Source organism: Chelonia mydas, chromosome 22, assembly GCF_015237465.2.
Source record: "Chelonia mydas isolate rCheMyd1 chromosome 22, rCheMyd1.pri.v2, whole genome shotgun sequence".
Lineage (NCBI taxonomy): Eukaryota > Metazoa > Chordata > Testudines > Cheloniidae > Chelonia > Chelonia mydas.
Window position 1 is genome coordinate 9,232,568 of NC_051262.2, and position 121,896 is coordinate 9,354,463.

Genomic DNA, 121,896 nt, shown 5'->3' on the forward strand with positions numbered 1-121,896 from the left:
CTGCCAAGAGGATCTCACCTGTTTCGCACTTGTTCCAGCCTCTCCCGCATGGCTTCATTCCTGATGTCGCTCGATACTCGATAGACCCGGGTGTGACTGCAAGAACCACACAAGTCCATTCAGGTGGTTTTACGATGCTGGCCTGGTCACCAATAAAAACCATCCAGCACGCCTCCCAAGCCCAGCTCTGCGGAGGTCCCCAATCTTTGTGTTATCCCAGTGTACCCAACGGGAGGACTGTATCCTCCAAGATAAAAGTGCTCCTCGTTAGTTCTAGTAGAACCCAAGAGATCAAAATTGCTGACATGTAAGCGTGATGCTGTAAAAGGTTGCGATTGGTTATTTTTTTTTTAATACATTGCAATATAGTTGCATATAAACTCCACAGCTCCATGACCAAACGCTGCCCACTTTGGGCCAGATTCTTAGCTGGCATAAATCAGCACAGCTCCACTGCGTTCACCGCAGTGATGTACACCAGCTGAAGATCTGGTATTTTGGTCCAGGCCGGAGCATCCTGGCTCCCACTGATGCTCATTGCCTTCTCTTTCCCCCCCTCTCACTTCAGTGGGGCTTCCGCTTTCTTTCGCCAGCTCAGTACCTTGCAGAATCAGACCCTTTGCCTCTTCCCAGGGGATAGGTACAAGGGACTCTACCTCCATCTTATGAACTGGATCTTTGTCCTCTCCTCCAGAAGACCGTGGCTAGACGATGACACTGGCAGTTTCGTGCTAGAGACTTGAACAGTCTAGGAAAAACAGGGGAGAGCAGATATTATTCACAGCAGCAAAATCTTGGCATGAAGGGAAATAGGATGAAATGCAGCTCAGAGTCTTAACCAGGAAAAAACAAAAAGCCCTTTACTATCTACTTTGTATCAGCATTAATGAGATCATAATGGTTAATGCCAAATGCAGCTGAGCAGTGCCTATTACTGCGTTGCATTCAGGGGTGACATTTCAGTTGTGTGGAAAGGTTGCTTTTCAAGTTCACGTGGAACATAGGGGGAAAGCAGGATTTGCCATACCGGATCAAACCACTGCTGAAGCAAGTCTGTATCCTGGCATCATTATGCAAAACCCAACCCCACACACCGTCCCTTGCCTTATATGCTCTAAGAGTCTAATCTAAAGTCCGTGGACGTCAAATGGGAGTCTGTCAGTTGATTTCAATGCACATTGGACCAGTCACTAAATCTTGCTTCTGGCAGAGGTCAATTGATGCTTCAGAGGAAGAGGAGGAAAACCATAACACAATTACCTATCTGTATATAATGCTGTCTACGCAGGAGGATAAGCCTTCCTCAAATTATCGGATCACCTTGTACTTTTGTAGCTGATATTTGATTAGCCCCTTAAACTGCAGAAGAAGGAGGAAACAGTGAGCCAAACCAAAATGAAGATGGGAATTACTGCTTGGCAAGTTTGTCCTCTGTGGAGAAGGACTCCACTCTAAGCAGCAAGGGCCAAATTTTCAAAAGAGCTCGGCACATAAGTGGCAGGCCGGGAGGAGCCAACTGCTGAGCACTTTTGAAAATGTGGCCCTTGTTTGGAGGATGCCAAAAAGGGAGGAAAAAAACTCTTGAAAACCTGGCCCTGAATGGGAGCAATGAGCCCTTGGGAACCTGGCCCAGCTGCCTAAGGGGTTTGGTGTATACAAGGAATGTTTTAAACCAAGTTCCAGGGGATGACAGACAGTCCAGCCATCTGTAGCTGCTATGGTTTCACTGGCAAAGCCAAGCTTGGTATCAACAGCAGAAGGAAAACAGAGTATTGTTTCCTATTCTGTTGAAGTTCTCAGACCTCACCCACTGTTAAGGTGTTGGAGCACCTAATGCGTCCCTGGTGTAACCCCACTGGACATGCTGGCCCATCCTACCCATAGCACCATGAGAGAAGTGTGTTAAAACTAGGGATATGCCACACGGACTCTGCTTCTTCCACCTTCTCCTGTACAGCGTCATAGGACGCATCCACCTCTCACTCCACACACCGCCCCCTGGACACTGTCCCGAGGAGATACCTGTGACTTTATCATTCCTGAATCTTGGCCAGCAGAAAGGGTCACTTTGGTTTCTGCTTTGGTTTCTGCCTTGTTTTCCAGTTTCTGCTTAAAGATCTTGGAAGCTTCTTCTTCAATCTGAAAGAGAAGCAAAATAGCAGTATCTTTCCTAGGCAGCTTTGCCTGCAACTCCTGAGGGAGAGCAGTGACTAGAATGAACTGTGTAGGTATCAGACCTCAGTGGCTCTTAGGCACTTGGGGTTTTACTTTATACTTCTTTTTACTGAGGGCTAATAACAAAGCAACTATCCATTTAGGGAAAAAACACTTGGGCCCCTTGCTTCCAATCAGGTACCATCCCCTCTTCAGAACACAGAGGGGTGGAAGAGTGGAACCTGCCACATCAGTCCTCTTAGAAGGCTAGAATGTCGTCTCCTAGCTAGGTGTGTATCAAATATGAAGATCCACTGTTAATGTCTGTTGAGGCAAAGTAATTACCTCAGAGCCTTTGGCTTAAAGTGCTCTCCAAGCAGAGTTGAACCAAAGTCCCCAGAATACCATCAGGGACATTTAACAGCTGAGGATCAAAAATGCAAGCTCTTCCACTGTGTTGTGGGACAGTCTCCTCTTTCTTTTTCATAACAAGGGTGGTTACAGCCCCGATGTTGAGCCAGATGGGCATGAAAACCACATTTCTTCCCTCTGTCCTGGTTATCATCTAAGTACCAAGGCACCAAAACCAGGCCCCCTGGTCTGTACCCATCCAGACAACCGGGCATTCAATGTGGTTACCTCCTAGTTAGCATCCAGGTAACCGGGCATTAAAATCCAGGATGCCCCCACTTAGCAGCAGTGCATTTCTGCATCAGATCCAGGAACTGATCCTGCCCCCGACCCCACCTCTAGGCTTAGCAAGGTAGGTAGGTATTAAAATCCTCCCCAATTCAGTGTCCAGGCACTGAATTGATTTCATTGGGGCTTAGTGCCCCGCTTTACCATCTGGGTGCTAACACAGTAACCCGCTCCCTGGTTACCGTCCTTGCTGGTGTCTTATTGGCTAGGATTTCACTAACTCGGGCATGCTGCTACTCTCTGGCTCTCATCCTCACCTTCCTCAGCCAGTGCTCTAGCACGGACAGCATCTCGGTCTCCACAACTTTAATGTCCTGCAAGGAATCAGACAGGGTGAGGCTGGCATGAACCCTGTGCATTCCCCCCCCCCCGCCCCGCCAAATGGGGAGCTCACAGCTAAGCCAGAGAATAACCCCATCGCCCCCTTACCTTAGCGCTGCTGGGTGGGAACCGACGGCCAATCGATTTACACATCAAGATATACGCAGCCCAAGAGGAAATAATCATCCTAGGGGACCGTCTCCCCTGGGAGGCGAGCCCTCCCTCAGCCTCAGTTCCCCTCGTCCGCAGGAACTGGCCTCTGCAGTCAGACTCCTGGTTGAGGGGGCAGCATTGTTGCATCACCAGGCTCCGTGACACAGCATCCACCGGCGCTGTAACAATGGTAGGTGGCAGCAGCCAAGTGCCTCCCTGTGCAGCCCCCCACGCCACTCATAAAAGAAGCAAGGAGGAGGCTCCTGTGTTTTCTAAGCAGGGATTCTCCCTTCTGAAGCCCCTAAGCCCTTCCTTGGAAGTTACTGGGCTCCTCCCCTCTGTGGTATGTAGGCCCCCCTCACCAGGGGTCCTGAAGCACTGCACCGGTTTCCAAAAGCACCTAAGGGAGGCATTAGGTGCCTAACTGAATTTCAGTGGCATTTGGTCACTTAAGTCCTTTCAGCCCCCCAGGCTCTATCCTCCCAGCCCCTTGTCAGGGAGGGAAGTGCTCTCTCCATTTTACAGATGGGGAAACTGAGGCACAAGGTGATTGCCCGGGGTCACACATGGTGTTCGCTGCTGAGCTGGGAACTGAACTCAGGTCTTACAAATCCCAGGCCAGAGCCCTGGGGCCGTCCAACGCTTTCTGTGGCAAGTGTGTTTACTGGAAGATATTTTACTCCTCGTGGAAGGTACCAAGGAACCCCCAGGTGCTGCAGGAAGGGGTGGTGACTCATCATTGAGCCAATGCCCCAGCATAGTGCTCAGAGGCACCGTGCTACTGGAGGTGCCATCTTTTCCACAAGATACATAAACCTGAGGCACTGGCCATTAAAGATCCCAGGGCACTTTTCATAAAAGATGAGGCATGAACCCCATTCCCCTGAGGGCATTCCAGGGTCTAGCTAGCTAGGTATTGTTCAGGATTGCAGTCTACCCCCATAAATCCTTGCAGCAGTTTCTCCAGGATTCTTCACTTCCTGCCCCAAACAGTTGTGTCACGACGCTGTGGAAACAGCGGTCTTATCCCACACCAGAGTTGTCTGCATTTCAGCAGTGGGCAAAGTGGTTCCAGTAAAGGTTTTGGAGAGAACGTAGGGATCTCTCAGGTTGAAAGTTGCTAAATAATTGCTGTTTAGTGCAGGGCCTTGCTCCCTAAGCTCTGGGCGCAATAGAAAAGGGCTTGTGTTTTCTTTTGACATGCCTTGATGGAGAGGTACTTGTACAGGAAAAACTGCTCAACTCTGTTCGAAAGGTTGGGCTTTCATATTTGGAGCAAGAACAAAAATGAAGCTCTGCTTTTAACGGCATGCTTGGAAGGTAGGTGAGCAAGCTGCCATTAACTCATTCGAGCGAACGATTGTGTGGTTGATGGCAAAAAAAAAAAAAAAAAAAAAAAGACATGGGGACGTGGTAACTGTGCCAGGGCATTACCTGAGGAGACGCAGAAGGCGGGTACGCCCACCAGTCTATCGGAAGGGGGATTCCAAGAAAAGGAAGGTTGGAACCAATAGTTTAGTTCAGTTCCAGGTGTCCATTCCCATAGACTTCCCAGGGCTCCTCTGAAAGGTCAGACTGCTGCCATGACTGATCTGGCAGCGCTGGGTAATAGCCAGCAGTGTCCCAGCTATATCAACGCCTGGGACACCAAGAACCTTCTCTCTTTGTTTAAGGCTGTGGAGAGGCAGCTGGAGCAAAGGAGAGGGAGGGGACAGCAGGCACAGAACTTCAGTTCAGTTTCTTCTCTTGAGCCCGGTCTCATCATTTACACTTTTGCCGCACGAGGATAACGTGACTATAAGATGCTGCCAAATCAGAATTCTCCAGTCACTTATCCCAATGGTAGCAACAACACATGAACCAGGGAAGATTCACTCAACATGACCTACAGGACACTGATGGAATATTCCCGAAGTCTCATCAGCGGGAACACGGACTGGGGAGAGGTCACTAGAGGATGGAAGGGATTTCACAAGAGCACATGACCCTACATGCCAGCATTTTTTAAGCAAATATTTATTTATATCAAAATACAAAACATTTCTGAAGCAAAGTAATGTTACATGAGGAGCAATTAAATGTTAAACTTTATCAATTCCAAAATCCATCATTCTCCTACAGAATGGCTAATTTTATTTAACATTGCAACACTGCCATAATTTCTTAACTGGGTATATTTAAAAAAAATCCATCTATGGACATGCAATGTTACTGGTGATGAGTTGTTTAGTACTCAGCAGGCCTTAAAATACCAGCAAGTGACGGTCTAGGGACCAGCCAGTCACATTAAGGCAGGGCTTCAAATTAATTTTCCTCCAATGTTTATTAGACTATGTTTTTAAATTGGCAGTAGTCCAGGTACCTAAGGGGCCAACATCCTTGGCAGACAGAGCGGGTTTATTGCTTAGAGCCACCAAACTAGAAGCAACTAGGAGTTGCCTCCAGTGAATGCCAAACAGGTTAGCTCTTCATTTGGGATAGGGCAAGAAAGGAAGTGTTGGGGGGCTAGACATTGTTTGACAGAGAGAACCATGGAAGGTCTGTGTTTGCTTTAGCCAAATGAGGTATAGTGCCAGAATGGCTGAGTTGGAAGATTTCTCAGTACCAGCTGGTTGTATTCCTACTAGTGCCAAATTCCCTTCTCTGTAACACCTGGGCACATCCACTGACATCAAAAGCAGGGTGCATCAATGTGAGAGAAATGAATTGGGCCCTCAAGACTCTTAAAGGGAAACACTCAGCTTCCTGGGGGTTCTCTGCATAGTCAGCTTCCTGGGAGAGGGGAAAAAAAAAAAAGTTGTCGTCCGGATCCCCCAGGAGATTACATTTACCTGCCAAGAACAGATTAGCACCCAGTTGGGGAGAGCATCCCCATTTCCTCCCCTCGTTACAAAGTCAGGGACTGAATAAAATTTGACCAATCTCCTCCCACAGCAGAAATGAGGCCCCCTGCCCTGGGCTCCCAAGTGACAAAGCACCCTCGCCGGCTAAACTTCCAGGGCCAAGTCCCAGTCTTTACTGCTCCCTGCTGGTATTTTACAGACCTTCACAAAAACAGAGGCCGAGAGCAACTATACAGCGATAGAGAGATTATATAGAGCGCAGAATAAGTTTTGTATAAGGCTTTGGTACAGCACCATCATGTCTTGGATTTATTTCTAAATTGTTTACAGGAAAAAAAAAAAGCTTACTGAAAAAATAGTGTTCTGGTTTTTTTTTTTTTGTTTTTTTAATTTTATTCTCTTGAAAATCATACCTGAAGTTAAAAATTAACCCTCTAGTTGCCATTCGGGCTCAGGTCGAATATTTTTGCTGTGTGCATCTGTGCAGTTTAAAAACACAAGGAAAACAAAAAGTCCAACGATTGTTAAATTATTACACAGCCACCCCAACTTGCAATCGCCGCCAGCACGGTCACTACACCGACAGAGCGGCTAAGCGTTTGACGTGCACATGTCAGTAACCAATAGCACAGAAGTTCAGTTCAGATCACTAACTGTTATTAAAAAAGAAAGAAAACCACAACAACAAACATTAAGGAACCAGTGGGACTAATGTTTCTTTTATTACTATTGTTATTAAAAAAGCCAGTCCCACTGGCTACCATTTAAAACAGCACCAAAGAGCACCCTAATGTGTGTTATACATTGTAATACTCGACATTCAAGAAATGGAAACTAGGTTGAATGGTCTCTTCAAGGGTTAAAGTCATTTGTAAATATAGGCAAGTTTAAAAAAAAAAAAAAGGAAATAAAAAAAGACCCTACACAACAGAAGATCACTTGGCGTTCTAAAGAAAATCCCACCGGTTTAACAGGGAATTAAACCAATAGGGGCCTATGGAAATTTAACAGGTTTCCACAGACTCTAAAAACTTATCACATTGAATAGAAAAATGATAAGCTTTATATAGGAGTTTCAAAACTATCCTACAGAATTCTATAAGGATATAATTTTCTATTAAACTCCATACGATGACTCAAGAGACCAGTAGAAAGGTGATCATTTGTTACTAAAATTCCGTAGGGCTTTCCCACACGAGAAACCCAAACAGAAAGTCCACAGTTATACAGAAAGTCCTAAGTTGGCTATTTTTAAATTTTGAGACTAAGAGTGCTAGGCACTCCATCCTTGCCCCAGAGCAGGATCATTCTAAAAAGAAGCCTATGTAGTTATTGACCATGGGGGAGAAGGGAGGACGTGTATGTGAAGCCCATAGAGGGAACAAACTGAAGGGGGAAAAGGCATCCCCAAGATCATTAGCGCGTCCAGATCCATTCTGCAGTCAGCAGCCCTCATGCCTTGCACTGGCCTTTGTGAACAACACTGGGCAGAAGCAGGAGTGGGACTGGGACCTGAAAAGTAAGATTGGCCCTTTAAGTGCTTCTGGGCAGGAGGATGGATGGAACACTCCAAACAAGCAGCCACATGGTAGATGGAAGCCAAAGGAGAGCTCAGGAAAAGCTGTAAACTCACCCTCCCTTACTTCTGATCCTATAGGGGGCTTACATGTAGGCTCACTGTGGGCACCAGAAGCGGGGCCCTTACTGAAACACCTTTTCGACTGTGTTCGCTCCCCCTCCCTCTTATTTGTCCTTTTAAGGTTTTAAAAAATCCTCAAGTTCCCAGAACATCCATTTAAAGCAAATCCCCCAAACGCTTCATGCTGCAAGAAGCGTGACAAAAACGTGCACGACGTCTGAAGTGGGTACAACAGATGGACACCGGGGCTTGGGTGTAAAAAAGAAAGCGGACAGACACTCGTCTCCGAGATTACTCCCTGAACCCTAGCGCATCAGGTTGGAAACGAGGCGCCGTTGGTTTGCATTTGGCATCAAGAGGGTTAATAATATTACTGTAGAAGGTGTGCTTTGTAAATGTCTTTTTGCCGTTATTTTTTCTTTTTTTCTGTAAGTGATTTCTGGGGTAGAAGGGGATGGGGGGGTGGGGGGGGAACAAGAAAGCTGCTAACACCCCTGCCCCCAACAAAAACCACCACAATTTGAGTGTCCCACACTCAAAGTGCGCGGTAAGCCACCTAGCCCGAGAACAAGGTGACTGGGGAAGTCCTTGTCCCTACTGGTTAATCTTTCACATATTTTCTGCTAATCAATGCAACCTATCAGTGCCATCTAACATGCTTTTCTTTGCTCTCTTAGCAATTGGTGCTGAACAAATCTTGGCTTGTAATTGGAAACACTCCCTTATAAAAAAAAGAATAAAAGATCAAGAAACCTAACAGGTGACACTGAAGAAAGAAATTGCACCGTTTCGAAGGGCTTGAATTCCTAGTGTCCCTATCCCTCCTGAACAGATTACATTCATGCTTTCGCCGGTTGGGGTTGCCCTGGCACAGAGCTTGGTGTGCTGGGCGCATTTTGGACAAGTCGGTGATAGCAGCGCAGTATAGCTTACTGGGCTGGTTCACAATACCGCCCCACCATGCCGCAGTGCCTTCTTGGGGACTAAAGAAATTTCCCAAGGTAAGATCTTGAGAAAGGGACTGGAGCCTGCTCTATATGGAGATTGCCCTTAGGCCACCTCCAGTGGGTTTCTTACTGTTTGCTCGGTTACCTACTTGCTTGACGTACAGCCCCTTTGGGGTAAGGAAGGGGATGGAAGAGTTTTGAGGTCTATTTTGCAGTTTACACCATTGCTCTTTCCTCCTGATTGTTCCCTTCCCCTAGCTGGGAAGCCATACATAAAAGAGAAGACTGCGAGCCGTTTTTAGTATGGAGGAGAAGGGTGATTATGTTTCCCTCAAGTACGCATCCCCCCCTGCCCCATCAACAGTGGCAGTTCCTCTGAAGCCAAGCATGATCTGGGGTCGGGGAGGACACAAAGAGCTTCTCTGACCACAATCCATTGCTTTTCAGGTCAGCCAGACTATTGCTGGCTGGGCTCTCAAAGCTGGAGCCCAGAATGCCCCATGACAAGTAACTGAAGGAGTGTGGGCAGAACAGGCTCCCTAACCTGCGTGAGCACGGATCAGTGTGACATCTGGAGCTTGCATGCCTCTCATAGCCACAGGGTCAACATCACAAAGAATACATACAAATTCCACTGCCCTAGGCAACTCTCCTGTCCCACTGGTGGCCCTGGCAGAGCCGTTTCCGTGAAGTGACCCAGCCTGAGAGAGGATGGGCATTTACATGGCCTCTTTCAGGTTTTAGGTCATGCTCGTGAACTCATGGCCGGCCTGGTTTCTCTGCAGAGTGGGGAGAAAGTCACCCACAAAGAACACACGCTTGGACCAAAATCCAATAGGAAGAGACCAAACATTTAAAGTTCTACGTGGACTCAGCTGTGGGAATTACATGGCCACATCAAAAGGAGTCGGAACACCTTTCAGTGAGTGAGTCAGGCTACGTGGCCAACGATGGGAGGAGCACAGCCAGAGCCCAGGCTAGGTAGGCCCAGAATTCCTGTCCATGCTTCCACTTCTCGGAGCCACATTTCTGCTGGTTCCAAGTGAAGGGCAAGGCCCTTTGCCCAGTATCTGGCCACCAGCTCAGCCTCCCTTTATCAAAGTCAGACAATTCCAAAGAAAACGCAGACTGGACCTGTCGCGGGTTCTGACCAAACCTCCGACCTCAGAGCTTAATGGGAACAGTAGCAAATGTCTCCCCATTATTCATTTAGGGCATGTTCCCACTGAAGTCAAAGGCAAAACTCCCACTGACTCCCACAGAGTCAGATGCCCAAAGACAGGAAGAGAATAAGAGGTAGAATGAGCCAAAAGCGAGAAGCCTCAAGTCCACAATAATAATACTTAGAACTTACTCAAAGCCAAGTTTCCAGCTCCAAAGCTCTGCACAAACATTAGCTCATTAATCCTCAACCTTACAAGGTAAGCAGGTAAGGTTGGTTCCCACTGTACAAGCCCAAAGGCACTCTGGGAAACTAGTGTCAGAGTCAGGATTAGAACTCAGGACTTCCTACTGCTCATTCCTGCAGGCCACACATTTCTGAAGGTCTGGTGCCAATCCTTGGTCTTAGAGAAGACCACAGGACTGTTGCTGCTAGCCTCAATGGAGCCACAGTTTGTTTGGCTCACCTGGCAAACAGATAATCCCTCAGCATTATGAAAACTCGTCTTTCTGAACTGCACTGTAGATCTCAGTTCCATCTTCTACTCTTTTCTGCCTGTGGAATCTATGTGCATGCCACTGGGGTGAGGCAGCAGTGGGAACATGCAATGGAAACCCAGAGTAAGGATCCTTGCCTTAAGTTTAAAAAACAGAGTCTTTCATGTCATTCAGAAATTACCTTCAGCCTTGACATGCCTTCTCTCTCACCCAAATTCTGAGTCATGTTTTTTTTGTTTGGTTCAATATTGCTTTGAAGAAAAATTGAAAAGAACTTCGGTAGTACACTCTATTGCACCTGCAGCGCAGTTATCAGTCCTGCCCCTTTAAAACTCCAGTAGGAAGGGAGTGGGGTTTTGTTTTCATTCAGGAACTGCGTGTTATTTCACGGAATTCACCCTGCTGGCCACGAGGAATTGTGGTGAGCTAAAAACTACACCTCTAAAATGATCTCTGCTTGTGCCACAGACAGGACACCTTGGCTTTGGACAGCCTGGTGAGAGGGACAGGAAACGGCAGTCCCAGAGGACACCTACTGAGGCTTCAAAGTCTACGATCCTTTTAGAACAGGTATATAAAGTACCTAGAGAGATGATACCCTGCTATAGTGGGCAACTGAATTCCACGATATGGGTGAAACCTACAGACAATATGCCCCCAACTGAGTCTGTCTAGAGGTCACATGAGGGACTCCCTGCAAACATCAGAAGTCTCCATGGCATTCCCAAGCTTACAAAAATTAAATCCACTTAAAGCCTTGCTTCCACTGAGGAGCCCCTGAAAGCTGGAGGCCTCCAGTAGACAAAGTCTGTAGCTGCTGAGAGCTGTTCCATTCCAATGTGCTGAACAAAATAGCTCTTTAAATGTCAGCTACAGCTGCCCCCAGCCCCAATCCGCCCTGTTATTAGATGCTGAGTTCTCTGCAGGTTTTGGAAAGGCAACAAACATTCTTAGAAGACAGAGGGCCTACAAGGCTTGGTAACCAATGGAAACCATAACGAGGTAATGGCACACCCTTTCTAAGCCCTACTACATCTAGAGAAGCTCAGAAGGGGCCCACAACAGATCTATGGAACAGTATCATCTTCAACATTGCCAAATCCAACCTTCCCTCTCAGGTCATTCCAGAGCCAGCTCATCCAATGCAGAGGCTGCCCGGCTGGGTGGTGAAAACACAGCCATCCCACTCTGATGGTAATTGCAGGAGGTGTTAAGGACTTGGATTTCTTAATCTAAATCAAAAAGGCTCATTTGTTTTCCAATAAACAGCTTTAAAAATAAAGTACAAATTCACTTCTCTGAAAAGCAAACGTCAAACGCTGCCTAAAGCAGAAATACAGCTACAAGCACCTTCTCCTCATTGCAGTCGGTCCTAATTCACATTAGCAGCAGATTCCCTTTCCTCTCACAAGACACCTCCTAGAATAGGCCTCCATAAGCCTGCATATCCATTCAAAAGGCGCACATGGCAAAAACGAATGCTGTAATACTCCACAAGGTCTGTGCATCCAGTTTATAGTGGCCCGGTGCATCTTTGCATCAGCCATTCCACCTCCTCTGGTTTATGGTTTTTAAACACAACCCCAACCCGTTATTTTTCCTTTTATTCCGAAGTGATAGTATACTATAGTGACAACTTAAATGCACTTCACAGAATAGATACACTGCACCACAGGCACGAATGGCAAGAACTAATGTGGAAAGGACCGATTTGAAGCTCATACAGGAAGCCACTCAAACCGGCTGTGTTGCCCAACACCCCCTGTGCTTCCAGCCAGGGTAAAAGATCACATGAATTCCTAATGGACCCACCTGATCCAGAGGACACCTTCAGCTGGGACATTTTGTTTGGGCCACGCAGAAGATCTGTTGTATCACAAAGCCCACGATCACCTTAAGATACTGTGTTGCTCAAAACGGAGCTAAGCATGGGTACAAAAAATAAAGCAAACTATGTGATTTACTATATATATATATACACATACATTTGTCTATATTTATATATGGACGAAGAAGTGGAGGACTCTAAATGCAACACAATTCAAAAATACTACCTTTGCTCCGGCTGTTAGAGCCTCTCCACTTCTGACAGCCTCTCTCTCTCTCTAGCCTCCTGGACATTTTGGATGCATATTAATAAAGTACTTTCTTTTAAATACTTCTTATTTATTTCCCTTCCCCTTTAAAATAGAAAGTAAATATATATTTATATCGTTGTATATACAATGCCATTTTCAATGCACAAAGATCACGTATGTATGGGATCATACAGACACTGTGACCCGTCAAGTCGGTTTCATTGTCGCCTGGTGTTTCCGAAACAACAGGGGACGTATACTTGCAGTTTCAAGCCCCAGGATCAACTTTTCCAAGGGAGATGTATACCCCTACAGGTCTGTTGGCTCCTCAAGGGAGCTTTATCCTGTACCCTCAAGAGGAACGGAAAAAAAGCCCTCCTGCTTTGTTGAGAGAGACCTTGGTTTTGGTCACTCAAAACCTTGGGCCAAACCCTCCTCCCCTTGGTTACATCCAGAGGTAAATTGGGTTGCATGGGGGCATCGGGAAGGCAGATTTTAGCTCCAAATCTCGCTCTGTCTGCAATGAAAGGAGGATCAAGGAGATTCCTGGGCCCCACCAGCAAGTGGAAGGGGCCTGGCTTCCCAGCTCCTTCACACAAACAGGCTTGCCTATACACAGTGGTAGCTGTGTGACATCCTGTCCCTCATTCCATACCTCCCCAGAGCTTCCAGCCATTCGGGAGGTATTTCACTGCATTGTGCAATGCACGGGCAGCTAATGGACCAGACCCTGAGAGCTGAAGGCCACCTGATCTCAGAAGAGGTTGCCAGTGGTTCATCAGCTCTTACACTCTGTCCTGAAGCAAAGAAGCTGGCAGAACCACCCCTCATTACTTGGGAGTTACAGGAACACTCCACCCCCCCCCCTTTTTTTTTTTTTTAAATTTAAAAATCCTTACATATCACCAAAAAGCATGCTTGCAACATCTGAATCCCCAAGACCCAGGCCAACCCACCTCCCTCTCCCTATTTAAAGTCCTAAGCCATGCATTTATCAAACTCCCAGAGCCCTTAGCATTTGGGTTGGGCACGACCTCTCGATTGCACATGTCCTGAGGTTACCCAGCAAAACTGGGTGAGATACATATTGCCATACAAAAGACAAGGAACAGTCACTCAGGCATTGAGGAGTCTATTAGGTTAACACACAAGAGGGCGGGGGGGACCCCATCTCAAAGGATAGCTGATAGGGACAGACCAACAAACCGAAGAAGAACACTCTCCGCATGGAGCGTATCCTGTGGAGAGGGCAGGGAAGAACTGAACTCACTTCCGAGCTTCCCCAGCTCTCATCCAAATTTAACTGCCTCAAGCCCCTTTCTCGGAGAGCAGAATAAAGCTTTATGAGCATTCCCTGGTGGACACTCGTAATTCCATACAGCAATCTGTTTTCCTACCACAAAAGTGAAATAGCGTGTGTATATAAACTAGTGCAAATTAAATTTAACTCTCCAATTTACACAAATCTCTCGCGTGTGTCAATCTTGCCAAACCAGTTTAGTTTGAGGGCACATTGACTTACACACCAATGCCATCGCTGCTTTCTCAGCTGTAACGAGCCTCTTAATCTAAAGCCACACAAACTCCCCTCCCTCCCCACCACCCCAAATAAGAACCCTTGACAACAGGCCATTTTATAGGCGTTTTCATCTTTCCCTGAAGTTTCTGGCATAAATGACTATGGAAGGGAACTAGTTTCAATTGACCAGTGGTGCAATCTGGCATGGAAAATGCTACATTTCTCAAATCGAGGAATAAAAGCAATAGGTTTTCATCGGTCTCCTCGGAAGCAAGTGTTTCTGAAAAGAGCAGGTTCCACTTCACCTCATAAGTGACCAGAGAGTAAAATTAATATGGGATTTTATATTAGAGGGCTTTTGTGTGTTTATTTTTAAAAACAAAGTCAGAGAACAAATGAGGTGCCATTAAATACTACATAGCAAAGCATTTGTTGGAGAGAGGATTTTTATATACATGCCTTTCCTAATCCTCCCCAGGCATCTACATGCTTCCCGTCTACAGCACTCCCTGTGCCAGGCAATTTTGGCAGTCCAGTTTGAGAGCTGCTCAGATGCAGGCCCTCCACCCAAGGATGTAAGATAGTCAGGAGACCACATAAGCAGAGATGTGGAAATGTGGTATAAGCAAGTGTAAGTTCACTGAAGTCAATGGGAGTTGCACCTGGTTACTGAACCCCTGGAAACCTGTTCTCACACAGACTGGTATAAGCCTGGAGTAACTCCAGTCAAGTCAATGGAGTTACACTAGTGTAAACGCAGACCGAGATCAGAGTTCAGCTCTTGTTCTCCATTAAACGGACATCAAAACAGCGACAACAGCACTATTATTCATTACCCCTCCCCCACCACAACACACTTCCTGACAAATGACTCCAATGCACATCACAGGGAGCAAACTCAGATCTTAGCGTGTGGCTGGCAGCAAGATCGTCTCAATTCTCCTTGTACTGTATAAGTATATCTAACACCACAAACATCACCCCCACGCATGCACGCACTGGGGTCAGTCATACAGACATGCATCCATTTTCACGCAGGCACACGGATCCTGACCGTGTGCAACATGTGCATCTGCATACGTGCATGCATGCATCACAAAGCAGGACAGGCTGCTTTCAAGGATATCCTGAGGCCTCCTGGGGCATTGGCTTGGCCACCAGTGGCAGTTCACAGCCCTGCTGGAAGAGTGTAGCCCTTGCCAGCCTACAGGAAGCAAGCCAACCCAACTCCTGTGCTAAGAGCCGATACTGAAATAAGCTGCCATTTTGTATTGCCAAGTGAGAAACCGCGCTGACAGTCGACTGTCCAGCAGCCACACAGAGAGACTGGTGGCACAAGTAATCAGTTTCTTGCACATATTGTTCCTGGTCACGCTGAGATGTAGTTATGAGGTCTCTGAGGATTGCACAGTAAATGCTGTGGGTGTTCCGTGCTTCAAGATCGCCCTCAGTTCAGATGCTAGGTAGCAAACAAGCGAGAACCCTTTCAGCCCACATCTCAGCCCAGTGTCCCTGGGACTCTGTCCTGCTGGGGTCACTTAATGTGCCTCAAACCTATCACATGTCTGTGAGGAAACAGACACTGCCTGAGCAGCCACCGACTTGTCCTGCTCACTCCCCAGCTCACTGTTCAGTGGCCCTCTCCCCCGCCTGAGCCCATACACGAGGCCAAGACCCAAAACAGCGAGTGAGGATGTAGGTCTCCGTGGACCCCATAGAACCTGGTGCCTCATGGAGCCCAGGGCCCACTGACTTTTAGCTCCAGTACAAGAGGCTGCTCCTCTCTGCTAGGCCTCAGTTCCTTCCCAGTCCAGACAGGGCCTGGGCTAAACACCTTTTTCAAGCAGCTCCCCTCTCCGCTCCTTGTGTCGGCTAGCTTGAATGCATCCCATTGCTGCCATCTTGGTTCCATGATTCGGTGATTTAAATTATTTGCAATGGTTAGAGAGGAAAAAAGAAGCAGGTCCTGATGTGGGGACAGAGGAACAAAATGAAGGTCAGGCCCTCGTAATGGGGAGTAGCTGGGAGGGGTGCTCCATGCCTGTCTCTGTTCCTATACCCTGCCCAGAGTCTGATTGCTTCTATCCCCTTCTCTCCCTCCCTCGCCTTCTCCCCAACCCCACCTCATACCCATCACCCTCAACAACACCTTTACATGCAAATATATCGGAATCCTGTGCGTCTACATCTACCTCTTCTCCTATGTTTCTCTACCTATTTATATAGCGCTTATGTACATCTCTTCTTCAGTTCTTCAGAAATGTTCCTTTCTATAGAAGGATCAACTGCCACCTCCAGGCTGGAGTGACTGGTGAACCCCAAGAGGTTCACAGAAAGTGAGGAAATAGAGGAAGTTGGAGTTGATTGGTCCATCCTCATGGGAAAACTACTTCTGCAGCCTCCAAATCCAAGTAGAGACGGGCCTGAGCCATCAAGTTTGGACTTGAATCCAAACTTCTCAAAGTTCAGACGTGTTTAGATCCATGGATTTGGTTCTAGCCTACCACTAAAACAAAAAGGGAAAAGTCACTCATGTGCATCTTCATCCTTAGCCTGTGTGCTGGCAGACTTCGTATTGCAGAGAGGGTGATACTGCCTCATTTTGCTGATGACTCCTATCCAAAAGCAATGGACAGCCATTGATCTGGGCTGGGGTTAGTTACGTTTCCCAGCAGCTAACATTGACCATTAAAATCCACTGCACCAACAGCAGCTGCCAAATCAAAGAGCTTATTATTATTTATATCACTGTAGTGCTTATGAGCCTTCAGCATTTTGATAAAAGGGCAGATAGAGGGAGCCACCCAACCTGCTACAGAGAGCATCTGCTACATATGAGCCAGAAAGTTTTACTAGTTTTTGCCTCTCCTATCTGGACTGTCAGGCCAGAAGTGTTGGATTTCTGCACTAGTGATCACCAGGAAAAATTAATTCCGAAATTAATCATCCTAAATTGGGATAATCGGTCTGGCTCCCGGCCCCGCATTGCTCAGTGAAAGCTTCCACCACCCAAACGGAAGGGCAAATGGAAAAACAAATGAAACGATCACCAAAAAACTGATCCAGCTAATACAGTAATGTCTGAAAACTCATTATGGAGGGACTCCAATAACCATTCATGAGGAGGGAAGACCAAGCTCTGCCCCTGGAGATCCTGTCCCTGAATGTTGGGACAGCCAGCGAGGATGATCCCGGGGAGGGGGGGGGGGGAGGGAATCTCAGCTACCTCGTGGGGGACATAGGACAAAAAAGTTGAAGAAATACAAATTCTAACAATTGTAACAAAAATTAGTTTTCTAAAACCCCGAACAATCCACTCAGGCGGCTGCTGTCCAAGGAGGGATTTTAAAACAGCAGCAGCATCGGACTCAAATGAAGTCATCTTGTCCAGAAGCCATTGGACAAGGACAAACCTGTGCTGGAGAAAACTAACCACATCCATGCTCTCTCCCTCCATCCCCCTCCTTAGTCTTTCTGACCCCTTAAAGCCCAAGGGGGACTTTTCTCTCTCCTCCTTCCCCAACAATAAGCAGCAATTCTAAAAATGGTTTGTCTCTCAAATAAAGAGCAAGTTCAGAATGAAAGCAAAGTCACCGGGCATAAAATACACCCAAGTCTGGAGAACAGGCCATATTTACCCCTGGGGTAACAGCACTGACTGCAGCGGATTTACAGAAGAGATGGATGTCCCCACATATATTCACTGAGGGGACTAATGTAAACCTCTTTAGGAGATGCCACATCCCCGTGTAGGCGTGTTCACTAATCCCTCACACTGTAACACCACAGCCGCTACAGTGGTGCGGCTCAGGACAGCTCAGACAAGACATTAAGCTGTGCACTACATATTCATTAGATATCCATCAATTAACTCTTTGGCACTATTTATTAAAATCCAGCTTCTGCTTTTATGAGACTGTCATTAGACCTCAACAAACAGGGACCGTTTCCCAAATGTACCTTTTTTAGGATAAGTTTGTTTTTAGTTAGATTGTTTACTGAAGTTAATGGAGGGTCTCCAAATTTACACCAGTGCATCAGGGACCAGAATCTCACCCTTTACGGCCTCTGAAATCTGATTTCTTCATGAATTTTGCATCCACACGAGTGTCCCTGAACAAATGCCATGATTTTTGCTTATTGCCCAGAGAATCTTGCACCTTCTTGATATGTTGTACTAAGTTGGAAAAATCCTGCTCCACCTCTGTAATACAAATGAACAGGAGAGCTAAAAATGCACATAAATAAATCTAGGGCCATATTTACACAAGAAACTTGCACCAACCTATTCAGTTAAATGGATGCAACTCCCTTTGTGTGAACACACTTATTTCAGTTTAAGAGCGCCTTAAAGCTTTGTCTACATGAGAAAGTTACATTGGTATAATTTTAGGTGAGAATTCAAAGTGATCTAGTTAAACCGGAGACTTATTTTAGTTTTGTTTAAAACCATTAGGAGCAGGTTTAACTAAATGAAAATAAGCCACTCTTAACCCAAAATATGAGTGTCCAACTTTTGCACTATTTCAACTATATCATTTTAAAATCTGACTCAAGTTATAGCTGCGCCAACTCTCTCATGTAGACAAGGCCTAGCTAATTGTTCCAAAACAATACATCCGACTAAACCTGGAATATTTCAATGTCCATCCAAACGTCTAGCTTTTCACCTAAAACCCATGAGTGAAACTGCTTGTTTGAAAAAAAAAGAATTAAAGCAGTAAGATATCGGAAATGCTGTCCCCATCACAAATGATATTAACCACTAAGAAGCAGGTTTGGACCAAGTGTTTGGAGGAAGTCTGCATTTGGGACGACAGTTTGGCCTCTCTGCCAAGCTGATAGTGGCTGGAACAGAAGGAGGAGGAGGAGGAGAGAATGACCCTCTGGCAGATTTAGGAGTGGCACTGGTGGACTGTCCTTCAGCCCTCCCTGGCCAGCCCCATCAAATACGCATTTTTAGTGCATCTTATCCTCAAAGGGATTTACTAATAGTAACTAATGAATCCTCAAGACACTCCTGTGAGGTAGGTAAATTAATATTATTGTCCCCACTTTACAGATGGAGAAACTGAAGCAGAGAAGTGAAGTGACCTGCCCAAGGCCACAGACTGAGCCAGTGGCAGAGATGGGAATAGAACTCCTGGCACCCAGTCGTATGCTCAGACCAGGCCTTTCAGTTCCATTTAATAAGGGGATAACTTCACTTACCAAGCCTACATTACATATGCAGTTCAGTAGCTATCACCACACAACTCCCTGCGATTTGCATGCATGTCTGACTCAGCTTTTCCTCCACACCAAACGAGAAACAGGATCGTCGTCTCCAATTCTCCCTGAAAGTACGGCTGAATCACAGTCCAGTGCCATGGAGATAAACTGAGACACCACAAGCAGACATAGCGCCTTCAACATACTGAGAACAGCCTTCAAAACTCACAACAGGAGAATGGAAGTAAGTGACCAAGGAGGTATTCCAGTTGCTGTTCAGGTAGCAAACTCCATACACTGGAAAAGTTATCATGGATTCCCACCACCAGGACTTCCTGGATTAGTGAAAAGAAGAGCCAAGAAATCTGGGAGTTAAAGACAAGGTGCTCAATTCTGCCTCTGGGGGCAGCATCTGACTGGTATAGGTCAGCACTCACAAAGGATATTTAGACATCTGAGAAGAAATACGCTGCACTTCTATCCTGTGGATTTATAATAGCCTCCAGATACCATGGTATCTATACATAACATGACCACACAGGTCATAGCCTTTTCCATCTGAAGGTCTCAAATCATAAAACAAACATTAATAACTAAGCCTCATAGCTCCTGCTTGAGATTGGGATAACAATCCTACTTTATTTTACAGGCAGGGAAACTGAGGCACAAAGACATTAAGTCACTCACTCAAGCTCTCACAGTCGATGGCAGAGCTGGGAACAGAAGCCAGGTCTCTCGAATTCCAGTCCGGTACCTTAATTGCAGAATCATTTTTCTCCAAGCGCCTACTTTACATGCAGGTATTAACACTCAAATCCACTTACTAAGTCTCCCTCCTCACACCAGTACACGTTGCTTATAAACATAAGACGTTCTGAACAAAGAATAGATTTGCAAGGCAAATCTGAGTTTCAAAGAGTTGGGCCTAATTTTTTCAAAACAAATCTGCAGGGCTAGCTGGAATGCCATACAAAGCCTGCGCTCTGATGAGGTCAGGGGAACACCCCAAACTTTTACAGCGCAGTTTAGTCAGTTCTCCTCTTTTCTCAGAGTGCAACAACTAGCCCTTTGCAGAGAAAACTTTTAAATCAGGGCATCCAGGGGCAATCCTGGGAGACAATATACATTTGCTTAACAAAATATAGTGAGGGAGGAAGTTCTGCTTGGGTCCTCCCTCCCTCAGTTTTAAAAGGAAGTCTAGGGTATAGTCAGATTTAAATACTACTATTCAAGTCAATCAAACTTTTTCTGCTTCAGTCAGTTGGTTTTGTACTTACACTGCTGACACTCACAGTATACATCTGCGGTACCACTTCACTGTTGAGCTGCAGAAATTATAGCAATGCACCTGCGCTCCCATCCCCCACACATTGCTGCCCATGTCCTCAAACCACCACACCTAGCTGCAATAGGAAAAGTTGTCTTGTAAAAACATCTGGCAACTGAGATTATGTGGAAAAGGAGCTGAAGGACTGCGATGGGGAGAATTCTTACACAGAAATATTCTACACAGCAGGAAAACCAACTTCCCAAAAAGGTGCAAGAATCGATGGATTTGATGTTATGATCTTGTGGTATTTCCATGCTTGACAAAGCAGGAGCGCTCGGTGGAGCCAGATGAAAAACATTCCTGCTGTTGGTGGTGCCCCACAGGTCCCGTGAAAGTGGGTTTTTCGGTGTTGCCTGGGATTTTCAGGGAAACCAATAAAAAGGGCTGTATTTCCATGGGGAGTGGCCATAATTTTGCTAATGAAACAGCAAAAATTTCTAGCCAGGACAGCTTTACAAAAAGGGGATTCGGCCCAGGAATTTTTCTGCCATGTTAAATAAAAAGCTGTGTTTGCAGCTGACCAAGAAAAAGGCAAAAGGTTTTCAACAGGGCGGAAACGGGAGAAGGCTTGGCATCCTTTGGCACAGCTCAAATGTCCCAGGTTGCCAAGGTGAAAAGAAAACCCCCTTGTGAAGGCCATCGAAGCCAGACGGTTGTGAAAGCAGTTTCCACAATGAGGGGAGAGGCCGTTTGCCGGAGCACAGGCCACATTTGCTATGGTTGAAGGGAGCCAATATTTTCTCCCTTCGTGCTCGGCATCTCCCTCTTCCCCAAACATGAACCACAATAGTAACTAAGGTCAAGGAGATGGGGAGGAGGCAGCTGTAAAGGCTGAAGAATAGTTTGAAAAAGGAAAGATGCTTCTAAGAGGCTCACTGGCTGGATTTCCCTTTCCTGGGTTCTATATGGCTCACAGAGCTGAAAGAGACGGAGAGGGCGGCAGCTCCAGTCGCTAACGGTTGAAGGCCCTGGAAAGCAGGGGGCTCTCTGCTCAAAGTGTCTGCAAAAGAAACAAACCTGTAGAAGACGGACCAAGTGAGCTGGCATATTCTGCCAGTCGGCCCTGCATCTAAGTCCTCTAGGGCTACGTACATCAGGACAGTGAGAGGGCCTTGAGGAGACAGTCATCCCAAGAGACCCAAGATACTGCCCTGTTAATATGAAGAGCTACCACGAATAGCCCAGAAAATGCTCAAAAAGTAAACATCCTGCATGGACGGTTACAAAGCAAGAGCAGAAGAAAGAAGGGTCTTTGAAAGTGAAGTGAAGTTTGCCCTGTACAGAGAGTCAGCAGAAGGCCTATGCACCTCATCAAAATAGAGCTTCAGAGCGACTTAAGTGGTGCGTAGACATTGTGCTGACCCCTCTGCACAGGGACCAATTTCACCTAGAGATTGGAAGCAGTAGTAAGACAGCCTATCTCTGTGCAGTGCCACCGACGGGAGGGGGTCCAGAGTCTTGTGACATTAGCGTATGTGAGGACACACCCACAGATTGGGAACCTTGAAGGCAGAGGTTCCTGGAAAATTTTGAGATGGTACCTACTGCTAACTGCTTCCTTCCCCATTGACAAAAAGTCTTTTTTAAAAAAAAACAGCTGGCCTGTTGGACCAGAGCTAGAAATCAGTTTCTGTTTTTCTCTCTGGCACTAATGTCTGTGAGCTGACGTCATATGGGCTCAGTTTTTACACCTAGTGTGCAAGTGACATGAAATCCAATCCAGGTCCTAGTGGAGCCTAGGGCAACCCTTAAAAGTACGGAAAGAAATACTCATTCAGGCCACAGGCAAAGTTGGTTTCTCACCTAGCCAGGGCCATCAACGGTATGCTTGCCAAAATGCCCCAATCCCTGCTCGAGATTCAGATTTTACGCAGAGCATCGTCCTCTCCCTTGTGAGCAAATTTGTCTCCTGTTGGATGGAATTCTTTAAGTTGGAAAAAAATACCACTGTTTATCACAGAGCTCTCTCTGATGTGGTTGGAGCCTAATCAGGATTTTGATGTTTGAAAGTGTTTAGTCATTTTTATTATTATTGTGGTTTCTGCACATCTGATGCGACTGGAAACAAAAACCTTCATAAAAGTCTTCCTGGGATACTTCTTGGTGAAATTTTTAAATTTCACCCAGCTGCTTGACTCACTGATATTGCTTGATCTAAACTGTTCATTTTTACAAAGCATCTGAAACTCTTGGATGCTTCTTCCAACCACTGAGCCCTTTGAGGTTCAACCATTAGCAAGTATAATAGTCAAAGCACGTGTTCACCACAGCAAGACTGGTGAAGTGTTGTGGCCATCCCACTTAAACCAAACACACACACACACACACACACACACACACACACACACCCACAACCACCTTGGGAAGTATGCAAGTGAAAGGCCTGGGCTGTGGAGATTCTGTGCAAAGAAGTACCTAGGTCCTCCCAGGAGTCACCTGAGACTGTTTCTACATCCTGAATTCACTTAAAGCAAAAAAACACCCACATGAAATACTTTAAAAAGCGTAACTGTTTTATTCCCAGGCAGGCTATCATCTTCACACTCCAGCACAAGGGAAGAAATACACAAAGACCTGGATGCACTGTTTGATCTTGCCACTTAGAAAGTATCTAAATATTTTTCAATATTGGAATATAATAATACCTAGCATTTATATAGCACTTTCCATCTGTAGACTTCTAGGTGCTTTACAAAGGAGCTTAAGTATCATTATCTCCATTTTACAGATGAGGAACCTGAGGCACAGAGTGGTTAAGTGACTTGCCCAAGGCCATACAATGAGTCAGTGGCAGAACCAGGAAGAGATCCCAGGGGTCCTGACTCCTAGCCTCACATTCCATTCACTACACCAGAGTTGTCGCTCGTATATAGACCTATGCAATCCAGAGAGAAACTGATGGACATATGAATCGGTCTTCAACTAATCTGAATCAAAAATACACTCTGGTGAAGAGCTAGAATGGCATTGGTAAAAGGAGGATAACGTAACTCCTCAGACCGAATCCTGGGAGTGTTAAAACCCAATGCATCACATTCATTCTAAAACTGGGGCAGAGGTGGAATAGGGGAGGGGACATATCAGCAACATATTTAGAACTGATGCAAGGTGACGAAATTTGTTTCTACTGCTTGCAGCTCGAAGCTATTATTCAGCTCCGGGGACCAAAAGTTACCTTCCAAAAGCCTTTTCTCAGGCGTTGTTGTGTTTGCCCGGTTCACATCCATCAGTGGGGCAACGGATTGGAAGATGCAGACTGAAGTTCATAGAATATCAGGGTTGGAAGGGACCTCAGGAGGTCATCTAGTCCAACCCCCTGCTCAAAGCAGGACCAATCCCCAACTAAATCATCCCAGCCAAGGCTTTTTGGTGGGGTGCGCCAGCAGAACCATTTCCATTCACATTCCACGCAGAAAAAAAGTCCGAGCTCTCTCCTCACTCGGCAGCAAAGCTTAAAGACCGTAAACACTCCTGTCGTGAGCTCTTGTATTCGAAGACTTCATTAATTTTACGAAGTGAACTACGGAACATCACTAAGAATAAACAATAAATTGACAATCTAAACCCCCTCCTCAACAATGACAAAAGCCTCGTTTGAGACAGAAGATCCTCAGATTTAAATTCCGCCCTCCATCCCCATCCTTGCAGGTTTGCAAAGAGATGTTACCTTAAAATTAACAAGTTTTGAGAGTGCGCTTGTGTGTGACCTTGCAAGATTTCACACATCTACTTATCCTGGAGTTTTGGGGGAGGGTTTTGGACGGAAGTAAAATATAGTTTGTGTTTTTGTTATCCATCATCCTTGGGCCAAAAGTTGGAGAGGCAATGAGATTTTGCACGGGTAAAGTTTGCTGGGATAATTTTGTAATGCATTATTCTAAAATAATCAGATTAACTGGGTCATCGGTTCCAATCTGGATTGTTGTGTGTCATTTCATTGTTTTCTGTGGAATCCAAATGATTCCTGTGAGTTCAGGCCATTTGCTTACTTCCATGTTCCTACCTAAATACACACTGTATAAATATACACTGCAAACTGCATCTATGATTTTTTTTTTAAATCTATACACAACTTTTGGAAACCAAGATGTAAAATCTCATCCCTCTTCCAGCACTCATAAAACTGAAGCCATAGCAGAGAGAGGGGGATTCGAGGAACAACAGACTCTTATGACAACACTAAGTTTGAATCCCTCTCACTCTGAGCCCTGCAAGCCCCAACCTCACCTTTTCCTGTTCCAAAGGGCAGGGGGTGGATGAGGCTAGGGTATTTTTCCCTCCATCCCTCTAATTTAGGATATTCCTCCCTCCCACCCCACCCCACCCCACCCCACGATCCGCACTAAATGGAAGGTGTCCTATGAAAGGGAGAGCCTCTCCCAGTGGGCAAAGACTGGATGCTGGGTTTCCTGGATGTGACACCAAACAGACTGTGTGCACCCAGTGCAATACGATCGCTTTTGCACATTCAGCTTGTTGGTATGAGAACCCAGGCTGACGCTCACACCCCATCTCTCCCCACGTGCGTCTGTAGCTCATGAGATCTCCTCTCCCTCCTCCCCCCCACCTTTGAACCTTCTCTGGCTGGTGCTACGCTAAAGTAAGGTGGCATGCCCGCCAGAATCATCGTGGTCCACGCTGTTGAGAATAGCTGTCTGGTCCTCAGGGAGCTGCCGGTGGCAAAGGTCATCCTTCAATGCGGAGAGGCGAGCGAAGGGATCCTGACGAGAGTGTCTCTTCTTTTTGCGGAGGGAGACCGCTTCGTCAGGCGACAGTACCTGAGAGTTGGGAAGGTGCTGAACCTGGGAGGCAGAACCATCTGAAGAGGGAGAGAGAAGGAGGAGGACAAGAGATAAAGAGGATTAGTTACCTATAACAATGCCACGAGCCGATGTGGTGCTTTACAGAGCGTGTGAAACAAATGCCTGGGACCGGCCCTGAGAAGCTCACAGTCTAAGTCAGGACAACGTACCAGCCTCGGTGGTTTGGCTGGGGAGAAGGTTAACACAGGATGCTCAGCTGACTGAGGAGGATTTTTGGAGGGATTTGATGTAGGATAGGAAGAGGAAGGTTGTTTTAAGTGTTGGGGACAGTGCGAGGGAAGGCACATAGCTTGGCGGGGGAGTAGGAGACAAAGGGAAGAGGACCTGAGGAGAAGATAGGGGGCTGGAGAAGGAGCAGGAGGAAATGACAGCAGAGATGTAGGTGGAGAGATGTAGGAGGATCTTGAATTTAAATGGATAGAGAGCCACTAAAGGCATTGGAAGAAGGGTCATTCCAGGGCTCTCCAGCTAGTTTCAGGACTACAAAGGGAAGTTATCCCCTTCCTCTTCTGGACTAAGATCTGGAGTAACATCCCAAGGAAAAAAAAAAAAACAAAAACAAAAAAACCCAGGAGATGGGGCCTTCCGTTTTACAGCTGAAAGGAGCTGGGAAGCCCTTGTGGCCTCGTGGAAAAAGAGCCGGCTTCCTTTATAAGGAATAGTTGAGCAAGAGAATAAAACACAGGTTTTATAGTAACTCAAATAGAGACCTACAGTCCACCGGCCTGAGTCAACTCCCATTAGAGTCAGAGACTTTAATGAGCGTTGCATCAGGCCTCAAATGGAGGATGGACAGGGAGACTAGTGCGGAGTCTTGTGATCCTCACACTCACTGGATTGTTTTCTGGATTTTGAGGAGCCCTTGGATGACTTTTTGGGCTTCTTTATCCGCTGGTATTTCAGAGCTTCGAGCCTCTCAGGTGCAGCAGCGTTCCGGGATGGAGATGGACGTTCTCTAGAAAGGAAAAGCAGACACGTGCCATCAGTGGCCCCCTGTCACACTCCAGCCAGAAGAGATCTCGGGTGGGGAGGGACCGGCCATCCTCTGCCATGGAAAGGAAAACGTGAGAAACGCTGGGCCAATGGAATAAGGTCAGCCGGCTGCACTGAAGCTAAATACGATGCTGGTGGAAACATGACACCATCTACTCACTGCCTTTGGGACAGCTGTAGTTCCCCACCCCGCCACACACACACGCAAACACACACACTTCCCTGTCCACTGTTTCCCTCCCTCTCATACCATGGATGAGCGTAGGTCAGGCAGAAACAGGCAAAGTTTAGAGAGAGGTGTTAGGCTCCAGCCCTGGTTGTTCCTGTGGACAGAATCAAATGCCTGCTGATGGCTACGCTGTGGAGGAATTGGAAGAGCCACGCTGTAAGACAACCGGTACCGAGGCTCACGTCTTAAAAATGCATTTGTTTCTGTAATTTCAAAACCATTAAAGTAGGTAGCGATGGGCAGATCCTATGTCCGGCAAGGCACTTCTGGGAACCCGCGTCAAACCCCTTTAAAGAAAGAGAAAGCAAAAGGCGTATGGTAACACGACAGCGGCACTCATGTTACCGCTGTGCACGCTGCCGGCTATGGCAACAGTGGCCCAGACAGACCACAAGCAGTGACCCTTCCCTTCCCCAACCCCACAGCAAAAACAGGGACCAAATGGCAAACACACACACAGAGTTTACAAGCCAGCATTTCCGGGGCTGGCAAGTTGGTATCCCCCTTCCAGGATCACAGCTCTGGGCAACACCACACACCATAAAGTAAGAACTGAGGATAGATGCCAGGGTTCTGATTTTCTTCCCCAGTAGGATAAGACATACCATGACTTTGAAATTAAAGTAGTTACAAGATTTTATCACTGGCGGGGGAGGGGCGGCAGGGGCAGATCTCTACTTCCTACAAATTGGGAAATGGGATTTTCATTCAGGGGTTCAGTAGTGCAAGTTTCCCCAGCCCATTTCACGAATTTATTCTCCGTCTGGTTTATTCTTCCACCAAAGCCTGTTACAAGGTCAATGTTTTCTTTAGAGTTTGGTGCATGGGAAACGGGCTCTTTGCATAAAGGTTTTTTTGTGCATTTCTTTCCAGGCTGCTAGTCCTTCCCTGACTAGATATTGGAAGACAGGACACTGGGGCCAGGTGAGTATAGGAAAAGCATTCCCTCAGGATGAAGTCTGTCCTACTATATATTCTCAAGTTTTCACATAAAAGTGAGTAGGCCAGGTCCACGAAGTAGTTTTCACTGTGAGACCAAGCCAATACTCAAACCCAGCTCTCCTGAGATGAAAGGACAGAGATTTAATCCACCGAGCCTCCAGTACATTCCCCCTCCCTCTGTCACACCTTTCCAAGTCGGAGGAGACATTCTTTTGGTCTCATTACTCACTCACTGAAGACCACTGATCAAACTGTCTCAAAATACCTGCTGAGAAAGAGGAAAATAAAGGCAACAATTCTTTGCCGGGTGGCAATTTCAAAGAGTTAGCACCAGCAAGGAATACTGCACTTACACCTTTCACCCATCAACTTGAGGGTTCAAAGAAAGAGACTGGGCGATGGGATCAAGAATGGGGTGTCTATGTGTCAGCTCATGTACATTTCAGTAACACTCCCCTGCATGGGTTAATCTGAACCCAAATCGGAGCTGGTCTTCTGTTCACACTTCACTGCATTTGAGATTAACCAAGAGTAGTCCAGCACACTGGGATTCTCAGTTGCTCCCATTGACTCTCCTGTGCTCATCTTCAAGGCAGCAGAAGAAACCGAGATGGAACCGATAAGTGTGGGGTTGATGGCAGACGACATGTTCAGAGAGGCAAAACTCACATTTACATGCCTGCTGCAGGGCAGCCTATGGTAAAGAAGTGGGAGAATTCTAGTTTTCCCATACAAAGAGATGGAGAGAGCCAATAGGGCAGGCTGGAGCAGCAGAAGATTTGGACAAAGACAATGATTACATTAGCCAGTGCTTTTCCCACAGATAAAAGTGCCATCTATGGAGAAAATATGAAAGGGCCTAAAGCCAGTCAGGTTTGCCTGACTGTCTGTGGGGAATCTGCACTGTTAATGGCCACAAACCAAAGCAGCTCTCTTTCACTGTCAGATGCCAGCATGAACTCTACTCTAGCGGCCATCTGGAGCCTTCCCAGAGATAAATCCAATACGTAGAAGGCTCTTTCTGTACAATGTGGAGTATTAATCAAGAAACCAGCCTCTGACCCAACAGCGGGTCAGGAAGAGGAGGATTTGTCCTTCCTTTCAATGCTCAAAGAGAAAAGCAAACTACAAAAAACACACACACACTCTCAGTTAGGTTAAGGCTTAGGCTTTAACCCTGAATTTAAGACGCCTGAAATTGCGTGGGTCCTTGCAAAACACAAGAACTTGCAAGACACATGAAACCCAACCCCTGGTTGCAATCACATCAGTCTGGTGCTGAATGGGTCTGGGGAGCACTGAAAGAAGGGGGGGAGGGGTTGGAGTAGATACTTGGATTCTGTTCTCTGCTCAGTCACTGCAAGAGCTTGGCCAAGTAACTTATCCCTCAATGTGTCTCCATTTCCCCATCTGCAAAATAAAGATAATACCCACCGCACATGGGGTTTTGTGAGGCTTAAAGTATTGCAATATTCCATGACAAAAGACACCACAGAGGAGTTAGGTATCTGTGGGCCGAATTCAGGGCATTCCATCCATTTAGCTGTGAAAAATCTGGATGTGGAGACTATTCTTTATTTTCATCCTGTTCAGCTGGTAGCATCTCATTGTAGTTGACATTTGTTCTAGGAGGGAACTCCCTGAGTATTTAATATATACAGAACCGGGCTTCCCATAACTCAATGCTACGTCCCTCATTGCATTTTGGTGTTAAGGCCACAGTGGCATGGTGAGACTTTACGCTGGGACAAGACGAGCTGACATGGGAAGGGACTTTTGTAGCAGTAGGTGCTTTGCTAGAATACTGCAGGCTGGTGACTTCCAACGTGTTTAAAGACACTGATATGACTGGGAAAGTTTCTTGATTTTGCTAACAGCACTGAGAAGCATATGGAACGTAATGAGCAATTTGACTGAGCAGCTGGGGACCAGCAGATGCAACTAAAGCCGTAAGATTTAGGGTATAGAACAGCCCCTTTCATATTCACCGCTCAAGCACAGACATCAAGATTTGACTAATGTGCCAAGAGACAGATCCTCAGGACCATCTCTGATGGAATGGCTTGAACTCCCCACAAAGCAGGCGGCATTAACTTCAGCAGAGGACAAAACACCTTTTTAGACAAGCCACAATTCCCTCCTGGTGGAGCCAAGTGAGAATTTCACCCTCCTCGGATGGGCTAGAATTAGGATGCGTAAGAGCGAAGGGACGACAGTTAAATTCCTCTCAGCAAGCCAACGTTTGCCTCCAATGGTGAACGCAGGGTTACAGCTTCATTTTAGAAGCTCGTGCTCCCGTAACATTTCTCTATTTGGTGTTCTCTGATGAGCCACACATTATGTTGTGTTGCTGAACAACAACTGGTACTGACAAGGCTAGCGGTTGCCCTCCTCTGCACCCAGCTTGCGCACACATTACTCCATGCCTTATTTTACTGAGAGTTTTCACTTTTAGATCAAGGGGATACAAGCAAGTGTGTGGCTGCTATATGCAGGCAGGTACGGAGTGAACTTCTCCAAATGGTTCTGACAATGGAACTCAGTCCTGACCAAGACTGACCCCTGTTATTCCAGCCCTGGTCTTCCACCACAAGGTGAAACAGCTCCTGTGCTTTCAGTCCTGAACCGAGAAACAGTTCTAACCTGCAGCACCTACTCCGCTGCTGGTCCCCACTGCCACACAACTTTAGCGATACCGCTCAGCCTTGACCTGTAGCAGCCCCTGCCATTTCTCCATGTGCCTCTTCAAAGAAGATATTAGCAATTGTGACATTTATGATGCTAGAAAAATGCCCACTAGACATTAGCATGAAACTCCATCAAACTCATTTCCATTTGTTCTCTAAAATAGGACTCCCCACTCCCCCATTTCCAGCCACACATCGCGAGCACACTAAACCCATGTTTCACCATAAATAGAGTTTGACCTCAGGTTTCATAGATGTAAAGAGTGGACAAAAGCAGAGGAAAGGACAGCTACTCGCCAACAGATTTAGAGCCTCTCTGCCACCCTTTATTTCTGCAGTCAACTCCAACTCTCCTGTTGTGGTTGTTTCCAAGACTGGCAAAAGACCTCTCATGCCTCCTGCCCCTTCTGTAGTGTTTTGGGAAGCAGCCTATGCAAAAAGACCATCCAGAATACACCATGTGTGATGCAAAGGAACCTGTCCCTGCACTCATTCACTCTGGAGCACTGAAGGTAGCTTTAAAAATGCAGCAGGTACTTTCTACAAGGTTCCAAAGTGAACTCAGATCCCAGACTCTGCAAAGCATCAGGTTTGGGTCAGAAGAACTAATGGAGACGTTCTCCTGGTCTTCAATTTACCACACTTCCCGATGAGCATGAGTCAGAACCATATGGACAGAAAGTTACTGAAGGTGCCTCACCGTTATTGAGGGAGTGCACAAAGCAGCCAGCTCCTGAGTGTGCGAAGGGCAATATCTAGAAGAGCGAGTTAACAAAGCTTGCACGCCTCACACTCCTCCTCAGCGGAGCTGAAAAAAAGAGTCTCCCAGTATCCATAGCAAGAAGGGCTTTAGCCCTAGGCTAAGAGAGCAGCTCCACTAGTCCAACCCAGCAAAGAATCTCTGTTGCTCTTCTTCAAATGCCTTTACGTGTCGGAGGTTAGAAGAGTAGAAGACAAAGCCTAGGACAGAACTGCAACCCACCTCCACCAGAATGGGAAGCCAAGTCATAAGAAGAGGCAGGAAGACCCCAGGGTGCAATTTAAAAAAGTTTTCCCTCCCCACACATATCTTCCCTGCCTCTCTTCCCTTGAGCAAACAGGCAGAGAATTTAGGCAACTGCTTGGCAACTAAAGGTCCGGTCTGAGAAACCATCTAGACAGCCTATATCCCACAGGTTCAAATCCTGGCCAGGTTTACTCCATCCTTCACTCTTCCAAGATTACAAACTCCATTGATATACATGGGTTCTTTCATGCAAGGAAATATTACAAGCTAAGATCCGTTGTGTGCTGCATGGACACTAAAGATCCCATGAGACTTTTCTTAGGAGTAGGAGTTTCCTCTTCCCCTCCAGTCTTGTGCGGAATTGATTGCTGCCTCCAACCCAGAGGCTGCTCTGGGTATATCACTTGGGATCAGCTTAGGATCCTTCAAAATCAAAGATGCTAGAAAAACACAGAAGTCACTCCCTTTCCACAGAGCTGCTACCAAGCCACCCCCACCGCAATGAGATAAAAAGGAGTGGATAACAGCGGGCATCCCGTCTACAGGTCTGCAGACAGCACAACTCATCTACACAACGGACTTCACCATGCTGACAGGAGAGGAACAAGGGAGAAAGGAGAGGAAAAGATGGGTGGGAGAGGAGAGGACAGGAAGAAAAAAGATCACAGCAGGGGAAAAAAGATAAATGAAATCAGGAGTGAGAAAATAAAACCAACGAACAAACAAACAAAAAAACCACTCAGACAAGAGGACTCAACTTCTCCAAGCGAGAATGGCTATGAAACACATGCAGAGGATCAGCACACGGACGGTCTTTAAAGGGGAACCTACTCGTTTCCAACTCAACGCGAGGAGTCGTCGTCCCCCCCACACTGGGGGTGGGGCAGCTCCCTCCCCCATGGGATGGGCACGGCTTTGCCACTTGCTCCTAGGAGGCACCAGAGGCTTTGCATACCAGCTGCTGACTGTGCTGTCCCAAGGGAGGAGCGGAGCTGGGGTTGCCAGCACTGGGCAGCCTGGGATGCTGAGGTAGCACAGGTGCTCGCCTGCCTTCCCTGTGGTTTTTGGGTTTCCTACCGCAGCGAGAGGACAGAACCAACTCTTCCCCGTTAGGAGACGTTCAGGCCACATTGGGTTCAATTAAAAGAAAGGGGAAAGTTAATTGGATCATGGCATAAAATTACCCACACCCTTAAATAAAACCTGCCTGCCCTTCGCACAGCAAGAGATATTGCAAAAGCCTTCCCACTCCAGCCATGTCAGGGGAATATAAATGAACACCGCATGCAGAAAGTCACTTGTATCCCTCTATTTGCCCCCCATCTGCCTGATCTGCATGCATCCCCACAGAGGAGATCCCATTCACCTGCGAGCAGTGCCCCGCTGCTGATGGGTAAGCCACCACAGAGCTTGTAAACCACATCGCCCCTCCCCGCTTTTATTACTGCAGCATAAAACCTGGCTGGTCTGATATAAAGCTCCAGTGCTCTGATCCACTGACAATTTTACAACCCTAAATCAGAAAGAAATTACTTGGCTGTGCTGTTTATGGGATTCCTTTCTTATTAGCGTGCAGGATTTATTATCCCTCTGCCTTCCCCATTCGAGATAATGGCTCTCTCCCTCCTCTAGCTGAGGGAGAGCCTGTCAGTGAACCCAGGTTCGATTACAATGGGTTCTGCACCCAAGTCCCAGAGTAAGATGCATTTCAGTCCCCGGCCTTTGCCGGTGGACATTTTTGTGGCTTGGCTGCTGCGGAAAACTTTTATAGGCACGCATGAATATCTCGGCCTGGAATCGGCGCAAGAAGAGGATTGAAAAGGCTTCAGGGCTGCCATGGGTACCTGGAGTGGGATGTGGGGCAGAAAGTTTACAAGGCTGCCAGGGCTAAACAGAATACCCCGAAAGGAGGGCCTCTCTCTCAGTGGCTTCTGAAGCTCTGCGGAAAGGACTGAAGCGATTTGGTTGGCAGCTATGAGGGCAATGCTCCAAAAGGACACGGTAGTAAGGAAGTCCCTGCTCCCTCTATCAGTCGCACTCTGCACTCCCCGCCAGCCAGATGGGCCTCAGTGCGACAGACCCACCATTCCGACACCTCATTCTCTCTCCTGGTTGAATGTCCAACTCTGTATTGCCCTCCTATCCCCCCGCAACACACCCTCCCGACATCCCCATCTGTCTCCCTCATCACACTTCTCGGCGAGAGCTAGGAGGGTTGTATCCCTTCGGGTGTCACTTGCTGCTTTCACTAAGCTGTGACGGAACACTCGGCGGGTCTCTTATCCCGCCACGCGGGCCCACGCTGGGGCTAGGAGCTGGATATCTCACCCTTTGATCAGCAGCTGAGAGTGTCTGGGAATCTGCTGCTCCGTGGGTGCATGCAGGCTCTTCGATCGTGGAAATAAAAGCAGACCTGGGACACTGCATCCCTGGTAGCCATCACAGTTGGTATTGGCCCTGCATGTCACTTCAGTTGACCTTCTCTTCTGGTCTTCAGAGTTAGTAATGGGTAAAAATCAGGCTTAGCGCACTGAAGAACTCAGTGGACGGAAGACGAGGAGGAAGCTCAACCACTACAAAGGAGTCTGGAAACAAGTTCCTATTTCTGTCTTCCGTTTCTGTTCCAGGACCTTGCTACATCTGTGGAACTGCCCCCAGAAAGTCTCCAAGAGGTATTTTCCTGGAAAAATCTTGCAAGATTTGCTTAAGTCACTGTAATCCTGGTTAGGTTTGAAGCCAACTTGCAAGGTTTCATTGAGGAAAATTTGAGAGAGATGAGACTTCTATTGTAATTGAATTACTACAGTTCAAAACAAAGCTTTAACGCTGATGAGCTGAAGCTATGTGGCATACTGCTGCAGTCTGCAAAAGGAAAAACCCCAGAACTCCTCCAGTTTAATACAATTTAGGAATTTTGGGAATGAAGGCAAGGGGGGAACCCTCGGCTACTAAAATAAAATTGGAGAAGTATTTTGAAATTGGATTCCCTTTACGGAATTCATGGAATGAGATCCCGGTCCCAAATAACTAACTAACTGTTTGCTAGCTGACGTCAAACAGAGAGCTACTATCAGGTGCTGTTGAGCATGTGCCCGTTTTGTATTCTTAGTCCCTTATTTGTATCCGTATGATAAATCCAGTATTTTAAGATTTCATTCTCAAATAGCACTGCACATTTATATAACACTTTCACAGACCATTTCTCGCCACTCATCCAGGTAGATATTACTATCCCCACTGCCAGAGGAGGAAACTGGAGGCACAGACAGGTGAAGCGACTTGCCCAAGGTCATGCGAGTCAGTGGCAGAGCTGCGATTAGAACCTACATGTTCCTGGCTCCCAACCCCATTCAATCCACTAGACCATGCACCTCCCTACACAATACAGAATGAGGAGCGGTCTCCTCTCCTCACCAGGCTTGCCCCCACAAAAGTCACAGCCATACCAAGTCTTTCTACCTGTATCCCGACTGTAGGTAGGCCTCTCTGAACCCATGAGAGCCCTGAGGCACTGGTGAGTGGGGAAACCCAAAAGCCACAGAGACCATGTGTGCAAAGGTTTTGTCCTAGTATTTTACAATTCCTTATTCCCCTTTAAAGGAAGAGATGGGATTGGAAAAGCCCCTTCCACGCCCCGCTCCCCGCCACCCTCCGACAGCCCCCACGCCATCCTTTCGGACATGGATCACCCTTACCTATTGAGCTGAGGAGAAGCTTGTCTCGACAACACTGCCCAGATAGCTGAGATTAATCAAAAACAAAGCAGTTAACAACACCCGCAAGGAGCCGAGCTCCGCAACACATCAGCACGTCAAAAATGCCAAAGGAGAAGAAGTGGGGAAACAAACAAACAAACAAACAAACAAAAAACCCAAAACCAAACGTGGCTGGAAACGAAAGGGGGAAGAAACAAAAGAAAAAACAAAGCGGATGAAAACACTGCATAAAAGCGCAGACAACAGTGCTCTAACACAGAATTGTCCTGTGAGACTTCCCTATAGCTCATCAAGGTGTCCTGGCTATATTAGATTGGTTGGAGACATATACAAACATACATATATATATATATACACACACTCACACGAGATGATATATACATATATATTTTTAAAAGCCACAACAGAATTGATTTGGGGTTGATTTTGTTACTACAGACGCCCCTCCAATATAAGCACCCCTCTCTGACCCATTCATCCAGTCTCCAGAAGCCAGCAACCAACAACAGTGCTGAATGGGCTAATTGGGTTTCTAAGGATTTAAAGCTTCCAGGTACCAGAGAGAGTAAATGAAATGCAAGGGGCACCACAGGGTGAAAAGCCAGGCTCCCACCCGCAAACCATGCGGTTTTCCTGACGTGACGCTAACCTCCTACACCTTAGCCAATGCTGGCTATGCAAGCTTGAACATCGCCCTTCCTCCTTGCCTGCCCCAAGGTCCTCTCTCTACCGAGTTTAACTGCACTGAGCTTATAGTTTACTTCAAGCCATTAATTCCCCGAGCTCCACGAGTTGAGGGATCAAGAGATTAAACCCCATTACTTGAAAAATAGAATTTAAAACAAAAGACAGAGGATGGAAGGAAAGAACATCTACAGGATCTAAGGTGCTGTGAAAAAGACGAGGGAAAGAAGAAAAAGAGGCAGAGAAAAGAGAAGAAAAACAGAAAGACGCTTTGCCTGGCGCAACCCTGGTACCTGGAAAACCAGCCACTGGAGTTTAGCGCAGCAGCCTCGCTCTTTGGGGCAGGATCTCTGAATACCGGCAGCTTCCTGATTTCCGCTCGGGTGAATTTCTTCTCCTGACATGCTGTTCATGGGACTAAATCCTTGCACCCTCTCCCCGCCCGAGTCTTGGGGCTGCAGCATCGCTTTTGGAGATGGAGCGGCAAGGTGACCTTTGCGGCCATCTCTGTCGTTCATTATAGTCACTAGACTTTGTGGGAAAGGGCAGAAAGAAGCCAGGGAGCCAGGCACACACTAATGTTCCAGGAAAGTCAAGAGCCAGGAAACAAGAAAGGAAACTGCCGGTGACCCTTGGTCACTTACCCAACAAGCACAGGTAATGAGACCCCTAATCTAGTTCCTTACATGGACAGGCCCTTCTCCGCACATCCGAAGACACAGACTCCCAATCCCCAAGAGACTTGCGAGGGGAAGAGCAGCTGTTGGAGATAACGCACCATGAATGACCGACTGTTCCTCTGCCTATTTAACCCACTATCGTGAGCCGTGTCCTAACGGTGCCAGTAGCGAGAGCCTCTTCAGAGCAGGGTCCTACCAATGCCAACTGGAAGTCACCTCCAAAAGGGATGCTGCAGCGTGTCCAAACAACCTCTATGATTTCAGATGATGATGATGATGATGGGTGGGAGGAGGGAGTTGGGGGCAGTGGGTGAGGTGGGGTGGGGAAGGAAAGGCAGATAAAGGGCAGCTAAAGGATTCATACACACTTACCCCGAAGTGGATAATGTTGTCGGTGTTGGCTCAGGTCTGAGAATCTCCTCTCCAGCCCTCCTCGGAGAGGGAATTTGTCCAAAGACATCCATACTGTCCCCGGGAAGGGAGGGGCACTGAGAGGAGGGGTAGCCAGTGGCCAAAGAGGTGAAGGCCACGGCAGGTCGGTAGCTGGGGCTTTCTCCCCTGCTGCTTTGAGCCGGGGAGCCGGTCGACGGGGTGGACTTGCAAGAGAAGCTGACTGCTGCGGGGGGCTGCAGGGTGATCTCCGACATCTCCGCTTGCTGGATGAGACCCGGTCGCGGTCTGGCACGTGCAGTCAGCTCCGGGGAGCTGTTGCGGGAGCTGAGGGGGCTTTGGGTCAGAGGGGAAAGCCTCGAAGGTTGTAGCACCACCTGATGTAAACTGGGCTCAGCCCTCCTGACTTGCCGAGGGCTAGGCCGAGGTCTGGGTTGGGGCTCATACCACCTGGTGTCCAGGCCAAATGTGCTTGTGCCACTGTGGCTGACTGACTCGGACGGTTCATGGTAAGGCAACACGGGTATGCCCATACCTTGACTGGTATGTCTTAGCTGCCCTTGACTCGCCATAGGTTGCATAGGTTTGTCCTGCCATTTGGTGGTGGTGGGCACAGAGGGTTGGCTTCTGCCAGGTGGCTTGCCAGTCCAACTCTTTGGTGCCTCCAGGGGCAGAATGCCAGGGTAGGATGCAGGGACCTGGAGGGAGGAAGGGGGCGGGCCCCTAGGAAGACAGGCCGTCAGCTGCACACACTCTGCCACCTCACACTGGTGGAGCTGTTGAGGAAATATCATGGGAGAAGCCTCCAGGCTGTTGAAAGGGAACTCAGCCCTGCCCCATGGCTCAGGAGACCGGCCCCCCGTTGGCGTCTGGGTCAGGGGCAACGTGCTGTTGGAAGCATTTTCTCCATTCTCCTCTGGGATGGTAGGGTGTCCAAAGGGCCCCTCAGGGTGCAGAGGAGGGGAGGACATGACAGAGCTGAGAGGGCTGACCTCTGGCATGTAGAAGGGCGGAGGGTCCATCTCTCCAGGACTGCTGCTGCTGAGGTAACCATAAAATTGGCTGTGGTGGAAAGGCCTTGGAGCTGGAGGTCTGGCCTGACCAGTGGCCTGCAGGCGGCTCTCCAGAGCACCTGTGCCCTCTAAGCCCCTGTGGAATCTGGGGCTGTATGCTGGTGGCTGAAGGTAGGATTCCTGGCTGGAAGAGAGAGGGGTCAGCTGAGATTTGAGGGCTGTCACAGAGGAGGGCACAATGGGGTCGTCATTCTCTTCGTCTGACTGGCGAAACTCAGGGTACATGTCTGTCTCCTCCACAAAGGGGAAGCCCTCTATCCGGCGGGTCTTGAGTGAGGGCTCCATCTCTGAGGGGTCCATGACAAAGCGGCCATCAGGCCCACGGCTGATGAGCTCAATGGGGGTAGTAGCCTCGGCTTCAGCCTCAGCCTTGGAGACACTGTACTTCTTGCTGCTAATGGCCCTCTTGGTCTTCTTGTAAAGGGACAACTCCTTCTCCTTGCTGGGGCTCAGCATACGCTTGCCCTGCTGGCCTTGGTCATCAGAGGACTCCGAGGGGGGGCGGAGCGTGCGGATGCTCTCGGGACTCACTTTACCGGAAGACAACCTGGACCACAGAGGAGAGAAACCAAAAAAAAAGAAAAAAGGGTGGGGGATGGTCATGGGGAAAGGAGACAAATCTGGGGCTTGCGCAGCGGGATCACAGGCCAGTCAGGCACAAAAAGAAAAAGCCTTAATTGGTCCCAGAGGAGGGAGGCCTGGAAGAATTTAGTGTAGGCATTATTAAGATGGTAGAAGCTCATGTGGTTCTAACATAGGCCCCAGCAGTGTGCTGGGCAGGGGCATGTGTAAGACAGAAGACAAAACAGGTGGCCACTACTTCTCCCCCCTTGACTGCCAAACAGAGAAATGTTCCATATTCTCTCATCCCCCCCTCAAGCAGGCAATCCACTGCAATTTCTTGAAATTAGCTCCACAGACCCATAAGACTGAATGAAAACAGGTCCAGGGCTTGGCTTCAGTTTGGCTAAGTACCCAGAGGTTTGTATGTTCATTTGAATTATCTGAGCCTCTTGCAAAACTAGGCTGGGAAACCTCTCCATAAGATCTTCTCCCTCATGTGATTTCATTTCTCGTGCTTCAGATTGCAGTTGGGGAAGAACAGCACAAGAACATCCCCTCTTGCAGTATTTGGCAACTTCCGATCCCAGCTCACAAAATGAGAAGAAAAAATACTTATGATTTTCCTCCAAGCCGGGAGGGTAAGGATTAAGGCTTGAAAAGGGAAGAAGGGGGCAGCTGTTCTGAAGAGTCCCCCCCCGACCACACACAAGTCTTGGGACAAACAGGATTAGAGACACAGACTCAGCAAATCCAATTGAGACAATGGGGGCAAGGAAATTTAAAAGTGTGGTCTTCTCAGTGAAATGGAAGAGCCCACAGGAGGAAAAAAAAAAATGACAACAGTAGAACAAGATAAAAAATACCAAGTGTCAGGGTCAGCACAGGTCTCTTGCATGATGCTCCTGAAGCTACCACATGAGGTGATCAGAGGCCAGACTACTACACTCACACCAAAGACACCCCCTGTCTCTATCTACCCTTGCTGGCGGATACACTGAGTACTGCTGATGGGCTCTGGAAGGAGTTGAGACCAGTGGGACAAAACGATCCAGGGTCTTTAATAGAGTGTGGGGAGAAAGATAAAATGGGGGAATCTTCAAGGCAAAAAGAGTTGCTCGTAGAACTCTAAATTTCCCAGTTAAAGAAAAAACAAAGGTGAAATATTCTTAGATACAGTGAAACTTGCATTAAGGATCCACCAGTTCTTTTAAAGCAGCCACTTAAAAATTGCCAGTATAAGGCTAACTGCATATTGGGCTGCGTTAGCAGGAGCATTGCCTGCAGACTGAGGGAAGTGATTATTCCCCTCTATTTGGCATTGGTGAGGCCATACCTGGAGTATTGTGTCCAGTTTTGGGCTTCCTACTACAGAAGGGATGTGGACAAATTGGAAAGAGTCCAGCAGAGGGCAATGAAAATGATCAAGGGGCTGGGGCACATGATTTACGAGGAGAGGCTGAGGGGCACATGATTTACGAGGAGAGGCTGAGGGAACTGGGCTTATTTAGTCTGCAGAAGAGAAGAGCGAGGGGGGATTGGATAGCAGCCTTCAACTACCTGAAGGGGGGTTCCAAAGAGGATGGAGCACAGCTGTGCTCAGTGGTGGCAGATGACAGAACAAGGAGCAGTGGTCTCAAGTCACAGTGGGGGAGGTCTAGGTTGGGTATTAGGAAACACTATTTCACTAGGAGGGTGGTGAAGCACTGGAATGGGTTACCTAGGGTGGTGGTGGAATCTCCATCCTTGGAGGTTTTTAAGGTCAGGCTTGACGAAGCCCTGGCTGGGATGATTTAGTTGGGGATTGGTCCTGCTTTGAGCAGGGGATTAGACTAGATGAGCTCCTGAGGTCTCTTCCCACTCTAATCTTCTATGAATTCCACCTCAAAATAAAAAGTCCAGCACTACTCCCTTGGGAAATCTCCTACAACAGGCTTCATTGGTAACTACTTCCTCTGCTTCTGCTCTAAAGCCAGGCAGTCTCTTGCAGGCTATTTTGTTCCAAAGACTTAGGGAACACCAAAAGCATCAGACCCCACGATCAGCAGATTTGAGACACTCAACAACATTAGATATTTCCATTTCCTGTGAGCAGCATCCCTTCAAAGAGGGGTCTCCAAAAACTACCAGATAGAACACAGCCTGAGTGGCACCCCTAAGGCAGAGATACTTACGGAGACTCCAGACTCTTCCTGCAGTGGGTTATCGAGAGAGGAGGGTCTGGAAAAGAAAAGGGGGAGTGAGAGAGAACTCTAAAGAGGCACAACTAGGCAGAAAAAGGCATCAAAAATCTTACAATCAACAGCAAGAAAGAAAAAAAAGACTTGACAAGAGGCCAAATTTTGGTTGATTTGTGCTTTAAGAGTCGCACACAAACAAACAACTCCAGACAGTTTCCTATCAATCCTATTGTCACCAAATCATACACACTAGAGATAAAAAAAGAGTCCACCCCCCGCATCCCCAGCTCATGTGAATTTCCCTGCAGGGCATTCCTATCCCAGTTTATATAACTTAAGTGATGGGGCTTCCACCACTTTCTCTGGGTGATTCTCTATAGCAGGGGTAGCCAAACTTACTGACCCTTGGAGCACACACAATAAATCTTCAGAAGTTTGAGAGCCGCAAAACACTCTCAACCTGCCCCGTGGAGTGGCAACTGCTGGGGAGGCACACCTGGCTGAAGCCCTGACACCTCTCCCCCATTGGGGCCTAAAGCCATGAGACCACCCCTCCCTGCAAGGCAGAAGCCCTTGGCCCACCACCCTGCACAAGGGTGGAAGCCCTGAGCTCTCTTCCCCAGTCTGGTCAGTGGAGAATGCCCGGGGAGGAGCATAGGGAGCTCTGCTTGCTGCACTTTAACTGTAAAAGAGCCATGACCTGGCCATGCCTGCTCTAAAATGCAACAGTTCTCACGCTATATGATCCATGAAACACGAGTGATACGAGCAGCTGTTCTTGGTGGTCCTCAGAAGGGAGTGACTTAAGAACCAACCACTGGAGAGCTATGGGAAGGGAAAGACTCTGCAAGGAGGTTCTCTCCCCAAGAATGAAAAATCCCCAAACCTAAAACCCACTGGCCTAACCGATATCACCATTAGGAAGGTTCCCCTGCCATGTCAGCCTAGATACCTCTCTCAATTTCGTCTTCATCCCCACCTTGCCTCTACCATTTCTGATCACAAGATGTTTCAGACAGCGACAGAGGTTCCAGTATAGCCAGAACGCATCTCTTCCCTTACGCTGCTCTAGCGCATAACCACTCTCTTCTCCTCTCGCTACAGTGAGATGTTGGGGCTTTCTCAAAGCAAGCCTCCAGACCTCAGGACACATTTTTACCACTTGTTAATTTTTTTACCCATCTGTTCAGATTAGAGTTGAGGAATGTGGGGGAGGAAGGGCCAGGATCCAAACAGTCACAGCTGATGGATAAAGTTAGGGCAAGCTTCACCTGAAGACGCTCGGGAGAGACAGACAGGGAAGATGACCACAAAATGCCACAGGACAAAAAAAATACAAAAGTAGCAGGGCTCACCTTTCTTGCGCTTGAGCTTGCGTTTGCGTTGTTTGTTGACAAAGCAGGCAGTTAGTGTGCTGAAGAGGATGGCAGCAGCCAGAAAGCAGATGGTGGCAACAATGCCCGCCAGCACGGGTCGGGCCAAACCATCTTCCGTCAGGTCTGGCGGGGGGAAGATGTCTGCAGAAAAAGGGGAATCCTCTGAGTTCTAAAAGAAACTGTTCTCCACAACCAGGGTCCTGATCATTGCTTGGAAAGTGAGGTTTACACAGGGCGTGTAAATGAGTAGCAGCATTGGACGGTTCAGGAGATTGGTGCTCAGGTTCAGAGCCTTTCCCAACTAGGTTACTGGTTTAAATCCAGCCCAGAGTGATAGTGAGTCAATGTTGTTACTCTCAGATGCCTGGGAAGTGGACTATGAGATACTTTTGGGTCTCCGCCCAGAGCCTAACAAAGACCTATCCACATGACAAAGAAGCATCATCACTATTGGCAATCCACTTAACTGGAGAGCAGTCAGCACTGGAAGTAGCCGTGGAAGCTTTGCAGGGATCACCTCTAGGAGCGAAAGGGGAATTCAGCCACTGTGTCCCCATTCAGTCTTTTGTCTTTCTGAGGAGACTACCAACAGGGAGACCAAATGTGCTGGTAGTTTTGGTTTTTTCCTATGTTCTTACATCGTGCATATCGCTGTGGTATGCAAGAGACCCAGAGTTAACGTGGACACCTGCCGATTGGATATGCACTGAGACGCATGCTATCAGTACTCACAGGCCACTGAACAGTTATCCAACAACTTTCAGTGTTTGCTGATCTGGCAGGATTTGAATCAGCAAATTTGACAGTTGCTTATTCAAGTGTGTGTACACAATTACTGGAAGTGATTTTACATGGTTTATGCTAACTACTTAATCTATCCACTTACTTGTCCCTGGAAACCTGTCACTAGCACCAGCTTGTAGAACTTTTTGGGCTGAGACAGTAGTAACTGACTTTGTGTAACTACACCTGGCCATAAGCTGAGGTCAGCTACACACCCAAGAGCTAGCAAATTCAGGCAGACAAACTACAGTAGAGGAATCTAATCTTAAAAAAAACAAAAAAGTCAAGTGTGCAACTTGCATCCAAAGTGCTTCTGCCTAACACCACTTGAGGGCAGTGCTAGACTGGATCTGTCCTATACACAGCATAATTGAAGTATCATTGGTCTCATATTGTGAGCTGGTATAATTTAGGTTCCTATAGTTCTTATTTCCAGCTCTCCTTCCCTGGATTATATTGCCTTCCACCACAACTTGCTATTTTTGATATGGTGGGTTCTCCTGAAGACTGTGAAATATTCCTGTGCGCTATGGTGTATGCAGGGCTGCATTGTGCTTTCTTCTGCTGCTGTGTGTTACAGTCCCTTTCGTGGAGCTACAATGTTTTTCTTTTTATTCCATGGTGCAGTATCGCACTGCCCTTCATGCAGCTTTCATTTTCATGTCAATGCTGCGTATTCCCTGGGTTGGGGCACTGTTCTCAGTGCACGTGGCAGAACTGTGATGCACTGCGACTCCCTGGTTCGGGCTATGCTCCGTTATTCGGTTCCATATTGTACTCTGCTATAGTATAGAACACCGCGTTTTGCTGCTGGCCTGTTGTGCTGCTGTGTTGCGCCGATTTGTTCTTTCCGATCACAAGCCGTTCCATTCTGCATAGCCCAGCAGTTCTTTGTGAACGTAATCATGGGAGTTGCAGAATACTCAGTTTCTAGTGAAGTCAGAGGGCTCTCAATTCCCTAAGTACCTGGCAGGATCAGACCCTGCATCTCACCACACTGCAATACTGCCTTTCCACGTTGGGCTCTGTGCTTAAGTTGTTTGGGGCTGGAAGGACACTTACCTGTACTGGAGACACCTGCAATGTTACTAGGCTCACTGATGAGGTCCTGCATGACAGCCAGAACTCGGAACTCATACCAGGTGTCCTACAGCACCAAACAACAACAAAAGCACTAGTCAGAAGCTTCCTTCAACAATTTAGCATACCAAAATGCCTTCTCCAGACTAGATAATGGGAATCCTCAACATTGTTCTAGAGGGACTGCCCTTCTTCCCCTGGGATGATAAGGGAATTTCTTCTTCACTGGGTCTATGCTTCGGGACACCAAATTAGCCCCTACTGTGGAAATAAGCAACCGACATCCTGAAAGTATTCCCCGAATGCTCTCCCAGTGCTGCAATACAGATGGTGCACAATCAGTAACCCAGGCAAAGGGCCAACCCATTATAAAAACCAAAGGGCACTCAGACCACCCCTTACCTGAGACAAATCCTTGGCAAAAAAGTCATTGTCACTCCCCAAGATAGCATCGTCCAAGATCTCCCACCTCTCCCCTACGCGGAACTCCATGATGTAATGGTCAATTGGAAAGCTGTGATTGGCTGGAGGAAGCCACGACAACAGGACTCCTTGCTGCGTCCGATTGGCTGTTAGGCACCTCGGTGGGGTAACCAGCACCAGGGGTTCTGGAGTTGTTACAGGGAATGCTGAAGACACACAGGACAGGGAGGGGATGGGGCAGAGAACGCTTTTAGTGGAGACAAGAAAAAAAAAAGCCATATGCTCTACAACTGGTGACTTTCTCCACTTCCTTTCAATGTGCACATGCGCCCTTTTCTTCTGTCATCCTTCCTCTGCAGATCCAACACCACCTGCAGCTGTGCTGGTTAGGATTTAAGCCTCCAGAGCTGCGACTTCACAGGTCTCAAGGCATACACCAACCAGCTGCAAGATTCACAGGAAAGGACGACACAGTGGAGGAGCACTAAAGGTAGCGTATTACTTTCTCATAAGCACTGGCCATTGGCTGCTATCTGAGACTGGATAACGGACTAGAGGGACTCTGGTATGATCCACTATGGCCATTCCTACTGCTCTGCAACTGTAGGTTTAAGACATGCAGGTAGGATCAACAAGGTCTCTTCTCTGAAAGATGCCAAGAAGTCTTTATGAGAAAAAGGAACAGCCACAGATACAAGGAGGTAAAGAAGAAAGAGCGATATGGTCTCAGAAAGTCCACTCATTCCTGGATCTTTTTGAGACCACCCACAAGAGAACCATCAGGAATGGCCGTGCTGTGACCTGGACTGAGATAGGGTGTACATTACAACCGGTTAGGGCCAATGAGTTTTGGTTACTACCAGCCTGGGCTGCCTGTGAAACAGAGACCTGGAGGTGAATGGTATTGGGGTATGGAACTCCTGAGCCAACAAGTCTCCACTCAAGACAAGACAAGACTTCAACATTTATCTCTGCAATCTGGTGAATCCTGTGGTGCTTGATGACTAAGCCATGGGGCATATTGGTTCTTGCGTGGGCAATGTCACTGGCACCATTAACATGAGAGTGGGCCTACGGAATGTGACCAAAGTACCCTGCCTCATCTCACCACCCATCTCTATTCTCTTCATATCCAGGGACTCTCTGAATTCCTTTACTAGCTCCATGATGTCCCAACTCACCGAGCGTGTTCACAGTGACCACCTCACTGAAGGCGCTCGTACCCAGTTTGTTTTGAGCCAAGACACTGAACTGGTAGGCGGTCTCTGGTTCCAGGGTGTCCACCAGCAGCCAACTAGGACCAATTGGTACCGGAAGAGACAGCCAGTCATGGGGTCCAAACTGTGCTCTCTTCGTCCTGGCAAGAGAGGAGACAAACAACTCAAGTGGAGGTGCTTTTGAGAGAAAGCATGAATGAATGAAAGAGGACAGACAGAAAGCCAATCCCTTAAGCAATAATGGAAAGACCCTGAGTGACTGGGTTTCATATACCAGCAATATGTGAGGACAAGGTGCTGAGATTCTGCCACCTACAGAAGTGAGTTGCCTTGAAACTGGGTCAGAGGAAAGACACAGATTGAGACGAAAGATGTTTGCTGGGCCAAAGGGCACACTCTACTCAGTCCCACGGTACACCCAGTCAGAAACACACCTTGATTTACAGGGACACTCCTGCCAGCCCTCCCTCATTACACCAGGCCCTTAACAAAAAGCCCTTTCAGTCTGACGATGGCCACAAACTTCTCTCCTTGCTCTCAGTGGGTATTCAGAGGCAGATCCTGATTACTGATCATGACAAAAGGTCATTGTTACTTTTTATTCCTGGTGTCACAGCCGCAGCTATGGCAGAGAGAGGCGGAGTCTATTCTGCCTCACACTTCATCAGCAAAATTAACTGAGTTCCCAATACAGAGCAATTCCTCCCCAGTACAACCCCACTGGAGACATGGAGCCAAATTGTAATAACCAGTACATATGAGCAAACCAGAAGTCACTCCAATGAAACCAATGGTGTGACTCTGGATTTATGCTGGGGCAAAGAAGAGGACAATTGGCCAGATTCTCACTTAAACCAAGGCCCGGGGCAACATAAAAGGGTTTAAAAGCGAGAGTGAATTTTATTTACATTTCTGAGCAGTGTAAAGGAGCCTTATCACAAATTAGAATCCATCCTAATGAGTTTACGCAGGCATTACGAGGACAGAAACAGTCCTCGATAATCTTCATAACTGGTGATTAAGCACGTGTCAGATTGGGGCGGGGGGGAATCAGTCAAGTTGAGATCTGATCCCAGGATTACAGGGCTAGCAATGGTAGTTAGTGGGAACCCTTCACTCTCCCCTGCAAAAATAAAAACAAAACCCTACATCTTTTCACTTTGAAACTGAGTAAACGTGTTTGAGACAAATAAGGAACTCCTGGATGCAATTTTTAAGTCATTTTTCAGACATAACAGCACGCTTTCGGTGTCATGTCATTTAATAAGAATAGCTGCACTTTAAGAACACAGAGGGCAAATTCTCTGAAGTAAATGGAGTTGCATCAGCAGAGGATTTGGGCAAAGGTCTGTGTCCCATATTTCTTTCCCTTGATCTCCTTTTTTGCCTTCTAATGGTGGCTACCCTGGCCACCCAGCAGGCAGAGATTGCAGTTGCAATCCTCACAGAGACTTCCTCTGACTCCAAACACATGGCTTTTCAAACTGTGAACACCCGACTGCCATACCCACACAATATAGGATCCAGGAATCCAGCAAGAAGAGCAAAGAAAAGGGGTGATTTTAATGTATCCAGGGAGACGGCAAGAATGACAAAGCTCATTCAGCCTGGGAAGATAGGTGCCTCTTGTTTCTCAGTCTGCACCTGCCTCTTCCAGCCACTACTCCTCCATCTCCTCTTTCCTCACAGCTAACTGGTAGCATGCATCCTAGCACGTCTCCACAAAGGAAAGCTTCTGCTAGTGGATGGTACCATCCAGAAAAAATGGAAAACTTACTTGTACAGTAACTATTGTTCCTTGAGATGTACTGTCCACATATACGTTCCAGTGTAGGTGTATGTACACAACCAATGCATTTGACTCAGAGACTTTTGCCAGCCATAATCATGGGTGGCAGATGCACCCCGTTCACCCCTTGCACCAAGCCAGGGCATAAAAGGGGTGCGGTTTCTGCCTCCCTTTCTGTTTCTTCATACCACCAGTAAGTTGAAAAACCAAAGTAGCGGGGAATAGAGGAGGGTTGTAGAATATATGTGCACAACATATTTTGAAAAGCAACAGTTACTGTACAGGTAAGTAACCATTTTTTGTCCTTCGAGTGATTGTGTACATATACATTTCACGGTAGGAGACCCACCAACAATTCCAACACAGGTGGAAGAACTACAGACTACTTGAAGAGAACCTGCAACATCGACCTGTCGAATCTGGCGCCATCCGGAGAAGCTTGAGTAAAAGCCAAGTGCCTGGAGAATGCACACACAGATGACCACGTTCCAGCTTTACAAATGCCCGCTATAGGGATGTAGCTCAAGAAGGCTGACAAAGTGGAATGAGCCCTAGTGGAGTGGGCTGTTATCCTCAAATTTGAGGAGAGACTTTTGCCAGATCATAGCAACGCTTGATAGTGTGAAATTCAGCGTGAAATACGCTGGGCTGTAACAGATTGCTCTTTCATCATCTCAGCATAGACTACATATAGTCTGCGAGAGGAGCTGAAAGAATGCGTGGTCCAGGTAAAATGCCACAATACACAAGAAGTGGAGCTTCTCTTTAGTTTTGGAAGAATGAAGCTTTGGGAAGAACTTGATTTTCTTGATACATCTGTTCGGCTTTCTTAAGTCCATAATGGCCAAAGACTGCCTCTCTTTCTAGGGAATTAGGAAGTAGCAGGAATAGAAACCTTCCCCTCCATGATAAGGAACTTCCTTTATTGTTTCCCGTGTTAATCAATGTACTTCTCGGTCTAAAAACAATCTCATGAGATTGAACAAGAGCGCAGAGGATGAGCTGGGGAAGGGGAGGGTGGTAAATGGGTAACACATCCCTACTTTACAAGGCTGAGCACCCACTTGTCCAATGTGATCTTGGTCTCTTCACTGTAAAACAAACAAACAAAAAAAAAACCAAGAGAGATGGGTTCCTCCCAAACGGGGGTCTGAATGCATGAGATGACACACAGTTGGTACGTTGTCCTAGACAGGTGTATCAAAACGCCTGTTTCAAAAAGTCACTTAAATCTGGTGAGAAGCGCCTGTTACAGACGATGTGGTGAGAGATACCTAGAAGTCTTAGACCTCCTTCTACAGGTCTCTGCTACTGTTAGGGCCTGTACTTTGCTTCCTCTTTTGTAACTGAGGTGTGGACACACAACAAACTAAGGTTCACACAAGAGTGTCTTAACATGCACGTTACGTCACCGGTCTTCTGAGAGAACAGTTGAACACCTTCAAAACGGTAGAACTTCTGTTGCATTTTGCATCTCTCTTGGAATGCCAGAAGCCTGCTGCAGCCATCAAGCGTAAGGCAGTATCCGACACGTCGATTGGTGCTTAGAGGGAAGTATGAGCAGCAACAGGCCCTCCAAACACAAAATGGCCAAGAACTGATCCCTGCATTCCTCAGGCAGTTTGTCCGTGAATTTGGAAATTGCTGGCCAGTTACTAAAAGTATATTTGGGCAACAATGCCAGATAATTTGAGACCCTTATCTGAAGGTTCTCAATGGTATATGCCTTTCTACCACACAGATCCAGCCTTGTATAATCTTCGAGGTAGCCTTAGCGTGAGGCTGCCTGGAATGCTCATTAACCACTGCGAGCACTAATGAGTCTAGAATGGAATGGGTAAAGAAATAATCAAATTCTTGCTGAGGAACCTAGGTGTATCTGTCCGCCCATTTCTCAGGGGATGGGACAGAGACAGGTATCTGCCAAAGGGTCTTCGTAGGTTCCAGTAAAGCTTCATTATTGGAAAGGTTAACCCTTTCAGGGGTGGGAATTTGCAAAACGTCTAATAGCGTGTGAGGATTGTCTTGCACAAGCTCTGCTTGTGTTCCCAAAGAGACACAGCCACTCTCCTAACTAGATCTTGAAAAACTTTCAAGTCCTCAGGAGAAGGTGATGCTGACTTTGGTGTGATGGCCTCATCTGGAGAAGAGGGAGAGATATAGATAGGGGACAGCTAAAAGCTCCTTTCCAGTCTCCTCTTCTTCTGTGGGTTCCATTAAAGAGAATTTGTAGGCTTAGAGAAGTGTCAACCCTAGGCACTAGAGGAACAGGAGAAGGTGACATTCTTCTGGATTGAGTAGCCAACAAGGTGTCAAGATATTTTAGGAGCAGGCCAAGGGGCCCAAGAAAGCCAGGGTGGACAGTCCAGTCTTTTAACAGCCCACAATGGAGGAACACCAAACTGGAGCAGCCTTATAATAAAGATCTTGCTCTAGAGTTTGGGAAATCTTTAGAACACTGACAGTCTAGAGACCTGAACCATCATGACAGAGATATGGGTCCAGGTGACTGTCTATCATGTTCAAAGTCTAAAGAAGGGGAGATGCACCTCTCTTCAGTAAAAGGAACAGCAGTCCCAGGAGGTGCTGGAGCACGTCTTGGCACCTGGTGTTATCCCAGAGGAACTGATGTTGACGATGTATCTGACAGTGCTGATGGACGGAGGTGGTCGGAATGCAGATAAATGAGCGAACATTGACAGTTCCCGCAGAGTTGATGCGGTACATACACCCATGAAGCGGACGGCATCGGCGGTACCACGGCGACTGTAGACGATGGTGTCAGTAGTGCCGCTGAAGTGGAGGCCACTGAGATGGGGACTGGATGATGCAACAAAGGAGAGCCCAGGAGAGGGACACCCCAAAGGTCTTTTACTGTGAAGAATGCCTGCGGCAGCGAAGACACCAACAGCAGAACTAAGTGCTTGGCTGCTAAAGCTGGTAAGGTCTGAGACAGCTGTCTTGCAGGTAGGGGTGAAGGCACCAGCCTCAGCAGCCCCTCTGGTGCTGGAGATAATGGTGTCACCTCTGATGGTAACTGAGTGTCGATGCTTCCAACCAGCTCTTGACTTGGCCCTGGAGGACTTTTCAGAGCCTTTTTGTGGAGGGGAAGAATGAGACTTAACATTTATCCATCTCGAAGACCGAGAAGGGTTTTGAGCACTTCGAGGAGTCCTCTGGAGACAAAGATGAATGATGTTTCTCACCTGTCTTGGGCTTAGAAACTGGGGCAGCTGGAATGCCACTCCTCGTGGACAAACACTCCATTGCCTTGGGGTTGGGGCTGAATGGTGACCTGTGACCTTCTCAAGACGACGTACTTTGAGGCGGAAATCCCTCTGCTTTTTTATTCTCATTGGGAAGGAGGTACAAATAGGACATTTGTCCCCACATGCCCCTCACCTAAGCAGTTTCAGCAACGCTTTTGTCTGTCATTAATAGAAATCACAGCCCTGAATGTGACAAATTGTTCAAAACCTGGGGATTTCAGTATATTAAATCCACTAAATTCTAACTACACTAAAACTAACAGTAAGCTACAACCAAACACACACGAATAATTTCTTTTTGCTTTATGGCTGGCTAACTGAAGCTCAGAGAACGACAGGGTTCTCCAACTCTTGCCGGGGTGGTGAGAAGGAACTGAGGGAGGCAGTGCCCAAGCCCCTTTCATGCCATCACTTGGCACATGAAGACAGCGGGATGCGTGCGCCACCAGTGGGTATGGGAAGTCTCTTGCTCGAGTGCATTAGGTGCACACCTACAGCGGAACGTATACATACACAATCACACAAAGGAAAACATCACCTACCGGAACTATTGGCAGAGAATTCAGGACCAGAATAGGAAGGGAAGGGAACCTTTCAGACAGGATAGCCTCAAGTCTTTTTACTAATCCATTCCACAAACCCAGTGTGAACAGGGGGACCAAAGGTTCCCAGGTGTACTCCTCAAGATTCATGACCTTGTGAGATTACATCTCCAAGTCATGGCAAATAATGTCACTTAAATGCCTCAAAGTGGCATCCCTGACTTGCAATGGAGTAGAAAACAACAATAGCTATGAACTCTAAGCCCCCATTAGAAATATATACTGCAGTAATAATCTCCACAAGCTGCAGTTTATCATAGTGTCAGTAGCGTATTTACAAGGGATTGCTGTAGTGTATATATATTAGAGAAAGAATTATGGTGTACACAACATATGTAAAGCCACTAGCTATTCATCTGGGCAAGCCTACAAAGCAGGAGATAAGGGATGGGGAGAAGACAGATACTGCCACAATGGAGGGAGAAAGGAAGCATGAAGCTATGGAAGTGGCCAAGGGGGGAACAAAGCCATATGCACAGAGGAACTCCGCATACACCAGAAGCAAAGGTTTCAGAGTAGCAGCCGTGTTAGTCTGTATTCGCAAAAAGAAAAGGAGGACTTGTGGCACCTTAGAGACTTACCAATTTATCTGAGCATAAGCTTTCGTGAGCTACAGCTTTATGCATTCGATGAAGTGAGCTGTAGATCACGTAAGCTTATGCTCAAATAAACTGGTTAGTCTCTAAGGTGCCACAAGTCCTCCTTTACCAGAAGCAAAGAGTCCTGCAGAGAAACAGAGTGGATAGGAAGTCTTTCCTGTTTAACAAAACTACCTTAAAAAACTACAGCTCCCAGAATCCTCTGTCACACCAGCAGTTGGTATGAGGTCAGGAAAGAAGCTGCGCTCAAAAATGTTTGTCTGATTCAGGTCTCCCTGCAGTATTTAACGCTGCTGCCTTCAAGCGTTCCCTCCCACTGGCTCCTTATTGATGCCTGGCCCAGGCCTCTAAGCTGTCAATCTCAGTAAGGCAGCTAAGTAACTGGAACAGCATGACACAGGAGGGGTGTTGGTTATAAATCCAGCACTGATCACCATCAAAGCATGGGGAAAGCTCTTCCCTAAAGATACTGCACAGACACAAGCAGCATGCTTGAGCTACCCAGCTGCTGTCGCATGGACTCTCTCCAAATGTCTCTGTGGAGCTGGACTTGTATTCACAGCACGCCCTAACAACTAGAGAAGAAGGGGGAAACAGCTGAAACGGAGTCTGGGCTACACATGGGACTTGTTGGTCCCCACCAGCATGTGATCCCCCTACTAAAGATATATTCTGAAGGTGCAGATATATTTACAAGCACTTTAAGGTCCTTGGATGAAATGCACGCTATAAGATGGAAGGAAAGTTATTAATAAACAGTGCTTTTTTATAAATGCCATTCTCCTTTCTCAAACCCACCTGGACAGTGAATAAAGGCAGAAGTAAACGCCGCTTAGATCTTTTTATAAAGAACAGCAGCCTCAGAGTCATGGCCCATCCTCCTCTTACCCATGTAGATTGTAACATCCACGACTACCTGTGAGCTCTTGGCCTCTGCATTAGCCTACAAAAGCCAGAAGGCCCAGGCCAGGTCTCGCTCCCATGGAAGGTGCTGTTCAGACCCACATAAAACTATCCTAAAGCGGCATAACAGACCACAAAGTCTCACTGAAACGTAGTTCCGAACACTGCACACTTGGCAGGATGGAATTAACTTTTCAGCTCCCCAGAGCTCTATTCTGGTTTGTTCGTTGGAAGAGAAAGTGCCATTTTTGACAGAGTGGGTGAAATTTATAATCAAAGCGTCCCAGCACAGCCAAAAGGTGGGATACGGAACAACACTGTCAACACAGGATGCTCAGCAAAGCAGGAGAAAACGTTAAGTTAGAAGGATGGCAGCAGCTGCCAATAAGGACAAAGGCGAGAAAGAGCAGAGTCCAAAGGGCTTGACCTGCAGGAAAGGTCTCTTTGAGGAGGGTCATATAAATACAGCAGGGAGAAGAATGCATAACCTTTGCCCGGATTTCCAGTCTGTGAAGGAGAGGAGGGCTGGCATTGATAAGTGGACATGAATAATGAGCAGTAGCTCTGCAGCAGACAAGCCTGCTTTGGCTTTCTCTCTCCAATCCCTCTGGCACCATATCCCACAGGGTCTCCCTGGCTGACACTTCCCATGAGCAGCTAATACTCAGAGGGATGACTTTCTACAAGCAAAGTGGGCTCTCCTCCTCCTCTACCCAGAAGTGGTTCCCACACCACACTGGACCATCGTCCAACACCACTGTACAGCCCTTACTCAAGCTGTGAGCTAATATTCCCCCATCTACCCATTCCCCTTCCACTGTTTTTTACTTTAGTCTCATTTTGTTTGGTATCTCAAAGGAGATGGGAGATCCTGGCTTTTCAGGAAGTAGACAAAGAATCAGTAAAGGAAGCTGGCAGCAAACAGTAGCAGCTGACATCCTCCTCCAAGGTGAGATGCGTTTCAAAAGGAAGGAGGTTTAATTATTCCTTCTCAAGGACATTTTAATCAGAGGCAGTTGTGTGAATTCTGCGCTCTAAGCTCATTCTCTTGCTTGTTCATAGCTCTTTTCCTCCCTCCTCTCGCTCTCTCTCGCGCTCTCATTTTCTCCCTCTTTCTATTCCCTTTCTTTTGTCTCCCCACGCTACTGCCCAGCCCCCACTTTCCGAGCTCTGGTACGGTGCTCTGTCTCAAGCAGAGCAGAATTTATCAGGGGAAGCATGTATCCAATCTCCACTCTATCTGGAGACTCCATCTGGCCACATTAAGAAAAGAAAGAACGAACGAACCAACTGGTGTGGGGGAGGAGGGAAGGGGAAGAAGAAAGCCACAGATGAAACACAGAAGGTCGTCATCACCTTTACGTTTCATATTTCAGTTGACAGAGATCCTGAGAAGGAACAGAATGCAAATAAGCTCAGCATCCAAATGAGACACTGGTCTGTGCTGCAGCCCACCACGATTCTCACGACAAGGGTTAACTGCAGAAGCATTTCCACAGTCCACTACCCGTGGGGAAAAAGGAAAGCTGGCTTAAAGAGCAGCGCTACTGGGGGGAAGGGAGGGGGCGACTTCAGTCACAGGTTGGGAATGTGAATCTCTGGCACTTATGTGTGAGTCACAACACCTCTGGCAGCCAGGTGCACGAATCCTGGTGCGATCATGCAGGTCCTTCCACGCTGGGAAGCTGTAGATTGAATGCTGGCACTTATCCCCGTGCTGTGGGCCTTGTTGCGCTAGGATGCTGGATGTGTGAATCTTGGCACAACTGTTTAACGTGTGGATCCAGAAACCCTCAAAAGCTATCAGAATTTGGTGTTTACTCTGGACAGGTGTTAAACAGCTTTTTAAATCTAGCAACTGTCAACGGTTTTGGCCAATCATTACTGTAAAACCGAAGAACACCGACAATATAGGTAGAAAATATGAGTCCCTTTTGCTGTATCATTTGTTTCCATTAAGCAACTGTCGTCTTCCTTAGAGGTCTTCGATTCTTCGCAGAGCCAGTGGGAGCAGGAAATGGCCTTCGCCCTTAGGGCATCTCAACAGGCAGAAGTGCGTTCCGTCTCAGAATGTAGGGTCTGATCCTGCTCCATTGAGGTCAGCTGGAATTCCACCTTTGACATCAGTGGGAGCAGGATCCTATGTGGCGGATGTGCCAGTGGGAGTAGGATGCAGCCTGCTTTCTTATAGCTGTGGTGGCTCAGCAGGGCTAAGAGGACTAAAAATGTAACAAACGCTCACTTGTCTCATTGAAGTCAGCAAATCGGAGACGTATTCTGTGTAAGTCCCGAGTGGTATTATTAGAAAGCTTGGAATGGGCAATAGGGGATGGATCGCTTGATGATTACCTGTTCTGTTCACTCCCTATGAAGCACCTGGCACTGGCCACTGTCAGAAGACAGGATACTGGGCTAGATGGACCTTTGGTCTGACCCAGTGTGGCCGTTCTTTTGTTCTAGGACTCTGAATACCCACAGGCAGTTGTGGAGTAAAGCAGTGGCCTTTTGACGTAGTCACGTTTCTTGAGAGTATACTTTACAGTCTCTATATTTTCTGTGAGTGATTTGGCTGTTAAGCATTCAAAACAGGATTTTCAGTTAATCTTTAACTAGGTATAGGTGGGAATAACATAAAACATGCAGGTGGGAATTAATGAAAAAAATGTATTTCCACTCTAACATAAGCAGAGTAAGTTTTCAGGGCTGACAAAAGGACCAATGAAAGCATGGCGGACCTAGAGCCTTCTACAACAGAAACACATGCAAGGGCAAGGGGTTGACAACTGTACATGTAGACTCGCAGGTCCCCACACTTCAACTGTTCTGGGGCACCAATGCTCAACAGAGCAGAAAATATCACAGAGGATGTAAGTGTGTGTAGCCCCATTCAAGTCAATGGAGCTATACTGATTTACACTGGCTTGGAATCTGACCCATGCTTTTCACAGCCGTCCTGCCCATGGGAAGCTCCCCTCACCACCTCACCCACCCCAGCTTAGAAATGGCAGTGCCTATGCTTGGCTCCAAGTTGTGGCTGAGGAGAAAGGTAACGAAGCAGAGAGCAAAGCATGCTGGGATGACTCACAGAGGGCCATACCAAACTGAGAATGTCTGCTCGTATCCACCGTCATAGCCAGGCTCCCAGGAGACGTTGGCAGAGGTCATGGAGACCACGACATGCACACTACACGGGGCATGAGGGCTTGTGCCTGAAGGTAGAGAGAAACTCAGTGTAAGAGGCAAAACAGAGAGAAATACACATACACATACATAGGGCCAGGCACCAGAGCACCCAGAAGAATGGCAGCCCTTGGACTGTGGAATTTATGGTTGTTTAAAGACAACAGGAGCTTAGAGGAATGGGAGCTTCTTCTTAGGAGTGGAAGGACATTTTCCCCTGCCTCCATGCACTCAGAGAGGACTTAAAACTTTACTTTCGGGAAGCAAGATCTGTCCCATTGGAGAATGCATCCAGATAAGTCAGTGGTGCCGACCACCTCTATCTGTACTGGTGGTCTGACAATTCAGAGAAGGGGCCCATTTTAAGCACCAGCTTCTCCCAGCAGAAAGCATTACTGGGAAACATGCAGGTGTGCTGGGCACACAGAACTACTGCACACCTAGCCTTCTCAGCAAGCAAGTCCATTAATTAGAGGAACCACAAAGGAACATACTTTAGTATCTGGGAGTTCACAGGATTAAGAAACCCTCGAGATTTAACCAAATTGTCTTCTAACTGTGCTGCGGCAGGGGAGGACACACTTGGCCAGCGAGGAGGGGAGCCCTTCAATCTGCCTCAGGACGTGGCCGTAATAAAAAGGACAGAGATTTAAAGACAGCACCACTGGAGTGTGAAATTAAAGGAAAATGTTGCTCTTCTTTTCATGAGAAGCGCCCCTGAGTAATACCTTTCAGACACACAGCTTGGCACAATCAGACAGGAAACATGAACCTCTCCTGACACAGAGAAGCGCACCCCCGCCTCCAAATTATCCAACAGCCAATCCATTTACAAGCTGAAAGCTCAGGTAATCGACTCCAGGAGCAAACAAAGGGTACAGCTACACCACATATTAAGGTGTGACGGTAGCCCATCAGGGACCCTGGGTATGTGCTTGGGTTACTAACCCGCACTCAAGTCCAGGCTGCTGCAGCCTCAGTCACATTGTTACCTGCAGTAGCTAGATTAAAGCTAGCGCCGGTATGCCTACCCACGCTACAATTACACCTTCAATTGCAGTGTCTATGTACCCAGCCGCTGGAGATGCAGGGCTCAGATCAATCCAGAATACAAAGGAGGGTAGGGAAGGTTGGGAGGGGAATCCAAAGACTTTCTCCACCCTCCGTCCCCACACATAGACTTACGGGCTAATGTCCTGTGAGGAGGGCACCTGAAGAGACTAGTGTGGTCTCTCTCTCTAACCTCATCCCTCCCACTCAGCAACTTTTCCCACCCCTCAGCTGCTCCTCTGGTTTCCCCCCTCCATCACCAACCTCTTTTATTCCAGCTCAGTCCTTTCCTCCCAGTGATCTCTTGGTCTGCTTATCCCCTTGCACGGCCTTTGCTCTCCCACCTTCTTGACGACACCCGCTCCTCCCCTTCTATTTCCCCCTCCTCCACCCTTCCCTATTCCCCTTCAGTTATCCCTTCTTGCCGTGCCCTCCCAAGCCCCCCCGACCAGCCCTTGGCCTTCTCATACCTATGACTGTAAGGTGAGTGCTGGCAGTAATGCTTGCGACCACGTTGGTAGCGACGCACTCCCACTCCCCATGGTCGTCCTTGCTGAGGGATCGGAACTGCAGGGTGCCACCTGGAAGGGTGTTGTGCTTGCTTCTACTGGGCTTCCCTACCTTGAGCAAAGAAGAGAGAGCAAAGGGGAAGAAAAAACAACAACAACTCAGAAGCACATTGCACAGCAGCAGCATGAGGTCACACTCTGGTGGCGAGGCTCTACGTGCGAGACCCACAGAATACCAGCCGGGGGTCAAGAGGCTCCAGGCTCTCCAGCACTTGGGGCTGGCTACAAAGATCGGCAGATGGCAGCACGTTTACGGATTTTCAGTTAACCATGCCAATTAAAAATGGCAGGATAATTAGACATAATGCATGCAGAACAGAGCCGTGTTTACAACTTGGCTACGTAAGCATAAACACACAGACATACGGACACCACGGACCTCTGAGGAGATTCAACCTGGGACGTTCAGCATCCAAAGCACAAGTCTCTCTGGCACTTGAGATAAAAGAGAACTCCTTTAGCTGCAAGTAGCAGGCTATTGTAGTCTCTGGTGCCAGCCACTAGAAGGAGATATGATCACACGCACTAAGCCAGAGTTTTATGTCAGTTAGGGTGAGTGATATGGATCTTTGATTGCTCCAGTACACGCTTTGAGAACCTAAAATGAGTAACCACTTAGTGTCCACTGGAGCCTGCAAATGCACCATTAAGAACAAACCTGCCCCATTTTAAAAATGTGATCTCTGCCTTTTACCTGGTTCTAAGTTTCCACACTAGAGGTCAAATTTGTCTCTGTGGCAATGGTACAACTGAGTAGAGAATATGCCTGTATACGAATGCTTTAAATAATACTCCGATTTACTCTTAGAAAGTAAACTGTATCCACACCATAGTGTTCCTCAGTAAAGGTTCAAAAGGACACATTTCACAAACAGGGCTACCAAGGCTGGAACCATTCAGGAAGAAAAGCCTAGGTGCTCTGTTTTGTTTTAATGGGGGGGGGGGGGGGGGGAGAAGGTGACCGTCTCTTTTGATGGCTGAGATGCTGGGTTCCATAACCAGTGACATTCACACCCGTAAACTGAAGTTGTACAAATCCTAAATCGCTTCGAAGTCCTCATTCCCCACAACATGTGCATAGCTTTTCTGTGGATTTCTTGTGCATAGCTTTGTTAGGATTTACTGGCCTTCTATGCAATGTTATCTGTCAACACCTGTATATGGCTAGATTTTTTTTTTTTGGTGGGGGAGCAGTGCGATCAACCGCCCTAAGTGGCTACCAGTGCTGAATCCAAGGCCTTCAGTGGCCTCACCACAGAAGCCAGGTTTGAGGTGGCCGTAGCTTTCATGAGCCTGTAGTGTGTGAGGGCCTTTGGTTTTATGTTTTCTGATGGAACCCAGGTAAGTCCAGACTAGTCCTGACTGAAAACACTGGAGGATGACATGCCCAGGGATAATCAAGGCAGAAGAAACAGAAAAAACCATGGGGCAGACGGGAAGATGTTGAAAAGCAGGAGAAATAAAGGAAAGGATTAAAAGAAATGAAGGAGAAAGGAAATAAGATGGACAGAAAGATGCAAGTGTTCTCGAGGAGTGAGCAAATCACTTCAATTGCTCATTCTCTTACCCGCATCCACGGAGGTTTGCCCTTGGGCTACTTTATTATCTTCTGCCTCGAACCCAGAAAAATCAAGGGCAACGCCAGCTGTGCATGGTCTTCCACAGTGAGCTGGTGTACCCTTGCACTGACTACCCCAACATAACTACCTGTTTGTCCTGTTGGGAGCCTTTCCATTTCCCGCTCTCTCCCCTAAGCTAGATATGGCGTACTTGGGAAATCCCGGCCCTGTGCATCGTGTATGCAAGGCTGGAGAGCGCCACAAAACAGCAGCAAATAAAGAAGAAAGAGCAGTAAAAAGGATGGAAGGCCCGGGAAGAAGGTCCTGCAGTAGGGACAAAGGGCTAAGCAGGTCCCACTGGTTTGACTGCTTTTCTATATGGAGAACGGAGACTTGAGAGGAGGGGCACGCTGGCTAGCATGCGGAGACCTGGGAAGCCCACAGTGAGTGACTACATTGGTCGCTGAGGAATGACTATTGGTGCTACTGGAAAACAAGAAGCTTGTGTATCTGGGCAGAAGACCCAGTCCAAAGGAGGGAATTCTCCATCCCTAGCTGCCAGACTGTATAGAAGAAGGGGGAAAAAAGATCCCCCTCAGGCCAAAATCCACCAGGCTATAGTAGCCGTAGTCATAGAGCTATCCTACGACATGCCAATTCAAGGGCCTGGAATTAAAGCAGGATATCGGGACGCCATTATCATGCCAATGCAGGCCGCATCACAGGGGCACTTGGGGACACAACTGAGACAAAAGTAAAAATATTTCTTTCCATTCCAATTCTATGTGCCCTCCGGAGGTGTTAAAGTAACAGGCTGGTTCTTTACCATGAAGAACCCATGTGTGGGCAAATGTCCCAGGCTGCAGAATATACATTCCAAGAGGGGACCAAAGCAGCTGCGGGACTGCACTAAAAAAGCCTGGTAGCTTCCACCGAGAGGGGGATACTTCCAAAAGTGCAGCCGCGGACCGCCACGGGGAACCCCTGCTCTACCATTGCCAATGCTTCACCTGCTGATGCAGTCAACTCTGCATCGTCCCAATCTAGCACCCCAGGAGGGTTTTTCCGTCCTGCAGGTGGCAACCCCAGCAGAAAGGGTGGGGAAGCGTCGGTGGGTGTTCCTGAAGTTGATACCAGTGTGGAGCAGCCAGAGGAAGAGGGGGCAGGGGCCGTGCTCAGCTTTGCAGATGCTGCTGTGAAGGTTTCATGGTATTAAACACTTGGTTGTCAGGAGCTGGGTTTCCCCCACCCACCTGCGGGACAGGACGGCAGTGGTGCAGCCCGAAGCGAAGCAGCTGTACCTGCAGTTTGTTCTTACCGGGACAGAGAGTGTGGCTTCTCTGTCTGCAATATTCATCAAAAGCCAAAGGCACTGCAGATTTGTCTGGCAGGCCGGGTACCTTTCTCCAGGCGATGACAGGAAAGGGGTCTCCTGCAGCAGCACAAGGGATCAACAGCTCCCTCCCTGCCTCTTGTCTGTACTCCCAGCCTGGTAGCACCGTGAAATAGGGTGGGTCCTGCAGCCGAGGGAAAACTCAAGTAACTGTCACCAGACAATTGGCACGTGTACACACACACACACACACACTCCTTGAAGATCTACTCACAAATCAAGTTAAGATCTAGTGGGTTCTCATCAGGGCAGAAGGATTTAAATCACCTGGTTTGTTTGTTTTTTTAATTCATTGATTTTAAATCAGGTTGGGGCTTTGTAAAATGAATTGAAAAGGTGGGCTGCAGCAATTTAAGCTTATTGCAAGTTATAAATGCTGGGAAAATTTCTAGAGGACCACTCTGCTCGGGTGTCATCTCTGAATTGTACATAACTAAACGTGGGGGAGGGAAGGGGGGGACCAAAAATATTGGAAATTAAGGCCCTGAATTTGCAAACACTTCAGCAGCTATGTAAGTAACTTTTTTCTTTATGTTGAAAACTGTAACAGGTTTACAAATCATTGCCATGTAAACATCAAAATAAAACGTTAACCATTACAACACTCAGCTTGTCTTTTTGTTAAAAAAAGATGATGCAGGAACTTTCCTCACAAGAACAATCTTGTGGACTTCATTGGGAGTACTAATGGGCTTCAAGTTAAGCATGCGCTTAAGTGTTTGCGGCATCGAGGGCTAAAATTGTTTATTTTTTTTATAAAATCTTTTAGCGGCAAAAATCTTTGCTTCAGTGGTAACGTATTTTGACTCAATACCTTAGCAAAGTTCTTGTGATTTAAAAAAAAAAAAAAAAACCAATTTTTTTCAAAAATAGGAGCCTACGCCCATATTTATGCACCTAAATGTGGGATTTTCAAAAGCATCTAAGTGATTTGGGAGCACAAGTCCCATTGGCTTTAAACTATAAACCCTGATGAAGATATAACCCACTTCAAAACACTCCAGCTTTCTTAACTTGCAAAAGTTCAATATATAGGAAGGTAGTGTTGGTCACAAATCTAACACAGGCTATTTGCTAATCAATTTTGCTTTTGAGCTTGTGTTTTCCCACACAGTGTGACCATTACTGAGGGCCCGCACTTACTTCTTTCAGCACACATGAGCACGTGAAGTATGAAACTTCCTCGTAGAAAAAAGGCTATGTAAAAATCTGAAACTCTCCTAACTATTCGAAAGCTAGCTAAAAGAAACAAGTACAAGCCATCCATTGCAGCAATTAAAGACTGTACAATGGAAAGAACTAGTGACATGTACTTTTAAAAAATCATTTCAAAATAAAAAATTCATTTTTTTTTAAAATAATAATTTTTATCCATCCTGATTTTTATAAAATACATGCATGTGCTCCAATCCCCAACACCGCCCCAGAGAACTCTTCTTTGGCACGATAATGCCATCATTAAAGAAACTACTGAAAGTTTTCTGATAGCAAGGAATCAAATGGGTATGTTACCTTCAGTACCAGTCGGGCAGCGGGGGACTGGCCCATCGTACCCAGAGCGTTATAAGGCACACAGGTATAAGTGCCGAGAGCTTCCTCTGTTACCTCCTCTATTCGGATTGACCCGTCTTCCAGCAGGTTCCAGCCAGAATACTGGAAGGCCAAGAGAGATGGGAGTTACCACAAGACCAAGAGTAGTTATCGCTTATCCATGGTCCCAAAACATCCCCTGAATGTGGTCTTCAATGCTTCTGCGAGATGTCCAAATCTTAATCCATTCTCAAGTTTATTTGTAATAACGAGTCACTGTAATTTCTGGGCTGGAGATCCTGTGTATTGTCTGAGACCCTTTATTCCCTTTTCTGCTCTCACCTTGCAACACCTTCAAATACAGCACAGCTGCTAATGACAGCTCCATATCACAGATGGGATCCCCTTTGCAGGCCAGACAAATGGGACTTTCATGGTCAGGAGTTAGAACCTCCGTTCCTTGGTTGCAGAGTTTCTAACTCCATAAACTCCAAAATTTTTCTTTTTCAACTCCTTGAATCTCTCTAGATTATGAAAAACCCAAGAAGATGTCAACCAGATAATTAGAATAGTTTCTTCTGGCCCATTCGGACTAGATTAGTATAATGGTCTCCCTTCTGGGCTTCAAAAAAAATAATAAAAAAAAATAAATAAATAAAATCTATGAATCAACACATTCCTTCGAGTCTGCCACAAAGCAAGGCTACTCCGAGCATAAAAAACATCTTTAGGAGCAATGGAACGTCCAGACGGTGCACACTGTTCTTCAAAGCATTCCAGAGCTCCTTACCCTCTACAGCTTCCTACCTCCACGAAGCAGAGGCAAAAATGGTCTCATTAAGAGGTTTAATTTTATTTGCAGTGTGACATCCTCTCTTCAGAGATGGAGAACACCTGTACTGTATCAGGCCCACCAAGGCCATCATCCCAGGCACCAAGGCGGGATTGCTGTCTAGTTCACTGGTGAACAGATTTTATCCAATCTAGTTTCTATTGTTCCAAGCAATAGAAGTGCCAGCACTTCTTCCGGGAAGAGCACTCCAAACCCTAACCAATCTTGATCTCGGGAAGTTACTTCCTCCTGATGTTCAGCTTGAGTTTTCTTTTGCTCAATTTCATGCCATTACTCCCGGTCCTTCCTCCTCGACCACCCTAAACAACATTGCTGCCATTTCAAGATTTGTGCCGCGTCACGAAACCCACTCAAGACGTCATTTGAACAAATTCTTTTCATTCTTCACGTTGCTGCTGCTGCTACTCTGAAATTCTTCCAACACTCCACATAATGCTGATTCAGCTCCTCAGCAGTGGGGGGAGACACAGAGTTTGAACTTAACATGACAGCTGCTGAAACCAATTTCATCAACCATGCTGCAGCCAAAAGCAGATGTGTTTTTTACTAAGCTAACATTTCTCTGGAATATAACCAGGTTTAAGCCAGGTGCTTGGTGTCAAGTGGCACTGAAATGGTTAATCCCATCATTTTGCTTTTGCCTATTTGCTGCATACAGGCTATGGCTGAGATTTTGATACATTACCTTAAACATAATGGAAGGTGTGTATCTAAATCCCCCCAAACTGCTTTGAAAAAAATCTCCTAAAGTAACATAGCATCTCAAGTGTTTTACAAACATGAGATATCTGAAACAACGGTTTTAAAAGGAAAACAAAATGGCAATGTCACTATCTCCAGGAATTTACAATCTAAAGAGACACTCAGAATCACACACAGAACAAGGGTTACTTTCGTTGTGATTTCATCCACAGGAGAGTCTCTTCTGAACATAGTGGGTTTTAAATACAGCTTTAAAAATGTTTGTAATCATTTTGAGACTACCAGCTGTGATGGCTAGTTATAATGGATCTATCTGAATGGTATAAATCTATTGCTATAGGGAAAGTCTTTGGCACAGGGCCCTGGTAATGGGGTATGGAATACTTAGCCAGGGGCATTAATTCAAATACACTACCCAGATCAATAGTGTTCAGATGTCATTACTATCAGCAGATGAATTGGTGGGGGTCCCAGTCCATTCTCTTTTGTATCCCCATTAGAAAAAAGAAAAAAGTCATCAGCACAACTGGGCCTTTTTTATTCTCCTTGGAGAGGTCAAGGACCCAATGCGCCAGAGAAACTGAACTCCTCTCTGAAACCTAGCAGTGGACCCAACAGGGCAGGGTTGAGGCAATATGGGGGGTGGGTATTGGCACGGGCAGCTCCTGTGCTGTGGACAATGGATGCCTGTCTCCAGGGCTACTGATCCAGCACCTCCCACCACCCCTTTTTTCTGGTCTTGAAATGCATGCAGTGCCCAGGTTAAAGGGGGCAAGGAGGGTGAAAAGTTATCATAGGACTGGAAGGGACCTCGAGAGGTCATCTAGTCCAGTCCCCTGCACTCATGGCAGGACAAAGTATGAGATAGATATGGTCTAGATAACTCAGCCAAAGAAATTGAAAGGAGACCTTTCCCCAAAGAATAAATGGGGCAAAAGTTTATATTCACAACTGGAACTTCTGAATTTCCTCCAGCTGACAGCAGCCATCTTATCGAAATCACATCTGAGATACCCATGCCACGGGTGGCTGATACCGGAGATGACAGGCCATGTTCTAGATCCGCTACGATCCCTGGTTTGAACAGTCAGAATAAAAACTTTAAACCCTTTAATATTTAAACAAAACTTTAAATATTGAATGTTTAGTTTAAATATTAAAGGTCTGAAGTCCTTGCTCAGATCATTATACCAGGAGCATAGCAGGATGGAGACTCTTTAAACGGGCTTTTAACATCAGCCTCCCATAAAACCCTGAGAGTCGCCAAAGTGGTCACTTTAACAGCAATGCTGGCATTAGGTTTGTGAGGTTTAGATACTGCACCGACAGGAGCCATATGAGAACCTAGGCCGAAGACTCCATGGTATGACAAGTTTAACTGGCACATGAAGTCCAGGATTCCCCCTCCCTGCCCCGCTCCCCTCCTGGTGGGAAAGGTGGATTTACAAAGAGCTGCCCCTGAGCCTGTCAATATTGGCAAAAGAAAGCAGGGGGTGGCTATAAACACCCACGGGGGTGAGTGAGACGGAGGAAGATTACCCATCCCCGCATCCACAGGAGGGCATACTTTTTCAGTGGAAGAGGGGTTACTGCGAGAAAGAACCAAACCATGAAGTCAAATTCACATGCCTTCTAGAAAGCCAGACACAAGTTCCTTTCCCCCACTTCTTTCCTTCATTCTGCTTCTCTTTCTCCAGCTTGCTGGGGTTTCTTCAAGTAAAAAACACTTTTTAATTGTTAAAAAGAGTTTTCCTCTGCAGCCTTTGAGACAGACCACACCTCTTCCCTCCCCGTCTCAACTCAGCATTTCTTCCCTCTCTCTGGCCAAGTTTATTCCCACCCTCACTTCTCCCTCCTATTCTACACTACACCCAGTCTTCTAGGGATGGAAGCTCTAGGAAATATGGGCCCTGATCATCCTCCAGGTGAAGGAGGCCAAGTGGCAGAATGACTCTGTGGGCATCACCCTGTACGTGTCAGAGACTTGAGAGCCCTGGCACTCAGCACAAATGGCAGAGTTCTCCTTCAGGTTCTCTGTTAAAAATATCATGTGTCTGCCTTTTGCAGTGCATAGCACTGAGATTTGTTCTGGGGCAGGATGCTGGTACCTTCTGTTTAACTGAGAAGGGAATACAACAGTGGGAGGAGGTTGGGACATCTACAAAGAAGTGGGCTCTGGGAGGTGCTAAATACCAGCAGCTCAGGGCTCAATCCTGAAAGGTGCTGAGCACTGTGGCCCCAATCCAGCAAAGCACTTAAGCACCTGCTTACCTTTAAGCCCCATGGAGCAGCCCAGTGAAGCAGGTTCTAAAGAGTTTTTCTGGATTGAGCCCTTCATACCCAGCTTGATTTTTAAAATAACCACAAACAAGGGGAATAGGCAATCTGGGCATTTCCAACTCAACAGAAAGTTTTCCACCGCAGGAATCCATAACATTAAAGACTCACAAAGGGTCTCTCTACACTGCAAAAAAAATACCTGCAAAGGCAGAAAATCCCAGAGCCTGGGTTCGAGGAGTTGGGCTCACCTACAGGGCTAAAAATAGCCGTGTAGATGCTCCCGCTCAGGCTGGAACTCAGGCTCCAAGACCCCACCCGCCTCCACACGTTACAGAGCCCGAGCTGCAGGCCAAGGGAAAATCTCAACATTGCTATTTTTAGCTCCATAGCACGAGCCCTGCAAACCTGAGCCAGCTGACCCAGGCCCCGAGACTCGCTGCCAGGGGTTTTGGTTTGGGGGGTTTTTTTTTGCAACACAGTCGTACTCTAAGCACGTTTGTATGACGGTCCCTATCCTCGGGCCACGAAAGAACAGGCAGCTCCTCCCACGAGCAGACTTCCACTGACACATGCTTTTGGCACCTTGGCCCCGATTCCAACAACATCCCCACCTGACTGGCCCACTCTGAACCAGCTGCCACAACCTCTCCCACTGGGTCCCTGTGGTGCCCTGGCCTGACCAGCTCCCTGTTGGCCAACCAACCACCGCACAGAGCTTGGAGAAGGGGAACAAGGTTGAAGGCCAGCCCAGGTTGTGTCCCCCTCAGTCCTCTCTAGTTCCCCTGGCGCTTTCCTCCTTCCGGTGCTCTCTCAGCATGGGGAGCCTGCTGCTGAGAGGGGTAGCTTGGTGCCGCCAGGGGCAGCCCTCAAAGCCCCCTACAGAGGCAGGTGGAAGAAGCCGTCTCTGGTCTCCTGCCCCTGCAGCACAGCAGAGGCAACCGTGGCAGCAGCTTGGGGGAGGAGGAGGAGGAAGGGAAAGGAGAGAGAGAGAGAGAATGGCTGACCCCATGTATGCGTGAGGTGCGGGGGTAGCGAAGGGTACGAGGGAGTATTTCATGGGCTGACAGGCTGTTATAATTTTGCCTGTCCTCAAGCGGACCAGTCAAGTTGGTAAGCAGAGACCGAACTGGGGACTTATCTCCCCTGCTATGACGGCTGAACCTTCCCGCACAGCTCCCAGTGACATGCCTGCCTGCCCCATCGACTCCAGACCAATGTCGGCATGCAGCCGGACCCTTCCCCGTCGCGCCCTATGGCATCACCATTTGATGCGTCCCCCATTTCTCCTTCCACAATAGCCCCGTTTGTCTTCGCCCAGACACAACTTTACCTTTTCGACTCGCAGGGGGCGTCCGTCTTTGTTCCACTTGACGAAGGTGACGGGCGGTTCCGCCTCCACCGGACAGCGGATGTAGCCATGTATCCCAATGGGAACATACAGGATGGGTGGCATGTTCACCACACGGGCGGGATCTGGGTGGAGGAGTAGGAAGTTATTTTGAATAATCTTGCCCTTCGTTTCCCGCCTAACCGCTGCTCACGAGTCACATGCAGCTCTTTTACAGTTCAAGTGAAGCTCGCAGAGCCCCCCATTCTCCGCCTACCAGACTGGGGGGTGGGAAGGAGCACAGGGCTTCTGCCCCCCAACAGGGTGGTGGGCCTAGGGGCTTCTGTCAGAGAGGACTAGTGCCTGCTGGGGGGTGGGGCACACAATGTAAAGGTTCGGTCCACCCCAATGGCTTGAGTCACCCCCCCCCCCTTCTTACCCTTAGCAGCCCCTCCTTGCAGCTCCCTGGTGTTCGCTCCCCATGGAGAGGCAGCAGCAAACAGCTGGGAGGGGCCACTGCTTTAGCTCTGCAGGTAGACGGAGCAGCTCTCCCTGCAGCTCCCAGCTGTCGGCCACTGCTTCTCCCCATGGCCGCAGCTTCCAGCAGCTGACATGCAGGGAGGGGACCCAGCAGCACCATGTAAACAAGCAGGGCCAGCAAACCGCAGCAAAAATCTGTGGCGGCATTCCTTCCTTCCCCCGCACATCATCTCTGGCTTCTGCCCAGCAGAGAGGGAGGTGCACAGGGCACACCTCCCGCAGGGCTGAAACCCCAAGCCTCAGCAGGCACACCCCAGTTCTCGAACTATTGAAGACTGTCGTACGCGGCTCAGAGGATCAGTCATTTTGGGCACCCCACTATATGCTCGTCACTGTACCTTGGTTTGGAAGGGTCAAGGTCATTGTTATGAGTTCCAAGCCTAAATGCTAACTCTGCAGCATCCATTACCCTCTGGCCCTGGAAGACCATTATCCTTATAGTCCCATTATCCTCTCCAAATCCATTAAAAATATTTAGAATTTCTATTAAGCTTTACCTACTCAAAGCATCTCACTTCGACCTCCCTACCCTAAGCTGCAGGCCCATGTACAATTATCGTTAAAAGAAAAAATACACGTGCAACATAATTACAAGTGTCCTCACGGCACCATTACAACACTCCCTCTCCTGCAAAACCTAAGCTCCTTCTCACTCAACCCCTCAGGCTCTGCAACTCAGTACACTGTTGGATCGAGGAAGCGGAGCAAGCCCTAGCGTCAAGGGTACTCCCCGGAGAACACAGGGAGGTAAACACACACAGAGCACAGTAGCAGCATGGGTAATCCAGCTAGAGGTGGCATGCAAAGGAAACACCACAAAACAAAAGACAATCCTGGGTTATGCCCTGTTTTGCTTCTGCATGTCAAATCACAGCAACAATTAATTCAAAGCCAATGGCTAGCTAGTGATTCCAATATTTTAACAGAGGTGGTGAGGCAAGCTGGGAGCCACAGGTTGTCAAACCCCCGTTTCTGCCCACCATATTGAAGGGATAGGTATTTACACCATTCATTTCACAGATCCACAAAACCCATGCAACTTGGAAATAGCTCGTGAAGAAAATATACAAGGGTTGAAAGAGCGTGAACCACTGGGGAAGGAAGAGAAAAAAGGGCAACAGCCAGGAGGCCCCTATTTGAGGGGGTAAAGAGAGGGGCAAGATCGGAGAGCTCCTCAATTGAAAGCACCTGGAAGGAAAAGGTGTTCCCCTTGAAAAGGTGATATAGCCAAGGGCACAAACACAGTTTCCCCAACATCAAATTACAATCCCCAGGTGCTACTTAGCTACATGTAACTCCCACCCACAATATCTGCATATGAAAAGAGGGAATATCATTTCCCCTCCTGCCCCACCTTCTCCTTTTGCTGGTCTAGCAACCCAATCACTTGCTTAATTCCCAGTTCCTCCCCTGCCCCCCAAACATTACATAGAGAGGAAAAAAGTCTTAGAGGGTGTCAGCAATTTCCCAAGACAAGCACAAAGTGGTGGGACGATCCTGCCATTGTCAGGGACTGGGGGAAGGCAGGAAAGCTTCATTCTAAGATTGATGGGAACATGAACAAGTCAATGGGAAAGAATTAATCCTTGCTAGTTGGGTTTTGGGGCGGGGTTTGTTAGTTTCCTTCCTTCCCCAGCTCCAGATTTGATGGCCGGCTAGAGGGGAAAAACAAAAACAAGAAAACTGCAGAGATATTAAAGGCTGGAAACTGAATTATTAAAATCCATACAAGAATCTTACATTATTGCTTTTTGGCTGTGTCCTGGGGCCATTCGGTACTGATATTTGCAGGAATCTGGGTGCACATATGTGAAGCAGGGGAATATGGGGCTGCTGAAGGTGTTTTTATTCCACAGGCTCACTATCTGACATTTTTAAATCCAATCACTCCCTCCGAACTGCTAATATCCAGCCAGGAGTTACCAAGGTCACGTGACTGTGGTCGCGGCCTCGTAACCCAGATTAGAAAGTAGTTTATCATATGCAACTTACTTTATTCCCACCTAGTTTAACATCATGTCTTAGAAAATGTAATCAACAAGACTGGACAGCTCCAGGGATCAGTAATGGCCTACAGAGCCTTTCACTTCTAGGTCACTGGCTGAAATCCAGCCAGGCTCAGTAACAACCAAAAGCTGTTCCCATCAAACAGCTGCAACGGTGGCTTGTGTGAAACAAGTCGGTGGTTTCAGTCCAGAGTCTAACAGAGAAGTGACCACCAGGATAATTGCCCACCCACGCCTCTTGTTGAGGAATCTTAGCAGAGAGGCTAAGGACTTAATGGGCCCTGGAGACCAAATTCCCCACCTACTCTCCCCACCAATCTTAAAGTTGATCCTTCCAGATGAGAGATGAAGCTCCCTGACTGAACAGCATATGGGAAGTTTGTGCTGACACTGCCCCAGAACTGCTAGGTAAGGAGGGAGAAAGGACTGCATTCTCCAAGGCCACCAATCTGGCACCTTTCACCAGCGCTAAATTTACTTCCAAAAAATAGTTCTCTTTTAGTGGAAGAAAGTTGACCCGTGTGAAAATGAGGCACTCTAGCTCACAGAGCATTAGCAAAGATCCCAGAACAAGGATAAAAGCAGAGCTGTTTATTCCAACCAAGGAACTGGATTATTGTGAAAGGACGCCAAGCACGCCTTGTAGCTTTAAATGACAAGCTATAAGAAGCCCTCTCCGCATCTCCAGGACCCAGGTGAAAGAAAAAGGTGTGCAAATCCCACCTTTGTATGCCTGCTCTCCAGGGCGGCTTCTGATGGTTATGAGCCTTGCAGTGAGGTTTGGATCAGTGGCAGGACAGATTTGATGGTGTGAAGCAGTATACCTTCCCAAAAGCTGAGGTCCGCCCAGATGCCTCTGTAAGCAGTCCCTAAACTTGCATCCTTTTGAACAGGGCACTTCCTGGGGACAGTTCCCTGGCTCTGGACTTTGCTTCTCTGTGATTTCATACAAGAGAAGGAACTGGCTTCTTAGGTCTCCCAGCTCCTTAATGCATGTTTTCTAATGATCAATCCATAGCCTGAGTCTACTGGCCTTCAAGAGAAAGCCTAAGGCCCATTGGTTTGTTCAGACTTTTGCCTCCCCTTATAAAATCAAATGCTATAGTCTTCTATAGAAACAGGCCAAATCAACTCAAAAGAACCTAGCTCTTCTACAGTACATCTGAAAACAGTTCACACAGGAGGTCAGTTTCACTAGCCCCATTTTACTAACGGGGAAACTGAGGTACAGAGCGGTGAACTGACTTGCCCAAGATCACAAAGCATGCCAGGGATAAACTGGGAATAGCACGTAGGTCTCCTGAGTACCAGGCCAGTGCTTCATCCACTAGGCCACACTGCCTCCAGCATCACTCTTGTAAGCAACAGTCATTTGGACCCTTACCACAGAAAGCTGTAGGAGGGGAGGCATACTAAATGTGAAGACATTGGGAATAACATTCCTTTCAGAGTCCGTCTCTCTTCAATTTATTTAGATCAGTTACTGCTTTGTATTTAACGTTTTCAGGATGCCAACACACCCGGAAGACAAGGCAGCATTAACAGGTTTTTATAATTATGCATAAAAATATAAGCGCGCGCACACACACAGTCACGGCCCTACTTCCCACACAGAACAAGACGGAATACAACTGATAATCAAGACACACTATTATTAGCGTTCACAGCCATCAGCAGTCTAGTCCGATACTCTGGCTGGCATTTGAAAGGCTGGAGAGTTTGGAACCAATAGTAATCTTTGCACCTAGACACATTAAAAAGGAGCACAATCCCATCTATCAGTCTTAGGCATTTCAGTAAGGCCCATCACCATCATATCTGACCCCAGTAAATTAGATCTACACAGCATTGCCCAGGACAGACATTCGCAGTGGTTCTACACACTCTCTCTCTCCCCGCCCACAGAGAGCAACATCCCAGACCACAGCTAGACTGTACAAGGTGCAATCATTTATGCCAGCACAGAGTGGGTGCAATCTCTAACTTCCTGATCGAATACTATTTTACCCGCACTTTGCAGTGCAGTAAGTGCCGGGACAAGAGGCAGGGCTGTGGTGAATCCGGGTCTGAGGACCCTGCATGGAAGGTTTGGGGTATTTTTTATGTGAGCGTATGCTAGCATTTCCTTACCTTTGGTTAGAGCGCGAAAACTTTGGAATAAAGACGAGTCAAATGTTATGCTTCAGGGCGGGCAGGGACAGGGTGTTTTGAAAACATCTTCCACATTGTGGATGCCAACAGGCGATGGGCACCTAGGCAAGGAAAGAATCCTACCCAACCTGCATGGCATCAAGCTGTTAGCTGGGAGCAGGGTATTCATCTTCCTCTGAAATATCAGCTACTGACAGCATATTGTACTTGATGCATCAACTGTCTGATTCATTATGGCAAATGCCAGGTACCATTGCATTAAACAAAGTAATGAACCACACACTACACCAGCCAGCCTAGTCTCATCAGACCCAATAATCTAGTGAGATTTTATTCCCCTCCACCTCACTCCATATGTTGCTGTCATGTCACGGTAACCCTAAAGGTTACACTGGGCCTCTAGGCAGGATTGGGACAATGACATGATCGAAGCCATCTTCTTCCCATGGCAGGTATGGTCCTTAGATCCTGCAGGCCTCCCTGCCCCACCATCTCCACTCACACTGCACTGTCAGGTAGGCGGAGGCCGATGGTGAGCGGCCAAGGCTGTTGCTAGGAATGCAAGTGTATTTCCCAGCATCGTCTGGTTTGACACGGAAGATGATCAGCGTCCCGTCAATCAGGATCCGGACCCTCAGTTTCAGGTCACTGCAGGGGGTGAGAGAACAGAAGGGAAAAGATGGGTAAAAGGGCAGGGAGAGAACTGGAATGAGGAGTCAGCACAGAGTTTCCCCTCTTCCAGGGAAGGGAGCGGCTCTCCGAGCTGGCCGCAGGGAGCTGTCAGGGCAACCCCAAGGGCAGCAGAGCAATGCCTGGATGGGTGCACTGACCCAGGGTGGGGGCCAGAGGCGCAGTGCTGGGAAAGTATCCCGATTCCCTGTGGGACTGAGGGGATCTCTGGAACAGCAGACCCCTTCCTTTACTGAGAGAGAGAGAGAATGGCTCTGCGACGAGAGGTGCTCCTCCCAGCACGGACCATGGGGCCGAGAGCCGAGCTTACTTCTTGAAGTAGACGTTCTCCTCCTCCCAGTACCAGGTGTAGGTCATGTTCCCTGGATATGCCTCGGCCTGGCAGGTGAACAGGGCATCCTGGGAGATGTTGACGGTGATGTTCTCTGGAGGGGAAACGATGAAGGGGGGTCCTGAGGAAGAGCACGAGAAAACCAGTTACCTCAGTCGCCGAAAAGCTCCAGCCATGAACAGCCTCTCACGGAAGAGGGAGCATCTCTTCGCCCTAGCACACAAGGTCCAGACACCTGTAAGCAACTCCATGTATTCAATTGGCCTGGCTCCCACAAGACTGGCCTTCAACCCAGAGCCTCTGCCAAAACACAACTAGCTCTTCGCACTGGGGCAATTCTGATAAGCCAAGGCCCTCTGGGAGAGAGGGATTAATGGGTGCCCAGCACTACCCTAGCAGAGGGCTCTGTCCCTTTAAGGCACACAGGGAGTGCTGTAAGAGGATCATGCAGGCGCAGCAAAAAGGGGAGTAGTGGGGACCAGAACAGGGTTAGACTCCAGAGCAGCATAAGCTCCGACCTTGGTCTAGATGGGAAGACAGAGCTTCCAGCTAGCTAGTCTCCAGTGTCCTCCCCTCAAACTCCCCCCGCAAAGGGCAGTTTTAATCAGTCCCACAGGGAGAGCTCAGTGCATGAAACAGACACTCAATATTCAGTCTCTAAGATCCCCCTCGGCAGGGGAGAGGGGAAGGGGGGGGCAGCAGGGAATACAGACTGCTTAACAAAGCACCCTCTGCCAATGTCATCCAGGCTGGCACACATCCTGCTGCTGTCACCAGGCCAACCACACTAACACAACACGCATGGCACCCTTCGTTAACCTCTCCATTCACTGAGCTCACCCCGGAGCTGTCTCCTCTCCTTCACCCTCTTTCCAGGAATCAGCACAGTGGTTTTTAACACCATCTGTGGTGAGAGACGGTTACTCAGTAGTGAGGTCCAGGAATCAGGGCTCCTGGGTTTTATTCGCAGCTATGGTAGCATGTGCTCTCTAGAGGTTAAAGCAAGGAAGACCGGGAGTCAAGTTTCCTAGGTTCATTTCCAGCTTTGCCACTGGCTTCCTAGTTGACCTTGGGCAAGTCACTTCATCTCAGATTCCTTCCTCCACCTCGGCTATGCTGGAAGGAAACAAAACAACCAGATACACAAACTTGTCCCTGTCTATGGCAGCTAACATTTCCTAACAGGAGGCATTTGCCCAGCGTAGACATGGCCCATGGGCAAAACAACAGGAGGGCAGAAGCAACCTGCCAGGAACGCTATGTGGATTAAGAAGAAAGAAGAAAAGGAGTACTTGTGGCACCTTAGAGACTAACCAATTTATTTGAGCATAAGCTTTCGTGAGCTACAGCTCACTTCATCAGATGCATCCGATGAAGCGAGCTGTAGCTCACGAAAGCTTATGCTCAGATAAATTGGTTAGTCTCTAAGGTGCCACAAGTACTCCTTTTCTTTTTGCAAATACAGACTAACACGGCTGTTACTCTGAAACCTAGGTGGATTAGTTAGTTAATGTCTGCAAAGTGCTTTGACGATGGGAAAGAGCGTAAAAGTGCAGAGCACTATTAAGTGCTTCAATAGGTGTGAAATGCTAAGCTCCCTTATCTTGCGGCAGAAATTGACCAAGTAAAAGATTTATAGAGGGAGGGGAAGCAGGGCTGCAAGGAAGACGAGACCCAGCAGGTGTCATCTTTATTCTGTACAGCATTTTCTGGTGTTTTGCAAGTCTTCCCACACTTCTTAAAAAATCATCAGAGCCTCTCTGTTAATCGGAACAGCCGCTTAATCCAAGAGACAGGCCATTCACTGGGGTGCCCCAATTAAGAGGATTTTGCTTTAGTATACATGGGATGCAGAACCATTAGGTGCTAACACAGCAGATGTATGCCCTGCATTCTCACACACGCGCAGTCTGAAAGGGGCTCTGGGCTCCTCTGGGGTGACAGCCCGACCCTGTTTATTAATAAAAAGGGGTGTAGACCCATCAGAGAAGTGATGACTGTGGAGTCCCACAATGCCACATCCCCTACAGACAGGGATTCGCAGACTGAAACGGGGGGCTCGCAAACATTTTCATCCTGTGGATCACAGCTTAAGGGAGATTGTCTAGTGGATGTCTGAGCCATGCCTCTATGTGGGAGTGGCTCGTCTCGCTCCCTGGCGATCACGTGGCATCCCTGTGGCAATTGCTTCTGGAAACCAAGTATTTACGTATCTTTAGCTTCTTCTAATGCAATTTTAACAGCTGCGAATGAGAAGCCAGCCCCATGTGACCAGCTGGCTCATCACAGACCCCCAGCGAATGCTCCATAGACCACACTATCAGCAGAGCTAATCCAGACAGCAGCATGAATCCACTGTCATGCTTGGAAGCCTGACTGACCTAACATAAGGCTCTGCATGTTACACAAAGGTTTAAAGGGAAAGTGGGGGGCACTGCTTGCTTCCCCCATAAACGATGGGGTTTTAGATGCTTTATGGGACAATTAGAGCTATTTCACATTCCCCATCAAAAAAAATAACTCCCCCCTTTAAATAAAGCCAAATGACAGATGAAGAGCTGCAGGTGTGTCATGCAATGTCTGGACAAGTTGCCACCAAAATGAATATTTGTGGGAGAGTCCTGACTTGGACACCATCAAACCTGGTAGAGTCAGTTTTGGATCATGCTGACTACGCTTCTTAGGACATTTCTTTCCTCATCTCCTCCTCCACCACATTACATTTCTCAGCCATAGGCCTGAAAGCAGTTTAGAAAATCAGGCAAGTATCGTTATCCCCATTTTCTAAGCAGGGAAACTGAGGCACAGGGAGGGGCTGTGACTTTCCTCAAGATCACACAGGGTGTCAGTGAAAGAACCAGAAGCACAGTCTCCTGGTGCTCAGCCTGGCACCTTATGCACTTCAACACACCACCTCCCAAAAGGGTTTGGGGCAGATGCAGTATCGCGCTCTGCCACAGAACTGCCCTCTCTAAGCATAGTATAGTTCAGAGGACGTCTGCTGAGCAAAGGGAGGGAAGACACGGGTATATGCAACCTCAGACAATCAGCATGAGACATGTCCCTCGAGGCCCAGGACAGGTCCTGTTGCCGCTATTCTCCTGCGTATACTGTAGGATGGTGCGACAGCCCTCACGTCGCATTCCTTGCTTTGGTCAGTAGAGCTGGCAGCCTGTAATGTTATTTAAACATCTGGGGTTTGGGCTTAATTTCCTTGTTTATTTATTGATGGCATTTTTAATGGACAGTTGGGAGGAGGCCACGTCTCTCTTGCAAGAGGCTGCATGGGCCGGACAACGGGCCAAGTCAGTCCCTACACCAGAGCTGCATACTCCCCTCACAGCCCTTGAGCGGAAGATGCTACATACACTACTCCCTGAGTACACCAGGCTGGATGACACATGCCTTATTTTATACAGCAGAGAAGGGGCTATCATTTATCAGGTGTATGTACCGCACCTAGCGCAACGAGGCCCAAGCTGTCTGAGGAATACAAGTGCTTAATAATACAGTGGATTGCATAGGATGATGGATGATGATAAATAATAATAATACCTAAGCTCTTATATAGCACTTTTCCCCAGTAGAGCTCAAAACATTTGGCATTTCCATGGAGTTTTAAGCTTCGGATCTCTAAGCGCTTTATAAACATTAAGCTTCGCAACCCCAGCGAGAGGTAAAAACTCCCCGTTTCATCGATAGCGAAGCTGAGAGAGAGCACGACTCGCACTTGTGAGCGAGTCAGCAACAGAACCTGGAATAAAACCCCGAAGTCCTGACTCCCAATCCCCTGCTCTAACCACTAGCTCATGCCGCTATACATTGGATCACGTGGAATACCCCTAAAAGACTGATGCAAAGCCAAGAACAAAACCCTGCTTTCCTGCTGGCTGCTATATTCCTCTTCAGCCTCGAGGGGGGGAAAAAAAAAAGTCGCATGCTGCCACAGAATCTCTCTCTGTATCAGCAGCAGGCAGCTGAACGCGATCATTTCCCCCCACCGCACATACGAGCAATGCTGATGGATGGGCTTTCCCTGGCAGCATATGACTGGCTGGTTTAAACTCCCATCATTCCTGCAGCCAGTCAGTAACCGACAAGGCTCTCCAGTGCCAATTCTAAGGGCTCTCCATTCTCTGCCCAGCTGTCTGGAGATGCCCTCATTGCAAAGCTAAGCGTGGTCGTAGCACAGCGCTGGGAATCCCACAAGGAGCTTCCCACGAGAGGAATTACCTTGTACGAGCAGGCGAGTGGTGTGCACAGCCTCCCCTTGGATGCTGTAAGCCCGGCAGGTGTACGCGCCTCTGTCTTCCCGACTGACGGACACGACAGTCAGACTCCCATCGCTCACCTGGACCAAGAACAAGGGAGACACGTCAGCACACATGAGCACTCATGCTAAAGCCCACTCACAGCATCCACCTCATCCCCCCATCCTAGAGCCTCACAACGGTGCGCTAATCCACATGGTCACCCACGCCCCTGCTCACACTCACTGTTGGCTGTTCAGAATTCTCTCTTTTGAATTTCCCTGCCTTCAGCAATGCACAGGTGAGGAGAGGTTGCGGGAGGCCAGGACTGAGTAAGGTCTGGGCTAAGGTCCATTGATAGATCAGTATGGAGGGACCGAAGGTATCCGCATGGCAGGCTCCCCTCTCCCTAGGCCATTAGAAGAGCTGATCTCACCATTGCCTTGCACATGTTCAGAGCAGGTTTTCTGACCCCATGGCACTGAGTCCTTCCCATCTGCCAAGCCAACGTCATGCTGTCGCAGCGATGAGTTAGAGGCCTGCCGCTGAAGTGGTGCCCCTGGCTGAGGGACATCGTCAGCTCGAACGCTTCCGTCGGCCTTTCCATCCGGAAACCCGGAAAGCACTTCACAAAGGGGGCCTACTGGTTACCCCCGTGGCACTGCTAGGGAAACTGAGGCCCAGTGACTTGCTCAAGGTCACACAGTGATGCAGACCGAACTGGGAACATGGCCTGACTCCCAGCCCCCTTCCCTAACCAGGGGGCCATACTGTCTCCCAGGAAGGCTGGCCTCTCACTCATTCCCAGAAGTGATCTCCTTAAGGCAAGGCTTGGGTGCATTGGCAGGGAGGAACTGAGGAAAAGCCTGCCTAGTCCTGCCCCCATGGATTAACAGGACATCTGTCTCCAGGGTCATCAACGTGGTACCTTTCACTAGTCCTTAAGGGGCCAAGCTCTCCACAGGTGTAACTCCACTGACTCCATTGCAGAGAATCTGGCCCAACAAGTCCATGCCTTTGGCTTACAGCAACTTGAGTCCCTGTGTAGAAGAGTCACAGACTCCTTCCCTGGCAGGGCTGAGACACGAGACCGAGACATCGTCATTCGCGGCTGCTGCTTGGCGCTCACCACCACCAACTACGTTCTCCGTGGTTTATACAGCAGCTTCCTTCCCTGCCTTTCCTCCTCCTCACCTGCATGTCAGCAGTGGGGGCTGCTCAACCCCTGCAGATCCACGTCCATTACCACTGGCAGGTGAGAGACTGCCTAGCGACGAACTGCCTGCACTCAGCAGGGGAGGAGATGTGTAATGGTCATCCCCTTCCATCCCCATTTCAGCTTCCCCCCTCCCTTCTTCCTCGAGGCAGGCACATTAGCAGAAACCTGTCCCACAGGGCCTGTGGTGCAATTGACAGTGTTGTACAGAGCCATTATCAAACCTGCTCAATTTCCCCATCGTCTGCTTAGCATGGCTGGGCTCCTGCCTCTGATGGCAGCAAGGGCTGGAGAGGTGGGGGAAAGGCACAGCTCCTCACTCCAGGTACTGGGCAAGCAGCAGAGGAAGGATATAGCTTCTGCTATGCAGAAGGATGGGAGGGAAGCAACCCCAAGGGATCACACCCCCTGCCGCACAGCGAGAGCCTTACCCCACTGCCATCTGCCCCCCCACCCACACTCACTCTGCCTCATCCTTCTATTTCAATTAGTAACAAATTATTCCTAATGACTCTCATTAGTGCCTGCGCTGATTCCAATGCTTGATTTGCCAATTACAGCTGTATGGAATCCCTGGCTGAGCTGAGGATCAGAGGCTTCCATGGACACCCGGAGGATCTCTTAGGGGCTGGGACTGACACTGTTGACCCTAGTTGACCTTGTTCAGTCAGGGGAACCCCAGTGCAGCAATCCTCAAGTGAATGCACCCGCCGGCACGCCCCTCCCCACAACACCCCCACACACACACACACACACACACCCATCCCTCCCTAATGGAACCATTTCCAGCACTGGCAATGAGAGTAAGAAAACTCATGCAGAATCCACAGACTATATGAGTCAGATCTGCTCCCTCTGAACCCAATGGGCTTGGCCCCGTGCCTCTCTCCGTGACTGTAACACAGCAACAGTGTCCAGGGCTGGGACAGGCCGAGCAGCGCCTCACAGCCTGGGTTTCAAGCAGGGGCTGTGGTGTCCACAGCTGCAGTTCAGGACAGCCCATCCCTTCCCTTGGGGCAGGTTCGGATGGGACCTGCAGCTCCTGCCAGCAAGGCCTTTGCATCCCTAAATGTAGGTAGGGACCACTCCAAGCCCAGGAAGGACAAGTCACCAAGCAGGACCAATGGGTACAGAGAGGGGACGGGATGAAGCAACGTAGTCAAGGCCACGGGGCAGGAATAGTGCCCCCAGCATGGGGCGGATGAGCAGGGGGAGGCAAGCTGAGGACTCATTGACTGTTACTCTACATTTCCAAACACTCTGGATTTCAAACCCACATTTTACAGAGAACTGGAAGACAAAAAGGGGCGGGGAGGAGACTGAGGAAACTGAACAGATGGACGTGAGGAGATGCACAAATAGATGGCTAGATCAAGCATTTGCCTGGTCCCAGCCAGCTCCTCCAGTCCAGATAAAGTAAGGGCGAAGGGCTTGGCTCCCCTCCCTCCCATACCAGGCTGTAATTCCAGGGAGTTACTCCTGATTCACACCAGAGGAAAGCAAGTGAAGAATCAGGAGTTTCTAGCTACTGAGGGCTTCCAAAGCTGCTTCTCAGAACCTCCCGTGATCCCATCCTGGGGGAAGGAAACCCGAGCAGCTCCCACAGGCTGCATTCACGAAGGCACCTCATCAGCAGAGAAATCCTCCTTCTCCTAGAGGCACAGGAAGCTCTCTGGGGGCCTGGCACCTTCGCATGGGTTAAGTGCAGCCGGAAGGAAGATGGAATAGAACAGAGATGGGGGAGGGGGGTAGGAAAAGAAGATTGGAAAAGCAGTTGCCAGTACGGCAACCAGGCCTAGCGGGCTCCGGGCACAACCGCCGCTCCCCAACCTTCATGGTCGTGGCAGGCCGGAGGGCGGAAGGTCACAGCAAGGGGGCAATCTTGCTTGTTGATGCTCCCTGCAGTTCAGAAACAGGAGAAACTGAATCTCTAAAGGCAGCCAGGAAACAGGCTGAGGAGGGCGGGGGAGTGCTGAGGCAGCAGGAATAGCTCCAGAGAGACCAGCTGCTTCAACGACATCCATACTCTTCTTTAAGGAACCTGGATTGTGCCACCTTCTGTGGTCTTCTGTACACCTGGAGCCCAATCCGACCTTGAGAGCACCTCTCCTGAGAGCAGGGGCAGCTGCTCCCTCGACCCCAGGGGCTATTGTTTGATACTAGCCAGAAATCTGATTTTGTGTGTGTGTGAAGGAGCTTCCTCTGCATCGAGGCTGAGACCCTGCAACTCACTGCAGTGGTTACACGCCAGGCTTGCCCGCCAGAGGGGTCATGGTTAAGCATTTACAGCAGCTGACCAGGCTAAGCACTTACCTGGTATTTCCCACTGGCACCTAAGAGGTCCCCTTCTCTCAGCCAGGTGACAATTGGTTTGGGGTTCCCGAAAGCCATGCAGGTCAGGGTGATACTGCTGCCCTCCTTTGCTTCTACATACTGGGGGGGGCGTTTCCGTGAAGGTGGGGGGAGCTGCAGGGGAGACACGGAGAGTCAATGCTGCATTCAGCAGAAAAAAACACCATCAATCCATCCTGGCTGCGTGATACACGCAGGGCCGCAGGGGACGTTCTACCTGCATGCACCCTTCCTGCAGCGGCCAACAGCCATTTACCTACCGAACACTTGGAACGAGTCATTCGACTGAAGCGGAAGAGAACAGTCAGCGATACAGTTGTGTGCGCTGTCTTTAGTCATTTACCCCAGGTGAAGTAAATTCAGAACAAAAGCCAACCGTGAGTCGCCTGACCTCATTAAACAACAGCCACCCTTAGCAGGTCCCTAGCTCCCTCCATCAGAGGAGATCAGCACAAGTAGCAAACAGCAAGGCCAACACTTAATTTTAAAAATGGCCACCGATTTCAGGGGCCTCTGTTTTTAGTTAGGGCTGGTGTTCGAAGGTGCTGAGGACCTGCAGCTCCCTCCTGCTGGATGGATGGGGGGGGGGGGGTGAGACAACCCTTCTGGGCATCACCCCAGGGGTGGGACACTGAACACCCAGAAACTGAGGCCACTCTTGAAAGCGCTGGCCTAACCGATTAACCCTCACAACCCCTCCTGTGAAGTAGGCAACTGAGGCACAGCGAGGTAACGCGACCGGCTCCAGGTCCCACAGCCGTGGCTATTGCCAGAGCCCCAGCTCCCTCCTCCCACTCCAGGCACTTCCCCATTTACAGTTCCAAGTTCCTTTCCCCCCCAATTATGCTTTAACTTGTTATTGTCACAACACATGAAAACACTGCACTGCAGAGAGAGTCTCCTTCCAATTCAAGAGGCTGGCAGAATTACAGCACACCCCTAATTATCAGGCACAGTTAAATCCCACTTTCTAGGGAGACATGTTGGCAATTTAATCTATGCTGAAAAGAAGTATATGTGGTTTCCCCCCAAATGATTATTTTTTCTTAAGAAAACTAAGTGAGCTAATGAGCTCCAGAAGAGCTAAAGCCCTCCCTCTAAAAGCAATTCTGCTTATACTGTACGGCTGGGCCTAGAGGATTAAGATGATTATTTCGGTTATTAAACCCTGCATGCTCAGCACTGTATAAAATACAGAGTAACACACGTTCTGTGGGACAGGGCGCATGCAGCCAACACAAGGGTATGGGGCACTAGACGGGCTATCTTTGAGGAAAGCTTGCGGGAATAATGGCCAAAGGATCTCTCGGAAACAGACAGCAAGGGAGAGGAATGAGTCCCCTTCCAGGGCTCACCACACTTCACCCCTGACTGGGGAGGGAGAAGGTGCCATGGGAACTAGCCATACCAGGGGAAAAAAAGAATTAGCCTGTGCCATGAGAAAGGGGCAGGTATTCCTGGCAACCAGCCTCCACTCCATGCCGGGCCACCATCGGCACCTGTCACAAGGAAGAGGAAGCAGCTGCTGCGCTGGCCCTGAGGCAGGTGCTGTGGGAAGGTACCGTCTATACAGCTTCCAAGAGCTACTCGCAGCTGAGGCGAAGTACGGGCCCCACTCAGGTGCATCCCCCGCCTGTCCCAGCACATATGGGTACACACAAAAGCCTTCAGGGAAGCACATACCACCTGCCCTGCCCCACACAGGTCTCCACAGACAGGTACACCAGCATGCAAAGACATACTCCCGCCCCAACACATACCACCTGTGTTCCACTCCCCCACCTAGCCCTCCAGTGGGACCTGGGGGCAGGGAGGGGAAGGGTCTCTAAAGCATGGGGGTGCAGAAAGTAAACCCCCTTCCCTCCACAAAGGCTACAACCACAACCACTGCAGGGCCCCCTACACACAGAGGAAAGAGCACCAGGCTCCACTACCCTACCATTGACACATACACTTTTCAACCTCCGCTCCTCATGGGCCCTTCCAAAGACTCTCCTGATTATTAAGTATTGCGGGCAGGGGAGGGAGGAGACTGTTGTTTTAATTAAAGCTCCATCCTGTTTGGATCATCTGCTTCCCGGTGACTCACTCTGACTTGCTTGAATTAATAACAGAGTCAATCTCAAACCCGCTAGGATCCTGGGTTGCTCCCTAATTAGGCCCAGGACACATCCCTGCCTATCTCCAAAACTCACCCCGCGTCCTGACCCGACCCAAGCAGTCGACCTGCAGATGTGCAGAGGGAGGAGAGCTGCTCCACAAGACACAGGGGTGGGAAGGGAGGAATAACTCGAAGGAAAATGTAAGCTTAAGTATCATCGGATCTTCCTGATCTATTGGGCTGTGGAACAAACTCCTCAAGGGAAGCAGATTGGACAAAGCACTAGAGAATAGATTGGAGGGAGCGATCCTGCATCAGCCTGGGACAGGATAATCTCATCTACGCAGCGTGCCAGTGACTAGCCGAGATCCAAAGGGACCTCCCATCCCTCCTGACGAAAGGGGAGGAACCGTTCTCGATGCTCAGTCGTGGGCACTTACACACACATAGGGCACGTAACCCTGTTCTGGAGGGAGGCATTACTCTTTGCCAAGGTACAATTAAATTAGACTGGGGGCCTAATGGAGATAGAAAAACTCCAGCCATAGTCCGAACATCCTGGGTTGAGCAAAAGGACCTTACATCCAGGCTCTTGGATCTGCACTCAGCCAAGCTAATGCCTTATTTCATTAGTTCTTGAATACGACAAGACAGAATCCCAACCCCCTGGGGCGAGTGAGCCAGCCCACAAGTTAGTTTACTTTTTGCATTTCATTAAATTCAGCCAATTAAACTAGACTGATTGGTTTCACTTCCAGGTTCTCCGACCACAATGCTGCAGTGCACCAGCCACAATGCTGCAGCGTTTAAGCTGTGAACAATGTAGGGATGTGTTCAATGAAACAAATTCTCTTCTCACTGAAAGGCATGAAAACATGTGTGCAGTTATTTAAAACTCCACAAACTTTAGACTGGGATCTCCACAAAGCTGCCAACATCCCTGTAATCAGATTGCCACTTCCTACCAGCAACTCTCAAGTTCCAATACACTGGGAATGGAAGAGAACAAAGGCAATTAGGTAAAAACATTAGCTTTCAAATGAATGGACACAAATGATGATGTGATTAAGATGCAACAGAGGGAGTCCAGGCCCAAGGGATCTATTCCTGATTCTGCCATTGATTTACTTGTATGATCCTGGACAAGTCACACTGCCCAGAATTTTCTAAGAGTGACGACTGACTATGGCTGTCTCCATTTTTAGGGGATACCTGAGCACCCACAGTTCTCATTGATTTCAGCTGGAGCGGTCTCACACTGGCTCCAAAAATCAAGTGCAAGTCCTAGTCTTCTCAAGTTGTGCACCCAAAACTTGAGGCATCAGAAAATCGGAGACCATGTTGGGAAATGCTAACTTTAACTTCTCCTTGCCTCAGTCTCCTGGTCTGTAAAATGGGAAGAAGAATGGTGCCCTTTTTCCCAGGGATCTTGAGAAGCTTAATTAATTACAGCCAAATGCAACCCTCTACTATGCCCATGCAGCCCCATGGACTTCATGTCCCAAGGGTTGCACAGGTGCCTCTGGGAGCACAATCTGTCTCTCTCTGAGCAAACTACTTTAAGGCATTTGGATGAAAGGTTATCTACGTGCAAAGGGCTTATTAACAAACTAGGGCAAGTTGCACTCTCTCTTACAACTCTCCTCATGCTTTCTCCCTATGTCTAACTTGGGAGACAAGAGCTATTTAAAGAGGCCACTGACTTTCCTATGCGTCTTTTAGTTGATTGAAGCTACTGCTTTGCCTTTCTCCAGAACCGTCCATTCTAAGATCTGAAAGCTCTTTACAACCTATCAAGAAATTCAGCCTCGCCTTGGGAGGTAAGGAAATATTATTAGCCCCATTTTACAGCTGGGGAGGTTGAGTCATTTGCTCAGTGTTATGGGGCAAGTCATTTGCAGAGACGAGAACAGAATCCAGCAGTCCTGACTCCCAGTCCTTTGCGCTAATCATTAAGTCATGATGTCCTGCTTTTACATAGACAGAAACAATCCCAATGTTACTTATTCTAAGCTAACAACATATCCTAATGTGACAAATTACTAGTTACTACGTTATTTAGCACTAATAAAAAAAGAAAGGTCATTTCAGAAAATCTGAGTTTCAAAAAAAGAAAGATTTGATTTTCCAATTAATTTACAGAAAAATTGATTCTTTTCCCAAATTTATTTCAAAATATAATTTATCTTAAAAGCTCCACATAATTAAACCATGTAATTACAAATACAAGTTTGTCCCTTTTGTAAGTAATGTTCTTACTCAAAATAAGTCTGGACTTAGTTTTCCTTCAAGTGATGAACACATAATTGAGGCACAGCGTCCATCAAAAAGTACATAAGATCGGCCATACTGGGTCAGACCAATGGTCCATCTCGCCCAGCATCCTAGTGGCCAGTGCCAGGTGCTTCAGAGGGAATCAAAACAACAATCATTGAGTGATCCACTCCCTGTCGTCCACTCCCAGTGTCTGGCAGTCAGCAGCTAGGGACACCCAGGGCATGAGGTTGCATCCCTGACATCTTGGCTATTAGCCATTGATGGACTTATTTTCCATGAACTTACTGAATTTTTTGGAATCCCGTCTTAGTTTTGGCCTTCACAATATGCCCTGCCAACAAGTGCCACAAGTTGACTGTGCGTTGTGTGAAATTAAAGAGAAGTTATACTACACTTATCATTGCAGCAAGTTGCTGAATACATCTGCTCTCCTTCCCTTGGGTCTTTGTCTAGAAAAGTTTACCTCCATTGGGGGAAAAAAAAAAAAAAAACACAACAACAACAACAACGACAGGCTATTCCAGCCCTGGGCTCCCCTCCATGTAGCTTGGCCAATGCACCTCAAGCATTGGCTACAGCAGTCCCCGGCTAGAAGCTATTTATTCTTCCTGAATTGCAGTGAGTAAAGAGAAGCATTCCACTGGGCCTTGCTCAGGGGCCCTTCAGCTGGAATAGAGCACATTTCTTCCCATTCGAGGAAGCGCACACCCAGATATTGAATGGGAAGAGCTCACTTGCCATAGGTGTTCACACCTGGGACTTTTAACCAAAGCCAAGAACTTTGCAAGACACAGGCAAGCATTTTTCCCTACCCATTACTGCTGGAGATGCCAGCTTCTAGATGAAATGTAGAAGTGAAATCCCTACCACATGCGTCCCTTTCAGATCCTTGGAGACGTTGTGTGTAAGGGGAGGGGTTAACGCCAGCCCTTGCTAGCTAATAGCGTCTTGGCAACCTGCAGTTTCCACTGATCTGAGGCATCTATTTCCTGCCCTTCATATTGTTGCACAGTGCCACTGTGCACTCTTAAACTGCTGCCCTGCTCCACTCCAGAGGTAGGAAAAGCAATCCTCACACAGCCGCTGGCCAGCTCACAAAGGTGTTGCAAAGCTTAACTAGTTAACGTGTATAAAGCATTTGCAAGTCTCGGATGGGAAGCGCTACAGAAGGGCAAAGAGTCACTGAATTGGCAGATGATACGTAAGCTTGTCATTTGCACCTGCTGGTACGCAGCTCTCCTGATCGGCAGCATCCCTAGCCATTATCCCTCTCCTATCACCAGATCGGCTCGTTCCTGTAAATCCTGACCCACACAATTCCCTGTTATTCCAGTCCCAGGCCTCCCACACCTGGCTAGGAATATACCTTGATCCTGTCCCCACTATTCCAGGATGGGGCTCCTCCACACACAGCAATGCTAGACCTGACCTGCAGCAGCCTGTGGGCAAAAGCTGCCGGCTTGAGATGGGTTTCATTTATATTTGTTACCTAACCCAACCTGAAATCCACACGCAAAGGTGCACAGCAGCAGTCTGTGCTGGTGCATCAGGCTAGAGTACAGTCTGGTGGAGCCATCTCCACTTGCATCATCAGGAAGCACATTTTGTTCTCAAAAATCCTGCTCACAGCATTACCCACGAGTTCAGAGACCACAAAGAGACCGAGATCTTTAAATAGGAACTATAAGAATGAATACATAACAAGCCAAGGCAAAAAAGGGCCAGATTCTGATCCTCTGACACACGCTGAATTTTACTCCTTCCAAAGTAATGTGAAAGCCAATGAGACTACTCACAGAGTAAGTGCTATCCAGCATAAGTACAAGGATCAAAATCTGTCAACCCCCATCCTCCCACTTCTCTTTACCTCTTTCCTCAGGCACCCTTCTGGCTCTGATTAAATACAATCATGAATGGAAGCGCATTCCTTATCAAATTCTTTTCTTTTCAGTCAGATTCTCAGTCTCAACGGTTGGCTTATTATTCCAGTTGAAAGCGTGAAGCCCAAGGGAGGACCTATGCAATATGTATCGTGCGCTCAAACTTGTAGGCTGCCAATACGGCTCTCTGCAAACAAACCAAGCACCCATACACGCCCCAAAGAGAAAGCTTTTCAAACTCGAAATTTAAGTGTAGTCCATTGTCCGGTTCGGAGCAACTTTACAAAGATGGGTTCAGTTAAACAAACAAAAAAAATCATCAATTAAGTTAAATTCAGTTACATGGATGCAACTCCTGCGCGGACACACTTAACTCTCTTTGCAACAGATCGAAGTAAGCTACGCCAATATCAACCAGTGTGAACAGCTTTACGTGCACCCACACACAGGTTGGCACAGGTGCAACTCAACTGATTTTAATACAAGTGGTACCACTTGCATGTTGGCAAGGTCCAAGTGCAATCTCCCAGCAGGCAGTTCCTCTCTCCTTCACCTGGACCGACTCCTGGGGCTCAATCTTGCAATATTCCACGAGCAATATTCCCACAGAACCCGACAGGCATACTGCCGACGGAGTGCTTGCAGGGTCAGGAGCCAGGCATCCAGGGTGGGATTCAGTCTCGTCGAGACATGGCCACCTGCTCATCTGATCAACTTGTTAAAAAGCAGTGACAAAAAAATAACTCGCGAGCAGAACGCAGATGACCAGCCCACTGGTCCCCCAGCTGCTCTGTGAGGACAAAGCAAACCCACCCAAGACACATTTCAGGCAGTTTCAGCCAAGGGAACGCCATAAAGAAAGGTGACAAAGGAAGAGAGGGGAGCTGCCATGTACCAGTGTTTCTTACCTTCATTGGTTTTCCTCTTGCTAATACAGAGCATATATATGCTACAGTCCCGCTCTCCCATCCCACCCACGCCCACAGAGCCTCCTGCAATCCCAGTCTGCCCTGCACCTTTCAGGTGTACCAAACGCACAGTGAGCCCTCAACCACATTCCTTAGGCTAATGCGGAATCCTGGCTCCTGCCCCACGGGGTCCTGCTCAGAAGGCTAGACCTGCCCCCAGCTGGGTTATTCCCAGACTTGGCTGATTGGTCCCTGACTGCTCACTATCTAAAATTTCCCTGGATTTACCCTATTCTAGCTGCTGTCTGAGCAGCTGCCTACCTCTGTCCCAGCGCACCTCACCTGCCTTCTACCTCACAATGACCCATGAGAAATGGTCCAGTGAATAGAGCACAAGCCTGGGTTGTTGGAGGCCTGGGTTCAATTCCTGCAGCACCACACACATCCTAGGTAATCCTGGTCAAGTCACTTAGTCTCTCTGGGCCTCCATTCCCCAGCTGTCAAGTGGGAGTGTTGTGCTCCCTTACCTCACAGGGGGGTTGTGAAGATATTGAAGACTGGTTCTCAGATACCACAGTGGTGGGGGCTAGGTAAGCACGATAAATAGACAGTACTACGTGTCCATCTCTCTCCCCGTCGCCTCTCATGAGGAGAAGGAGGGCAGCTCTGGGCCCTTCTCCCTCCCAGAGAGATTCACAGGCATCACACGACGAGCACTGGACACTCTGAAAAGTGCTGCGAAGGAAACCTGGAGGAACAGCCCTGACGCAGAAACTAGAGGAGGGGCAGCAAAACAGACTGGTAACAACCTGTATCGAGTGGATCAGAAATGGGCTGGGCCACAACTTGGATGGGAGCCCTCCAAGGAATAGCTACATGGAAGGACACACGGGAAGTGGGGCTATTCCCTCGTATTGATGCCAGCACTGCTGGCCACGTAGAAGTTAGGTCCTGACCAGCTGTGGTCATTAAAGAGCTCTGGTAAATTTGGGGAACTGAAGGGATGTTAGCATGTGTGTCCCAATGGAATTACATCCTGTTACCCCAACACCCACTGCAGTTTTGACAGGGGTATAAAACGGCCTCGCTTCCCAAATAGTTGTATAAGTATTACTGTTAAACAGCTGCCATGTTCCACTCCAGAGGGGGCTGCATTTCACTGCTGCATATAGGGATTCTTTCACTTTATAGCCTTCATCTATTCCACAGGTGTCTTTGTGAGGCTTCAAGCCCTTTGCTGATTGATTAGAGACCCTCCTGGTATTACTCCTCCATCCCTTCTCTCCCACTATCCACTCCTCTCCCCAACCTGAAGTCTCCATCTAGGATATCCCCGGATCCCTGGCGCTGCCGTATTGGCTGCTGCGAGCACGGTCTGAGAAATGGCAGCAGATGGGGCCTCCAGGCCCGTTCCTGACAGATGGCTGCTTTCCCCGTAACACAGGATGGGGGAAACCAGAGATGATAGAAGGCCCTCGCTGGCAGTTTCAACAGAGATACAAAGGAGAAGGGAGATGCCTGGGTGAAGGGAAAGGGCTTCATTACTGGACAGCGCAGACCAGACAAGAGGGCAGCTGAGCTCTGGGACTTGGTCTCTTGGGGTTCTCGTCAGTCACATGCTAACAGCAGGTTTGCCCAGAGAGACGCATGCGGAGGGGAAGCCCCCCCACCTCCTACTCACCATTGACCGTGAGGTGCACCCAGCTGCCGTTGTGGAAGGTGTCGTACTGCTGATCCAGCATAAGCACTTTGCACTCGTACCAGCCCTGGTCCTCGGAGCGAATCTGCTCGATGCGCAGGGACGCCTTATCATGAAGGCTGGCGCGGCCTGGAAGAGACACAAGGTCAGAGGGACTCAGCTCTCAGCAGGGAAAGGGGGCCTTGAATCCTCAATGCAGCATCAGCCTCACCCCTCAACCCACCACTTGACGCCCAGCCTCTCAAATGGCACTTACAGAGGCTGAGGAGAGTCCACCCTGCTCCCAGCCGAGGCTGGCTCTCTGCCACTGGACATTGAGGCTGGGCTTTTTCAAAAGGTGCCACCGATTTCTCTCTTTTTGGGGGCCCAACACTACACAATGCACCACAGGCCCAGTTTTCCAGGCACCGCAAGGACTGCTGACTTTGAAGACAGCTGCGGACGCTCACCTCCCACAGGGGTCTCAGGCTGGGCACCCAAGAACTGAGGCCCCCGGAATTAGAAGCTGCTTTAGAAAGTTCTCACTTGCCCATCCAGTCAGCCAGGATATTCCTGCTGACAATCAGCCCCATGCTAAAGAAGGTGGAGGCGATGCACACTGCAAATCTGAGATCTATGCCACAGGGACATAGGAAGGGCCAAGAGACCATGAGAAAGCAGGAGGTCAGGGCCCCGTGGATTCGGAGCTCATCTGGGACACAGGGCTTCATCTCATGTCTCAGAAAGGAAGACGACCTGCTGCAACGAGGAAGCGTGCCTAGGATTAAGAGCACCCGCTTTGCTGCCAGCGGAGGGGCCCTGCACGGACACACGTCAGATTGGCTCCAGCACCGTGTTGAAGCCAATATGCGTCCTGTAGCCCTTTCACCGGCCACTGCTGCCACAGAATTGCTCCCTCTGAAAGGCAGCCCAGCCCTCCCGCAGGAGGACGCTCCAACATGCCCCCATTCTGGGCTAGCACACATCACTGCATCCAGGGGACAGGCCACGAGACAGGCACCCTTCACCTCTAGGTCAGTCTGTTCCATGTGCGCAGTGACTCAGAGCTACCCCATGCAGCTGTGGGGCAGCCGGCATGCCAGGGGAGCCTCACAACCCAGCTTCCAGTGCTTAAGTGCTCCCACCACAGAAACCACCAGCCCCACTGGCTCTAACCCACCCCCCTGCTGACCAAGGACGGGCTAGAGCACAGAGAGCCAACTCCGCTCGAGGTGGTGGCTCCAAAGCAGCCTTGAGGCATGAGCCGAGGAGGCCCGACGTTGAGAAGTGACTCGCAGCAGAGCCAAGGGCAAACCAGGGGCGACCTGCGGCTGATGCGCAGGGTTGGTGGGGAGGTGGAATAGGGCAGGCCAGGGCACAATCGCAGGCCAGAGCGAGAGGACGAAAACCCCAGCCCCTCATGACAGAATCATTTTCTTCCTGGCCAGAGAAGCACACAGCAAGCCACCAGCTCGTTTCCCTGCTGGACGCCCTCCAGGGACTGCCAGCTCCTCAGCCACACTGCCTGCTGGGAATCAGGGCTCCTGGCCAACTCCCACCTGAGAGCGACGGCACTAGCTGGAAGCGGAGGCAGGGCTGGAGTATTTGAGACTCTCCCTTGCTCCTAGGGTGCGCACACACACACGCACCCCTTATCCCTCCTCCCCTTCCTGGAGAGCACAGCAGGGAACTGATGTGCCTACCTGCAGGAGGAAGCCACCCCCTTCCCTCCCCCGGCTCCCGGTCAATACCTCCTTGGCAGTAACCCCTCTATTGTCTGCCAAGTCCCACGCATAAGCCAACCATACAGCTGTAGGGTGCCTCCCTGCCTCCTGGCCAAGGGACTGCTCTCCCGGGTCCTGTTACTCTCCCCATCTCACTGGGAGATCATTCAGGGGCAGCTGTGCATCTCCATGGTTTCAGTTCAGGGTCCACCCAGGCCTGGGATCAAAGCCCACATGGTAATAGGCTCCCTGCCTCCTCCCACTCCCCATCCAACGCTTCAGGACATGGATTGCGCGGCATCAATTCTCCGCCCCAGTGATCCCTCCTCCCCTACCACCGCCGTGCAGCTCCGTGCACCACATGCAAGAAACAGACACTGCACCTCCAGCTCCCTGCTGCTTCAAGGGGCCAACTGGCAGCGGCCAGAGGGGATTGGTAGGGCATTTAAGGAGATGCAATAGCTTCTCACCCCAGGGCTTTGCACACCTGCCACAGTCACCAGAGGCCAGGGACGACCCCTTCTGCACCTCGTCCCCTCCCCCCACCAGGATGGCCAGCTGCTGCTACATCTCCAACACATTTCCCATCCTGATCTGCCTTGTGAGATCCCCACCCTCCTTAGGTCCCAGAAGCCATAGGAGGCTACAGGGGACTATGAGATGGTGAAGGGATGCAGCACAAGCCCCTAGGAAGCCAGTGATGGGCAAACAGGGCTGCGCAGGGCAGAGGTCCCCATGGGAAGCAGGCCTATGGAACCACCCACAGGGACAGCTCACTGCCCGCTCTCCCTTTCCCCTTCCCCTCAGGCAAGTCTGGGCGGGGATGGGGGGGGAGAGATAGCTCAGTGGTTTCAGCATGGGCCTGCTAAACCCAGGGTTGTGAGTTCAGTCCTCGAGGGGGCCATTTAGGGATCTGGGGCAAAAAAAAAAATTGGGGATTGGTCCTGCTTGGAGCAGGGGATTGGATTAGATGATCTCCTGAGGTCCCTTCCAACCCTGATATTCTATGAAGTCACTCCACAGGGTCAGGCCAGTCTCCTTGCTTAAATTTGTTAGTCTCTAAGATGCCACAAGTACTCCTTTTCTTTTTGCAAATACAGACTAACACGGCTGCTACTCTGAAACCTCGCTTACTCAGTTCTCCCCCACCCACCCGCTTTACAGAGGTGCTGAGCTCCCCCAGCCCCCAGATACCCCAGCAGCAGGGGCCTGGTGTCTGAGAGCCTCGGGCTCTCTCAACAGCTTGGACGCTGGCCTTACACCTTGGGGACCTCTGGATCCAGTACCTCCTGACTCAGTCCCACCCCACTCACCCAATTCATTCTCATTCCCTCCCCCCCACCCCCCGAGGGGTGTTCCCTGGAACCAAACCACCAGTGGGACAGGGCAAGACGCAGTGGAAGGGCCAGTTCCCCTTGCTGCAGAGAGGAAATGGGTGGCAGCAGCTTCCTCCCGTGAGGACACCAAGCAAGGCTCCTGTCCCCAAAAGCAGCAGCCCAGGCTCTCCGCTGTTCCCAGGGAGCAGCAGCGCCTGCCCTTAGTTTTGCTGCCTTGGCTCCTTCCATCCCACACAGCCCAGCTGGCTTCCCGATGCTGCTGCTTAATTAAAACCAGCCGCGTGGAAAGAATGGAATGAAAGGGAGAGGGGGAGAGTGTCTTTCCTGGAAGGGGGCAGACAGGAGACGGTCCTGTGCCGAGCCGCCAGCTCTCACTGCGCTCCTCATACACAGTCAGCACTCTGGGGAACAGAGCAGAGGAATGCCGCCCTCCCCGGATGGCGAGGGGGTGGAGGATGTGCTTCAGGGCCGGAAGACACAGCGTGCATCTGCCTCAGCCTACAGCAGGTTGGTCGCTCTGGGTGAAGATGCTGAAGCACCAAGCCCAGCAGAAGCCCCATCCCTTCTCAGCACAGGAGCCCATGGCTCAGAGACTCACCTGCATACTCTGGGTCCACATGGGGAGGGTAAAACCCAAACTTGATGAAGATGGGAATGGGGACTCCGAATTTGAACCACTCCACCACATAGGGAGGGGGCTGCCCGGTCAGCGGATGGATCACGTCGCATCCCAGGATCACGCTCTCGCCAGCACGAGCGGTCACAAACTCGGGTTCCTCCCTTGAGCCGTAAGCAGCTGGGAGAAAACAAAACAAAAAACGAGCTGGGCAAAGTCAGTGGCTTTTATTGCAAGCAGCCCCTCTCCTCATTCCTGCAGGTACACATGCCGACTCTTTCACAGGGCACACTAGAGCTTGGGTACCAGTAGTTGGGCCTGGTTAGGAAACGGAGACACTCCCTCTAGCAGCTGAGCTCCCTGGGGTGTTGAGCAAAGGAGCATGCCCCGACTGTGCAGCAAGTCGCCCACAGCGCCATGCTAATGAAGGGCGCACTGCCAGGCTCTGAAGGGCAGCAAGCCGGCAGCACAGTGCCCCCTGATGTTAGCCGCAGGCTAGGAGCAGACCAGGGCAGCAGGGCCACGTGGAGGAAAGCCAGCAGACTAAGAAGGATATCCCACTCCACAGGCCTCTGTTGCGGCTCGCCATGGCGCCGGGGATGGATCGCACTAGCCTCCCCGTCAGCAGTTTGAGAACGGGAAACACTGTACAAACCTAGAGAGTCACAGCATCCAAAGGGCAACATGTTCCCAGTCAGCTCCTCCACCCTGCTGGGAAACAGCAGCTACCGCAACCGACACACAACTCAGGTCCCCTCAGCACGTGGAGACTCCCTCCAAGGTGACGTTCCTCTCACGCTCCCACATGCGGGTGCCCCTGCCTCCCCGTTCTGGAGGAGGAGGAGGAGGGGGGGGAGGTGCGGGCAGGAAATGCACAGCTCTTCGATCTGCTCTGCATTGCTGAATAATCTCTTCAGGGACGCCTCTCCTCCCTTCGGCAGGGGAGACATCCATTCGCCCCGCCAGCCAGTTACCGCAAGGCGCTACAAAGCCCTGGAACGGGCCTTTCGAAAGGGGAAAGAGCCGACGCCACCCAGGCTCAGCCCAGCAGGCGGTGACAGCGTCATTAAAACAGCTGCTCAATTAACTGGATGCCTGACACATCCAGCCCCAGACCCTGGGCCAGCCCTGCCCTGCCCTTCACCCCGAGCCTCTGGCCACCCAACCTGCCACAGGCATCTCCCCACAACAGGACACCTATCCCATAGCGCCTCATCCCCCTCCCATGTCCATACCCCACTAAACTGCACCAGCTGTATCACCCCCTCCCAAAGACCAGAGCTAGCCCCCACCGTCCAAACAGGCATCTTCCATCTCCCCCCAAGCATGCTGCCAGCCCCTTCTCCACACGCTACCGGGAGCCTGCAGCTAGCCCATTTCCCCTTGCGAACACAGGACTCTCCCCAGGCTTAGCAGGATTGGGTCAGGTCAGGTCACTGCAGGAGAGAAAGACCCACGTGCTGCAGAGAATGGTGCTGCAGCTGCAGCAGGTGGCGCTCTTTCCTTTGAGTCAGCTCTGACCCCAAAGCCTAGGGGGTGCTAGTTTGCTGACGACGCACCCTTTCAGATCAGTCCTACAACCAAAGGCCGGTTGTGCCACTGAGGTTCTGGCCAACTTCTACCAGGGGTAACTAACCCCTCTGCAATTTCAATGTTGAACAGCTATGTTCACCCCAGGGCAGGTTATATTTCAAGGCCAGGTAAAAGCAAGCCCTGGCACTCTTCATTCACAGAGCTCAAAGTGTGTTACAAAGGTCAGCATCCTTCGCCCCAATTTCCAGATGGGGAAACTGAGGCACAGAACGACACCGGGACTTCCTCACGGTCACCCAGCAGGCCAGTGGCAGAGCCCGAAACAGAAGACATCTCCGGAGTCCAAGTCCAGTGCTTTATCCACTAGGCCACACTGCCTCCCCTACATGGCTCCGCCAGGCTTTGCACAATCACAGGGGTAATGCAGTGGCTTGTGGTTCCCCTTGGAGTATATATGGCAAGCTATTAGTCGGTACAGGATTTGCGAGAAAAGTGCAGGGCTCACAGCAGCTTGCTGTGGCACACCTGCTCCTCCCCTTCTCCATCCTTTGAGCCAGCTTCAGAGAAGAGGCGAACCAGCTGTTCTCCTACAAGGGCTGGGAGGTGGGTGGGAGCCCACGCAGTCCCACCCTGCACAGGCCCATTCAAGGGGTCTCTCCACAGCAGGAGCTGTGCCGTAAGGCCTGTGGGTACCATACTCATGGCACACAGGGCCAGTCTCTGCTGCCAGGCAGGCCAGCTCAGCATGACAAAGGCAAGGAGAGAGAGTTAAAACCTTTGGCAACCCAGAAATCCCACAAGCTTCACCCCACCAGCCTCCGCACAATCTTACCAAGTCAGGGCCAGAGCAGCTGTTAGCAGCCCCCTGCCGCTCCTACACCATGCCCCACAGCACCCCCTGCCAGGAGCGGCTAGCTTTGCTGTTCCTCTGAGCGCCTTGCAGCGGCCAAAGCATCTGTTACAGGGAAATGCTGCGAGCTCCCCCAAAACTAGCGCTCCTATAAAAGATGTCGGCAAAGCAAGGCTGGGGCTTAAAAAGCCATCAGCCACATCACCACCCGCGTCCTGCCCCACTCCCTGCACAGACGCCTGCTGGAAGAGGCTGGGGCTGGAGTTGCTGTGCACTCCCCTGTAGCCCACGCCCTTCTCCCAGGGGCAGGGGAGCAGCGGTTTTTAAAAGCTCCTTTCAGTCAGCTCCTGCCTGGATCCTGCAGAAGCCAGAGCCTGGGGAATCAGGGAAGCGGCTCCGTGGGCCTGCGGCTTCGGGTATCGGAGCTTTTATAGCGTGAAAAGGCTCCTTTCCGCACGCAGCCGGGAAGCTGCTCAGGCTGCCGCCACCTCCACCAGCGAAGAATCTTCATTCTTCAGGGAGGCATGTTCCCAGATCCTTCGCTCTGCTCTTCAGGGCCAGCTTTGATTGGCCAATAGTGACATCACTGTTTTTCCACAACAGGAGAGTAAGATCCCTGGTTATTTTTGGCTCGGACACAAACGTAAGCCAGCAAACGGCCCCCACGGGCCCCTCGGGTCCCCTGGGCAGGCCGATAATCAAAGTCCCTTTGGGGACGCAGGAGCCAGGTGGCTCTGGCACCGCGGCAAGCCGCCGCTTGCTGGGATAGCGTAGGCAGCAGCCAAAGACTCGCTCCTCTGCATGCTGCGCCAGTGCAGGGAAAAAACATGCACCAGTCTGATAGCACAGGGCCACCAGCCATGAGTGGAGCACCCTGGCCCAGGCACGGGAATAGGCGAAGGCTATGGTGTCTGTAGCCGGAGGAGGAGTGTGCCCGGGGTGACGTATAACAGAGAGAAGCGTGGCAGAGGGGTGGTTGGGGTGCAGGTGTATTAGGAGGGACCTGGAGACAACAGAAGGGTTTATGCTGTGTGTGGTCGCGTGCGCAGAGGAGTAGACAGGGCACCTGGCATGTGGGCATGGAGGGGCCCTCTCCCTCGCCTGGGAGTGTAACTGATCACTCGGGTCATGCACGCATGCACACACCACCAGGAAGCAGGGGCACGTCTAAAAGCAGAGGGGAGCCACACAGCAAGGAGCTGCAGCCTTCTCCACCACCATCATCCCACCCCCGGCCTTCACACCACCTGTACAGGATTTGTTTGCACCTTGCTGGGCCTCGTTATCGCTGCATTTCTAATGAGGCCCAGGCTTTCGCACCTCATCAGCTGATGGGGTGACTTCAGCTGCCACCCCACCCCTGAAATCTGCAATGCTTGGAGGGACTGGCATCCATCCTCTCCCACTCCAGTGCCCTGGGGCCATTTCCTTGTGTGCTACTATCCTCTCCTCCCACAATGCAACCACCCCATGCTACGGGGAACCAAAGCCATGGCTTGCTAGCCACAGGCCAGCTCCAGATGCACCCCCATAGCTCTGGAGTGGCTCCTGCTTTCAGATGCCGCAGCAGGCTCCGCACAGCGTAGCGGAGATACGGCACAGCCGCTGCAGCAGCAAGAGGGAGGGGCTGGGGTCTGCACAGGGCATTTGAAGGCCAAACCGTTCCTCGGGCCTCAGCCGGCATCTGAGATCAAACTGCCCAGGAGCCTGGTCCGAGCCAGCAGGAGAAATCATGGGGGTTGCCCGGAGATCCCCCAACCACCTGCCTGGCTCCACAGTATGACCATCTCCGCCCCATCAAAATGTGACCGCAGCTACCAGATTCAAACCGATGCTGGTGAGGGTGCCTTGTGCGAGCCCGAGTCGGGACAAAAGGAAGGAGGGGCAGGCTCCCCTGCTAGTCACAGCAGCCCTCCTGGATGAGGGTCCAATCTTGCACTCCTGCTAATCTCCTTTAACTCCCGGGGGGCGGGGGGGGGAGGCAGGGAAGCGGGCGCATGACTGGCTGAGCGAGGGCTGCAGCATTTGGGTGACCTCACAGCCACCCCAGTCTGGGGACAGAGGGTGTTATAGCCCTTCTGCCCCACAGGAAGATCTGCAAGACCTCTTTACCATGCCCCCAAGTCTCAGGGTACCGAGGACTTGCATCCATCCAGCCCCCCACCCAACAGGGAGCGAGCAGGTTCCCACGTCCTCGCCAGCCCAGTGCTCCCCGGCTAGCAGCTTGTGCAGTGCAGAAGCTCGGAGCCCATCCAAGCCTTCGCCGGTATGCAGCAGCTGCAGTGTCTCCCTAACACACAGCTGGAGCCCTGCCAGTGCATGTAGGACTTAATGCACCTTGGCACAGTCCCCAGCTCTCTTATCTCCAGTCAGCACCGGGCCCTCCATTCACCTGAGCAGCATTCAGATTTCCACACGGCCAGCAAGAGCAGTGGAAGGGCAAGGGGAGGGGCTGGCTGGAGAAGAGGGAACGACACACCACCATATGCACTGGCAGCGCCAGTTGGTCCCGTACTGCCGCCTATGCCCTCCAACCCAGGAGCACTGGTGGGAGGAGTGTGCCAGGCCTCAGCCATACCATCCCAAAGGGTCTGGGCAGCGTGAGTGAAAGATCAACCGAAGAGGGCTTTGATATTTGCCTTACACGCCTCAGACATGGCCTCAGTGCAAGAGCCCCCGGCAGTCCGTGGGAGTGGATGGTGCTCAGCACCTCACAGGATCGGGCCAGGAGACCCAGAGGCTGCCTCACTGGAGGGAGAAAACACAACAAGTGCCCCAGAAACCCAGCAGTAGCGGCTCTTGGTACTGACGCAGCACCAGCTCCCTTCTCCCCCCATTCCAGCAGTTTCCTCCGCCAGCTCCAGCTTCTCGCCCTGAATTTTAATCTCCGTCTGGTCCAATAACGCTCGTTTTCTGCCCCCACACACGCTGCCAAGCAAACAGCCCCCTCAGCCAGGGACGCTGTGTGCTGGGAGCAGTGACGGTTCTCAGCACCTGCCTCCAGTAGCTCACGCCCGGGGAAGCGAAACCCGGCTCGCGGGGCTCCGCCGACAGCAGACCCCTGCTCCCAACCCAGCGTGGGGACGCTGGAGGGCTGCCCCCATGGCAAGAGGAAACAGAGTGATGGGGGGGAAGGCTGTGAGACTAGGGAGTGCCTTGAACCCCACCAGCACGAGGCAGGAGCTGGGCTGGCCCAGCCTGGCCTGGAAGGGACACCAGGAAAGGCATGGTGGTGGGGGAGGAAGAGCAATGCAGTTAGAGAGGCAGCCTTGCAGAGTAGCACAGGGCCCAGTTCTTCCTCAGCGAAGGCCAAGCAGACCCAATGACAGTGCCCATCCTAGGGAGCTTGGTCATTGGCATCACCAGGCCAGGGGACTGCCTGGCACTGGGTGTGGGCCAGGAGAGCCCTGCTGAGCCAATGCTCCCAGCTTGCCTGTAGAGCAAGCCCCTTGGTAGCCCAGCACAGCGTCGCCTGCTCCACTCCAGGTCTGAAGATTCTGCTCCCATTTTTCGGGATCGGGGCGCGTGTGCGCAGGTCCCATTCACAACGAGTCTCTCCCCGTGGCTGCTGAACCTGTTTCAGAGCCAGATTTCAACCAGCTCACACACCTATGGTGTCAGTGCACTCTGGCCAGCTGCAGGGGAAGGGACCAACACCAGCCAGCTGCAAACTGTACTTTACCCCACGCCAGCAGATGCGGTCCCCACCCTGCCCCACAGGGCTACAGCGCTCAAGGGGAGTGAAAGGAAGGCACCAGCTACAGAGCTCACATGGACTGCCACAGCGTTAGCTGATCCCAGGAATAGCCGCAAACTCAGTCGTAAGCTACAGCAGGACCCATGCTCCCATCCTCCCCATCCGAGGGTACGTACGCACAGCCAACAGTGCACAGGCTTCAGCATGAGGAACACAAGCCCAGCACAGACCCTGGGAAGGTGCTTGGCACACTAGCTCCCTCGGAGACCCACGCTGCACTGTCTTCACCACCACTGTTACCTGCTCTCGCTGGATTCAAGCTCGCTCAAACAGGCAAGCCCATGGGCAGCTTTTGCTCGGCTGACATGCCCTCAGGCCCCTTCCGATACGGCCCTCCGCCGGCTGAAGTCCTCGTCCTTCATGCAGCAGCAGCTCAAGCTTCATCCACACTGAGGCACGCTGCTCCACCCATCCAGACCCGGAGGGACTCTCTCAAAGGACAATCACGTTTGAATGTGGCTGTGAAGAACTGAGCTAGCCAACAAAGCTCACTTTGTGGTCAGTGCAGAGCATAGCACGTTGTGTCAGCTACTTACGCTCCAGCGAGAGCACAGCGCACAACCCCCTGCCACCGCCACCCACCTAACGCTGGGATCCTGGGTTCGGTGCTGACTCGAGGGAAGACCACCACATAAAGGATGACCTGTGCTACTTCCTGCCACAGTCGGTGGCCTCCCATCTGACTACCATCCAGGCCTGATGCTGCTTAGCTGAGATCTGATGAGAGCACAGCCCACGCTGCTCTGATGGCAAGGGACCAAAGGCAGAGGAGCTCCCAGCCCACCACCTGGCTCCAGCTGGGAATGAGCGAGTCTCGACTGGAAGCAGATCCCCAGTGCCATGTCAGGCCAGACAGCGGATTGATCCCCACCGTGGCCATTCACAGCCAGCCGCCGGGTTTCTGGGCACGATTACCAACTTTAATTTGCTCTCGACTGGATTGTATTTCACGGCCCTTCCTCCCAGGAAGTCGGTAATTCAATCTTCAAGCTTCTCAGCACTAAAGCAAAAAAAAACAGCAGCAGCTCCTGCCCGGCCTGGGGGAGAGGAAAGAACAGGCAAAAGCTACCCACAGGATGGATCCCCGACAGCACGGTACCACCTTTTCCCCGCTGCCCTGCCTAGGGGATCGGTCGAGAAAGGACAGGGGCCACGGGCTGGAGCAGCGACGTGATCCTTAACACTATTCCTTACAGTGCCTCCTGCTGAGCGAGTTTGGGGCTGCAGGAGCAGGAAGCTCTCTACACTGGCACGCACAGCCTCGCGTTCAGGATACCGCCAGCCCTGAAGCGTCAAATCTTTGCGTTCAGGGCCTGCTGAATCGCCGGGACAGGACAGCCCATTCTCCGAGGCAGCTTCAAAGAGGCTTTTACAGAACAGACACAAAAATAGTACAGGGCATGTTATCTTTGAGGCCCGATACAAAGGGTCCAATGACGTCTGGAAGGAAGCCATTGAGCCCCCGGCCCTGCAGGCATCCCTTCTTTGCACCGAGGATGGCCGGAGAATAACGAGCCGTTTAATGTATAGCCCTCATCAGTTTAACACCATCCTCTCTAGCACATCGCAGCACGCAGGCCTCTGAGCGGATGCGGGGAGGGGAGGAGAAGGAAGCAAGGGAACATAGTACCCATCTCAGGAAGGGACTCCTGGCCCTCTGGGGAAGACCCAGGGTGCTGGCGACCCAGCTGTTGGCACGCTTCCCTCATCGCCCCCCTTCTCTCTACACTTGTGCCAGTGACCTCCCATGCTCTGGCTGTTGGTGGCAACGCTCGCAGTTCTGCAGTTCTCTCTCCAGCCTGCGGCCATCTCCCTAATGTCTCCTCAGGGGGGCCCCCCTGCTTCCTCAAAACATGCACAGCAAATGCAGATCCCCTCTGCCCACCTCACCCCTTCCCCTGCCACCGCCACCATCCTCCTGGGTTCATGGCCCTCTGGGACCCCTCCCTTTCCTCACCCCTCACAGGCAGGATCCTCCCCTTCCTTCCTAGCTCACCCACCCCCCCACTCCCAGAGCCAACGCGTGTCTCATGGCCCGATGCCAGGGGCTAGATGGCATGGCATCTCCAAGCTTTCTCTCTGGACCCTCCCCTCTCCCATCTACCCAGCATCCAGCAAGTAATGTAGGCTTCCTCCTCCACTGCTCTGACCATGTCCCTGCCCAACCCTTGCTCCTCAAGTCTCTCCACTGGCTCCCTGTCACTGAGAATCAAGTGAAGTTGAGGGGTTTGAGCCCAGCCCCCAATGCTCCTCACCTCACTCCCTCCCTCCCATTCTCACCTCCCTGCGCCTGGAAGGGTCTGTCTCCCTCACGCAACTCCTCCGAAGCCCTCCCCCAGCACTCCATCCCACCCCTTGGATTCCCCCTCCTGCCTCAGTCCCTTCTCAAAACCACCAGCGTTCAATCGGCTTCACTCTCTCCATAAGGCGCCATCTGTTACGCTGCACTGCTTGAACCCCCTTGCTTGGCCCATCTTCATCATCTCACACTGCCTTAGCCTGCGAACTCAGAGGCAGGACGTGTGTCTTGGTCTCTCTGACAGGCTAGGCAGAGCCAGGGCACTGTATTGATCAGCGATGGGATTTGGAAAGTGTTCGGGGGATCACTGGGGGGAAAGGGGATTCATGAGCATCAGCCATTGTCCTGTGCCCAGAAGCTAAGGCGATTGAAGAGTTCTCTTCGACAGAAGTCCCTGCCGGCCACCTCCACACGGCAATCCATCTCTGAAGATCACCGTCCCCTCCTTCAGCCCCAGGAAAAGACTCAGCCTGATTCCCAAAAAGAAAAGGAGTACTTGTGGCACCTTAGAGACTAACCAATTTATTTGAGCATAAGCTTTCGTGAGCTACAGCTCACTTCATCCGATGCCACAAATACTCCTTTTCTTTTTGCGAATACAGACTAACACGGCTGTTACTCTGAAACCTGATTTCCCAAGTTCCTGAAGCAACACGGCTTCACCAGGAGCTGCAGGTGCTCAGGCTTTCAGGAAATGAGGCCATGAGGGGGCTAAGACCAAGGGGTATAATCAAAGTCATCCACATTAACAAGGCAGTTGGACAGCTAAGAAGTGATGGAACAAATCCCTGCAGAAGACTCTGGGACCTGGAATTCTTCCATGAGGTGGTAGCAGCTAAGTTGGAGGGGACAGACTGCATCATCCCCTTTTCTGTGTGGAAAGATGAGCAGAACAGACAAGAACTGTCCCACGCAGAGGTAAATGCTCCGTTTTCCTCCCTCCCTTCTAACTGGCCTGGCAATAAGCCCTTTCCGGGAAGCATGGCCAAAGCGAGGGACCAATCAGGAGAGCGCTAGGGAGAAGCCAATGTCAGCTGGACAAAGATTCACAGTCCACCCGCTGGCAGCAGAGGGGGTTAACTTCAGCTCCCAGAAGCAGCTCATTAACCAGAGGGGAATGGGAGTGTGTATGTGAACGGAGAAACTGCAACACAGAAAGTGCGAAGCCGAGAATGGATGAGTGAACACACAGGAACAGGAGAACCAACAGGGCAAATGGAGAGAGAGAGAGAGAAGGAAGGAACAGATGAGTGTGGGGAGAGAGAACAAATGAACAAGAAAAGGAATGCACAAGGGAGCCTGAGCAAGAGAAAGACGTGCATGGGTGCACACGGGTGTTTCAAACATCTCCATTTCAAACGGAGCCAGGACCAAGTGACAAGGGGCCCAGCTCTAAGCCGTTTCCTGGGATAAGACCATTTGGAACTGAATGCATCCCTTAAAAACTGCAACAAACAGGGATGCGTTGGAACCGAATGAATCATGAGCTGGGTTTGAAATCCCTCTCCCTCTTTCCAAGACTGGAGAGGAAAGTCCAGGGAGGTCAGAGCCGCCTGCACACCCTGATGGGCGGGGTCCTCTCCCACCTCCAGGGCCCATGGATCAGCAGGATCCACGACACACACCTGCAACTTTACCCTCACGGGTTGCCAAGTGCTTCATGCCCACTACCACCTAAAGAGGCTTGGCACAGAGAAAGTGGGCAGCATGCACATGCCTTGCAGTAGCCTCTGGAATGGAAGTGCTGAGATGTAAGTGAAGGAAAATAGGTCAGTTTCTGGCAGCTTGCAGTGCCAGTATCTAATCGAAAAGCCAGTGGGGTAACCACATGCATGGCTAGGCTTCACCTCCACGTGAGGAAAGCTGTCTGCCATCCATTACAATTACAAGCACCCAGTTCTTGTGGGGATCCCTGCTCTCACCCCCCAGCCCTGCTCTTCACTCTGGATTCCCTCTCCTGCTCAGTTCACATACCTGGCTAGATGCCCTCGTCTCTCTAGCAAGTTTCATTCTGCCTGCACATTAGTGGCCTCAGCCCAGAATTACCCTTCCAGTCTAGTAACTTCCCCTCCCCGAGGGAGGGCGAGGAGCACAGGGCTCAAAATCTCGCAAAAGATACCTGCATCCCATACCCGTGCAGCAGGGAAGAGGGACAAGGGGAAAGCTAACTGTACCTCCAACCCAAGGGGTATATTTGGGGACAGTCCCATTCAGTTACGCACATTTAGGATACGTTCAGGCATTTAACTGCATCTGTGATCTGGCAAAAGAGATCATGGAAATGGGACAACATCCACAGATGCAGAGGGTTCTTCAGTAACTGACAGATCAGGGTGGGGTCACATTTTATAGGTACCTGTTGAATCTACAAAATATGCACGCACACCCATGGTGCACTCCAAAAACTTGCCATTTACACCACAGCACTATAGATACGAGTGTGACTGGTGCTGGAGAGATCAGCGTCACCAGCTCCCAGAGTTTTACAAGTTTCGCAATATTGGGTGTTCTTCTTAAAAGCCCCAGCTCCTGAAGGCATGCGATCAGGTGAGAATTTCAGCTTTCATTTACAAAGTAGGTTTCTGGCCCTTGCGTTTGTGAAGAAAAGCTTGAGAGCATGACCCATGTGGGACCTAAAGATTTAAAAGCAGGAGGGCAAATGAAAAAAATCCCAAAGGTATTATTTAAACATTTCATAATTTCTGTGGTCTGACACGTGATTTTTGAATGCTTCCGATTGGCCATATGGAGAGATACAGAAGAGATCTCAGTACTAAAAAGCCCCACGCACCTCAGTGAATCGCATGCACAAGTACCACTCTGCAAGTGCCACTTTGCACGGGGGGGCAGAGAAATGAAGGGCTGGCACGTATGCAGGGCATGGGTAATCACATTTCAAAACATGGCCCTGATGGAACTTCCACGCACAAACAGGCCCGTCTGCTCCTGGGCAGGTCAGTGTATACGCAATAGAAGTAACTCCACTCCTCTTTCTCTTCCCCCCCACCCGCATATTCCATTCTCCCTCCTTCCCCCCACCTCTTTCACTGCATCTCGTTTCCATTCTCAAAGCCTACCAGTCAAAGGATGAGCATATCCTCTGCACTCTGCAGCCCATTTGGTTGAAATACAAGCCAGCAGCAGGAGACAAGCACATCAGGTATGAGGCAGGATCTTTCTAAGCGGACACTGTCTGTTGTAGGATCCACTCAGGTGTCAGAGGTGTTCTGATAGCTCCTTTAGCTGATTTCACCCCTGCATTGTGGATTCTCTCACTTCTGTGGGGCATGGCAGGGAGAGAAAGGGCCTCTTGTTTGTTACAGCTCTGACAGCTTGGACCCCACCATCCTGGTGGACACATCTTCATGGCTCTGCTGCCCCGTCATGAGCCCTCCAAACACCCCCCCGCAATCATCCCCAGGACACAGAGTGGCCAGCAGGGATGTCCAACAGTCTGGATCAACACAGAACCAGAGCTGTGGACTGCAGTGTGCCAAACCCTGAGCTGGGACACGACAGATGGAATAGTGGAGCAGAGCAAATGTAAGGTGACAGGTACTGCATTTGTGGCTGGGTCCATCAATCAGCGATGACAGGGAAAGGCAGAACTAGGGTCTCTGAACATTTCATGGGGTTATTTCAGTGCATGTGTGAGGAGTGCCCCTCCCATGCTCTGTCGAGTCCTTCTGACAAGCTTTAGAACACAATACAACCATGCACACACAGTTGTGGCAGTGCCTTTGAGTCCAGAGAGAACACGTGCAGCAGCCCAAGTAGTCAGTCCCTTGGATTCTACTGCAAGCTCCCTGCAGGAGAACCTGGGCATCAGGATTCTTGGGGGCTACTTCAAGCTCTGAGGGGAAACATTGTTTTGTGGTTACGGGTGAGAGGGAACTGGGAGTCAGGACTCCTGGGTTCCATTTCTAGCTCTGCCACAGGCTCATTCTGCTCCTTTGGCCAACACACCCAACTTCTGTGCCTCAGTTTCCCCGATCTCTAAAGTGGAGGCAACACCTGCCTCACAAATAGGAGTCAGTGAGTAAGGCTCCACCAGCGAGATCAGAGAGGAGACGCCCTACTGCCATATTTCCATATGCTCCCTAGCATATGGGCACATCTCCCATCACCCTGATCCAGTAGAGACATGTTGAGCATTGGAAGCTCCTGCAGTCCCTCCACCTCCCCGTAAACTCCCTTCAGCTGACAGAAGGGAAGGGGTGTGCACTCCGAGCTGCTCTGCCTTTCCCAGCAGAGCCACCCAGCTCATGACAAGTAGAAGACAGCCCGGTCAGCTCATCTGGATGCCTGAAGGCTCCAGATATTCAGAGCTGGGTTCCACTGCTCCACTCGGCCATCTTGCTCCCAGGGCTATCCCAATGGGTCAGAGCCATCGTGGCGCCCTCCCCCTTCACCAAGGGGCAAAAGCAGCAGTTCAATGGACATTTCCAACAGATTCTCCAACCCCCAGATCTTTCTAGGGTGCCAGATTCTGACTGCAGTACATGGGACTCCCACTTGTGGGGGGGAAAAAAAAGGAAGGGCAGCTCATTGGGCATGGTGCCGTTTTCAACCCTGCCATCCTCTCACTACTAATCCCATACGAATGCACCTTCTGAGCCTCTTCAAGAGTGCAAGGTTGGCAGGGGAGCGGGGTCCGGCATTTAGCGCAGGCGGGCTGGGAGTCAGGGCGCCTGGGTTCTGTGCCTGACTCCGGCAGGGCAGGGCGGGGTCAGAGTCTAGATCCCCAAGTCTCATTCCTGGTTCTGAGTGCAGAGATCCCTGACCTGCCCCCTCTTTGTGCTCAATGTCCCTCAGAAAAACGGGGATAACCCCAACCTCCCAGGGAGAAGGCAAGGCTGAGGGATTCTCAAGCGGCCGGAGGGGCTTGGCTGGGGGACTCTTCACATCCATACCAGGCAACTGGTACACTCATCACGGACTCAGCACGGCACAGACACGCAATCAGGTAAAATGAACCCTGGCCCTGCCCCAGGGCAGCCAAGCTTTCTCCCTGAAAGCCCCCTATGGCAGATAATGGATGAGACACCAGTCCAGGGAAGCCAGAGAGGAGCAGACGACAAACATCCGACCCTAGTCAGTTCTGCCTGAACGGCGACGTGAGCCTTCCCTCCATCCCCCAGTGCCAGTGCCCGCAGAGCTGCCTGCGCCCTTAATGCTCCGCTGGTGCCCCGGGACGCCGCGCAGCAGGCGGCTCCCGGAGCGCGCCATGCGCTGGAGCAATCTCTCCGCGCTCAGCCAGCACAATCGCAAGGTTCACTTTAGGTCACGGGAAAGCTCAGAGGACGCGAAAGCACCATCCCGTCAGAGCCTGATGTGCTCAGGGCCCCCTGACATCAACAAGTAATTAACGAGCTCAATGACCAACTCTGCCACTCCACAGGGCCAGCTGGGACTTGGACAACAAGCCTGAGAGATGTGCCTCCCTGCCAATCAGGGGCCAAGAGACCAGTGACAGATGTGTCATCTCCCCCCCCTCCCCCCACTCCACCACCAATCAGAGGCCTGGAAGCCTTGACCCTGCATGCACCTCCACCAATCAGCACAGAGGTACCGCTGTCCCATTTGGACCCGACCCTCCCCTCCACCCACAACCAATCGTAGCCCAGTTTCTGGAGAGTAGAGAGGAAAGATGCACAAGCCACAGCTGCGCCCCGCTACCCATCCCCAAGGCAGTGATGATGTATCCACCAGAGACACACCCCGGGGTGGCAGGATCAGCCCAACCCAAAGCTTTCAGAGACCAGTAACAAAGAGGCCTTTTCTCACCCCGCAGAGCGGTGCGAGAATCTGCGCTGCAGAGATGAAATCTGCTTTGACAGATCCCATTCACAGCATCGAAGGCAGAATATTGCAGGGATCGGGGAAGACAAGCCACTGGCATTTCATCAGGGGGAGGCACGAGAATGCAGGGAGGGAAGCAGGAGGATCTGCTCTAGGGAGAAACTAAGATGGCAAGGACCCCACCCTTGCTAACAAGGAGGGTGGCAGAGAGCTGGAGTCCATCCGCCTTCCTCCCAGATCACATCACTAGCGGAACATGACAGGAGCAAGTGGCTCGGCTTGAGCTGTGGGGGTTTGCTCAGCCCGTTGGAAACTGCACATGACAGAAAGCTGCAATTAGCTGCTCAGTCATCTAAAGAACTACTGAGGAAGCCGGTCTGACTCTGCAGAACGCTGGCTGTCTGCACTGCTGGTGGGGTATCTGTGTCGCTCTGAGGGGACCTGCCTCCCTGACCCACCCCTCTGGCTGAATCCATCACCCTGGATAACAGCCCCACTAGTCCCATAATCAAAGGCCTTCCCCCTCCCTCCTCACTTCTCCACCTCAGCTCAGCAGCAGCATCTGGGTTTGCAGCAAGATTCCTGCTTTTTAAACCCGATTTTCCAGATGGATTGGCTGAGACACACACAGGTCAAGTGACTTGCCTCAAGGTCACACAGCAGAAAAGGGAGAAGAAAGGAGGGGAAGACCTGGAGTAACCAGAGGGGACAGCTTAATGGTCTATGCATCAGGTTCCCTGAAGCTTCAGGTTCCAACCCCCCTTTCCTCCTTCAGAAGCAGAGAACCATACAGCAGAGGGGACCTGGCTTTCACTGGTGGTCCTGTAAAATAAATGCAACCATAGAGGAGACATGATCTAAGTTCCCCCAGCACCATCGGAGACTACAAGATCGTGGAAGTGTCCTTAGGTCTTCCCATCCAGTGTGCTAGACAGCATTCATCCTCCATCTCTTTCCAAAATGCTGTTTTGAGAGTCTCCACCACCATCCTCCAGGCCACATGAATGAGAGAAGGGGACTATAAAATCAAGACAATTCCTAGAGAAATAACTTCGGTAAGCTGTAGTTGACATTGTAACCATCAATTCTGGGGAAGTGGGAATCACTGCAGTAGGACAGAAGTGCCAGTTGAAATCAGGAACCCTTTGCACTAGGTGCGGTGTGTATTATACACACACTAAGAGCCCCTGCCCCCAAAAACTTGCAATCTAGGTAGGCAAGACAAAGGGTGGAATGAGAGGAGACTTAACCAAGGCTACACAGCTGGTCAGTGGCAGAGCCAGGGCCAGACCCCAGGTTTCCTGACTCCCAGTAGTGCCCTGCCCACTAGACTATGCTGCCTCTGCTGAGTTAAATGCAGAAGTTGTTAAAAATAAAATTCCCCCAGAAACCACGTGGCCAAATGCTGGAGTTTTTAGGTGTTCACCTATAGCTCACACACACAGCCCTGAGATCAGAAGCCACTGGACACAGTGCCCATCAGGACACCGGGGTTCATCTCCTTTCCTCATTTCAAGCAGCAGCCATGGTATCTTGGTTCTTCCTGGAGCAGCCTCCAAAGAACAGACCATGGTTATCTAGCACCTGAAGAACAAAGCCTCCAACCGCTCCCCTCCTGCCATGGGATGCTCCACTCACCACTGAGCTGGCACCTCCTCCTGGTCACTTTGAGGATTACCTCTCGGGGCCAACGCCCCCCTTCCGTGGTTTGCATGCCATTGCTCCAACTCTCTCTCCCTGGTCTGTAGCCCCCCTCCAGGAACCGCAGCCTCATCTTTGTGACTCAGCCCTCTGGCCAGGTCACTCAGCGTTCCCCCCTTCTGGGGTATATCAAAGTCTTTCCATCAGCAGTCCTAGGCAGTCTTCCCATTCACTCCCTCTGCTCTGGGTTCCAATCCAGGGACTCTCAACCCAGCATTTCCGTGCTTTCCTCTCCCAGCCCTCACAGCGCCTTCCCTCCACTCTGGTTCCCCTTCTCTCTCTGGGTGAACCAGCTCCAAACCCTCCTCCCAAAGGGTAACTGCCCTTTCCCAGCAGCAGCCCTTGTCTGTTACCTGGCTTCATGGTCCCCACCTTCTCCTGCAAGCTGAGCCTGGTTTCAATCAGCTCCCTGGCTCCTCCTCCAGGTGCAGCCTGCAGAGTTAATTGGCCTACCTGACCACCTTAACACCTGTCAGTCCCGTGTGGGGTGGGCACTCCATCATATCTCCAAAACACAGACTCCACATCCTCAGCAAGCCCCGCTGCAGGATTCATGCCCCACACCTTCTGGCCCAGAGAATGTGGTCAGAGACCCACTGCTTACTGTGGGGCTGCTCTGCTTATTCCATTGGGGGTGGAGGGGGACTTCCTTTCCCCTTCAAACACACAGAAAGGGAGCATGCTCACAAAGACACTGCGCTAATATAGATGGATTGGCTTTGAGGGTTGGTTTGTGCTAGGGTCCTCAAGTGCTTTGCAGCTCGGAATTAAGCCACAGCAACCTGGTGAGGTTGGCATTATCCACACGTCACAGATGGGGAAACTGAGGCACAGAGAAGGGAGGTGACTTGCCCTAGGCCACAAAGCAGATCAGTGGCAGAGCCGAAGTAGAACCCAGAACGCCAGCCCCCATCTCATACATTAGTCCCAGACGCAACTCTCCCCTTAGGGCCTAACTTGGCACCAGCCACAACCCGTGGCAGCGCTCTCCTAGTTCAAGATGCACGTGGCAAAGGTCCATCCCCACATACCGGTGCCTCTCACCAGGGCAGCAGACAAGCGCATTCTTATTCTGCCACAGGCTACCCACACCCTGGACCTCTCCTGTCTGACGCAAGGCACAGCACACTCCCACCCGCTACAAAAGCGCAACACTGACCCAAGCACAACACAACGGCACAAAGCTGCCTGCTCTGAAGCATCAGTCCCAGTCTTCTCGCAGCGCTGACATTCCAGCACGCACGCGATGATCATTCTTCCCTCTGAATGTGGGCACGGTGCCTTTAAGGGAGGCAGCGCTCCGCCCTGCTGGTGAGACGGTGCCAGCTGCCAAGCAGTTAGTTGGGTGCACGCAGGTCGGCCCTACAATCAGGAGTGCCAGGGGATTGCTGGAGTCCGGCAACCAAACCTGGCATGCACACAGAGCAGGAGACCCCCACGAAGGAGAAGCACGTACAGAAAAAGCATCCCCTGGGATTCGTCTCCAGGGCAGTGGGACACAAAGGAAGCATGCGCACGTTTGCCTAGGTGGCTACCCCTAGAGTCGCTCGCACGTGCTCATCCACCAGCTGCCCCCACCCCTAAACTCAGCACTGATCAGCTGCGGCAGGAAAGTCAACTGGAAACCACCCCCAGGGTCAGAGACCTGCTTCAGACCCAGCGAATCCAGCTGTCTGCATGCTGCACTCACACAAACCCTTCTCCCCACTCGGAGCAGGCCCCATCCCACAGCTCCACAGGGAGAGGGGGGTCGCCCCAGCACAGCAGGATCCTAGGAAAATGAACCCCCAGTACCCGAGGAAACAGAGGAGCGGGCACGAGCAGGCCCAGCACAGCAGGTGGAAGTGGGGTGTGATGAAACCTGTTGCCAAGCCAGAGCCCGTCTGCCTCCTGCAAACGCCGGTAACCAGATGCTGGCGGCTTCCATTGCTAGTACATATGAAACCAGCTCATGTTTACAGCCATTCCAGACACGGCAATTTTACAACCCCAAAACTAATAACTCTGACACAAACACTTTCTACTCTGCCAGCTTAGACACCTGCTGGCGGCCCCCGCTTCAGCTCCCAACCTCTGCCAGCACGGGCGCTCCAGGCCGAGCAGCGTAGCCAGTCACGCACCCGCCTCCTCAGTCCCTGGAGTTGTCAGAGCCCTGCCTCCTCTGTTCTCTCCCCGGAGGGACTCCCCCAGGCGCAGAGCCGAGCGCTGGGGCCATGGAGGAAGATGGGGCCTTGCTTTCCGTGATAGCTCTTTCACAGAGGATCACAAGGGGCATGACAGAGCCAGCAAGAGGCACAAGCTGCCCCTCCCCAATCAGCGAGATACTACCAGGCTGGGACTCCAGCAGAGACACGGGGGTTGGGCGATTACGTTGCTCTTTGATTAGAGGCTGGGAAGTAATCAAGATAAATCAGATTAGTCTTTGCTCCCCTCCCCCGCACCCCCCAAGGTCGGGGAATTACTGGTTCCCACTGTCCCTGTGCTAGACATCAGAAGGGTGGAGGGAGGAAAAGATCCCCCAAGTCTCAGCCACTGAGCAAAGATTAAAAGACAGGTGGGAAAACAGCCTAACCTGCCCCAGCTCCCCCAAACCCCACGTTCCATCCAGAGGTTTCCTCTTCATGGCGGCAGCACAGAAGAGGAGCAGGGGTTTCCCAGGACCCAGACCTCACAGGATGGGTTTTTCTACAACAGGCATCTAAGCCAAATCACCACCACCACAATCTGCCCTTATTCCCAGTCTGACAGCCACCCACATGCCTCCCTCTCTTTCGGAGCCTCCAGATCCTGGGGACACACTAGGGGAAGGGAGAAAGCCATCTCCATAAAGCATACTCCCCCATTTATACTCAGTGCAAATCCCACTGCCAAGCCCTCCCACTCAACACGCTGCCAGGTGCATGGGCCCAGATGCCCAATCCCGGCAGACGGGTCCCAGTCCCAACGCTCCCATGAACACTCAGCAGGGTGTTGATATCCAAGGCATGGAACAACACAGAGTCCTTGGCATGCCATTTCCCAGCCCCCTGGACTTTAACTCACTGAAGACAAAGCGAGAGACGCTGCTGCAGCAGGGGCAGCCAGGACCTTCAGAGACCCCTGGGCTCAGAGTTCAGCATCACCTTCTGCAGCCTCTTTCGGTTGAGTTAAGCAGTCCCACCGGCGATGATCCCTGGAGCATAAGAGGAGCAACCTAGGGACAAAGCCAGAGTAGCTCCCGCAGGCTGTTTAGAGAAACATCGGTGTTTCACTCCAAATCCTCAAGGATGGAGAAACCACCCCAACATTATCCTTACAGATGCCCTCCGCTTGCCTGTCCCTGACATATACGGCCTTATTCCAATGACAGCTACAGGAATACCACTGAACCCAGTAGAATCTCACCTCTGTGAAACTGGTGAGAGATCAGAGGCCCACAGAGCTCACCACTCCTTGTATTATTCCTTCTCCTATTCTGGGGAGTCCACCCTGTTACTAAAGCAATAGAAATGGCTAGGAGGCCCACACCAAAAGCTGGGCTGGGTTGGTGGGGTCACCAGGTCAGAGAGGTCCTTGCTGCCCTCGCTTCCCCTGGAGTCCCCAAGTTGTAGGAAGGAAGGAGCAGCGTGACACTAGGTGCCACTTTCAGTATGGAAGGAGGCAGGAACCAACAGCTTTTAGCAAAGGCCTTAAATGATCCTTCCAGTCCCTGCTGGCTAAGCCCTGCAATCGGAGCGTCCGATCCAGGACAAGGGATGGAGAGCTCTCGGGTGGAGATCTGCTATGCCACATCATGGGGCTCCGCACTGGGAGGGGAGCAGCTCGGAGTCTTATCACCCAATGTTACCAGGCCAGGTCTTGAGTGATTGCACTGCAAGGGGCCACTTCTCCAGCCGGAGGGAGCTCCTGAGTGCGTCCCACAGGGATGAAGTGACAGTCTGCCTCAGGGCCATGCCACGACTGCCACAGGTCCTCCGCTACTCCTTGTTGAGCTGGGGATAAGGGATGGGATTCCCTGGGAAGGCGGGGGAGGGTCACCTTACAGAGCAGGGATAATCACCAAATCTTGTAATTAAGTAAGGAGTCAGGAGTCAGGGTCAGTCAGTGCTGATCCCAGCTCTGCGACTGGCTCACGACATGACTTCATGAAAGGCACGTCCCCACTCCATGCCTCAGTTTCCCCAGCTGGAACAAGGGGATAATGCTTTCTCCCCTCATGCATGCTAGTCGGGTCTTTGAGAGCCGCAGACAGAAGGTACTGTAACAGGCAAAAGTGCTATTAGCCGTTAGGCCTCGGAGAGCCCAGCCCAACATCTCTGTCTCCTGTAGCCTGATTCTCTCCTCTTCCTGTGCGCAGGAGACGACAGAGAACACAAGGGAGACTCCACACACACCCACCTCCGTCCTGCGGTGAGACAGACGGACAGAGAAGGGCAGATGCCCCAAGTAGGCAAAGTGAAGACTCCCGGCTAGCGCTCTCGGGCCAAGGGCAGGACCACAGAGCCAAGGTAGTCACAGCACAGTATCCTGCTGTCACCACGTGACTCCTCGGCGCCTGTTTCCTCATCCGGGGCACGGAGGGGTGAGCAGAAGGCTGAGACTGCGCTGGATCAGTTCATGGACAGCTGGCCACCCCTCAAGACCCTGGGGAGGGCTGCGGTGGCCAGAAGCAGGCAGAGAAGAGGCAAAGACAGCAGCCAAGGCGACGTAGGGCTCCCCTTAAGAACTCCAATCAGTGACTTAGGACGGACACTTATCAAAGGGGATGCAAAGGGGACTCCAGAACAGTAGCTACTGCATGCCGTGATGAGACGTCAGCAGCTTTAGCAACAAGGAGCGCGCGCACGTGCCCACGGTTCCAGCAGCATGGCAGGGGGTGAGGTGAGGTTGTGGCGATGGAACAGCTCGCCATTACTCCGATCCCAGCTTCCCCTGCCAGGAGGGGCTGCAGGGAACGGGGTGCCAGCTGCGAGCAGACCCGCAGCTGCTGCGGTGCCAGCCTCTCCACGCTGGAACTGCTACAGGGACTAGCGAAAGAACTCTTCCAGCACGCACAGCTGTCGTGCCCACATCTCCCAGCAGGGGTGCTGTAGAGCACGGTGGTAGAACACGCGGGGGGGGGGGGGGGATTCTGACAGACCACCCCCAGAGCACGCAGAGGCTAGAACCAACACTGCAGATTTCAGCACGAACTTAGCAAAGCCAAGTCATTGGGAGCCAAGGCTGCCACTGCCTATAGCTTCCCCCCCGGTCACTCGCAGGCCATGCGGAGTTAGAGCCTTGGCTCGGAATGCCTTGGCTTTGGCCAGCTTGTCTCGTGCGCTGACGGGTTTTTTTGGTGCGTGTGGCTGCAGCGAAAGGACAAAGGAGAACCTTGGGCCATCTCCTCCCACCCATTACCAGCCTGGTGGGGACAACTTCTGGTTTCCAAATTCTATGGCACTAGAAGACTCCTCGCCATTCATTTGTTTGCTGAAGAGCTGCAGAAACGCAAGATTGCGTGTCAGGCTCATGCAGACAGCTGCCCAGCTCTGTCCTGCCTCAGACCCACAGGTTAAGGGTAAGACCTTGCTGAGCTGCACAAGCAGAGATGATGCATATGGAGGAATCCCAAGGGGATACAGAACAGCTCTCCAGAGCCAGGACTCTGAGGCCAGGCTAATCATCCCTCTAAGACAGTGGTTTTCAACCATTTTTCATTTGCAGACCCCTGAACATTTTCCAGTGGAGGCATGGACCTGTTTAGAAATCTTAGACAGAGTCTCTGGACCCCCAGAGGTCTGCAGATCACAGGTTGAAAACCACTGCTCTAAGGAATCACACAGAGCAGCCCTCCCCATTAGCCTGCCCTGCCCGAGAGTCCAAGGGGAAAATCCTTACAGGCCTCCTGTGCTCACATTACCCCTCTACACACAGCATAGTACACATATACTCAGGGCCCTTGCTGTGCATAGGCAACACTAAGCACAATGCACTGACACACGCTCACTCATGACGCACTACACATATACACACGCTTACAGCCCCCCTTTGCACACAGGACAATTATGGACAGGGGGCACGTCCCCACAGCCGTCACTGTACATGATGCAGAGAGAAAGCTTGGAGTACTGGGTCTGATGCAAGATCTGAGGCCTGAAGCAGGGGGCCGAGAACCAAAGTTAGGCCAGGTATTAAAGCAAATGCTGACAAGTTCACTGTTCAGTACACAAACTTGGCAAAGCCCTTGCTTGCATACTAGGCCCTAAATATTCATGTAAATATATTTCAGCTGGTACAAATGCATTTTAATTTAATACAAGAAAAGATGGTTTAAGGAAATAAATAGGGATGTGTTGTTCAAAACAGTAGAAACAAAAAAGATAAACAAATGTTATAAAACATATAAGGTGGGACATAAGTTGTTTATTCCAGTTTTGTTTTAGTTTATAATGCGGAGGTATCTTGCCTTAACTCTTTGTGGTAATATCAAGGTCTAACGGGTCAGCTACCTGAGCAAAGCTGGGACAGTAGATGGAACGAACACACGCAAGCTGACTGACCACACAGGACGCGTACTATACACTCACACATCACATCACACAGGCTCACTACACACAGCACACGCACACACTCCCCTACCATCCACAACAGACTCCCTGATGATACACACTATGGCACTCCAGCCTCATCGACATGCAGACTCACTACACACAGCTCGCCCGCCCCACGCAGTCTACTCACAGTCTGCTCCCACGCATTATTCATAGTACACTCACTCAGCACGTCTACTCTACTCACTGATCACACACACACACGCACCCCTAAAGCACACGTGTGCGCATACCCGCACACACACGACACCAATTCCCTTGACCCCCATCAATGCACATGCTCTGCCCCAGAATTCCTGTTTCCCCATGTCTAACATGCAGGAGCTGCCCCAGCCGGGAGCTCTCATTCTCCCTATGGCACTCAGAGTTAAGCATCCCTTTCCGCTCAGGAAGAGGGCAGAGTGCCCCGCCCCCCCACCCTGACCCTCCAGCAAAGAAGAGATTCTATTCATGGTATTTCTAAGCAACAAGAACTTCCCCTCTTCATGAGACAGAGGGCCATTCTGGACTCGCCCCTGCAAATTATCCTCCTGCTCAGCAGACCCCAGCATTTCAGCTGGTGGAAAGGGCTTGGCCAACTCTTAGAACCAGCTACAGATGCCAAGCGCAGCCCACCACCAGCAAGGGAGAAGCACCAACGTACAGGGAGCAACCATGGAGGAGGACATCACACTACATCCCTAACTCAGCAAACACCTGCCGTCAGGCTAGGGTGCAACAGACCCCGCAACGATGGAGAACTTGGAGAGTAGACTCCCCCTGACAAGCAACCGGTTGTATCTGAGGTCCATTACAGTATTTGGCCTCAGACTACATTGGCCTAACAGAGGCTATCATTCTTCCTTGTGCACCCCTCTGTCTGCCTGTCTCCACCTGGTTTTGTCTTAGATTGTAAGCTCCTTGGGGCAGGTACGGTACGGTCTTTTTGTTCAGTGTTTCTGCAGCACATAGCACCATGGTCCGTGACTGGGACTCCTAGGCACTACCCAGAATAAACAGCAATATTGGACTGAGAGGCTAGCTTTCCCCTATACTTAGGGGAGAAAATAAAAATGGTGGCTGTTAGGAAAGGGTCACTTGTAATGGTAACCACCGTGTACCTGCAGGGCTACAGCTTTGGGATCAGGCAGTGGAGAGGGGAAACCTGGTCAGTTACTACTCTTGATAAATGCCCTTTCTATCCAGTAAGCCTACTGGCAATTGGAAAATTATATGGAGGGCTGGTGAAAAAGGGCTACTATAGATGTCCTTGGGGTAGCCCACTGGACTGCTATGCTTCGTTCATGGAGATGCCAATCTCACTTCCAAGCATGAAGTGCTCACCAAGAAGTCAAGAATTTAGTTTTCCATTGGGCTCCCTGGATTAAGGCATTTGCAGGAACCAAATTAGTCATCTGACCCTTCAGCTCTATATGACCTTTGAGACCTATTGGTCACCACTGGCTAGAAGGCGTAATAGGGTCAGCTGGCTAAAGACACCTCGGGATCCACAGCTATTGGAGCTAAGAGAGTGTAACCCACACTGAACCTGAAGGGGTTTGCAGGTGACAGCCAAATGAATGAGGCAATGCAGCTCATGGGAAGGAGTACTATTGAATGGCTGAACCTGGAGATGGGAAATCAGGACTCCCGGGTTCTATTCTCAGCTCTGCCTTAGTGACCTTGATCAAATCTCCATCTCAGTTTACTGATCTGTAAAATGGAGAGGATACCACACACCTCACAAAGGCAGCATGTGAGGCTTATTTAGTAAGTGTAATGCTGCTAGGGATCCAAGCATGAAAGCCACTGGAGAAATGCCATTAACGACCAACAGGGCAGGGCTGACATTGATCCAAAGCCCCTATGCCTGGAGAAAAAGAGGGAATGAGATATGCTTACATACATACAGGACACACTTTGCATTGACCACATCCTTTTGCACCTTTACTAAAGCAGGGCAGGGCTTTTAATCAGGAGAAACTTCATTCTGCTCCATCCACCTTGAGTGGCAGGTCTGGTGAGACCACTTTGGCCCAGGGAAAAGCAGCTGAAGAAAAACCTATAGGAAGCGTGCCTCCTGTTGGAGTGGGTAAGAGATATCCTGGTTTCCCCTCCTTCCCTCACACAGGGATCAGTCACTCACAGCCTCCTTGCCTTCCCAGACACGGCTCATGTGGTTCACTTCTTGAAAGAGAAAATTCCAAAGCCCCCCCGAGAGTATTTTTGCAGCATTCAAATGACTCCAATCCCGAGAACACAATGCACAGTGCTGTGTGCAAGCTAATGTTTCATAAACTTCATGAGTTTTGGTTGACTGCCCTCAGGGAGGTCATTTTAAAATGATTAGCATTTTCATAAGATGCTCGGGGCGCTTCTAGCTCTTTTTCTGCAAATTTCCTTAAAAGGAATAAAAAACCCTGTTTTGCCAGGCACTATTAGGAATCATTTCAAGTACTTAACCATCATACATAAGCAATGCACACTAAACGAGTCGCATCTCATGCTGTAACTGGTAGCCGTATAGCAGAACAGCCAGCCCATTTTACAAGCATGTTGCTAAAGGCAAGGACATTTGCTCTGAAGTCACATCTCTGAAGAAGATTTCACATTCCCCGCACCTCTCCACCACCTCCCAAACAAGCCCACTAAATCGATTTCAACACCTCCTATTAGAAGTTTGCACCTGTCATTTGATCACAAGCACCTACAAGTTCACAACAGATTGGAAAAAATGTTTCCTACCTGGCATTTGCCACGTAATTAAGTTTGCTCAGCTTTTAGTTAAAAAAACACATGAAAAAGGACTCCGGATTTTTTCCTCTATTAATTCTAGGGCTTCAAAAGAGGTCTCTCAAGTCACCTCTTGCCCAAGACGAAAGGTGAGCTGTTAACGGTCGACTAGCAGAAAAATTCCTTCTCTGCTAAACTGGTCCCCCCCCCTTTTTTTTTATATATTTTTCGTCAGGATAAAAAAAAGTTAAAAAAAGTTAAAAGCTCCTCAAGGGCTCCCTAGTAGCATTATTAAAATAGCAACATTAATTGAGCGTTCACTTTAAAAAAAATTGTTGGCTAATACAATAACGTTTTAATAAAAAACAAATTTATTTGCCAACTCTACATTTGTCCACCTGGAATTTCTCTACCGTCTCTGAAAGGTTTCCCCACACCTTAAAAACGAAAAAAAGAAAGAAACCACGGCTCTGAAAAGCTCAAGATGCTCTTGTAGGAAAGGGTACGACAAGCTACAAATAAAATACCAACTCATGCTTCTTCTGATGCTTCAGAAAAGTCTGAGAAAGAAAAATTCTCTCTCTCTCTCGCCTGCTCTCTCTTCTAAGCATCTTCTGCTGGTCAGACCAAAAGGGTTCCCTGCAGGCAGCCTCTTGAAATACTCACACAACTAGCTTCCCGGCACCCAAATCAGCTGCTTTAGATTTGCAAGTTTACACAATCCCCCTGGCAGTTCCTCCTTCCCGGAGTGAAACTTGCAGCAACAACAACAAAAAGGCTCAGATGCTCGCAACTCAGGGGGTGGGGGCAAAAAATAAAAATAAAAATAAAATAAAGAGGCTGGGGGAAAAGGCAGATTGAGAAGCTATTTGCTCGAGGACCGGGAGACGGGGATGGGGGGGGGGGGGGGGGGAACAGCAGCGAGATGCTGCACTTCAACTCACCTTGAGCTGCAAGTCCTCTGGTGGTGATTACACTTGCTATCAAAGTGGCCACATACCAAATCATAGTACTACCGACCATCAATAAGGAGCATCATCCTATCTCAAAAGTGCCCTTCTTGCTGGAGCCCATTCATTGCAGAGCCCCTGGCCGGTGCAAAGGATCCTCCTGCTGCCCCTTTTCATGCCCTCAGCCCTGGACCTGGCTGCCTCCCCTCCACGCTCCCCATCCCTCCTTCCCTGGCGCAGCCCCCCGCTCCCTCGCTCCTGACACGCACCAGGCACCTGCACTAGGCGCTAAGGCACAGCTCAGCCGAAGTCTCAGGGCGTAGCCTAGCCTGGGCTCTTTAGCTCCTCTGGTCCGCCCCCGCCTGGCGTCTATTGGCCGGAGGGAAAGCGAGTGGGCGTTGATTGGCTTGGGGCGCTGCCAGTGCCGGGGCGGTGGGCAGAGGGAGGGAGGCAGGCCCCGTTTCAAGGTGGGTTGGAGCGCGCAGTGCACAGAGCCGCAGAATCATGCGCATTGCCAGGGAGAAGGCGTCGGGATCCCCCCCCCCCCCCCCCCGCCTGCTCACACTGCATGGCCGGGGCCGGCAGAGCAGGGGGGGCTCCCGGGCTGCCACCCGCGCAGACCCGCAGAGGGGCGGGCAGGGCCTCTCACTGACCCGGCAACTTCGCCCGCTTCGCCCTCGCCGGCTGGTTCTCCTGGGCGGGGAAGGGCCACCCCCAGCCTGCACCGCTCCTCCTGGGGCCACCCCCCCGCACCCCTCTCTCCCCCTCTGCCACCCCGGTACCCCAGCCCCATTCTCCCCTGCACCCCCACTGTCACCCCCACCCCGGTACCCCAGACCCCCGTTCCCCCCTCTCCCCTGCACCCCCAGCCCGGTACCCCAGCCCCCTGTTTCCCCCTCTCCCCTGCACCCCGGTACCCCAGCCCCCCGTTTCTCCCCTGTACCCCCACTGTCAGCCGCTGTTCCCACCTTCCATCCCCGGTACCTCATCCCCCTGTGCCACCCTCTCCCCTGCAGCCCCACTGTCACCCCCCTCCCCCTGTGCCACGCCGGTACCCCAGGCCCGTTTCCCCCCCTTCCCTGCACCCCCACTGTCAGCCCCTGTTCCCACCCTCCATCCCCGGTACCCCAGGCCCCTGTTTACCCCCCTCTCCCCTGCACCCCCACTGTCAGCCCCTGTTCCCACCCTCCATCCCCGGTACCTCATCCCCCTGTGCCACCCTCTCCCCTGCAGCCCCACTGTCACCCCCCTCCCCCTGTGCCACGCCGGTACCCCAGGCCCGTTTCCCCCCCTTCCCTGCACCCCCACTGTCAGCCCAGTACCCCAGCCCCCCATTTCCCTCCCTCTCCCCTGCACCCCTGCTGTCACCCCCACCCCGGTACCCCAGCCCCATTTCCCCCCTCTCCCCTGCACCCCCCCCCCGTTCCCACCCTCCATCCCCGGTACCTCATCACCCTGTGCCACCCTCTCCCCTGCACCCCCACCCGGTACCTTGTCCCCCTGTGCCACCCTCTCTCCTGCAGCTCCATTGTCACCCCCCTCCCCCTGTGCCACCCCAGTACCCCAGCCCTGTTCCCCCCCTTCATCCCCAGTATCTCATCACCCTGTGCCACCCCCACCCCTGCAGCCCCACGATGCCACAGCCAGTACCCTCTTCCCACTGTGCCACTCTTTCCCCTGTATCCTACATGCCACCTGCTGCCCTCCAGCCCCATCCCCCTGTGCCACCCCCAGCCCTGCACTCCTATCTCTCTGCACCCCTCACCATCTGCCTCCCCCACTCTGCGTGAAGAGGTGGTGCCCTGTCCTCTGTGCTCTTTGTTTTGTGCATCAGCACTTGGTGTCCCCTCCTTTGCCACTCCCTCTCCTTATCTGCCTCCAAAGGGGGGCATGTGGCCACCCCCTCTCCTTGCTCTTCCCACCAAGGGGAAACCTCTCTGTCCCCCAGCCCACACCCCCACCCTTGAGTTAATCCCTTCTTCCGGGAATCTGTGCTCTCACTAAAAACCTTTTCCCAGGGACCCAATCACTCCCCAAGGGAAGCTTCTCCCCATAACAAACCTGCCCTGCCCAAGGAACCAATGGGACAGTTGGATCTCAGCTTGGCTGCCCACCCCACATCAGGCCCAGGCCTGGAGAACAGAGGAGACAACCTGACCACAAAGTCACCCCCCTCCCCCTGTGCCACCCTGGTGCCCCAGCCCCATTTCCCTTCCTCTCCCCTGCACCCCCACCCTGGTCCCCCAGCCCCCTGTTCCCCCTCTCCCCACACTCCCTCATCAGCCCACAGCTTCCTCCATGTCATCCGGAGATGGTCCCCTCTCCTGTGCTCTTACAGATAAGAGGGGGGCATGACTGACTAACATTCAGATACACACACCTCCCCATGGTGTAACCCTGGAGCCTGCATCCCATCTGCTCTCTTGGGAGCGGGAAAGGGAGGCCCGTCCCACCCCCAGCCCTCTCAGATCCATAGGGAAATATTGAGGGAACTCCTCCCTGGCTGGCAGGATCCAGTTCTAGTGGGCCTTCTAGAGCAGCCAGGTCTGGGGAGAGCTACCTGCTATTAAAGACCTCCCTGCTCTTAATATGTGGGCTGTAGTAACTGAGGTGAGCCTGTGCAGCAGGGACACGATGGGGGTATTTCTGCCACTTCAGGGGT

General features: G+C 50.2%; 2 protein-coding genes across 2 annotated transcripts in view; both read right to left on the reverse strand.

The window, feature by feature from the left end:
• Positions 1–3,474, reverse strand: part of SPATA19 (spermatogenesis associated 19) — a 7,447-nt gene extending 3,973 nt beyond the window's left edge. The window contains 7 exon segments of the mRNA XM_027829205.2: positions 19–96; positions 657–748; positions 2,023–2,139; positions 3,111–3,167; positions 3,283–3,371; positions 3,374–3,458; positions 3,460–3,474. Of these exon segments, the coding sequence (XP_027685006.2) occupies positions 19–96; positions 657–748; positions 2,023–2,139; positions 3,111–3,167; positions 3,283–3,371; positions 3,374–3,458; positions 3,460–3,474 (533 nt within the window).
• Positions 3,475–24,895: 21,421 nt separating this feature from the next.
• Positions 24,896–119,499, reverse strand: IGSF9B (immunoglobulin superfamily member 9B). The gene is given in 21 exon segments (XM_037882488.2): positions 24,896–25,372; positions 26,210–26,331; positions 36,686–38,323; positions 40,512–40,557; positions 41,873–42,034; positions 43,739–43,823; positions 44,159–44,385; positions 45,361–45,536; positions 55,656–55,767; positions 57,259–57,409; positions 60,317–60,433; positions 61,822–61,962; positions 67,005–67,147; positions 72,201–72,346; positions 72,699–72,840; positions 76,953–77,070; positions 80,499–80,627; positions 80,629–80,651; positions 89,385–89,531; positions 93,041–93,238; positions 119,229–119,499. Coding segments are annotated over 21 exon segments (4,326 nt in total). The 5' UTR covers positions 119,308–119,499; the 3' UTR covers positions 24,896–25,148.
• Positions 119,500–121,896: the final 2,397 nt, after the last annotated feature.